This window comes from Cygnus atratus, chromosome 7 (genome assembly GCF_013377495.2).
Source record: "Cygnus atratus isolate AKBS03 ecotype Queensland, Australia chromosome 7, CAtr_DNAZoo_HiC_assembly, whole genome shotgun sequence".
In the NCBI taxonomy this organism is placed as follows: Eukaryota; Metazoa; Chordata; class Aves; order Anseriformes; family Anatidae; genus Cygnus; species Cygnus atratus.
This window is the reverse complement of record NC_066368.1, coordinates 16,084,631-16,206,526: the sequence shown is the minus strand read 5'-3', so window position 1 is coordinate 16,206,526 and position 121,896 is coordinate 16,084,631. Positions and strand designations below refer to the sequence as shown.

Genomic DNA, 121,896 nt, shown 5'->3' with positions numbered 1-121,896 from the left:
CAGTGCTGTGTTACAGAAAAAATCTGAGAAATAGTTCTGGGAGAGGAAAAATAAAAAACAGATTAAATGTTTTAAGATTGGTTATTTTTTACTTTTCGTTCTAAAAAGATATTTACAAATAACTAAAAATGTAACCATAAATTTGCCAGTAAAATAAGGAATTAGGAGGAAAAAAGTCCTAAATCATTTTAGGTTGCCTGGCTTCACATCAAATTAAACCCTTTGTTTAATCTAAAATGAAAGTGGATATTCTGGATAAATGGTACAAGGAGTTTCATTTTTGATTGAACAGATACTTTCGATCCTAGAAAAGCATTTTGTTTTCATTTCATGGAGAATGTTCTGCCTTTTCCAATAAGTCAAATATTTCTGTCAGCAATTGCTCAGCAAATGAACTGAAAATATTTTGTTTACCTGTTGGTGTTCCTATCCCACATGTGCACCTCTGGATTCAGTATAAAATACTTGCCAACATGAATGTACTAATTTGCCCAAGACCTTTAGTTAATTTGGGGCCTAATGGGGTCATTTTACAGGATGAAGAAAAGAGAGAAGTGGTGCAAAAGCTGAGCTGAGAGATCTGCAGAGGGAAATTTTTGTTCATTTGACCACAAAACCAAGCCAGGTGGCTTCCTTGGTGACAGGTCTGACTCTAGGCTGGCAGACACTGTTAGCCCCAAAACAGCTGTTACCTCCCCACATCTAAAACACAAAAACAGAAAGATTCTTAATTTGCACAGAAATTAATCAGCCTTAAAGCCATTTGGCAATGTGGATAAATGGCCTAGTAACCCTGACCCCTCCTATCTTAGGGGTCTGCTTGCCCAGAACTGCTCACCCAACAGGTTTTTATACATAGACCATGGGGTCCTACTGAATTAAACTCTAACTCTACTGAACACTAGAGGTTTAATCTGTTCACTTATACTGAGGAATGTTTCCTTTCAGCCAAAATCCAAGCACATATTTCAGACCCTTTCTTGCATCAGCATTGTCAATTTTTTTATACTAGACTGTCTAAAACACAGGAAAATTGGCTCTTTCCCCCCCCCAAGACCTAATCTGATAATTAATATGGATATATTGCATCTCTTCGCCTATAATAAATAAAGGCTGCTGGCCCAGACTAAATGTAGTCTGATGTCTCCTTTCATACAGAAACCTAAGTGTGAATTATCTCATCTTGTTGATTTGGGCCTTAGTCCTTATCCCAAATTTATGTTTTACTTATTAGATACCCTAAATCCAAGGTTATTCTTACTACCTTTATTTGTAGGTGTGTTGAAAACCTATTCTAGGCAAGTACAAACCATACTTTAACCGTAACATATACTTCTGAACCTCTTTTTCTCAGCCTCTTTTTGTTCCTTCTTGTGACTTCTGTCTGTCATAACCTTTACCCAAAACATAATACTACACTATTAACGTGCAAAAGCAATAACTTTTATCCAAAATGTTTTTACTTACTGGCTCATGATGTTAAAAGCATTAAATTTGACCTAACTACAGTCCTAAACTTACCTTGTTAGATGCAGAAGTCGTCCTTGATTTCAGGCTGACATTGATTTGGTTAGTTCCTCTACTTTTAGAGTGGGAATAGAAGTGGTTCCTCAGTTCAAGTTCTAAACACTGGTAGACTGAGGTTTAAGTTTCAGAAATAGAGTTAGGAGAGTATCTTTAAAAGATTGCAGTGCCAGATAACTTTATCTGGGAGTCACAGTATTGCTGCTTAGTAATTTGCAACGCACGCTTTCTTAAATGTGTATTTGAGTCCTAGACAGCACTGGAAAACTATTATGCTTTCAGCTGCAAAAGATTGAAAAACAGAGATCTGAATGGAAGGTGAATGAATTTGGAATTTCTAGCTTACTTACGGAAATTCAAAAAAAAAAAAAAAAAAAAAGAGAACTTCAAGTGTGTCACTTGTTTACATATGTGCCTGTTCTGAAATGTGAGGAATGGGGAGGACATTGGTTATTTCTTAGGCTTATTCAGCTTGAATTAGTGTAAAAAGTGATGTTCATGTTTATCCATTTTTTACAGTCCTGAAGTATTAACAAAGTTGAGTGTTTTTTATTTATCCATTTAAAGGGGTACCTGTAAACTGTGGCTGGCCTGGGTAAGGAACACAGAGAAAATGTCATTGCTGGTACAGTCATTACTGATAAATAAGCAGGAAAACTCCGGTGTTATTTTTAAACTTAACACAACCCAGTTGTTCTCTTGAATTAATACAGGACCAAACCAATAGAATATATATGGGGAGATGGACACTGATAAACAAACACCGTCACAACCCTGGAAACAAAATGCTATAACCTAGCACTTTACATCTATTGTCTAAAGTGCAGTGAATGCAGTACAAGCTGGGTAGACTAAGTTGGATTCATGGGAAAGAAAGCAACATGACAGACCTTCAGTCATCGCCATAATGAGAAAATATTCTCAAATTCAACAAGATAAGGAAACCTGAGTAATTGTTCTTTTAATGTATTGCTAAAATCTTTCTTGCATGTTCTGGAGATGATTGAGGAGTCTGTATAACCTTTCCAAAAAGTAAGTCTTAAAGTAACTGGCTCTACCATCACATTAATTAAATGCCTTCTCAGCTGCTTCTTCTAACCTCAGATTGCTTAGGCTTTGTAAGTGCAAATTTTTTTAACTTCTACTGTGGTTTAAAGTCAGGTGCAATGGCTGACTTCTTTTGGCTTAGGCATTTTATGGAGGGGCTGAGCTCTAAATTTTCAGACCAGTTCAAACACTACCAACTGTACAGTATTACGTTGTGAGTGACGAGGTGGTAGCAAATTGGTTATAACTCCATCTGATACACTTACTACATATTTAGAGTAGTTTAATTTTAGGACTTCAGTGCTCTGCTATTTTTCTAATCATTTTTACTCAGTCTGCTAAATAACTATACCAAGCAGTATAACATAGCCTTGAGAACATCTTACCAGCCCACAGTCTTGTAATAGGCCTGAGTATGACTGGAGAAGTACTGTCAGTTACTTTTTGTTTCCCTGTTAGCCCTTTAAAACAACCACTTATCCTCAATTCCTGGCTCCTGTGTTCAGCCTTCTACATACATGGTACCACCTTTTGTTTATGCTGTAGCATGCCTGTGGGTAGCACATCTGTGGAGGCAACGTGAGGTGAACCCGTGGTGGTTTGCTCTGGAGCAGCAGGGAGCATGCCCCGCAGCTTTGTATCTCACCATGAAGACTGGTGGGTTTTGTGTTTTGTTGTCTTTTGTTTTTCACCACATTCTCTTTTACTGAAGAGAATATGTATAAATGGTTGCTAGCATTTCTCCCAGCCATTACTATCTCTGAACATTAATTTTAGTACTTCTGCAAAATAATTTTATATGGAACTCAGAGATATTAGTATATATACATGTACACATAATGCAGAGTTAAACACAAGTTCTAGATATTTCTGATACCTTTCAACTTTGTTCAGCAATGTCTACTAGAGAATAGACATTTAGGATATTTAATAAAGACCTGTAACATATGCCTTTTCAGTACACCTACTTCCTTGCCACTATTAAATGCCACCTACTTCCTACTCAGAAACCACAATTCCTGGACAGAGCTGTTTATTTTTTTTTCCACTCACTGTAGCACAGTGAAGAGTGCTCTTATTTCCTCTAATATTTCTTCCCTCAAATGTGAAACTTCTTATTCCCTGTCAGAAACACCTACGTTTATGGTCTGATTTGGGTAATTCCTTTGTTTTCTCTATCATCTTTCATCAAGAAATATTTACATTCCATTTCTTTTCAGGATGCAATCAGCACAGTAAAGGCTACTGCGTAGTCAGTCTTTACTTTTTCCTCTTTTCTAAGCTGACTTCATCAATCACCATCCTCCACCTCTCACTTGAGTCTGCATGGCACAGACTGGTGGTTAAGGCTATAAGAGTGAAGAAGCATTGTTTTCCTCAGTGCTTCATGTAAAATCAGTAGTCTGGCCTAACTACCAAATTCTACAGGAGTTTTCCTCTAAATTCTCCTGTTTGACTCATTTGCTTTAGACAATGAAAGTCAGCTGACAGTTTAGTATCACTTGTGTGGTGCTTGAATCAAGCTTGTAGAAGAGCAGCCTAAAACTCCTGGCAATGATCCAGTTGGGTTAGAAAATACCTATGTAGTAATATTGCCAAAATAATTGTTCTTGGGAAAATGATATCTTTGGGGTTTACAGTTACTTGCTTTCCATAACCATTAGCACAGATTTTCTCTCCTCTAACTTGGCTTGGTTTTACAACTTTGTAACTCCACATATGTCAACACAGTTAAAAAAAAAAAAAAAAAAAAAAAAAAAAGCAAGGGCTAAATTTGTCTGTGTATCATTCTTGTATTCCTGACACTTTGAGTTTCAGTGCATTGTAATCCACATAATGGAATGCCAGCAGGAAAAAAAAAAGATATTGAATCGTTTCCATAATAACATCACAAAGTGCAAAGTGACTAAATCAAAATGCCTTTAAATTATAAACAGCATGTATTTTTAGTAAATTCTTGAGTAAGTTGTTGTAGCAGAACAACTTTTGCAAATAGATTTATTAGCTTTATATCCTTCCTGCTTTCGTGCTTTATGATATGTAATACTAATTAGTTTAGCATAGGAATAGAGAATTATTATGCTTCTTTCTTAGTGTAAGAAAAGTTGAAGCTTGCTGATAGAAAATTCTGCAGTGCAGTGTTTCTTTTCATGCAGCAGAAAATTAGCTTTTGTTGCTCAAAACTAAATCTCTGCAACAATAAGCACAGGAAAGAGGAGTAAAGCTCATAATACAAAGTGATATCAATAAATTACTTCAATTAGATGGAATTATACTGTTTCTTTGGATAATAAATATGTGTCAAAATTCATGCTGGCATTTCCTAATAAGCAGATATACATCATAAAATAATAGCACAATATTTGTATCTGTGATTTAGGAAGTCAGAAAAATGACTTTAAAGTTTATGATCTTAAAAACAACTAGGGAGACTGTAGTTTTCTAGTAAAGATTGATCAACGTGTTCACAGTTAAATAAGTATGCAAGCCCAAACTGGGCCAGGGCTTACAGGGGCTATCTGAAACTTTGGATTGACTTAGTAGTATTACATTTTCTATAGAATGGAATGATGGAGCCAATTTTGAATTTGTATGAGAAAAGAATTTCTGGTTGCTTTGAGAAATGAATTTTTATGCAGTTGAGAAAAAACAGCTTTCAGTGTTCTGAAAGGTAGAGCTATCAGATCCACACTGCAAAATAAAGAATGTTTAAGTATTTTGTGATACTCTAAGCAGCTGCCAAGTTGTAGGTGGTTAGTAAGAAAATGACAGAATGCTTTTGTGGAAACTGAGTCTAGAATGTTTTTGGATTTTAAAAAAATCCAGCTGGATGAAGCAAACTCTTTCCTGCAATGTATTAATTACCCAGCTATGTTACTTCTGCTGCAATTAGTTCTGCATTAGTGGAACTCAGAACTCCAATATGTCTAAGAGGTGAGAATACTGCCCTGTTCCACTGTGCTTTCTGTCTCCTTTCATCTGATATTTCTAGAACAAAAAAGGCATTGATTGATTTTTCCATTCACTTGCAAAATTCGTAACGTTCAGATAAACACCTGTTTTATTTTATCTCTGGACGTAACACAACAATATGTGAAATCCTCATCAGGAGTCTTTTTTGCTTTTCTGGTGCTAGCTCTAACATTTTTATCTATAGCTTTTTTGATGGAGTGTACAGAAAGACCACTGTCAGAACTCACCATAATGTTAACCATTACTTGTTGCTTTTGCTCAGTAGACTAGTAGGTGAGATAAACTTTCTTATCTCAGTGTGATGTGCATAAACTTGTGAAAGGAACAAGGAGATATATCATGTAATGTTATTCATAAGTTTTTCTTCTCTCTGCAACAACATTATCTATAGTACTTACTGTTATTGACTCCTCTCTTTTATATTAGCTGGTCCGTTTATCTCCTCAGTTTAATGATATGGGAGCTGCATGCCAAATAAGCTTTCCTGTACTACTGAAAATTGAGTATATAATTGAAAGTTTTATAGGAAACATTGAAACAGCCTTTTCCAGTATTTCATTATTTTGGCTTAAGTGCATTTCTCTTTATTAGATGCATCATGCTTTACTATCTGTAAATGTAAAAGACATAAATGTCACCCGTACAGCTGTTTGCATGTTTTGTGGTGTAAGTAGGCCTAGAACTGCATTATTTGCAGTTACTGCAAGATGCATGTATTGTATGAACTGGTAACTACTGTAATTAAAGGAAGATACCTGGCCAAATTAACTACTGTCTTAACAGTATCGTACTAGTGGTGTGAGGGAGGAAATAAGCTTACAGGATAAGAATTTGTACAGAGCATTCATTTCTTCTATTACATTTTTATATAAGAAGTTTCTGAAATGTCCACAGGAGCATTATTTGGTCATCTCTAAGACAGAGATATAATCTTTTTAGCTGCCTAAGCATAAGCCATGCAACACAATTTGTATGACACCTCAACTCTGAAAGGTTGTTGGATATTTGTTAATTAACAGAAATGTCCTTAATACTGGCAAGAGGATGACTGAGAGAGTCTGGAAAAACAGTACTTATTATCCAAAGACATTTACTTTTTGTACTTTTGTAAACATTTTTTGTGTTTGGAAGAGGTGTGTAATTGTCAAAGGATCTGCCTGACCATGTACATTGACAGGATTATGAAGATGTGTCTGTTTGGTGCTGACAGGTTCACAAGGCTCTCATGAGACTACAGCATAAAGAAAATCACTGATGCACCAGCACAAAAATCAAAGGATAGCCCAATAACAATCACAACAAGGAGCAGCAGCTACCATTAGCAGAGTAGCCAAGGAGTGCAATTGTAAGCCTTGTTATTGAACAGAGAGACTGAAGGCAGAGTGGAAATAATAGTTTCCGGGGAATATAGACATACTGGCATGGGAAGGAAGTAACTCCTGCCAGGATTTGTCACCAATTACTTTTCCCCATGCTGTAAGGGGGAACCCTATTGCCCTGTTTTATTGTTCAGCAATGTGACATCACTCTTCCCTTGTTTCCTCCGAAAGGGCTTAGAAGAACAAACCCTTTCTATAACAGCTGCGCAGAGTCAGTTAAAGAAGCTGTCAGCTCATTGTATGATTTCTACATGGTCAGTTTCTAAGATATGTCATTAAATTCATTTTTCTTATTCAGGTTTTCATCTCCATTTTGGAAAAAAAGAGATAATAAGCAGCTATTCTGATCACGTACATCAAAAATGTACATCTGATAACAGCAGCTACAAGATTTCATGTCCTCTCTATCTTACATGCCAAATACAATGATACAGCCAAGTAAGTACGTTCAAAGTATACTATCAATTCATCAGTTTATCAAAATTCTTAGTCACCTGGGTGTTTTATGGAGTTTATCATTTCTGATGTGAATAGCTCAAGCACATATATTTCAAAGTTCCTCCCTGAAAATATTCTAGTGAGTAATTCAAAGAACATAAACACCAAAGGGAATAAAAGAGAATTGATTTTTTAAATGTATCTGAACATTTCCAGAATATACTTTTCAATATTTCCTTATCTTTAATAATTGTACATTTATTCAAAATGCTGGAATCAAATGTGACAGCATGATATTATTTCTTTATGTTGTAGGCTAGCCAGGTTTGTTTCCCATGCGCCTTGTGAAAGAATTTATATATTAGTAAATGAAGGAGGGGAAAAAAAAAGGGGGGGGGGGACGACTAAAGAAATAGATTCCCAGATACCGACCCTTTTTTTTTTTTTGATGGAATTTTAAGATATTGTTACAACTTGTTGATTACCTACTAACCAGTAACATAAACTTTCCACATAATGTGGGATTAAGGGTAGAAGCTTGAAGCATTCATGAGTCCATATAGTACCCTGGTAACAAGTGAAGCAGAAGACTGAATTAAAACGAAGTCTGTACTTGTTTCTAGAAGCTAATCTTCCTTCCCCCCACCCCCTCCCTAAAAAAAGGTTCTTAAACATTTCATATTTTGCTATAAGTATATCCTTGCGTCTGTCCATTGGGTAAATGTAAGTGGTGCAAAAGTTCTATGTAGAAAGTTCATTTTAAAATATTATTGGATTCTGGCAAGTTTTTACCAAAAAAGAGGAGAAACACCAGCCATGCTATTTGTAAGCACTGAGAGACTGGAAGAACAGGTATCAACAGTGAGTGGCCTGCTTAGCAGCTGAAAAGGCCAGAGCTCAAGCAAAAGCAGACAGCAATATCTAGAGAGAGAGGGGAAAAAAAAAAAAACAACCAACAACAAGAAAAACAGAATTTTTAATTTTCTATAAAATTGTTCATTGAGAAATGAAATTGAAGTGTCAAATATTTTAAAACAAAAAAAAAGCTAAGAAAAAATATTTTTTGTGAAACAATACTGTGTGAAACACTGTTAAGCCAAGGTTAAATCAAAACCCAAAAAGGTATGCAATTACTTCTCTAGTTTTTATTGATTTTATTGGTGCTTAAGAGATGCTTTCTCAAAGGTTAGTATACTGCAGTACCTGATTAAAAGCACCTGTCACCACTTTTGACTCTTCACAGGAAAGCTATAAAAAATGGGAAAGTAACATTTTATAAAATATTTACAACACCATTCGTATAAAAGCAGGGCACTAAGGCTATCTGACAATAATCCAGAAGGTGCAGTGAAAGCATGTGTGGGTACTGACATTCAGAGGAGCTGAACTGTGCTTTCCAGAAACCACGTGTTCCCACTGTGTTTCCCCCTGAGGAACCCCTTTGGGGCTGGATCAGTGCTGCAGGGTCAGGCCCAGGTCTCCACCAAGCACTGCCTGCGGACTGCTTGGCTGGCTGTCATTGGCACAGGCACCACAAGTGGTGATCACTTACAAACATCCCATTCTTAATCCATGCCTTTGATGGTCCACAACATTGATCCACAACAACAGCATGAGAACAGAGAAAAGATTTCCCTCCAGGGAAGTGAACCACCCTGACTTCTCCAGGAGTCTGTACACTGGAGGAACTGCACTGAATTGGAAAAAGTTTCCATGGTTTTAGGCTGCTGGTCATGCATAGTGAAGGTGAGGTGGTGCCATGATTCAGGTAATGGGTTGCTTTCCTTCATCATATATGACAGACACACTTTTCCTCCACTGTATTTGCTTTTTTTCCTAAAGCATATTCTACTTTCTGTGTTACTGTCAAAAATATTATAGTGTGATGTTGTAGGAGAGCAGATTGTTCGTTCAGCTGGGATTTTGAAATCTTGTTAATTTTAGAATGTATTTTTAATAAAATTGCATCATTGGCAGAGACATTTCCATGACACTGTGCTGTATTTATCTGACAAAGAAAATCTTTTTGCATTGGGTTGAAAGCCAGAAATTGATTTCCAAAGGAGTTGGATGCCTAACTGACTTTGATTCTGAAAATCCCACTAGGCCTCTGCATCTTTTTGGCTCCTAAATACCCTCAAAAATCTAGCTCAGGAGTTATTAGAGCAACACAAAGGAATAATATCTTACATTTTTCATGCCAGAAGGGTTTTACTGGCACTGAGCATCTTCATACTACACTGAGGGAAATTATATTTGCATATTTGAGAGTACAGAATTAATTATAACATAAAATAAGCCTTTGTTTTACATATGTAAAGAATCTGTTCTCAAATACATTATTCCTTTTAGGGCTTGAGATAAAGTAAAGCATTTTACCAAGCCTAGGAAGGCTGTAAAAAGTGATACATCCACTGTTCAATGGTTGATTAGTATTATAGAAAATAGACACGGAGCAACCACAACAGATTGCTCAGCCTTAATGCCAGACCCATCACTACTCATTTTTTTTTCTTTGCTGCTATTCTTTCGCTTAAGCCTCTTAAGGTCTGCCTGTCCATTTTCCAGTTCCTATGAAAATATCTCACATAATTTAAAATAACCTTGAAGTGATCTATTTTGACAATTTTAATGTTATGAATCAGAAAGAGGAATAGATATTTTGGCTTCTGGATTATCTTTAGGCAATGGAAGAAATGAATGGAGTCTAGTCTATGTACAGAACTATGTATATATTTTTTTTCATGGCCTCAGGAAGACCCCAGAGCTGAGAGCTCTATATTAATTTTTGATGGTTAATTTCTATTCTGATGAAAACTGTTTCTTTATATCTGTGATAATACAGTTCAAGTAGCATGAGCTATAGGGCTGGGAAAATGTCAATAATACTTTTTATAATTTAATCTTAAACTTATGGCCATAATTGCAGGAAACAGGTTTTGAGTCATTTTTCCATAACTCAGAATTTATATCCATCCATGGTAAAATGACTGAAAATAAAATTGATAGATCTGACTTAGGCAGGATTTTCCACCTTGCTTCCTCTCCTGAACATGTGCAATGAGAATTGCAAGTTATAACATTTATGACACATTCTGAAGGACTGGCAAAATCCAAATTCTCTGCTACAACAAAAATAAAAATCCAACTTGACATAGAAATGGGGCTATTTACCACTGAAATAGTTTTTGTGCTGAAATAGATGCACATACAGTAAACTTGGTTGTTTGCATTCACTTTGCACTGATGGAATTTCAGGGCCATATCTAAATAGGCCCAACATGATGAAATATATCTGTAATAAATTTTAGTGAAGTCCTCTGATGACTATTATGCCATGCTCTAGGACAGGATGGGATATAGCTTCCATAATCTCCTCTGTATTTTGGAGGTCACTGGATGCTTAAAAGCAGAAATTTCTCTAATGTACATGCCACAGACAGGAATGTATTCAAGGACAGGTAGTAGAAAGCAATGATGGCAACATATGCCAAAGTTATAATTAAAGACATCTCTAACAATTTCTCTGTCTTTCATTGCCTTATTCTCAAAACAACAATGGATTTATTTAATTGTAAATTCAATTTCAAAAGCTTATTTTTTGTTAGCTGTCCTAAAAATCTATCCCCTTTTTAATCAAATAATTAATCACACAGACATAAGCATACAGACGATTCTAAAACATTTGTATACTGTTAAGATGTATTCTTTGCTCCTAGGTAATGATAGGAAGAATTTATTTATTCGTTTATCAAGCTACTGAAAATCAATGTGCCCTACAATTTGGAAAAGTGAGGTTTGGAAAAAAAAAAAAAAAAAGTAAGCAGAAACAGACTGTGCAATTAAACCAGTTGAAGATCTTGCTTGTTATTTTGAGCTGATTTTCCTGTAATCAATATTGTTTGGGTAAAGTCTTTACAGATAATGGCTGTTTTAAGAAATCAAACCACATTTGCACCTCTTTTGAATAGTTCTGTGCAAGGAGTCCTAGGTGGTAGAAAAGAAGTAATGTTTTCTGCTCAGGTAGCATCTGGTTTTGATTTCAGAGGGGAAACAGAGGAAAATGACTTCAATGGGTGGTGTGGTGACATTAAGTACAGCTGCTGGCAGAAAGTGTGTTAGCTCCCTTTCTTTCAAGTGAAAACACTTCTACCTTGCATCATGGATAGGATCAGAACTCCAGCTTCCCAGAGGAAGAGGCAGAAAGGGATGCATTCTCCCAAATTTTCCGGCAGTTATGAAGTAAAGTTCAATAACTTTGTAATTTTTATTATGCAGAGGAAGATGGGGATGACCAGAAGGACATTTCTGATGGAGCTGGCAAGAAGCAAAGGTTTCAGAGTAGAAAGTGAACTAAGGTAGGAAAATGTTTATATATGTAGAAATAACATGCAGGAATGGTGCTGCAAACATTCTAATTTAATAAATGCAGTTATACAAGTGACTGCAGTTGAAGTTTTTGCCTATGTATTTTGTGGATATACTTTGCTCTTCCCAGTATAACAATGCTTCAGGGTTTCACTCTGTATTGCTAAAGCACAGTTCATTTCCGTTACCTTCTGGGCAGAGAGCAGGCAGAACACAAAGACTAGCAAAAACTCTTACTTTTTACCTCTAAAATCTATGGTTCCAATTTATCTCAGGTCTGTCAATTTTAATATGTTTGCACTTCTCAGTGTGCTGCTGCTCACATGGAAAATAAGAAATGTAAGCTCTGAGCTTGTGAATGTCTTTCGTGGGATCTGTTTCTGTGCATTTGTATAATTTTGCAGGAAAAAATGAGTCAAGTCTCTAGCTGATCTAAACTGGTCATTGTTTATTTCTGTCTTGATGTCAAGTTATGTTTTTTTTAAATTTAATGTCCACTACCTGAAATGAAAAATAAAAAATAAAAATATATCAGCATGAAAAGTGTGGTGTGTTGAGGGGGCATTTCTCTACATCATCCCTGGTATTCTAATATCTAATCTTTTTCTGAGTAATACACTGCTGTGAGGTTAAGAATTACTGGCTCACACTTTGGTACAATCTGGCAGAGCACTGAGGAAAGGCCTAGGAATGAAATATCACAGATGTTGCATTTCAGGGTGAAGATATACTCCAGTTGCAGACTTATAGTATGATAGTCTTTTGATAAGTCTATTCATTCTGAAAGAAGCCTTCCTCCAAATATTATTTTTCATGAGCATTAGTTATTATGCAGTTTTCTGCAACCTACATCATTATGTAGGTTTTCTGAGAAGTTGGAAGAAAAGAATTGATCATTTCTCTGTATCTGTTTGCATGTAGCATGCAACTAGATCTTTCCTTTAAAAGCTTATTTCCACAGATTTTCTATCTCATCGACTTTGAAAGACCAAGGAAGAAAGAAGGAAGAAATAATTTGTAAAGCAAGATTTAAGCAGCTATTGAACAGAAGTAGACAATTAGTGTCTGATACAAAACTAATGGAATTTTCAGGAAAAAAAAAATGAACTGGGCTCTTCTAAATCCTACATTAACAATCCATTGAGGACTGATTAAAGGGTTTTATCTGGGCTGCTTTTGACACAGAGGTATTTATTGCCAATGTTTCAGACTTTCTGCAAGTTGTATACAACTGAGGTGCTGTTTAATTTCAGCTTAGCTTCTGCTGGATAAAAGAGAACTATATAACTCTTGATTATTTTTTTTTTAAATGCCAGAGAAAATGCTAAATTTGTTGCATTCTGCGCCAAGAAGACAGCACAGCTGTACAGGTACCAGAGGAAACTGGTGCACAGCAACTAAACAGCTGCTGCAAGTGTAGTGATGGCAAAGTTCCCAGATCTACAGCTTGGTGCAAATACATTACATATGAATATTTTATATAAAGTGAAATAAACCACAGGAAGCAGAAGTTCTATGTCTCTAACTGATTTTGTTTTACTCAAGTGAGGATGTGACAGTTTAATTAAAGTAGAACTTAGTAAGATTAAATAGTAATAAAAACAACAATATTTCATAGTGTCACCTAACCTAGATTTGCTATCTTTAAAATTAAAATACATTAGGCATTTTTTTCAATGGACTCTGTTCCTCAAGTTGCACAGTATGAAGAGAAAAAGATTGCAGTATGCTGTGTCATCATTTGTATATTTGTATTTTTAAAGCATAGCGTATTCTATGCATTATGTATCTGTCCAAAATATAGTACAATTAATGCATTGGAGAATTAGATGATAAGTTTTCTATGGTAAGACTCCTCAGTATTTGTCTTTGTGGCTGGGAGATTTAATGAAGTCAGTGTTTATTAGTGTGAATTGGGGTCACCGGGCCAAGAGGTCTTGTTGGTTTCCTAGGAAGTATTTTGCTTTGAAAGGTTGTGCAGCCAGTCTGTCTTTAACAGTTAACACAGATTATTTTAAAGTCCATAGAAACCAGCCATCTCTTCAGTGGTGCCTTGTCTTGGAATGGTTGATGGCTTAACTTCTCCAGGTTTTATGGAAAGGCTGCAAAGCACTCTGTGAAGTCCATCAGGACCAGGCTTAAGGTCGCTTTGAAATTTACTGTACATGCACGAAGTTGTCACCAGCATGGGCTAGCAGGAGGATACGGAGGCTTGTAAATGGAGGCTGTTGCTCTCAGGACAATTCACGGTGAAAGTTTCGGCTTATTTCTATGTAAACAAGGTCAAATAATGACACTGCCTATGTGTACCACCAAGAAGTTTAGGAATCTGTTGACTGATTTCAGTTAATTTTCACATAGATTTCAGAGATACTGAAGTACTACAATTTCATGAAAATGAAGCTTCCTCCTTTATCTGTTGGTTTTTTTGGGTGACTTCACCCTCCTGGGGTGTTTGTGGAGGGGAACACTTGGAAGTGCACTCTTAAATTTTCCTACCAAGTTATTAGTAGTCTTTTAAACTTACTGAGGAACATCATTAGGCCAGGTAGAAATTTACAGATCACTCCAACTATGTAGTTTTTTTTCTTGAAATATAAACTTTGCCCCTGTCCATTCTTTCTTAGTAGAAGGTGCTGAACTGTGTCTTTTTCATCATGAACTATCATGGGATTCTTTCCAAAGTTATTCTAATAAAGCAAACTACATTTAGTATGAAAACTTCTTGCTACCATATTTATAAGCAATGTACACATAACCGCTATATAATTTATTGATCAATAACTCACTGAAAATTTTTATACTAACTAAACTAGGATATCAGTCTTGTAAGAGACTGGCATCTTAGTAGCAAAAAAGCGCTCTTTAGATGCAGTGCATAATTTGTAAGGTTTAGCTCATGAACCTTTGACAGTCAAATGTAAAGAGCTTAATGTAAGTAGTGAAAAATTCAATTTCCAAAAAATATTACTAGCTGCAAAGCTTTAAAGAATGATTGTTAACTGAATTTTGAATACTGTAAAGCTTTTCTTCATTGATTGGGAATCTTGGGAGGCAGGTTGTCAGGTATTGTAAAGCAGCCTTTTCATTATAATATTGCTTGTGCAAGCCAAATATTTTCAGTTGCAAAAAGATTTGTAATAAGATAGTGTCTTACAGCAGTCAAATGGTGCCAAAAGAAAGAAAATGCTGCACTTACAGGAGTTGTCAGGCTAAAGTTTTTCCTCAAAGCAGATTCAGTGACTGGTATAGACATATTGTGATATGAAAAAGCATCCTCTTCCCACATCCTAACATATAATATATACAGCAATTTTCAGGTAGTGTGTGGGAGGTAAATACAAAAATAGCAGTTCCATAGCTGTGTACGGTTGGGTTCAGAAAGAAAAGAAAACGTCTTTTTCTGTATTTCTTGATAGTGATTCTGTCACTCACATTGTGGCTGAGAACAACTCTTACCCAGAAGTGCTGGACTGGCTGAGAGGACAGGCTGTAGGTGATAGCTCCAGGTTTGAATTACTGGATATTTCATGGCTCACAGCCTGCATGGAAGCGGGAAGACCAGTTGATTCAGAAATGAAGTATCGCCTCATGGTAAGACAGATCGTTCAGTGTGAATGTAGTGCCATTCAAAATGAATGACTGTGATTTAATTGTTATTTTTTTTAACCTATATACATACATAATCATATTGTGGTTCAATTTCAGTATTTAAATACGTTTTTTCTACAGTTATATAAGTAATTCACAGTTTTAATAAATTAAGAGGAAGATCTTCCATACCTTTTCTAACAGCCAAATATCAGTTTCTGGTAATGCTGAGTTACTGTGCTCTCACATGTTACAAACTGAAATAATAACCATAATTATTCTAACAAGGGTGCTATTAAAGTGGAAACATCCATCAATAAATTGCGTGCTTTTGTTGTGGTACTTTGGTGTTTCCACAAATACTTCAGCGTCATGGTACATGTCCCACTGAGTTGAATGCATTTTAATGAGCTCCTGATAGAATACTTTGCATCTTCAAAATAATACAAAAACATTAAAACCTTTGCTGTTCAGAAGTGATCAGGTAACTGCTAGCCCTTGAGGGAACTGTGAAATCAAGGCTGCTGCAGTTTGTGGACATACATTTACAAAGTTGGCACCACAGAGTAAAACTGTGATAAGAAATAAAGGTATCATTATATTTCATTATCTCTCAATGGGAGCAGCAAGTTGGAGGTTATTGCAAATCGCAGGCTGATTATTCGGCGAACAGAGTTTGACCTTGAAGCAAAGGATGACGACACTTTCCTGAGAACTATATCTGACACAATTATGTTCTTATTTCTCAAACTGTGGCATAGTGTGAAACGGTGATATGCAATACCCTCAGTACAGACTGTAAATAACAACTGTACCCAGTGATGCCCACAAGTGCTGTGCACAGTGCGACAATAGCACATGCCACTGGGCCATGAAATAGATCCTGCGCTGTGCCAAGATTAACACCTTCCCTTGTCTTCCAATCATGTGAGCCTCGTGCTGCCGATGGATTGGACATGGACTGGTGAAGAAATTAATTCATGCATCAGGAGAGTTAGAAGTCTGGTCTAATGCTTCTCTGAAGTGAAGGTTTCCTGCTGATTTCAGAGGGCCTGGATTAGGCTCTGTGTGAACAATGACCCTGCTTCAAAATGATAACTGTGAATACTGGCACCACAAAAGGTGCAGTATGTAATCTCTTGTTAGGCATAGGATGCCTGAATATTAAGCAACAATATCTCACTGTTTTCTTCTGATTTTTAAAATAAGAAGAATGATTTAAAAATATCACCCTTTACCAATAAAGCATGTAGCTTCTGATTCATTTTTCAGTCATATTTCATTGCCAGAGGCTGTTCTGCAGGACTTTACTTATAAGAATTACTGTTTAATAACACTTCCAAAAAATAAAAATAAAAATATTAATACACCAGATGGAGCTGTCGCCATCAGATGCGGCATAATTCCATAACAGAATATGTTTATATTTGCAGTCCTTCCAATGAAGTACTTTTGCAGTATATTTGTAATGTTTCCAGTGAATCTGCTGAAGGAAGAATATACTAAAGAAATTAATGCAAAGCAGGAAAAAAAACCTAAGCTTGTAAATACTGCACTGTGTAATCTCACAGAAAAAAACTATATTTATGAAAATATAAATATTGGGAATGCAAAAAAAATCTCTAAATATGAACAACATCTTGTGAACTTTGCTGAGAGTTTTACATCAGGATTAAAAATTAATCCAAAATACTTTTTATGCACATTCTTAATTTTAGCAGTCTTTGAAAACCTATGGATTCAGGTGTCATAGGAAATATCTTTTTCCCTTTTCAGTGCAAGAAATGCCTTCATCTTTCTCCAGAATGTCTCCAACTGTGCTGAAGCTTATTATTATCAATCAATGAGAAGGCCTCAATATTCTTTTATATATAAAATTCCTTTTGGAATACTATTAGAGCAGGAACCTCTGAAAAAAAGTAGCAGCACTGTCAGGAGATCATGATTATACTTTGAGACTGGCTGTTCCTATTTTTATAGAAACAAAGATTTTGTGCTTATAAATGTAGAGTGTAATTAGCAAGCCAGTGACAGCTGTAGCATTCACTTTAAAGCTTATAGTTGAGACCAGTCTTAATTATACAGTGGCTCTCAAATTATAAACATTTTTGTAGAGCAATCAAGCAAGAAAGAGAAAAGAATTCTAGAATTTTAGATAATAAAAATAATTTTAATATTGCAGTGTCACTGATTTTTTTTTCTTACTGAACAAATAAGAAGGATTGAAAATAAGGTTAATATTCTTTTTAAGTACTAGACTAAACTTGTACATATGTAATTTAATTGGAGTTTCACCTAAGACAAATTTGATCCGTTATGTCAGTCTTGTACAATGTGAAATGAAAATGAATTAACAAACGTTTAGCTCATTTTGAGGAAAAAGAAATGGATTACAGTGGTTGAATGTTTTGGGTGAAATCTCATTGAATGTAAGTTCATGGTAAAATTCCCATTAATATCATAGCAACATAATTTCATCTTTTGGGTCTTGTAGTAGCCTATTTGGTAGGTGTTCTTCCTTCAGGACATTTGTTTTAATGCATTGCAGAAAAGAAATGTCCTTCTCCATGCAAAACGAGGAATAAAGCCAGAGTTACAGACCATTAGCTAACATTAATTATAATTGTCATTAAAGGACATCTTTCTCTGATTGTGAATGATTGGAGAGATGCTCTGATGCTAAAATGATTTATACAGTATAAAGGCTGGGTGACCACATCTAGGCTAGTCTGAATTCTTCATAATTCATTCAAGTAACAGTTGACTTTTATAATCATAAGCCATCATTTTATTCCATAGGCTATGGAAGTGTTGTAGCAGAATACCTGCTTTAAATGGAAATCAAAATATTTCTCAGCTTGAGGAACGCCTTTGTCCCACTGATATCTTTAAGCAAAGAGAGAACTTCCCTTCCACAAGCAGATGGGTTTTCTGGACAGTAGCATCACAGGAACAACAAAAAGTATGTGAAGACATCCCCAGGCTAGAAAGTAGTTCTGTTCCCTGGGTTATGGAAAAGACAGAGGTAGAGGGGAAAAAAGAAAAGAACCAGTGCGTTGGCATCCTCAGTATCTTCATGAACTGTACTGTGACTGTCTCTTTTGCCTCTTCCTCAGTCAGGACCTAAAAGTTGTTAGTTATTTTATTCCCTTCCCTTCCTTTCTTTTGAAAGGCAAGCAGATTTACTTCCTTAAACAAAGGATCTCCCTCCACATTGGGAAAAGGAAGTACCACATTTTTTGGCTCCCTACCATATCATGTGACAGGCAACTCACATTTAACATTTTCCTGAGTGTCTCACTCTGTTGCCTTGTGAAAGAGAGGAGGCTCTAACTAATGGAAGAAATCTTTCATACTGACAAGTCAGAGTTTCTCAGAAAATAAAATGAAACTTATAAACTAGCTGCCTTCTCTTCATAAAATGCTGGATATCAGCAGACTATTATTTGATCAATGCTGTCTGGATCAAAACTGCTGGCTATTGAATTACGTGGCCTGACACAGCCTGTAGTATCTGCACACCTCATTCACTGCTGCTACATTTTCACTCCTTCTTTGTTATTTCTTTATGCCATTATACTTTGTGTGTTAAAAAAAAAAAAAAGGAAAAAAAAAGATTGGACAAAGAACAAAGGAATCCCCTACAAGTTTAATTTTGTACCTGAGCCTATGAAAACTAATGCTAGTGGTACAGACTTGTTCTTCTGCTTCTGCCATACGGAAAATGTCACAGTGAAGGAATATCAGTGACATCCACTGTTTATGCAGGCTGGATGTGAGGTGCAAATGCTGACTAGCTCTAGCAAGTAAATTGCCCGTGTTTGGATATTTTTCAGTGGCTGGCCCTGTATAGTTAACCATAATTTCACTTTAATGTAAAAATCCATTTGCAAAAAATGATTTTTAATGCTTGCTTTTTTTTTTCATATTGGTAGTTGTTCCCTCCCAGTACTACAAATTATTTTGAGGTAGTGTGAGTTTCCAGGATTCCTTGTACTACACTGTAATTTCCACTTGACTACATTTTAGGATTGTTCCATGATCTGTACAAATGGTGTTCTCCCGTCTGTTCTTCCCAACAAAAAGCAATGTAATCTTGTCTTGCTGATAGGAGGTTATCTCCATAGTTCTCAAGCAGGCACCATAATATTCCCAGAAAATCACACTATAGTAATTGCAGTTTGCTGGACATCTTTGCTGTTGATTTCCAGCCCAAGTTTCTTTTGTTTTGTATATAATCAACTCCTGCTAATTAAAAGTATAACCATCGCTGATTAAGAAAAATGCTCAAATAACTTGGCTAAGGCAGGAACAGGATGTTTATGTGCCATATACAAATATACATATACAAATACATAGTTTCTGCATTTATTTTTCAGTCTGCAATGCCAGGTAATGATACATAAGGGCTCTTGTTCTTAGATAACATGTCTATGTCCTAATGAAGATAGCAGCTTATTATATATTCTATTCAGTAACATGCTTTTTGTTCACAGTCTTTTCAGCTGGCACTATCATTTCAAGCAGCATATTAGCTGCAATCAATCATAGTTTATATGATTTAAAATCAATTGCAAAGTATAATTCATGAGAGCATGCAAGAGTGGATGAGTAGTGCTGTTGATCCTGACTGAAAGCCATTTTGGTTATTCCCAAAAGTGATTTTACACATAAAATAACTTCCTTCCTTTCGCCATATACTATGAAAACTGCCATATAATTCACCATTCCTTCAGCTATGCAAGCAAATGCCTTGTGTGTGTGAATACTATTATTTAACTGCTCTGAATCAGATACAAAGGCAATTTAGCGTGAAATTATATGTTGTGTGTGTAGGGAGCACATACACGTATTTATAGGTTTGCCTAGCACAGATGTTATCTTTATGCCTGCATTTCTTTTTGATAAAGGGGAGAAAGGGGTTATCACTCCATTGTTGGGGTGAACATTTTCTCAGTGTATCTGTGTGATATATATATATATATATATATATATATATATATATATATTTCTTGTTGAAACGTTTCCCTGTGGTTTTTGGATGGTGGAATGCAATACGTTTTTGACAGATCTGTCAATGTTTTTTAGATAAAATGACAAATAGCAAAAAATTCACAGAAACCCTGAGAACACTTTGAGTGTTTCCAAAATATTTTAGATTTGGGCACTTCCACTGAAAGCAAAGGAATTAAAGGGCTGGGAATATAAAGCAGCAGAAAAGATGCTGCCAGGTTGTCTTTTCCAGTTGCTCACTGATCAGGATACTCATATATTTATATATTTAGTCATCATAAGGCAAGCACTGGCTGTTGGATGAAAGTATGGAGATGATTATTCTATGGCTGCTTGTAAATATTTCCTTTTTAAAATAATGATCCCAAAATAGAACATTTAGCTGAATAAATACAATCCAAACCAAAAAGTTTTGTTTTGGCTATAAGAAGAGAGTGTCGTTTTTAAAGTCATATAAATGTCAACCACTGAATCTAGACACAGACCAAAAGAAGTCAATTATTTGAGCATCTTTTTTTTCTGATGTAACTTCCCTGATTTTATATTGAATCATCTAGTGATTTCTGGAAAGAAAAGTTCTGTTCTTCCAACCTTATTACTTTTTGTAGTTTTAAAATTTTACTTCAATAACAGTAGTATTCACTATGTAGCGGTATGTTTAAATGACAGTGCCATTGAAAACTCTCTGCAAGAATTTACCACGCAAAATGAAAAATTCACGTAGTCACCAGGTAAACTTTTAACGTCAGTGAAGCTAATGTGAAGTTAAATGTTTTTTTTTTCTTAGAAAGGTGGTAAGAGCTTTATTATTCTCTAACCACATTAAAAGATACACATTTTGGGCTCAAGGAATATATTTTTATTTTAAGCTATTTGGCAGATGTGCTACCCATTTTCCCCTGTGATCCTCCTTTGTTTATTCTTATTAGGAACAAGCAAATCGGTATCCTGCTTTGAATACACCTGAATCAGAAGTGCCATCATGCACTGCAAGCAAAGTATCTCAGTATTCATGTCAAAGGAAAACAACTTTAAATAACTGCAACAAGAAATTCACGGTAAGACATATTCCATCCATGAAATAAAAACTAGGATAAGTAAAATAATACAGTACTTGTGTCCATGCTATCTGTGGCACCTTAAGCAAATTCATGAGTTAAACAGCACAATGATAGCAATTAAAGAAGTTATAAATCTGCAATTTTTAAATTAAAATTGAGTGCAAACTTAATTACATCATTTCAGCTATACTGAAAGCTTAACATTGTGGATCTTTAAATACACTAATAGCTTGTAAACACATTAATTTTCGAAACAAATGATAGAATAACATTCTGAAAATGTCTTTTGGCCTTTATTATTTAACAAGATGGAAATAATGATTAACGAATTTTAGTTTAGGTCAGTCCAAGATACTTCACAATTGCTCTGCTCCCTTCTCATTTGCCCAGGTGTTCAGTTCTTCTGAGTGTGGTTATAAGCTTCAGATTTCTACAGTTGCTTAATTGCAAAAACAGATTGAGTGAACAGTGCAATTACTTTAACATGAAAAAATCCTTACATTATTCATTTAAATAGGTACCTTACAAACTGTCATATATCCTATTTAATGCTCTTACCATTACACAGTTCAGTAGGCATGAAGATCCTGAGATGTCTCAGGCTCCTCTTAACTTATTGTGCCTAATGGCTCCTTTTGGCTGGCGCTAGACTGTTCAATAGGAAACATTTGACATAGAGACTCTAAAGTAATTTAGTCTGAACAAATCTGGCTTATATTTTGACTATAACATGAAACACCTCCTCATCTGCCTAAAATTTTATGATTTATTTTGTTATTATTTATAATTTTTATGCTTTTACTTTGTGTATGTATGCCTATAAATACATGCAAACCTTACTAGTAAATGTTTGTAAGATTCATATAAAAAGAAAAACAGCAGAAAACAGTAATTTGAGAATAAAAAATGATTACCACGTAAATATGGGAATTCAGAGTTAAAGCTAAGCCTAGACCAAATGTCTTGGTGTGGGAATACACCAAATTAACCTGAATTTTGCCTTGTAGCGATTCTCTGAAATCATCAATTATACCAATTATATAACAACATTTATGGTACTTAAGTAGATTAAACTTTTTCTTTACTTAAAAAAAAATCCCTTTTTGAGCAACCTGATCAGAATTCAGTTTTGACCCTGCTTTGAGCATGAGATTGGACTAGAGACCTCCTGAGGTCTCTTCCAGCCCCAATGCCTCCAGCATTACAAAAACTGCTGCTTTTGAAATGACTACTGTGTCTCTCCTTCTGCTAGAAAAGCAAGGCTGTGTATTGCTGTTATCATTTAGCCTCCTGAAAATGGCAATTCTTTTTCATTTTTAACAAAAATCAAATTCATGTTGCCATAGGGAAAGATGTAGTATGGCCGAAAGATACCATAAAATGTGGCATTCATGGAGAGGTAAGAAGTAAGTGCCTTAGTTCTACACTTGCTTACAACAGTGGAATGCAGTGGTTGTTCTGAAAGTGTACGGCTCTTTGTTGAATTTTCTGTATTAGGATATTATTTGTCAGTCCATTCAGAAGGCAAACAATTAAAGTAATTGTGATGGATAATGGCAATGTACAATGGCTACTCCTAGAAGGCGTGAAGTTGTAGTATATCTTACAAAAAGAGCCAGAAAAATGTATTGCCTTTTTTAATGATATGTTTTAAAAATATTTTTATTTTTTAAAAAAATCTAATCTCTTGCAAATTCTAACAGTATTTTTCTATTTTCAGACAATGAGTACTATAACTTTTTTGAATATATAGTTTTTCTTTAAACCATTGAATTACTGAATATACTCCAAGATTCAGTTTAAACTTCAGTGGAAAACTATGATTACAGCAAAATATTTATTGAGTGGTTCCTGTTATACCTATGTTTCAACAGAGAGGTAGTCCCTAAATTACTTCCAGGTTTATCATTGCAGCAGCCTTAATGTCAGACTGCAACTTGTATTTGATAAATGAATTGAGCTGAACACATTAGAAGCAGTGCAGTTTGAGACTCCCTTCTGTTATCCTATACATCAAACATTTCTGAGTCTGAGTAGAAATTAGGTTTTGTAGTGACAAAGGTGGCAGTTTTTCATCCTCCTACTTTGGGAGAAATTGCTCTTAGTTTATGCTGTATTTTATTTCTGGAGGTGGCACTGGACAAGCTGATAATGCATGTGAGTCTGTCTAGCATCTGCATCTTGAAAGTCATAATGTAACTCATTAGGGCTGTTGGTCTTTCTCCTCACAACCAAAGCTAGCAGTGACATCTGAAGGCTTTGGTGTTTATGGACTGCAAGAGTCAGCCCATTCCCTAGAGACCTGCCAGTTTGTCTGCATAATGTCACAGGTGTCTTTCATTTTTTGCTGTTGTTCTGTGGGTCTTGTATTAAACCTGTAATTCATGCTCTTGAATTAAAAGTGTTCCAGCAGATTTTTCAGTGAAAGCACTTAGCAAATGCACCGAAGCATTGGTATAATTCACTTGTGCATGCTGTGGGCAGCCAACCATTAAATGACAGATTTTCCCTGGCTCGATGCCGTACGTCCTGAAAATGAGGTCCAATCCATCCTGAATTATGTTTTGATGATAGTATTTTGTTATAACAACTTTATTTTGTGAGACAGAGTTGTTCCTTTTTCTTACAGATTTTCTGTTTTCTTTGCTTAGCTTGAAAATACTGGGGTTTTGATCTTGCCTATTAGAGGGGCACAGAGCTATTATGTGCTTATGCATTCTTGGGTGAACTCATTGGTTCTTCCTTTTACTGGGCTTTGCCCTGATACCCTGTATCAAATTCCTCTTCTGAATGTGTAGTAGTTATGTTTAAAATAGCATACTAGTTACTTTTGACATCTTTTTCTCTCTTCATAAGAGCAAGAATACAGTCGCTAATGTAGTAGTGACGTGCAGACAATGAGGCTGTGAATGTGCTAGCCTCTAGTGAGAGACACTGCTGGAGACTTGATTTTTTGAGATAATAACTGTAATTAGTGATCAGTTTTAATCTTGGATTCTGTTCTATATATAGATTACAAAGAAACGCCATTTATGAAAATCAAATGGCAGAGATATTCAATGAGATATCATGAGGACAGTGTGGTGGTTTAGCGCATGTTAAACACAGCCTCTATGTTCAGCTGTCCCATGTTTCCTTTATTGTGTAAGATCCAGGAAATAACGTACAGAAAGTTGCAACAAATCAATTTTACATTATAGAAGAAACTCCAGAAGGGTTGGCAAAAATGGTGGAAATGTGAAGTTTTCATGAATATGTTCACTGTGAGGCAAATAATTCCCCTCCCCCCCCCCCCCCCCCCATTTATTTTTCTGAGGCTTGAGTAGCTCAGGAGGTCCAGTTGTTTGTATTAATAGATTGAGTACGTCAAATTACATGCCAAGGATGAAACAGTGGTATTATGTGGCAGCTTACGAAGGAGAAATGTAAGCAGTTCAGACTTATGGGGGCCTCATGTAGTCTTTGGATCACTGCGCATCACACACCGTGGCCTCATGATTCACAGGTTGAGAACTACTGCCATGGTATTAGTGATTTGGATGATTCAGGAGTGCACCTGAATGTGTAGCCTGGACTCTAACAGTTGAAATGTAGCTATTCAGATGAGTAAAGATGCAAAACAAAGGGGTAAATCATTTTACCAGAGCCTGTACATTAACATGTTTATTTTATGTTTGTCTTAAACATTAATGCTATTTTTTGTAACGCTATTACAATATTATTCTTTGTCTCATTTATAAGTAGCTAGCCATCCTTCCCCTCTCCCACTAAAAATATACACTTGAGGGCTCCATTTTGTTTGCATGTGGTAAAATAAATGGAGTCATTCTGTTTTACCCAAGAGGGATTGTTAGATTTGAATATTAATACCAGACTGCAATAAAATTCAGAAATACATTCTTCTGTGAGGAAAATACAATTTAATTCTTACAGAAGAAACAAATTAAGTCAGAGGCAAATGGTTCTGTGATTCTGAGGCTTATCGCTAATGCTACTGAGTGTTACTCCACTTTGGTTGTTACTCTTGGTAATGAGAATGTGAATGCTTAGCATGGGAAAGATGCCTGGTTTCCTTTCCACTCTGTTAGAGGAAAAAAAAATCCCTGTTTTATTTTCTCTTTTTGTACCTAAAGAAATATGTATGAGTTCTGTCAGTGGCTCAAGCCTTTATTGTTATTCTGTTTTAAATCAGACCTCAGGAGAACTTCAACTTTAATTTTATGATGAACTTGGGAGCTCTGTAGGGAGAAAGCCATGAACTGAATACTTACTCTAAATAACAGGTACTGTCTTACTGACATAGTTTAAAAAATCTCCAGACAATACATGAAATTTGCAAATTTTTTAAATGTATGTAAAGAGTATAGCTATCCAAAATTAACTGCTGCCTTGGTCTAAGGAGGAACTCTTTCTTCTCATTTTTAAGGTAAGTGGGAGGCTTCTCCCTAAAATACAGACAGAATGTACACACCTGCACTTTTTGGCAACCCAAATTTGCATGTTTTCATCAATCCTATGCTGCTTTGTTTGACCATATTAAAAAGGGTAATATACTTTAACATCTTGTTTCTCATTACACTGTACAATTTTTTCTGCTCAAGGGCAGTGTTACATGATTGACAATCTATCTGCATTGTTGTGCTCTATCAGCAAATTTTTTCTCACAAATGTCTTGTTTTCTTTCATATTATGTGGAAAAAAAACAAACTTCTCAAGAGTACCACTCTGTTGTAAGAACTGAACCTGTTGCTGTTGGTTAATATGACGAGCAGCTGGAGTTAACATTTATTTCTAGTACATGTGTGTACAAGGAGTCTAAGATCACGCACATTAAGATGCACATTATGCTGTTACTGTTATTCTCTATCTCTCAGTGACTTTGTTTCTCCAATTGATATAGCATGACATGATAACATCATTGGCACTGGGTGAGTGTTGGGTTTTTCTGTTCAGTTCAAATACCAAAAAGCCAGGAAAAAAAATACTTTCAGATTGAACAAAAATGGATTACTTTATTTAGCTGGAAATCCCTTTAGTCAATTCTACAGGTTCACTCAAATTCCTTAACCCTCCTTGAAATAAAAACTTGAAAGTATTTTGTCTCTGTGTACATAAAAGGTATGCACGCACACTCTGTGTCTCTTTCCATTGACTCTTGAAATTAAGATTTACACTGGAGAAAGTGAGAACAATGTTATTTGAATGGATTCTTTATTCAAAATCTTTTAAAAATCACTTCAGTCAGTTTTTAATAGACACCAAATACTAGCAACAGCAATGTTATGAGAACTAGAAAACAACCCTCAGATTTACAATTTACTAAATAAACTTGGAGTGTAAAACAGTGATTGAGAAGAAAAGCAATTTATCTCGAATTGTTCTTCTCAATATAATAGTCCTTGAATGAAGTATCATGTGGGATTTCTCCTTTTTTATTTTTTTAAGTACACTTTAAAATTTAGCTCTTTGGCAGGTTAAGTTCACCTCTACAGAAGTGTGGTATTGTTATTTTTTCATTTGTGTTGCAGTAGCATTTACAGGCTCAAGTAAGACAGAGGCTTTTTTTTTATGAGATGCTGCACATTGTAAAAGACAATTCATGCCCTGAAGAGTTCACAGCCCTAGTAGACAGCAAATGAAAGATAGCAAGGGAAACAATGGCAGGGAGGTATGAAGCACCTTTCCAATGTCACACGGCAGAGGAACAGTGGATAGAGGCATGGAAATGCCAAAAGACAAGTGTCCTGTGCAAGAAGTTGCAATGCTTTCCTTGCAAAATAGATTAGATTTAAAATATTTTCTCAAAATACCTTTCTTATTATTATATTTTCCATTTTAATATTGGAAATTTCTGTTCTTGCAAAATTTTAGATAGGTTATTAAAGACTCTTGCAAGTAGTAGGGGAACTAATCTGAGTGTGATTTTTAGCATTTGCAATCTAATATTTTAGTGTACATTTTTACCTGTGCAAGATGCTTACTTGTAATTTTTTGTTCTTGATATTTTATCTATATTAAGTATTAAATACCAAATGTTGAATAAGTCTCTCAATTTCTGTCAGCCCATCCATCTTCTTCATTATTTTTACATAATTCATGAAAATCTCTCTGTGGTTTTGCATCTGACCAGCTCGGATCTGGAAGCCTATTCCATCCTTGAATATTTCCACAGCCCTTGTCTCACCAGTGCACATTCCACAGTTTCAGGCAGAGGTGGAAAATTTTCAGTAAAAAGGTTTAAAAAATAAAGAGCTGAAGTGTAGCCCAGCTATCTTTCACATTTAATTAAAGTAGCCTCTGCAGAATACTCAGGAGAGAATGAAAATCCCACATGTTGGAAATCTTAGAAATTTAGTTTCCTGTTGCACTAGTATCTTTGAAACAGGCAATCTGTATATTCATTTAACTGATAAAGAAGTTGGCAAGGTGCTTAATGTATAAAGTACCAAGGTTTAGAATAACGTAGGGGTCAGTAACTTTCCTTTTTATATCACTGTAAATAGATTTCACCAGTGATTTATAGATTGCAAGCTTTTTCTCAGTTAATATGAATTTCATGTACTTTTCTCCTCTGGAATATTATAATATTATCCAATATAGACTATAAGACTGAATAGACTGCAACTCCACTTGGAAATCAGTTGCTTTCTTTTTCTTAAAACAGAAAGATTTTATCAAAAAGAATGTCAAAAGCAGTTTCATGTAAAAAGACAGATTTGTAATTAATTGCTGTATTTGCAGGCAGTGTTTTGTATGGGGAAAAATACATATTCAATACTATTTAATTGTTTATTTAAAATAGCTTAATGAACTCTGCAAAGGCAGGAAAACACTGAATAATGCAAACTAGAATGACAAAAACGCCTTGATTATATTTTCTCATTGACTGTCAACAGTCTCTGAGTAGAATGCTACATGTGATTGCATTTTCCAGTAATGGTGGTGACATATCTTTTCTGAAAATCGCCCACCCACCAGTAGAAGGGGGCCAGTACCTCTCTAAATCAGCAGTGGTACTGGTATGTACAGACACATTTATCCTGATGGTTTATTCTTCAGTGTAGAATAAGTCTATTTAAATGCCCACAGGAGCGGCCTCCTATTGGGATTGACATGACACTTTCCTAGACTTTTTGAGCTTTCTAATCAAGATGACTTTGCTAGTCTGTCATTACAACTTCCTGCTGAGCAGGTACTTACAAGAATTGTTTTCTATGTGTTTGTATAGATTATTTTAGAACACAACACCTATAACTTTTTGGTTCTGTCTCCTGATTAATTCTGCTAGGGTTAAGCTGCACTAAGACATTTATTACCAAACACTTCTTTTTTGAGCATTCATGTGCATTCGTTGTAAAGAGAGAAAAAGAAGGGAAAGGTAATCACAATTTTGTGACTGGAAATGTAAACCTCACTTAAAGCAAAAAGTAGTATCTTAATTTTCCTAAATGGTAGGAAAGGATCTTTGAAGCTGATAAAGAACAAAAAGAAGAACTTGGAAGAACAACTGCCTCCCATCCGCCACCCCCTCCCCCCAAAAAAAAGAGAAAAAAAAAAAAAGAGGAGGAAACACCTGACCCCTTCAATTCCTTATTCCAGAGGGCTAGTTGAACGTAGATAGTGGCAGAAACTTCCGGATCAAGCACCTTGCTAAACAGCTCTCTATCTCAAAGAGGTCTTTCATGATTTGTTATGAAAATGGAATTGCACAGCACTTACTAGGCTGATAAATAGCTGATAAATAAGTATTCAGTTAAGGGGTGGAATCCTTTGGTGAGATGGACAGAGATCCTCAGAGATTAATTACTTAATAATCCCTTACTCTCAAAGACTTGATTATTTTTTTAAGGGTCTTACTAAGTGAGTGTTCGCTCAGAAACCAGGACCCTATTTGCTTCAGGGAAGTCTTTGAGAACCAATCCAACTAAATAGAACTTATGTATGAGCTGTTCCTTGAAGATAAACTGGTTTGTCTGGGATTTCTTCTCCTAGAGGAGGAAAGAAAATAGAGCTATTTCAACAGATGGGCTGCAGAACAGATCAACTTTTGCATTAATGGCTTATAGCAATATTAATGGATATCACACAAAGGAGCTGATAAATTAGATGCAGAAGGTACTGCTAGTTGACTACATATTAATTGTGAGTAAAGAAAGAACCAGAGAACAGTGAAAACAAATCACCCTAAAAGGGAAAGTAAACCTTGAGTGAAATGTCTGCTTCAGTATTCTGATAACATTTTGTACAGATTTGAAGATGCAGAATGCTTTAATATGGTAGCACCGAAAAAAAGGAGAAATTGAAGTATTTTTGTTCATCTAAGGTGTGTGTTTCTTTTAAAGAGATACCAATCCAATTGAGATCTCAGGTTTTTATTTGAGAGAAAAGCTTTGAAAATCCTATGGTTAGTTGAGATATTTTCTTCAAGATTTTGATTAAATCATTTTGATTCAATGAGACCAGAACGTTTATAATCTGAACAATGTATCAGATAATTTATTTTTCTAGAACTGACTAAACTGAATTAAATGTAATATGTAAGCAATCTACATTCACTCTGTAAAAGTTCTTCATGTTTAATGATCTAAATGATTGTAGCTCGTGTGTTTTTGTTGTATAAATCAGGCTGTATTCCTTCGGTGCGGGATGACAGATGCTGTTCTCAGTTCTGTGGAGGGTAATGAAGAAACCATTTCACTGGGTTTGCCGTCACCTCAGTTAGTGAGAGAGGAACTTACTCCAGCTCACCTGCAAGTATTATGCATGTAGTAGTGCAAGTATTATAGGTTGTTACTTGGCTTTATCTTTCAATATAAAGCACATTAATGCAAAGAAAAAAAAAGCAAAATATTTTTGTTGTTGGTTTTGTTTAAATTATATAACGATGGACTTAATCAAAAATGAAACAAAATCTAAGCCTCAGTATGAACATTGCTCCCATAAACACTGAGGGTAGGAAAAAAATGTTTAATTTTTTCCCTCCTACTATCCATTGCAGTCATTGTTTTAGTAAGTCATTTGCTGTCTTTTGGTATCTGTATTACAGAGTGATTATTCATCCTTACTCTTAAAACATTTCTGAAGAGACGCTTGGACTATAGCTCAGTGAAGTGTAATTGCAGGCAGATGCACACTGAGAGCCAGCTCTTTATTATTTTGTAATGTCTCATGGGTCAAAGGAGAAACAGGAGTAAGCTGGAAGACAGGGAGGATATGCAACAACTCATAAATATAGCAGGACGTATGGCCTTTTCAAGGCTGGGATCAGGTAGCTGCTCTTGAAAGACTGATGAGGAAGAAATGGGATCTCCTGCAGGGATGCAAGACCCTATGCAGTGTGGGAGCTTTGCAAGGCTTACTAATCATATTTTTTTATGGTCGTACCTAGCCTGTCCTGTACCATTTGAGTGGCGCATAGGGCCATCCTTAACAGCCAGGTGCAGGATGCATTTTAGATAAATACTTTGAACAGTCGAAGCGTCTTCTGGAGATGGTGTACTCTGAAAATCTCAGAAGAAATCGCTTAGTTTTACAGCCTTGAAAAATTTTTGAGGTTTTGTGCAAGGCTTCATTAAGAACTCAGATTTCCAGCTTCTAATCAGCTGGAAGCTTTCAGAAGTTCTTATGTTACAGGTTATTCTCTCTCACACACACACAGTACATTTATTTTCTCTTGAAACACAGTATTCCTCATAAGGGAACCAAAAAGCTCGCTCTTCTCCACCACGTGATCTGTTCATTTCATTTCTAAAAGTGGCTGATATATATATATATAGTTGGAGGGATGGTGGTGTGGTGGTGGTGGGGTAGGTAGAGAGGCTCCAAAACTTCATAAATGACATCTGGATAGTTAAAAAAAAATAAAAAAAATTGTACTGGCAATCTTCAATAACATTTGAGTGCAATATCTACAATAAACCAGTCCATGGATAGTTGAAGATCCACAAAGAAAAGGTTTTCCTCTTTGCATAGATCACACCACTGAAAACTGTAAGGAAAAAGTGGGTTTGTTCCTTACATTACTAAATAGAAGAACGGCTACAAGTTCAAAAAAGTGGTTTACTAGTATCACCACAGACTCCTATTTGGTTGCACTTGAAAGTGAAGATGTTGTGTACTAACCTGTTGGATTACTTACATTTGTGCCCAATTGTAGAAGTTAGGTTGTTATTTCACATTGTTTTATGAGATCTGCATGGAATATGGAAAGTTTATCTCACAAAAGATTTTAAATTTTGAATTTTTCCTAAATCAAAATCTTTTCTTATATTTGACTCTAAAATATAATTTTTATGATACCTGAGAAATTTTAAGTGGTTAGATAATTATGCTGAATTTATGTGAGGAACTCTGTATTTTCACTCTATCACAAAGAAATCTTGAATTAGTATACAAAGTAATCCTTAAGGAATATACTGAATACTTTAAGCTTTTATTATCTTTTTTGTACCCCCTTTTTCCCTTCTCCCAGGATGCCTTTGAGATAATGGCTGAAAATTATGAATTCAAAGAAAATGAAATATTTTGTCTGGAATTTCTGAGAGCAGCTTCTGTGCTGAAATCTCTTCCATTTCCAGTAACCAGAATGAAAGATATACAAGGGTTGCCCTGCATGGGAGATCAAGTCAGAGATGTTATTGAGGTAACATACCTCTTAATTCTTATCCAGTTAATTCTTTTACAGATCTACTTTTAGAGATCACAGACTGCAGTATAGATATTTGGTGTGTATTTACACACCCTTATGTATTTCCTTTAATATAAATATATCATCCTTTTTACTAAGATCGCAATGATTTCTGGAAACCTTTCATAGAAATATAAAGCTCTAAAACTGAACTTATGAGTTTCCCTTATGAATGAAGTTATTTCATGAATAAGTACCGTTAAATAAATAATAGACTGTGATTATTGTGTGCCATTTTTAAAGGCCCACTCTGATTTGGATGTGGTAGTTTGACTGGTAATAGTTTTGCTCATGTGACATCTTCTACCTTGGCAACATCACTTTTCTCACTTGAATGCTTTATTGGAAATACTATTTTTAACAAACTGGTAAATATTTTAGCACTTTAATGTTAAATCCCACCTTGCTGTGAATAGCAGAGCCTTTTACCTAGGTGAAGCATGAACTTTGCATTCTTATTGGGACTTTGAGTATTCGCTACATTTTTCTTTAATTCTTGGCCTTTTCAGGACTATACATCTCAGGTACTGTTACTCCAACAGGCACCTGATTTGAGCATCTCCACTGTCTGCGGAGGTCATTGCTGGGTGTTTTGTTTCACTTCTGCCTCACTCCACCAGTTCAGAAAGTAGCCACTGAAGAGCTCTTTGTACCTACTGCCTGAGGGCTGGGAATTCAATTATGGTTCTATGGAAAGTAGAACAAATTTATTTTTTTCTTGTTTGTTTTGCTTTGCTCTTTTTTTCTTTTTTTTTTCTTTTTTTTTTTTTTCTTTTTATCAGGGAGATTGGAGGAACTGTACACTCAAGAAAAATATATCTGGTCTTAAAAATGTTCTTACTTTTGAGAGAAGTAAACTCTAGCAACGAAATTTAATTTTCAGGACAGATCATTGATAGCTTATGATAAACAACTTTTCTGGCTGTGAATTTATGAGTAAATAAGTACTGTGAAATATATTCAATGGTCCCAGTTTCTACTTCATCCTTGAGAAAATATATGAGTAAATAAGTACTGTGAAATTCATTGTGTGGTCCCAGTTTCTCCTTTATCCTTCGGTAATTTCTGTGTCAAAAAGGATTGCAGAATTTAATTCTGTTGGAATATAATGATGCACTCAATAAGGATGCTCTCAATGTTTTTACAAGTTGATAAGATTTTCCATTAGATGATTTTACTACATCTTACCGTAATCTTAATTTTAAAAATAACATTTTTATTTGTTTAGGAGATTATTGAAGATGGAGAGAGTTCTAGAGCTAAAGATGTGTTAAATGATGAACGATACAAATCATTTAAGGTAAATCTTTTGAGATTTGTTGCTGTTTATTTAAAATTGAGTATATGTCTCTCTGTTTAATAGGGCTTAGACGTGACCATCTATTTTACAGTAAAGGAACACCAAGTATAAAGAAAGAAAAGATCTTGACTAAATACAAAGGGAAAGAGAGTATAATGGTGAAATCAGCTACCTTTCTAATTAGCATGATGTATACGCAGCTGCTCTTAAGCTTAAACTAAACAATCTCTTTTTCCTTAAAGCTATTGTAATGCATACTTTTTGCTGTAAGTTTAACCCAATGTTTATTCTTGCCTTTTTTTTTTTTTTTTCCCCTATGTTGGCCTGTTATTTTAACACTATGCCATTTTTTCTGGCATTAAGAAAATACTGGGTGAAGAAGTTGACTCAGTTCCATTTTAATTCTCTTTTGTCTGAGGCAAAAGAAAGAGGACTGGAGATGTTTCTTTGTTAGGTGTATTGTAGGTTGAGATTCATGGTCACATTTCTGCATAGTTACAGGGAATCCAGAACATAAATACTGCAGTTTCAATTTCCTAAATATTCAGTGAATTCTCCACTGGAAAAATATATATTGGAAATATATATTTTCAATATATATTTTCAGTTTTATCTGCAGTTTTAACCTCTAAAAATAATCTCTGTATTTTCTGAAAAAAATAAATCAGAGTAAAAGGAATGGGACTGTCTAATTTCCCCCATTTTATTCACTTTTACTTGAGCTATTCAAAGGCATTTCCATTCTCTCAGAGTCATAATACTGGTATGAAAGGATGTTCAGAGATGTTTGTTGATGTTATCTGTAACAATGTTCAGAAAAGAGGTGTAGATTCACATATGTAGCAGGATTCAGGAACCAGACTTACTTATTAATAGTAGTAAAAATTGAGGATCAACAATTGAATACTATGTTTCAGCATTTAAGAATATTTTTTAAAGATTAGAATAAAACCTATCAGGGGACAAATTATGGCCAGTATGCTTTATGCATTGTTTCACATTCCAAATTACAACAAAGCAATGTGGATCTTTTTTTAGTTGAGCTCTTCAGCATTTTGGCTAAACTGGCTGTAGCCTGTCCTTCACAACATTTTTTTGTGTGTATGCAGGTAAATGAAGAAGAATCCCATAATATTAGCACATTCCTAAATTTTAGTGTTTGACTTGGTTCTGGTAACTGTTGCAAATCACTCATCATGACTTTAAAGATCACCAGAGGTCACAGTGTCACAATTATCAAACCACTGAAATAAATTATATGGTATACGTTTTACATGTAGGGTACATGAGTGACATGATTAGGTCTCCTCCTTATGGAAGTGCTGCAGAGGACAAGTTGATATAACTCACTTTTACCAGATGAAAAAAGAGCAATGTTTGTGTCCAGAATTGAAGAAATGCGCCCGTTACACACTACACTCTTGCAGTGTCTTCAAAATGACATCTATGAATCTACTGAATAATTATGGATCTTATTATGGAAGATTACCCCCCGCCACCCCCACAAATTTAGACAATGACATAAAATCAATTTTCTTTAGTTCTCTATCCCCACATTAATTAAATTTCTTGGAATTGTTCTATATTCAGTAATAGATCCTTTTGAAAATGCAGCAGTAGCAGAAACATTAGAAGATAGTAATCAAAGTATTTAAAATCATTCTTTCATAAATGCCCATGTTTCAGACAAAGAATAGGTAATTTCATCCATTATATGCAAATGTAGGATAATTCCTATTTAATATTATCCAAGATTTTCATTCGTCTTTTTTTTTTTTTTTTAATCTTGATTATTTCCAAGGAATTAATTTCATTAGAAAAAACACAAAATAAAATAGCATGGTTGGAATTCAGAGGTTGTAGATTCAGTGGAAAATGTCAATTATTAGCATCATAAATAGCTACTCAGTGAATTCCATAAAAGCACAATGAAACTATTGAGAGCTTCTGTATTGACAAAGTGAAGATAAAGAACATGCTTTTGGGCATACATGAAGGTTTTTCCTCTTGCTTTCATATTGCTGTTCATCTGTGATATTGATCCACTGAATAATGCTTACAACTGTGACATTTTTGTTTTAAAACTTTTTTGGGGGGAATAAGTTTAAAAAATGACTTTGGAATTAATGGGATATGACCATACTAAAACTTTGGGGTGGTAGATTTTTTTTTTATTATTGTTATTTTTTCCCTCTATGGGCAGAATAGTGAAATCTGTACTCCAAATAAGACTGATAGGATTTTAATTTGGCTCAGTACTGAAGTACTGTAAGACTGTTTATAATATGCAAGCAAAGAGAAATGATCTCTCCATTTATACTTGCAATTGAATTCCATTTTGGAAAAGAATGTTTGACACAACCTCCAAACATATGTTTTTTATAGAATGTAGTATAAAAAATATTTTTATGTACTTTATATGTTTATAGCCTTTATACGCTTACCATCTGTTTCTGTGCACTATTGAGACATTGCCCTCAATGCAGAATTAAGGAGCTGCAGGGTGCCCAGTTACCCCATCTCTCCAGCGTGCAGTGTCACCAGCATCATGTATACAACTGAGAACTTCTAATGAATAAAATACAAAATTATAATTTCAGTCAAATTAGGCAGTGTTGAGACATCTCTTGTTCTATGAAATTTGCGTGAGGGAATCCAGCTACCTAAAATATTGCAAAATATTTGCATTTCTTATTTTTGCAGTAAAAACAAAGGCTACTATCCTTATTTCAACCCTTTGTTGAAAGTGTGCATTTAACTAAATCACGCAAAGATACTGGGCATACTACCTTATTAATTTTGAGATTTCACTTTGATGAGAACAGCTCACGTATCAAAACAATTGTCTGCTGAATATAACTATGCAAAGAAAGGATGATGTATCTGCATATATGCAATATGCTATTCTTTATCTTCAATATAGGATACATCCTGTCCAGTATTTCCACTGTGAAACCACCTTGTTACTGACTTATTATTAATTTACCACTCCTTTAGAAAACAATATTGAAATATGTGTTCTTCTATTGACCTTAGCAATTTACTTCAGTCTTTGGAGTGGGAGTGAAGACATCTGAAAAATGGTTCAGAATGGGTTTACGAACTCTGGAAGAGGTAAAAGCTGACAAGACCCTGAAGCTGTCAAAAATGCAGAGAGCAGGTAAGGTGCAAGTCCCATTAAAAACTCAGTATCTCTGCTGTCTGAGAACTTGAAAACAGAATCAGAGGAGGAGGCAGTGGCAGCACAGTTCACTTATAAATCCATTTTCTTGCTGCAGCACCTTTGGAATATTATATTATTAGGTTAAAATAATATTTGAGGTAACAGGGCATTCTAAAATGGTGTCATTCAACAGGTATGACTATGCACTTTTGAAAATACCTACTCAGATATCCGATGAAATCCACTTTTATACACAAAATTATTAATGAGTCATTAATGCACAACCTGTGAAAATAACTTCCAAAATTAGGAAAACGCAGAACTACTTTTCAGAGGAGACCCATCTTGTTCAAGGCAGCCCTACTCTAGTAATAAATCAAGACTTTTCATAAAATATATAATAAATTGCTTGCAAAATTACCTCCATAATCCTGGCACATCTTAACTTCAAAGTTTTAAATGTGATAAAATGAACAATGTTGCTTCCCCATAGATTTTTTTGTGTGCAATTTCCCAAAGTAAAGGAACCCATTTTAGGAAAGCTATACTATACGTTAAGAAAATGAGATTATATAATATGACATTAAAATCATGTAACTTTATTTTTGTACTAAATCCCTGTATTTTATATCACTTTAGAATCCTTAGATTCTAAATTAGAAGGTTTGTGATCAGGTGTAAAGAAAGCTGGGGTATTTCATATACTCTGAGCCCCTTGCTTGGATAAACCGTCATTTCAGGAAGACTTCAAGACTTCCCTTTAAAGCAGAACATCCAGAATCCCAATTGTTGCGGACTGATAGGGAAGTGAGAGTAATTCAGGTTCCTCAGTCAAGTTCTCAGCAAGTGGAAACACCATATTACTACTACCCTGACTACTATGTTTTTAAAATTTAACAGCTGTTCTTATAAATTATAATGACAAAGATGAGGCAAGTAAGAAGCTGTCTCCTGCCTGTTATTCCTCCATAGTCAGAGCAGGAGGCTGACTCTAGGAATGGTGGGGAGGAAGGAAAAGACTTCTGAATAAGATGAATCAAAATATATTTCTTTGCATAATGTGCCCTAAAACATACCTATAGTTTCAGGTTCAAGGTCAGGCATTTCTTCTTGCTGCTAGTTAGGGTTCTCTTGTCCTTAGTACAAACTAAGTGGCTTGACTTCCTGGTGAGGAGTGGCTTTATATTTCGCACTGGGCTTACATAACGCTACGTAGATTTTAATATTCCACAGAGTGATCAGCACTTTTTTACCTTTGATTTCCAGGGTTTCTCTACTATGAGGACCTTGTTAGCTTTGTATCTAAAGCAGAAGCAGATGCAGTAAGCTTGATTGTCAAGAATACTGTGTGCACGTTTCTACCAGATGCTTTAGTTACCATAACTGGTGGTTTCAGAAGGTGAGTGAAAACAAATGAGCTCACTTAACTATTTCATTCAGGTATAGACAAAATGATGTTGATTTCTTGGAAAAAATCAAAGAAACTCAGTGGGAAAGCAACAGAGATTGTTTTAATTTATTTTTTTTAAATGGGAGAGCAATCATATGGTATTCCTAGATACCTTTGTTTTATTACTATTGATGCTGTTTTGTCAGAACAAAATTCATCTAAGAGCAGCTTGCTGGAAAAAGGATGTTCAGATTATATAATATAATGTAGTATATTTTTTTCCTCTTTTAGTGGATCTGAATTCCCAAGCCTGAGACTATTGTAAAGCCATGCTTGAAACAAAGACACAATAGCTTTAAGGCAAATATTTGAGAATGTAGTCACATGAGATTGAAATGTAGTGAGATAGAGCTGGTAGCATTAGAAGTATACATTACAATAAGTACTGACGAAATTGTATATACACTAATCTCTGATTAGGTAGGGAGATCTCAGAGGTTCTTTCCTATCTGATTATTTTTCCTAAAGATGTTGGTCTTGCTCTGTAAAACAAAACCCAGAACAGCAAAGTAATGAGAGAAGGAATAGTCTTCAGGAGTATCATGTTTCTTGCTCTGTACTCAGTCCCTCAGTATGTCACTGCTTATAGCACATCATGCTCATAAACCAAAAAGCCTTACTCAACATCTTAAGTCTGCTGCTTAATTTGTTGCTTTGTTAATTTTTTAATTGGTTATGTTTTTAAAGGTAAAAATATATTTCAAAAATAGTTAAAATATACCTTTAAGGCTCAAAATATGCAGTTCCATCACTCTTACACAACTTAAAAATGGTATGAAAGGAAAAGACAGAAGAATGTTAGTAATTCATGTCTCACCTGTGTGAAATAATATTGTGGGCCTAGATAGACTCATAGACTCACTCCTGTGCAAAAGTAAATATAAGACAAATATAAGGTCTATAACATTTGTAATTGCGCAGTGATTGTGATAAATGTATTTCATCACCTTTGTGCAACCTAATGATATTTATAGTTATTCCTTGCATGTCCTATATTTTTGTAAGGATATTTGTGGACACCAGATACCTATTTTCTATAAAAACAGCATCATCATCAAGAAGCATTAGGCTCAAATATGAACCCTGACTAGAAGTATAAGTGCAAGACTGAGTTTTATATTCAAAAAACTCAACTGTCATCATTCTGAAACTCCCTGTTTAAGAGGCATAAGATGACAATCTGTTCACACCAATGTCAATGAGTCAAGGGTCTTGTGCCGTTAGTAACAGATATAACAGATTAACACATGCCTGGATAGGTCAGAGAGTTGCAGAGACAGATCTGTTATCACACTGAAAATCCCAGTTTCTTTTGATATGATGTATTTATGAGCTTTTTTGTCAGCATTGTTGTTTTCAAGGTTGAATCTCACACATTCAAATTTAAACCCATTATGCTGCTTATTTATTTCAGGGGTCTATGGTAGTTAGCCTTCTCTTTTTATTAAGTACAAGCCTTGTATTTCTAAGTGGGTATGTCAACTCAGAAAATAATAATTTTATGTCAACTCAGAAAACAATAATTTTAAATATCTAATGATGTCTTTAGTAAGTGTGTATATTAATCACATTTAAAATACACAGAGAATATACTCAAAATGTTTCAAAATGTCAATCCTAAGTGATATTTTATCAGTCCATGGGCAGCAAATGATTCAGTGTAGGATTTCTAGAAACTTGATTAAAGGGATTGAGGTAACTTTATTAGGCAGCTATACTTTAAATACTGAACTGCAATGGAATCTGTATGACTAGATGTTTTTTTATGTCTGTCTCATGTGGTAGCAATGTTGGACTGAGCTGTAGTAGGCAGCCTGTGTAAGCCACCAGCTTCCAATTTTCTATTAGCAAATTATTACATGTTTCTTTCATTATCTATTATTTAAATAGATAGTAAATAAAATTTATTTAATAAAAGAAGTAGGCAAATTTTATTCATCAAAAAACTTGCATGGATTCTCTCATACCACACCTTGTACACTACTAACACAACAGAAAAAATAGTTTGTGATTGCTCTGAATAATGTATTCACTCCCCAGGACCCAGATTTGTCTTGTTTTATGTATTTCTTTCATAACTGTTGAAGTAGTAGTTCATTGTATTCTCTGGACTTGACTGGAGAGTTGAAAGTCAGGAGTCCATAAGTCCTTAGTTACTCTGCAGGAGAACTGGATGAATTACCAAAAGCAGAATTTCCATTGCTTGATCTGCAGTCATGGAGATTCCGTAGGGATCTCCTTTGGATCTATGTTGTTTAATCAAAACGCCAGACTTACAAGTTGTTCAAGTGAGACACGACAACTGGAAAAGCTATTGCAATCTGTGCTGTAATCTGATTGAGAACGTCAAGAACAGTTTCTCTGATGGTTTTGAGTACAATTTATTTCCTCTTCCTTATTCTCTTGTCACAGCCTAGCCCCCAAATTTTCTTTTACCTCTTCTCAAGGGTCATATTATTGAAGCAGAATTCAGTGTCTGCTACTTCCTTGATGCCTTTTGTTTCTGAATCTTTAATCTTTCTGCCTGTTTTCACAAAACTATAGCTCAGAACGTCTTTAATCAGAAGTATTTTCCTTGTGTCTTTGGTTGGAAGCAGCAGGAATGCTATGTCTAGTTGAAGGTAACTCTCTTTTCAGCTATCTGAACCCATAAAGAGATATAAAGACTTTCAACTAACTGAAATAAAAGGTCATGATAGCAACCCTTCACAGCTCCCAGTTTCAATGATCCTTAATTAACCCTGCAATAACTCCCTAATTTGAAATCATTCATGAGCAGAAGTGAATAAACTTATGAAGTCTGGATGAGTTTATCCTTTGTTAGTCTCCAACAGAAACATTTAGCTAAGCACCTATAAAACATATTTCTGGAGTTTCAGTTGGTATAGTCAGGTATGAGAAGTTGGTAGATTTAAAAAAAATTAAAATCCTGTTCTGGCATTTCTCTGGGTCATTTTGAGACAAATTAAAACACTGAAATGCATGGAAATACAGAAATAGAACAACTGTTGTGAAATAAATCACAACTATGCTGTGGGGAATGCATTTTGTTATCCATCTAACAAGGTCTAACAGCTTGATTGTGGAGAAGGAAGTATTGAGTTTGCTGATATTCCAATATAAAATATACCATGGACAATGTTATGAGAAAGACTTGAATTTACTGTGCAGTCCATTTGAATCAGGAATTGGCATGGCATGGTTTTCAGTGCTCAGCCTCTCTTGTTGTGAATTTCTAAGATTTAAGACTATTTTCTTCCAAAGTTAATGAGACAAATCTTGAGAGGTGGAGAATAGCATCATATGTCCCAAGTACCTCTGAGGCAGGAGTGTAGTTTAGTGTAATGCATGTTCAAACTTATAACTTTTAAATGAGAGGTAAACTGAGGACCTGGTCTCTCCCTTAATAACTTATACACACACACACACACACAAATAAAAAAAAATTCTGGGGAGAATTAAGAATTTTTCAGTAGCAGTAGCATTATCTCATTCTGCATATTTTACTGCATGTTGTTAAAAAAGAAAAATATTATTAATAATGTGTTAATCAATGTGTTAATGTTGTTATTAATAATATTACCATTACTGACAGATTGTTAGTAATGACAAGCAGACAGAACTTCACACTAGATTTCATGGCAGTGAATAATCCAGTTTTCCCCCTTTTTTCCCCTGTAGCTCTATGTTGGGACATGGTTTCACAATGATTTCAAGAAAATGTTGTCATGGGCTAAATCATTATCATCCCATTCTGCAACATCCTGGATTTTTGTTAACTTTATTTAGCTGTTAATATTTGGTTTTACCACAAGAGATGATCTCGACTGAAGGCTTTTCAAGAGCAAAAATGCTTGGAAACACTTGTGTAGCTTATGGCTTCAGTCACTGTGCTGGCTATTTATATCCCAACTTGCACAAACACAGAAAACCATTTTAAATGGAGAAGTTCAGAAAATGATTTGGAATAAGAATTAAATAATACGATAAAAATTATCATGCTCATTTACTGTACCTCTGGTATGGCTTTCTGAAAGCCTTTCTGCATGCTTTGTCTGTATGATTGACAAGTGATTTACAAATTCAGTTCCAGTTTTCTTGTGTTTCATGTAGCACTCTCAGATGCTTGTACATAGATCTGCAGTGGCAGGATGGTTGTATGAATTTTGTAATATGTTCAATTCTGAGAACTGTTCAGAAGAAAACAAAATACATGTCGACTGTGCTTTGTTTATACAACTTTTACCAGCAGCATCGTCTGAGCACAGGCTACAGGCTTCACAGTCAGAGGCTACAGCAGCTATAGAAAATGAGGATGGAACCTGCCAAAACCAGCAGAAGTTAACCCACCACCTCAGGACTTCTCAGTCTTCTCTAAAGTCATGTTCAAAACCACAAATCTAAGATTTTTTTTTCTAATCTGTATTTTTAATAACCTGTCAGCTGAGTATGTAGGAAAACACTTTTTTTTTTGTACTGAATAATTCTGCTGTTGTGTCATTCTTATTGGATGACTTCTGAACATTATTGTTCTTCATTCTGTAGTCATAATCTTTATATCCAGGAACTGTTAAGAATATCCATGGTACTGTAAGAACTTTGTGGAATCCGCTGAGTACCTGCTCTAGAAGGAAGTCTATGTTTAATTTCTCATGCCTTTGAGGTGAATAATACTCCACTTATGCAAAAGCTCCATAGTACACAGGAAAGATGGTCCACAACAGGAAGGCAAGAAGAACTGATTTACAGATTTCCTGCATTAACTGAGCCGTTAGAAAGATTTACTTATTTAGCCAGCAGAAGTTCCCATTAACCTTGGCCAACCTGTAAAAAGTGCCCACAACTAGCCAAGGGTATTCTATGTTATTTTGGTTCATTGTGATGCTAAGTGATTGTGTCACTGTGTAAAAATCAGAGATTTTGCTTCTATACTTTGTTTTAGATAACTTTTCATATTGCAGTTCTTAAAGAGGTGTCCAAGTGTCTTGGGCAATGCATCAAAGTAGAATAACTAGTACTAGTCATGTAGTATTTGCCTGGGCAGGAGGCTAATTCCTTCAGACTGCATCAGTCTTTGGGAAGTTTTATCTCAGAATCTCTTATTTTTGAATTCTCTTCTGACAGTCTAATTGTGGATCACCATCTCCTACCTTGAATTTTCTATTATCTCATCAATCAGAATTTGAGGCTCTATAGCATTTTAGAGTAAGGATTGCCCATGGTAAAGTAGTGAAGACAGAAAAGGAGAGGCACAGTGTGCCTCAGTCAGCAGCACTCCTTTTGTATATTGCAATGCAAATGTTTCTTTCTTGTGTGCAAAGACATTTCCTACAAGGCAAAGAAAAACATAAAGGAATGACATAGGATCGGACTCTGGTCTTTCTTGATGTGTATCAAGAAAATTGATTAAAGGTATCCTACCTTTCCATCTCAGAAATAAAGTAAAATGAAATAGCTGAGAAAAAGAAACACTTACAGGAATTATGTTACAGATGCTCACATTAATGAGTATCTAATGTTATTGTGATACCTTCATTTCAGAAATGGGACTTTCACGAGTAATCTGGAATCACAATTATCTAACTGTATTGATACATGCTCATAAATGAATGTCAGATGTAATATATGAAATATATTACATTTCCCAAGATCTTGGTATACATTCAAGACTTTGTGGTTTATCTAACTGAGATAGGCATGTGGCCTGTGAGTGAATTCCTTGATAAGCCCTGATGAAAATCTCCATTTGACCTTGTCATATTGGGATACTTCCAATAAAATACTCAGCCACAGCAGGATGCAGGGGTAGAAGCTAGAACCCTTGATGTAACTCCAAATCTTTGTAAGGTTCTGAGAAATAAATGCATCTGAAATCTTGTTACACAAATTATTTTCTTTATGTTCAGATCTAGGATTAAAATAATACCAGACTTCAAGCTAATTTAATTAATTTTGCAAAACTTGCTTTCATTAATGATTTAGATTAACTCATAAGCAGAGGCTCCTTATTCTACTCATTCCCTGCATTATGTTGTATCTTTACATGCATATGCATAGTGTATGCATTTGCAATGTTCTTAGAAGTATTTCTATGCTTTTTGCTCCAAAACACAAGTATAATAGGGGAAGATATAAGCTGCACCCAGCTGCTTAAGTCCAAATACTGTAATTTCTGTTTAATTTCTTCCACTGCTTTGATAAGAAGTAAAATTTTTATCTGCTGTTATTTCATTTTGTCAGGGAGAAATCTGCTATAAAGGAGGCAAGCTGCTCACTGAACGTTTGAGTTGATAAGGTAGTTTACACACACACTGATTTAAGAAGATCCTGGAAGAATTTAGCAATTCCTCAAGCAACAGACTGAAGAAAATATTTGGATATCAGTCATGGGCACCGCTTTGCCTCTGATAAACTATTGTCCATTCTGGATGGGGCTTTTAACCCAGAGATGATCTAATCTGATTTGGTCTGTCCTTAAGTTTAGCAAGTCAGGTTCACCTCACCCAACTCCATGAGTTTAGAAGCGTTTGACCTTGAGGTTTGCTCTGAATAAAAATAGTCTATGTCAGGAGTTAGAGACACTCCAACAGGGAAAGAACAGAAGTTGTCACTAGTTTCTGCTTCAGCTTTCCCATAACTCCTTGAAAAATAAGCTGAGGAAGGAGAAAATAATTTTTATCCATATTAATGGCTAACCAAGTCAAGTTAGAAGGTAATCTTTTGGGGGTAATTTACATACTTCCTTTTGTCATTAGAACTTTGAGGTTTGCCTTGAAGTTTTCATGATAGTCTACACCTCCTGGAGTGGATTTGCAATAACCTTAACAATATTTAGTGTTTTTTGTTTCATATCACCACTGATGAAGTACTGATTATTAGTATAGTACTTATTAAGTCAGCCAAAGCAATGCAAGCAATTGCACACACAATGGTATATGAAAGCACAGATTATATTAGGTTAAGATTATTGCAACAAAGCCTTCTGTATTGATATTTTAAATTTTTTTAAATTTAATTGAAAAAATGAGAAAGTACCTTTCCCCTTGGTTTTGTCTTTCTTTCTTTTCAGGCAGGCAATCTGAAATGTTAGTTATTTACTGATACATGATCAGATTTGTTACCATTTTAATTCCAGACAAACTTTTAATACAAAACTTACCTATGGCTAAAATCTTTAAAATTACTTGTTTGATAACTGTTTTGTGCTATTTAGAGCATTTGTTGTTGGCTGGAATATAAGGAATATTGGCAGTAGTATTTTCAAATTACAAAGGCAAACCTGTAAAGAGAGAACATATCACAAGTAAACAATGAGGAGTTAAATAGGGTATTGTCTTAAAAATAGATTATTTCTTTAAAGTTCACACGAAAGTTATTTTTCGTCCATTTGATATTCAAATCTGACATTCGATGTTAAAATGAAAATCAATGTGTGCAATTAATACAAGACTAAAATTCATAGGACTCTAATTGTTTTTCATCACAAATGGCAAGTAGGTTGCTTTATCCTATAAGAAGCTATTCTAACGTGTATGAGAGAAAAACTCCAGTTGAGTTTAGGTTAAGTTAGCTACTTAGATCAATGTGGCCATTATCACAGGCAGAAATGTCCTGTTACAGAGAATCCTGCTGATAGATGTGGTAAACTGCAGAAGTTTAAAAGCAGGAACAGTAAAAGAACAGAGAATAAGAGAGAGGCTTGCTGTGAGCAGATAATTTCTGCATGTATGTGTACAGTAATATTACATGTATATACGACTGCTTATATATGAAGAAAGCAGAATAACAGATAATCATGTTATTCAGAGATTTTTTTCTCCTTTTGCTTTTTTTCTGATTTGCCCTTAAAGGTCACTTTCAATCATTTTTGATACATGAGGGTCAGTCATTTGACAATTCTGGGTTTCTGAATTATATCGAAATATTTTTAGAATGCTTGCCACTGCATAAAACCAAAATGTTAATGGCTTCACTAAGTCAAATTAAATTTTAATGACCATGGTTTAATTTTTCTTTTAGCCCATTCACATCCTTTAAAAAGCATTAAATGTGATTCAGTTGTCTTCTAATATCACAGCTGACCTGAATAGCCTTTTCAATTAGCCTTTTAGATGAAGCAGATCTGATACATTTTAAATAAATAAAGACCTCTCTTTATTGGTTAAATGCTGATATTCACAGCTCATTTAGTCCATCTATTGAGATGCAATGTCAAAAGAACAACAATTTCTTTGTGTAATGTTGGTGAAGTATTTGTAGAGATTAGAGAGAAAAAATCACAGCATCTTTGCTTTGTAATTGAATGGAATTTAAGAAAGAGGAACTCAAAAAGATCTAAGTAAGATTTTAAGAAAGATACACAGTTGAGAAATGAGGTAGAGTTGTTAGCCAAGAAATTATATACAATAAGTGTCTGAAATGTCAATAATCTGTCTATTAATTGTACAAAAAGTGATGGAAATTGTTAGAAATTTACTCATTCAAAAGCATTTTTTTACACTTCCATAATTCTGTTTGACACTTATTTTTGGATGACAGTTCCTCAAAACCTTTGCTATGCAGTAGAGACTGACTACTGTGATAAAACCTTCACTGTGTATGGGGGCAGGCATGAGGAAGGAGGTCTCTGGGTTGAATGCTCAGCATGGGAAATAACAAAAGTGATCTCAGGTGTCTGTTATATTATCTGGGTTGTTTGATGAGCTAGGATGAGGACGATTTGGACTGTAGATGTATCATTTTCAGTTGTTTTCATTATCAAACTGCAAGAGAATGGTATTATCATCAGCTAGGAAAAATTTCAGTCCCGACCACAGTTTTGTCCTTTTAGTTGCTTGTAGGAGTATCAGATTATAAACATGCACAAAAGTACCTTGTTCCCTCCTGATGTAAAGTCCTAGCTCTAAAACATGCCAATCAATCCTGAAGGCTGGCTCATTAGAATCACCTAAATGGAAAGAAGCAGTGACAGCTGTCAGTACAGATAACAGCACTCCAAACACCATCCACTTGTCCAGTGGCACTCTTTAAGATAATATACTGTTAGGATTCCAAAATGTTAAAACAGGCTTTGTAATATTTATACAATTTTCTAGATAAGTTTGCCAAAGTGAATGTTCTGAAGTTATGAAAGGGAGGTTATAATCCAACTATTTATTGTTCCAATGTACTGATGAAATAAATATACTTAGTAACCTATATTCTGCTGACCATTCCCATTTTATTACAGTTAGCAATAAAAATTATTGTGATTTTTATTATGCTAGGTTAAAATTATTCATTCAACACTTGGTGGTGGTGGGGCAGAGAGGCAGGTAACCAGATACAGAATATTCTGATTGTGCTAAAATTGATTTATTGGTGTAATTTTATGTGCTGGAAAATCTTTTTCCTATGCTAACGTTGAACTGTTGCTCTTCGAATGTTTTGGTAATTTGGGAGTACATAAGTATGATTATGTCATGGGGGAATAAAAACTGTTCTAATTAAAAGAACAAATAATTGTTACCTGACATTAACATGAACAGAGATATATTCACAGACTGAATAAGCTTCATTTTCAAAATCTGTGGAGAGAATGACAAGTAATTCTTCACAAGAAAATCTCAGGCAAAATCAATGATGATAAGCTTAGAACTATTCTGTAGCAGAGTTGTGTTATATGTGTTGCATTTAATTCAAAGTGCATAAAAAAGTGCTCAGACGCAGTCTGCAGACATTATTTTTCATGCTAGTGATATTAGTGATATTATACACTATCCTATCATAGGAATGTGCTAAAGAGAGAATATGAACACCTAATTTTCAGTAAGTTTTTGATTTTATCACATGCTTCTCTATCTGTAAGAAGTTCTAAAATCACAAATTTGTTTTTGGAATTTTAATGGCTTTTCACTTTTTTTTTTTTAATCTTGAAGAACAATAAAATTTGGATATTACAGTTTAGGTAATGTTGGTTAGCTGGAAAATATCTGCTAAAATGTTTAGAACAGTTGTCAAAATTGAAAAAAAAAGTCAAATTGAAAAAAAAAACTCTATTTGAAAACTGGACTGAAATGTAATCCTGTTGAGTCTTGTAAAGGCTATAATTCAAGTGATTTGTACATGGAATGAGTTCTTCAGACAGAATTTCTCTTTTTCATGAGTAGTCTCAGCTATAGTGTTCTACTATATTGTGTCATTTCACCTGAAGACCAGTGGTATTGTGCATCACAGAAAATGTAGTCAAGAGGCACAGAAATTCTGTGAAGCACTATGATACTATTTCAAGATCATAAGAACATTTTGATTTAGGATTTGGCCAAGAAATTGAAATAACAACTTGAATTAGGTTGTATCATTATATTTTTTTCCCATTTATATTTAACTGTCCATGTAAATCCTTTTGCTTTCTCACGTTTTTTGTTACCAGCCCTGCTAAATCTTTGCTGTAAATCATAGATTCAGAGATTAGAGAATAAACCAACAACTATAATTATCACTCAGAATTTGTAGCAAAACCAAGCACCAGCAAATATTGTCCAGTCATTATTGATTTTTGATTATTTATTTATTTATTTATTTATTTTGCATTCTACATCAATATTCCTGGGAGGCATCAGCTTTTCAAGTAGTGCTCTGAAAAGTCACAATAATCAGGGTGTCTCTTGCAAATGTTTGGCATGAAGACAGGTAGTATCACTGATTTTTGAGATGCTCAGCTAGTGAATTTAAACAGATGGATTTTAACTCGCTGGCCAGGAAGTATGTTGAAGTAGAACATTTAGATTGCAGTATGTGTAAAACATTTGCTGTAAACGGATGAGCGCTGGGGGTTTCACAGGCTGTTTCACAAATAAATAATGATAGGGTAAAATGCATTCATAATGGTACATAAAATTGGTAAGTGAAAATATTCTAAAAGTTATAGAGCATTAGGTACAAGGAGGACTATTAAGTTAGTGGAACATATTTAGGGAAAGATGAAATAGTAAACTAAAAAGAAAGATAAAAAAGATTTCAGATAAGGTGGCAAGATAAAAGAAAAACAAATACTAGAGGTCAAAGCAGACATGTACATGACCTTTATGAGATAGGGTGTGTAGTCCATCCTAGCCGAAACCAGGACGGTTATATAGTTCTGTTTCTTAGATTTTCCTCTGTAAAATAGTTTCATTGGGGTCATTTGATAACAGAGGATGTCTTACAAAATCCAAGTAGCTCAAGGTGTGAATGGAATGAAAGGAGACAGATAGTAATCAAAAAGTTGTTTAGAACAATTGAAAAATTTCCCTTCTCTTTCAGAGGGCCACATGTAGAGCTTGGAGAAAATATTGTCCACGGTTAAAATCCTTAATGAGCTATCCTTGTACCAAATGGAGGTGAGGGAAAAGGCTTTATGTGACCTCATTATTGTTTCTGAGCTTTGTCTTCTCACTTAGCTCAGGAAGGGTCTGAGTGCAAGCAAAAGCTGAAAGATCTGTTTTGGCATGTGAAGACTTATCTGAAGAAACAGTAAGCTTTCTTTGATAGCTGCTGTATATGTGGTTTTGATTCAGCTTTGGTTTGACTCTGAGCTCTGTTCAGCAGGTTCTTCTGTGACCATTTTTCCCCTTCATGACTGTCCCTAGACTCTTTTCCATATGTACCTACAAGAATATAGGTTTAGGTGGGAAAGGAAAAGCTGCCACAGCAGTTTAAATAGCTCACTAACCAAGTCAAACATACAGTCTTTGAGGAAGTCTGGCACATCATGTTCAAATATTGAACACTTTTTTTCCCCCTTTCTTTGACTTCAATGAATGTGCACTTAGAGCATGTGTTCCTGTGCAAATATGTCAGCAGCTGTAAGTATCCCACTGAATTTTGTCTCCTCTCTGTTCTTGGGGCATGGATCTTCATAGAAATGAGAGACCTGCAGAAGAAACTGGTACTTTTGTCCAACAGAAATCAAATAAAAACTCTGCCTGCAGTCCCAGACTAAGTTTCCAGCAGTAAAATCAGGTTTAACATAGCATTAATGATGCATAATTCTGATTAAGAGATTTAATTAATATGAAAAAGAAAAAATGGTGTTAATGATGTTTAGTCAGCTTGCAGTCAGACATGTATAGGTGTACCAGAAAACAAATGTCTTTTTCTTATTTTGTTTCAGACAAGACAATTGTAATTTAGCATCTCTTTTAAGCACTTTTCAATCTCTTCATAAACTCTGGTGTCTGTCCCCAAGCAGCAATCCAGGAGAGGATTGAAAACAATTCATTACATTTTGTCTTTGTATTCCTCCTTGGATGTGTCTTGCTTGTTTGGAGATCTTTCTTATGCATCAGATGTTTTCAAGTATGTTTTGTGAGTACATTTTACTTATTAACGTTTCAGGGCAATTATACCAGAGATGAAGTTATTATGAATATTTTGCTCTCTGTTAGTGAGCAGTTACCAAGCTGAACATACTATGCTATGATTCACTGTTTGTAAAAGAGATTTGACAGACCCAGATACCAGGCAGCTCAGGGTTCACAGGATAAAATGCCTGTTGTTTAAAGAGATTAAAACACAGTTCTAATTATAATATGTATTGGTTTTACTACGGTTTTATTCCTAGAAGGCTGTCTTGAAAACAGGATATTTGTAGCAGAGCTTACTCACTGCTAATTTACTCTGAAGTCAAAGTTTATTGTAGGCTGGTTAATTCCTGTAAAGGTGGTTGACAGCACAAAGAATGACATTTTCCTGGCAGATAATATGAGGAAAGGTGCAAGTATCAGTGACCTTGTATTATGCTTCAAGCAACCAGAAGTTATGTTTTGCAGATCCCTGTGAGCAAGAGTAGCCATAACATTTTAATTGAGTGTGACATGATCATGCTAGTGGTGTGTGGACATGATAATGAGGAGGTAACTGCTGACTTTTTTTTTTTATTAAGATGTAAGTCAGAAAGGACATTTTCTACATGTCATATAACAAGGAAAAATTAAAATAGTTAAAAATAAATTGTGTAGGCAATGCCTGCTATAAGAGGTTGCCAGAAATAGTCCTTTTTGTTGCTTTTAATTTCAGGATGGTGGAATCTATTATAGATCGTTGCTATGCTGTGGGAAAGTTGGATGGAAATGTTTCAGGCAATCTTTTTGAAGAATGGAAAAATCAGCATTAAATAGAGAGCAGCAGATCTGATAAGATGCACTCAGTTATAATCATCAGCTATGATAGCCATAGGTAATGAGAGTATGAAGACACCTTTAAGATGCCCTATTATTTGGGGGCATATTTCAACCCAGTGCAGGTTGAAAAAGTTAAGATTATATTCAGGAAGAAGTCAGATCAAGAGTTTAGAGAATTATGACTGACTCACTAAGTGTGTCTTTAAAAGTATATGGGAAGAGCTCTATAATGTCTGGATCAGGAAAAATGCCATAGAGAGAACACTCAAAATTTTGTTCTCAGACAGAATATCTCCATGCCATGGTTTAGGAATTAAAGAAGTTGGCTAAGAATAATCACAGAAAATTTCAATTTAAGATTAAATCAACTAAGACAACTTCATGACCTCCTTAGATTAATGGAGGATCATGTCTTGAAGAAAAGCAAGGGAATTTTTTAAAGGAGGGTAACAAGATTTCACTGTGGTGAGATTTAACTTAAGGAAGAAGGTGGATTTAATGACAGGGTTGTTTACACTTTAGAAGGGTTTTCTGGTATGCTTATACTTGTAGAGTACATTAGTAGCGTTTCTCTGTGGAGATGCAGTGTTCCATTGCCAATACACTTTAAATGATTTTCTCAAATGGAATAACCTACATTGGCCCAAAAGGTATAACTGTTTCTGCTCCAGGGAACTGCTGGCTAATAGTGTGATTTCACACAGCATGGCTATCTTTGCAAAACACTAATGCTGGCCAAGTTGACAAGTTCTGAATTTCAATTTAAATTTGAAAACTTATTGCAAAATGGGTGTAATTGTATCCCATAATTCTGGTGTAAAATATGTCCACTTTAATAGTAAATATTATTTTTTCTATAAATGCTTAGTTTTCTAAATATTTCCTATAAGAGTAAACTCCTCTTCCCTCAGACAGAGTAGATTACACAGTCCAAAATACATCTCAGACAAAAGCTATCTGATGTTCTCCAGATTATGGCTTCTGTAAAATTCCCAACTACCTTACTTGCAATAGGGTTATATGAGTATAGTCATGGAATTGGATATATATTGTATACATAGGTAAGGGATTGTATATATGCTTCAAGTTTAAACTATGCGTAATATTTTTTCACAAGTACTTTAGCAAACCTTTAGTTTCTTGACAGACAGGAAACCTAGACTCAGAATCACTAGCCTGCAACTGTATGCTAGCAACCACACAGTTGTTTAAATTTGAAATGAGTAGATATTATATTCCATTATACAGAATAGATGAATAAAATACCTTAAAATAACCACAACTAAAGTAGAGTTAGACATATTGCCACAAGATGCCAGAAAGTTCAACTTTATAAATCAGTTTTTCAATGTCTTTGTGACTGACCCACATGCACAAACAATTCCTTGTGCCCCTCAGACATCACACCACCAGCTCAAACAGAAGTCTCAATTCTATTTTATGTTAGAAGTTGGGGAAAGTGAGGTTGGGGGGAGGGTGTTGTCTCCCCCCCCCTCCCCGTGGTGGATGCAAGTAATCTATTTCTCAGTTCAAGGAATTTTAATAGAAAATCTGTCATGTTTATATAAATACCAGTGCAGCTCAGCAGGAAGCACATAGAAACTTTTCTTTTTATGGTAGGTTGATTCTACAGATTGTCCCGTCACTGCCAAGTGAAACCCAGGCTGAGCATCTAATATCATTCAGACATTCTGAAAATGCACTTGTTTCCTTCCTCGTGTGAGCATTAATATTGTCTTTTAAATCATTTAAAGTGCATGTTTTGATTTTTGGAAATGCCAAAGTAGACACGCATGGAAAAGAACGTTTTGATGGAAGTTCCGTAACAAAGGGATACGGCAAACGTAAATAATCCATTTGAAGCTCTCAAGGGAGTTAGCTAGAGAGAATTAAAATGAACTGGGATTGAACGCACATTTTAACTCCACCACCAGAAAGCTTCAAAACAGAAAAAACTGTTGCTATGAAGTGATTTGTTAATTTAGCTACAGTGTCAGTATAAATTTTTTTTCTTACTTCTTTCAAAATAAAATATATCTTAAATATTATCTTATTCATAATTTGATTAATGTGTATAAGTAGAATATAAATATAATTCTGAAAAAATATATATGTATATATTTTGGGCAAAAATCTAAACTAGTAAATGGAAACTGCCTTAGTTGCAAAATCATTTTTTCCAGTTAAAAAAAAAAAAAAGTGTGACTAATAGCTTCATAAAAGCATTTTTAAAAATATGCAGCTTTCATAATTAATAATGCAGGCTGTTTGTCTACTTATTTCAGTAAATAATTTGAATGCAGCTGACCTTTTTGTTTTCTCTGCTGCATTATTAATAATGCTGAAGAGATCACTGGGTTATTGTTTTAGCAATATGTATTTTGCTTAGCTGAGGTTTGGGTTTACAGCTAATGCTGTTTAAAATGTGACACTTCAGTAGATTATGTACCAGTTGAGATAGTGCTCCCCCCCAATTCTCTTTTTTTCACTTTGTTTCTATGATTTACAAATCCAGAATGTCACTTGTTTAGTTCTACCTTTAGGGAGCTGGAGTACATCTAGTATTTGCAGCCAGCTCTTGATTACCCACATCTAAATACCTCATAATGGTAAATTTCATTCTGTGGCAGAACAGAGTGTGTTGAGTAGTGCTGGTCACCAGCTACCTAAAATCCTAAAGTCCTAAAATTCTTAGCCCTCTCCTTTAATTATTTCAGATTGATTTCTTCTTGGAGAGAGTGAGAGGCCATTTCCTTTATCTTATATATATGTATATATTTTAAATAAGTTCATCATCTCAGAGGTACCGAAAACATCTGGCATTTTTGAATACACTGATGTCTTTGTTTCATTCTTTATAAGTAGAGGTAGTTGAATTTCCTTGGTTCTTGGTCTACGTAATTCAAAAGTTTTTAAGCCTTTGAATTAAGCCAGAAGAGACTAGGCATTTCAAGTTATCTGAGCTGTCTCTTATCTGAGATTAGTTATCTGAGATGTCTCTTACAAATAACAATGCATCTTATTTCTAGTCTACCCCAATTCTTCAATACTTAATATGTATAGGAATGCGTTCTTTTTTTTTTTTTTCCTCCTCCCTGCAGATTTCAGAATTAAAATTTTACAGTTCTTGGTAACTGCAGATATTGTACCAGTGTCATAGAGTTTTTCTTAAGAGTGAGATTTTGCTGCATATTGTCATACAATATGCTGACAGTAGAGTTTGCACATGCAAAACTGGATAGACAATTTAAGACTAAATTATCATCTGCATACTCTTCCATTTCAGCAGAATACATGAGATAACAAATCCACATCAGAACTCACTGGAGTGGATATTTATTTATTTTTTTTCAAACAGTGTTGAAGAGGCTTTGCTTCAGCATTGATTGGCACTCAGCAGAATTTATGTATGCAGGAAGTTTCTATGATGTCATTTGAAATGCTTGATTGGAATGGGGTATAATTTAAAGGATTTGCCAAGACAGCAGAAGTAAAACTTCAGTAATGTATTTTATGACTTTAAATAAAACTGTGACAGATTGGTATGGTACATTTCATAAGCTTTAAAAGCTTGAAATTATATGGACAGCTTCCAGGTACAGTTGCATTATTTACATGAAATTGAGACAGCACTCATAGTGATTCAAAGCTTAAGCATAGTTTTGTTTTGGTTGGTGGAATAGTGAATTTACTTCAGATAAAGAATTCAGGCAGTCTAGAGCTGTTAGTAGGAAAAAGTCTTGTGCACAAGCCAGAGATAAATATACAACATCAGGGTATAACTGATGACAGCTACATTCAAGCAGTTGTTTTGTTGGAAGCTGGAAGACAATAATGCCATCCAGGCAGTGCAACTGTTATAATATCTAGAGATAGCTCTACTTTCTAATTAAGAAGTAGGTGGTTAAATTCTTACGTGGCCGTTAACCTATTTTTGAGTCTCTCAGTAGAAAGTAGTCTGGTAGAGGACAAGTTTTATAATCAACTTTTAAATTACATAATAAAATTAATTGGAATTTATTTTTGATGACTATTTTTCATGCAATTTAATTTTCTGTTTTCTAACAGCTCTGAAGTTGAGCTAAAGTAGAAAGGAATTAATTTTATAGTGTGAGTAATGCATACAAAAATAGGTCAGCTGGATTGTATGTAATTTTATTTGTGGAATGTTTTCTGTTTTTTGTTTGTTTTTTTTTTGGTCAGGTCTTCAAATTTTGACTACTATACTAATATTACATTTTTCATGATGTACTATAACATAATATTTTTCTTGGACATCCATGTATAAGAGAAAACTTAAACAGGTTTATTTTAAACAGAGTATGCTATGAAATGACCATTTGGCTGAGTCTACAGAAGTCAATACATAAACCCACCATTCATCAATAGTTCATTTCACAAGACAGGGAAATAAACCTTTTCAGGGTTTTTGCATTATAATATTTTTAACCCATTAAATAATTTTTAGTGCAGATAATCTGATACAGTTGTACAAGATCAGCAGATAATTTAATTTAGCAATACAACCAGCCATTTAAGTCCTTCAGTGAATAATCATTCCATTTTATCCTTTTTTTTTTTCTTGCTGTGTGAAAGTAATGTCAAATATCTGCTAAAGCAAAGCTTGAAAAAAGACATCAGCATGACATGAAGAGAAGTAGGCGGGTATCTTGTACGCTGAGAAATAGTGTCTAGGTTTCATTTGGATCAGAAAAGAAAGACACAATAAAGCATAGCATACACTTGGTCTTTGAAAATTCATTTAATGAGAACCAAGGCAATGGCACTCATCGCTACACTCTTTGAGGCAATACAGTCACTGAAGGTGAAATTAGGTTTTAAGTAAGATTTAACTGGTATTTCACAAGTTTCACACTGGTTCTCCTAACTTCAGTGATTTTCACCCACACAGCACAACTCACATAAATATCTGTAGATGTGATCCCTTTTGCTACAGCAGGTGACACTTCTTTATCCCAAGTTAATACAAGAGAATCTCTTAATTAATGCATTCTCTACATTGTTAGGTGTATTCTTGAAGTTCCTCTTTGAACAGCAACTACTCATGTCCACAGTGTTGATAATTGATATTCTGCTGAATAAATAAAAGCAAAAGAGCTTGTTTTGTGTATGGAGTATTAAAGTTATATTCCCTAATGTTTTGTAAGTAAACTTTCTGCTCCTAAAGGGGAAGGGATTTTTCCATTGCTACTTCAGCGCAGAGCTGGATTAACTTCAAAAATAAAATAAATGGCTTCCACAGCTATGGAAAATGAATTCTGCCTCTGGTGAATTAGAATTAGTGTTACACTGGGCAAGAAAAGTAGCATTTTAATGAAGTGTCCACCCTCAAGCATGTCTCCTAAGAAGACACCTGTGAACCTTTGCCAAATACTTATGTAGCTCAGCTGAGTTTATGTCGAATAACTTGGCTGTGTGAAGAAACTGCTAAATGCTGTCTTTGGCACTTTAAACCTTTGAACAGAAACCTGATTTATAGCTGCCCAGGAGAACACTGTCTCAGTTTTCACTATTTTAGAGACATTCTAATCTATAATTATTTTATTTTTAGATCAATACAAAAAGTAGTTCTGCAGACAAAGCTACAACAGCATTCTTTTTTACCCACAAAATGCCTCAAAAGGAGTCAGAGTATAACTCATAACAGTACATTATCTTTTCAGTTAGATGTATCATGAAGTCAATTTTACATTTAATTGTCTTTGCTGGTAGCAGAATTTATTTCAGTTAATTTGATTTGATTATTGCCATTTCAGCCATTAATCAGCATCCTATTAAACCATCTCACAGCTATTAATTATGCTCCCAAAGAGCCATGTGCTTTACAGTCAGGGAAGAATTATCATTGAGGACAGGGATTCCAGAATTTCTTTTGATACGGAACACACAACTTGGATCAGTTTGGGTTTAGATTTCTAAAAAAATTTAACTCCAATTTTTCATCACCTGTCCCATGTTTGTGCAAATCAAGTCCAGGAGGGTGACTGAAACACCAGGCACTAAAATCAGAGTCCAGCTACAAAATATATGTACAACTACGATCTTTGGTAAGTTTATTCTCTCTCCACTGTGACAAATGGTATAGATGAGCCTCCTGACTATCCAATTTGATGAACTATAAAATGAAATCTTGCCACTGTTGTCCTCATCAGTCTTGTGTCTCTGTCATGTTTAAGATGGAAGTATGAAGTCCATGCACCTAGAGAGCAAGTGAAGTTGGTAGTAGAGTTTTGCACAGTCAAGTGCCCCTAGTTTATTATGACTGAATGCTCCTCTTCCACTCTCCCTCTGCTGACAAAGTAATCAGAGCATGGCACAAGTCAGACTCGTGAACAGTTGCTCTCTGCATTCTGCTCTGTTTTCTCTGTGTTAGTGTTTTTGGACTGTTAACTTTGGTTGAGCTGCTTTTGCACTTCAGTGAGCATTTATTTTCTCACTATCTATTCGAAACGTATGTAAATCAACATTACATTGGTGCTGTTGAATCTAAATGTTGTTTTGAAAATGTGGAGCTGACTTGAATATTAAGGACAACTGCTCAGCAAAAGCTGACAGTGATTTGAAGAACAGCTTGTGTGTGGTATATGGGGTTTAGCTGGTCATTTATGATAGCAATGGGCTGGTATGATATTTATGTTACTACTCAGGCTGTTAATGCTTTGTGTGGTATTGATCAAATACATAACAGAGAGTTTCTGAGGAAACAACCTCAAATAAATGTTACACAGCATACTATTGTAATTTGGAAGAACATTTCTGTCACAAACAATATTTTTTTAAACATTTTTTTCCTAGCTATTACCCATTTCTTGTTGTTGCAGATGCTTAGAAACATTCTAATTTCTTCCATTCAACAAAATCCTTCATCGTGAAATCACCATTGCAGAAGCCCTTTTACAAATCAGGTTCTGCTCCTTTCCTTAGAAAGTGATTTGTTCTTACCTGTCACTGTATTAATTATATACCTAGCAAAAGTCAATGCCCTTTTGAGTCAATAAAGCCACCTACCGTAAATCTAAATTTCAGACCTGAGAAAAATCACAGAAGACACTATGCTGAAATAATTATTTTCTAATTAAATACTGTATTCAGTAAAGCCACTTAGGCAAAATCTTCTGAGAATTTTACTTATTGATCTACTTTGCATTTGTATTTTATTAAACTGCTGGTAACTTTCACCTGAATATGGAAACCTTAGTATAGCTATTCAAGAAGGCTTTAAAATCTGTAGTGTTACAGTTGAGGAGAAATCATGAATGACATCTCTGATTACTTTGTAATCAATGAAATTTTTCCCTTCTGGATATTAAGTAGTCCAGGATTTTACCTTCTGTGTAAGAGCGGTAGCAATGTCACACTTCAGTACTTTCAGGTTAAAGATTTTTTTTTCTTTGTAGTAGGGTTTACTAAAGAAATGTAGGTCTTCATCATTTGAGTGACAGTAACTCAGAATTATTTTCATATCTGGCTGTTAGAAATCATCCATCTCTACTTCAGGGTCTCATCAAAGACTGCTTAGTAAGCAAACCCACAAGTGTTCAAAGTACCTGGGATTTGGAATAAAAATTTCTGTCCCTCTTTTTCTGAGAAGGCACATACTAGTGGAAGACAAGTAGTAGATGTACCTTAATCAGGTCTGCAGTTACTAGAGACAGAATTACTATGGTACTTCTATTTGGTTGAACTCGGGTGATGTCAAATAATAGCTGTATGTTGCCAGTACAGTGGGTAGCAGAGCAAGAGGATAAGCAAGAGCAAAAGGATACCCCCCTAGAGTAAAATTATGGCATCAATATCAGAATAGACAGAAAAATCTTTGAACTCTGTTTACATGTGTGTGGATGTCTGAATGTAGCTATAATTGTAATGTTTGACTATGCCTGCATGCTGAAGCTACTGGAGTTTTCCCTCAGGAACATGTATGTTATGGCACTTATAAACAATTTGTTTGCTATATCTAAAAGGGGTGATTGTGCTACTACTTATCCAAGCTCTGTCATTGCTGCCTAAACAAAAGTTCATTGTGCTGTATCACAGTTTGTCCATTTCTTCAGCTTTGTGTAATGTTCTGCAACTTTTAATCCCTTTTCCATTGCCACACAATCATCACTTTAGCAATTACATTTGATCTTCCTAGATATTTTTGCATGTTGCTCATCTATATTCAAGGAAATATTCAAATGGCCTCGCATACTTTCAAATCACTTGGGGATGTCTGTCTAGAAGCTGTCCTCTTTGCATTTCCCAAAAGAAGAATGCAGAGAAGATGGCACTTAAGTTAGCATGTAATGAGTTCTCATATTTCTTTCCAGAAATGGTGGAAAGGAAAATGACAAGGACTTGTCATTTTTTTTATATTGGCTTTCAGCATCTTAGCTAGTGTCCAGCTTGCTCTGCAGATGACTTTCAGCTGCATTCCTTTTAATCTGAGCTCTTTGGAGGGAAGGGAGATTTGTATTCTGTGGTATTTTGTTCACATTCTCCATATGCTGTCTGCTCCGTGTAGTTCTGGTCTGAGGTTTCCTTAACAGATTTTCCTATCTTTCTGTATCTTTTCCTTCCTGTATTTCCTGATAGCAATTATTCTCAGACAGCTATTTCATAGCTGTAGCTTGTTTTTCTAATTCAGTGTAAAGTTTGCAACTGATACAGGTAATATATCCATTAGCATTTTTAATATCTCTTCAATCTGCTGAATCTGAATATTAATATTGCTTTAAGTGTATTGTCTTAGTAAACACAATACAGTTTCATCAAACATACTAACTCAGAATATTATCTAATACCCAAATGTTTAAGAACTTATCTTCTTTCCTACACAAACCATTTTTTTCCCCGCGGTTTTAGCAGGAATAAAAGTTTTAGTCAAATAGAAGGACACCTGAAATGTCTATTCCAAATCCCTTTCTGTTCTCCATTATTTGCAAAATATAACAACTTCATTGTTATAGTTTGTGGTAGTCACTTGAGTGTATGATTTGAAGATTTGTTATGTAATTAATTATACATAATTAATTTGATTAATTCCATGAATCCTGCCCACTTCAATTTATATTTCTTCCTTAGTTAATATAGTTGATCAGATACTGAAAATGAGCACCTGCTAGTTTTCAGTCCTCCAGGCTCTTACACAAATGTTTGGCTTCTTGCATGTGGTTACTGCCTCTGATATCAGTGGTGTGCTATGTGCAAACACTGAAGGATTTAGCACAGAAATACAAGTTGGCCAGCTTGTCTCCAGTCCAAGCTCTGAGAGCGCCCAGCCAGTGTGCCAAAGTCATCTCTGGTGATTTTTCTGAGCAGATTTTGAAAACCTTTTTTGTCTTCTGAATCTTAAAGTGTCTTCTTCCCCCCAAAAGGATTTTCAAGTGCCCTCTAAGATGATTTTAAGAGTTGATTAAATTAAAGAATATGTCAAAGGTAGAGAAAAAAGTGTATTTTAGACTACCCTGGAAAGCCTGATACTAAAGTGGATTCCTGGTCAAAAACTTGTAGCCAGACTTCTAATCAGAAGTCAGACAAATAATTTGTTATTTAGCAAGTAAGGACAGATTTGAGGTAAATCTGTAATCTGCGAACTGATTTCATATAGAAGTAAAATCTGTTTTCCTTGGGGGGTGGGGGGAAGAATTTTATTCAAGGATTTATCCCATTCATTCTGGTTTATTCCACAGCAGGGTAACTATTGGAATGTCAAATGAGAGAAAACTATATGTCTATCAGAATATGCTTCTTGGAACTTCTAGAAAACAGGTACATTTTAAAGAGCTGTCATGGAGAAATAATGAGTGAGGTGCACCCAAGAAGAAAAATCCAAGAACACAGAGACTATAAAATCAAGCTAGGAGAGAATTCCAAGGTAACAGAAAATACCTAGATCTGAGTATTCCTCCTTAGCATTCCCATAGTCTCTGAATGCCAAACAAACAGACAAGAGTGAGAACATCACAGCAGTAGAACATAAAATATTTTAAAAACGTGATCTGTAGTGTGGGAAAAAAAAAAAAAAAAGAGAAATCATACCGTGGACCAAAATGATGAAGACCTGTCAGAAAATCAGGGATAGAGTAAACCAGTGAAGAACAACTATAGTATAGAAAGCTTAGGTGGAAAATGCAGGGTTGTTTGTATGTACTGTGAGTGATTACACACACACAGCAGATATTGATACCATCTGACCATAGTAATGCACTGCTCTTGGAGAATGTCTTCACGGCTGAAGGGAGCTGATAGAGAATATGCTGATGAACAAATCTAGGACTTAAACAGCAGCATTTCAAAGAAGAAACTCCTTTACTTAGTTTGCAGACAAAGCCCAGCATATTGTGGCAACACTGAGAAGTAATATTTCTATGAACCACATGGTGTCAATAGTAAAGGTAATAATATATCAGTGTTATGGCAGGTCCATCCAAAAGCATTGTGCTGCCTGTGAGCTACTTTGTTGCTTATATTTTCTAGAAAATGCTAAGCATTAAATACACTTACTCTTATGAACATAGGCTGTTGATCATTTTGTGTTTCACCCACTTCAAGGTCTTGAAAGGTTAAGAAAGACTTGCAGTGTTATCTAATGCAAGCACATACATGGAAATACAGCATTTTCTGCTGTATCCACTTGAACTCTGTATGAGCACAAAGCTTGCTGAATGGTTTTCAGGGCTTTGACACGTAACTCACTACTGCAAAAAGGTGGTTTAGCTCCTCCATTAGTGAAGCTTTGTGAGTGGTAGAGAAATATCAGTACGTCTTTTCTCAACTAAAATCATTTCATGAGAATTGCCACTGATATGGCTTAGCTGCTGTAGAACATCCTGAGGCTTCAAAATACTCTACATACATAATACTCAACAATATCTAAACTTCCGTAAATTTCCTTTATAGAATAGGACAATGTAGTTATCCTTTACCATATTATCGTTTGATCCATTTATTTAAGTTTAGTAACAATACTTAATGACTTTGAATTTAGATTTTGTATTAAAACAATAATAGCAAAAAGAAAATTCCAACAACCTGTTCCTTAACAGTAAATTAATTATCAGCTTTATACAAGTTTAGTCAGCCAAGAATTGAACACAGTTAATTAACAGTGTTCCGTCTTTTGTAGTCCTCAAGCTTGAATAGATTATTAGGACAAAAGCTAAGGTGCAATCTCAGTTCTGCAAGGTGCTGTTTTTCTTATTGCCCCAGCCCAAAAAGGATTTAGGTTTAGATTTAAAGGAAAGAAAAAGATGATTTAAAGGGATCTGATTAGTTTTATTTTTAAAATAGTACTCAACTTTTATATAAAAGCCTTGCAATTAGAGTTCTGAGGCAGTGGCATGCCAGAATCATATCCCTACATCTCTGACCATCTATTCGTGTACTAAACACACTAGCCTGTGTGGATTTATGTTATTTTGCAGTATAAAATAGGCTTGTAGAGCCAGAAATAGTGTCACACACTGTACTCATGAGGATAACCATTTAGAGAGGAGAACTCTTAGGACTCTCCTCCCTGCACCAAGCACTGGCTCTGCATTTCCTGTTTAACAGGAAAAAAAAAAAGACAACAAACAACAAAAAAAATGGATGTGAAAGCATCAGACTAAGTGTTCTCCTTCTTGGTTGAGTGTTTTTAATCCAAGAGCTAACAGGTAAGTAAATGACCTGTGGACACTGGTGTGGACTCAAGGGCTAATTCTGAACTCTGGTCCTGGAACTGAACCACTGTGGAAGGCAGGAGAGAAGACTGAGGAGCTGCCTCTTGTGAAGCAGGAACATTGCCAGTATTCCTGAGATAAATATGGCAATAAAAAGATGAGTGATCAGTATACGAGTCACTGGGCTAAGATAAACTAGGACAGGCACTCCCAGCAATTTGGAGTTCATTTTTCAAACGAAGTGTTTGTTTTCATTTATAAGTAAATGATGCCTAGTTAACACCCTTCAGTGTCTAGATCATGGTGGAGCCAATCACTAACCCTGTTGAAGGAATCCACTTTCCTGAATGTGGTGAGGTTCGGAAAAGACCGAAGCCTGCAGCATTCCTCTCGAGCTTTGGGAATGAACAAGAGATTGAGGTTTCATCTCTGATGCACTTAATCAGGTGATGAATTCTGGGTTTCCAAATCTGTTTTGAGGATCAGATGTCAGTTACCATGGTGTTTAACTTGTATATACTCAGGTACTTAATCATATCAAGCTATATAGCTGGCTTCATCTTCAGAGAAACTGTTGGTATGTATATAGAGATAATTGTTGATCTTACTTCCTGAGATGGGGACAGAGCATCTTGGCACTCTTTGATCCCATATGACCTTTACATGAGTTTATGAATACCGATGGTTGTATGCTTGTATGCATACACACAAAAATATATAAACATTATATATAAACATATATATTATGTATATATCTATGTGAAGAAAATCCCTACCCTGCTGTAATCAATGACCATGCTCCTTTCAACTTCAACAGAATGATGATCTGAACCAACATACAATTTACTGCATTTTTTGCATGGTTTACAGCCATGAGAAGTAAAATTATACAGCTTTTGAACTTACTAGATTGTTTTTATATTTTAAGGAAGGTAATACATTTATCTAGAATGAAAAAAATTATTTGGCAAGTGGCACTAGTGGAAATGTGACTGAATGTTCCAGTAATGGCCTGACAACTTCAGTCAGAAATTAACCTGATGAGAATTAGTTCAAAGAGAATACGAAATGTATTTGACAATAACAATGATTTTATATTGTGTGCTTTTATGTCAGTTCTAAATGCTATCACTTCAGACAGAAGTATTTCAATAAATGCTCTCTGTCTTGGGAAATAGATGACCAGTGAACCACCTTAGATTTCTTGAGGTTTTATGGCTAGCCTGAGGCAGGAGGTTGTAGACATGGTTAACCTAAAATATACATATATTGAGTATGTGTTGAGTACCAGAGGAAAAAGCAGGAATCAGCTCCTGATTCTATCAGCTTCTAAGTTCTTTTGATTATTTTCATTTTAATAATTTTAGGCAAGTTTTCTTATGCCACTTTCTGCATCTCCAAGATAGGAATAGCAAATTCCTTCCCTTTGAAAAAAAAAAAAAATTAAACATTTTGAAACATGTAAGTAAAAACTGCTATGTAAGAACTTCAAATTATTATGGTAATTTATGAGATAATAAATGTCATCCTCAAAAAAAAAAGTCTTACATGAAATACTAACTTCTTGAATTTGAATTGCTTTTCAGATTCTAAGCCTAGACTGATGCTTTGTTTGAAATGTCTTTGAAATCATTTCCACCTGTTTAAGCAATTTTGACTTCGCTGCAGACATGGCACAATAGTTGCATTATAGCAAGTTAGACAGCTTGTCAAATGTAAAACCTAGGTTTTCATTTCTTTATATCTTGCTGCTAATGCAGTTCTACTGTCCATCTAGATGATTTCCTGTTATACAAATGGTAGTAGATGTTTGTCACTGAGTTCTATCCATACAAATTTCCAAGTCTAACAAATCAGATTCAGTTTTATGCATTATTTTAAGAGAAAGTACAATTTCATTAAACAAAAAAAAAAAAGCAAATCTTTTGTTTTAGACAGTTCCAATTTTCACTACTCTTGTAACAATTCACAATTTCTCTGAATACTGGACGTAGCATTGAACTGGAACACACCTGAACTGTAACATTGCATACCCTTGTGAACATCTGCAAGAGCAAACTTTCCCTCTAATGGAGAAGATTTTGGAAATATGCTACACTCAGATGCCACTTCTTCAGATTCTGGGTGATTACTCCACCTTTTATATACTGCACCTAGTTGCAGAAATATCTTCTTTGCATAAATATCTTCCCTTTCTTCTCAGCCTGGCTTGATTAAAGCCAATAAATAGATGCATATGCAGTCCCTGACACAACATTTAGACCAAAATGAATGCCTTGTATTGGTTCTGCAGTCCTCAGGTGAATTGCACTCCAGAACAAATTTTCAGACTTTCTCAAACATTTTATGATTTTGAAGGGAAACATTCCAGATAGCTTGCTTTCACCTGTTTTCTAATGATAGCTGCATCTTAATCTGATTTATGCATAACATATTTGGTAACTGGATGAAGGCAAGCTGAATGCTCTAAATGAAGGAAAGCAAGAGGTAATGACATGATTTTTCCTTAGGAATATTTACAATTAAACTCTGTGCATATAGATTTAATTCTGAAATCCTTAGTAAATGTAATAAATAAGCTTTAGTCACATTAAGGCTGAACTGTTCTCAAAAAATGAAACAAACAAACAAAAAATTCTAGAAAAACAACCAACCAACCAAAAAACAATAGCAAAAAGCACTGTTACATTTTAAAAAGAAAGAAGAAATGTAAAATATTTGGAGATTTTATTTCTGTCATAAAAAGAAATAATGAAATTTCACATCATCACACTTTTGTTCATTAAAGTGTCCATCAAAAGCTAAAGAAAAATATTTAAGACTGTAGTAGTTAGACTGGCAAGTTTATCTGCTATTACCGCACTGCATTCCTAATATGTTCTATAGTATTTAGATTAAAATTTTTTTATCCAATGACTGAAACTTTATTTTCTGAGACTTAAGGAGAAGAAAGAGATTTAACATCACCAAATGGATCTGCGGTATCTAGCTGAACAACAGAGAAAATACATCAAAACTTTAAATTATTACTTAACAAAGAACACTGACAGACCCGATAAAAGAAATAGAAGATTCTATTTTGATTGTATTTCAAGAAATATTGCTATCGCTTTATGCTGCAAACTCTTTTTATAATGCAGGAAAAAAATATTATCTTTGAAAATAGCATGAAATTCAGCAAGAACTTAGCTCTTTTTCTTCTTGTTATTTATTACTTCTAGGGGTAAGAAGATTGGACATGATATTGATTTTTTGATCACCAATCCAGGACCAAGAGAAGATGATGAACTTCTGCATAAAGTTGTTGACTCGTGGAAAAAGCAGGTATGAACTTAATAATATTTGGCTAAAAAAAAAAAAAAAGACATTCTAACAGCATGGAATTAAGCCTATGTAGTGCTTAAAGAATGTTGACTCCTTTTCATAGAAGATTTCACTATTTTGAAATTGCATGCTGTTCTATTTCATTATTAATCATGATGAACTAAGTATATCCTCCAGCTCTGAAGCTGAAGGTAATGTCAGGGGTGCTCTGCACACACTATTATATCCTCCCCTAAGAATCTGCAACTGATTAGAGGTAAGAAGTTAGGCTAAATGGAGTTTTGGGTGACACAGAAAAGCTGTTATACTTTGAAACAAAACAGTATTTGTTTAATTTCTCCTTGAGATGGGAGTAGTTTCGCCCAAGTTACTGCTTTTATTTTGGGGAGCTCCAGCTTTAGGTATAGTGAACTTCTGTAACTCCATGGTGCAATGTTAGCAAGTCTGAAAGCTTGGGTACAAAACATCTGGAATTCTGTCTTCCTTTCAGCCCATAGATTAACACTTTTCCTGGTTTCCACTGGAATACGGTAAAAATTGATGTAGTCCTCTTTGATGTTTGGGTTTTTATGTATGCACACATTTCACAGAAGAATTGTTCATTTAAGGTTTGTTGTTGTATTCAACATTCTTCAGTTCCAAGCAACATTAAAGTTAGAAGATCTTGAATTATAATAGGCGCAGGTACCTCAAAATATTCCTGGCTCAGAAATATGGTATGTTGGGAAAGGTAAGCCTTTGTGTTTTTTTTTCTATCTGTCAGGCCAGCTAAGATATTTTTCAACGTTTACTTCCTGTACTGTTCAAAGGATGTGAGTACATTTCAACATGTAAAAAAGACCAGCACTCTGTCTGAGATGAATCATCATGCCCCACTGCTAAGTAAAGTCAGCTTTCAGTGCAGATAGCCTGGAGAGAATGCTTTCAAATTTATTCTTGACTGATGTACTTTAATTAACATATAATGTGTTAACATGTGAAAGATACTAAAAATATTCTCCAAACAAGCAAAAACTTATCTGATTTTATGAAGAACTGATCTATTTTAGAGGTGGTCAAAATCTTTCTACTGGCTTAATCTTTCTACTTTACTTGGCTTTAATCTTTCTACTGGCTCAAACTTGTTCTTTCCTGGTAAAATACAACCCTAGATGAATTTCTCTTCTTTTGGCTGACTTGTTATCCAAAATGTTAACAGATTATTACTAATTTTAAAGATTTCTCCGATTTCTGTCATAATTGTGCATGGAAAGTGTACATATTGAAGTAGACTGCTAGAAGGTATACTTTATCATACTCCACTGAAAAGCAATGAAGCTGTGGCAATTAATGAGGAGCAATTCTATTTTTATCTTTTTATTATTTATGTAAGGCTTCTTTCTCGGTCATCCCACTCCCTTTATTCTGAGCAAAGCTGCATTTCTTCTTGGAAGCTGTCCTTTTGCTTTCTTAAGCAGATTTGAACCTCTGGGAAGGCATGTGCACGTCCTCCAAAACTGTTTATTACCACACAGCAGAAAGGAAAAGTGACAACAGGGTGAGTCTAGAGCCTGTCCCTGGGTGCAGCCTTTCATTCCTTCTCCCATTCCATCACACTCACTCGTGTTAATGAGAACAATGGCTGTGATCTGAGAAGTCTGGCAACTGCAGAAGCTTTTCAGGTCACCCTGAATTGTTTTCATTAAATGGAATTGAAAGGAAAGAAAGAGAAAATAAATCATTCTTGTTGATTTTTTTTTTTTTTCCAAGGAATAAAATTTGGCAGAACTGAGTGCAGGGAAGAGTGCAGGTGGCCAAGGGTCTGATGAAAAGATTAGGATTCCTCTAGAGATCTCCCAGCATGAAGAAAATGTCAGAAGGGGAGATGCACAGTGGAAGTAGCAACCAAGTCCAAACAAACTGGGGATTGTTTAAAACTACGAACACAGATTTTCTGTGTTTTGTTATTTCTCCAGAATTTTGGGGGCTTGTAACACTTGTTATACAGCCTCTCTGCTGTGGTCATTGTAATATGCAGGCTTTTACTGTCACTACTAAAAAAATTAGCTGCCAGCAAAATGAAAATACAAAAAGAAAGAGAGGAATTATACTCCTCTTGCTTTTTTATCTTTGATTTCTAAGGGGAAAGGAAAAAAAAAAAGAAAAAAAAACCTAAAGCACTTTTATATTTTTGATGGTACACCTGTTGGTTGTTTCACAGCTTTCCACTTTTGTGCTACTGCTTCAAAGTCCAGATTCATCAAAGAATGTCACTGAGGTCATGATGTTGACTTCCTTTCAACAGCTCTTAGTGAAGGATTCTGCAATGTTTAACTTCTAAACTATGAACCCCATCCTTATTTAAATAGTTTAAAAGGGCCTTTTTCTTGGCCAAAAAATTTAATGTAACAAGATCCTTCCATTGAAAGCTGTTGAAAAATTAAGTGGTTAAATCAACACCATTGTGCTCTTTGATGCAGCAGCAGCGGGGATAAATGGACTGAGGAATAGAGAACACAAAGTCTCCCCTGAACTTCAAAGAAGAATGGCTAAATGGAAAAGCTGCAATGCAGTACACAGGTTATGGTTTTAATGATTCCAAGAAACTTCATAAAGTAAGAAATTACTTCCTCTGTGGGTTAGAGCTTGGAAGTCCATGGGCAAACAGGCTGAGCCATCTGTGTCAATGCAGTTTCATTCACATGCTGTGTAAAGGGGGATTTATTGTTTGATAAAAACCTATGTAGCTGTATTTAGCACTGTTCCTGTTAGATATGTACCATTGACAGAGGAAGAGATGCCATTACTGCAGGCATTCCTGTACTCTCCATTTGTTTTTTCTTTCATTTTCATGAAAGTGTAATGTTGCATTAGCCCACATTGCCATTTCATTTTTCTTTGAGCTTTTAGGAAAATGGGAATATCGGTGCCTTCCTATGCTTACTTATTTTAACGTTTTGTGGTCTGGTTTAGTGGTCTGGGTTAGACTCTATCATTCACCCTTGCTGAGGTGAACGTGTCAGGAAAAGGAAGGCTTGAAGTCCCATTGATGTGTATGGTGATGAACAAGCAACTAGTCTGGCTTTTTCATTGCTGGAAGTAGCTGTTTGTAAACAGGGTTCACAGAACAGCAGCACTTTCATTATTGAGTGACAGCTGGATTTTAGTAGCAACAAAACCTGTTTCTAAGACTAGATACAGAAACAGTTGTGAGGCTGGAGCAAAGAGCTTATTTCTTTCAGATGAATGCTCTCTCTGCTTATAAAGAGGCAGGCCTGTATTCATTCCTTTGTAAGCAAATGTTGCTTCACCTTTTACATTTTTATTTTATTTTATTTTATTTTATTTATTTGTTGCATTTTGGCTTAGTTTCAGCAGGAGCTGAGGACATCCTTACCTAAAATAAACTAGTGCATGCTGGCTCGAGTACTTTGGTGGGACTTGAGAGAACTTGGCTTAAACCTCTTAGGCAGAGGATGGGGCTGAATATGATTGTCCTGGCTCTGGGGTTATTGCATAAAGTAGGCAGAAGTGTTCCACTGCCTTGTATGTTTTAAGTAAGGATCCTGGCAGCAGTGGCAGTTCTCATGAAGCCTGATTTGTCTGGTGTGTACTGTCTATCTATATGTGGGTAAGTATGTATGCATGTGTATGTATATGTCCCTACCCATCCATCAGTTCTTGTCACTCACCAGTGCAAATGCTCGTGGCATGGAAAGAGGGAAACATCATTCCTGAACTCTGGTGCGGGACTGTACATTCCTGTCAAAAGCAGGCTGTTCAGGACATGCCCAGAATTAGATCATTCTGCTGTATGGGGAACTTCAAGCTGAAAAAATTGTCATCAAAGGGACCAAGGCAGCTGTATGATTAGGCAGCAGCTGTAAAGTTTTATATTGCTGATCAAGCCTTTGATGTCATTTTCTAACGATTCCTCACTCTAACAGCATTGACTGCTCCCAGGCATCAGTTACTTGAGCTGTTCAACTTTATAGAATTCCATTTGTCTCACCTAGATAGGGATATTTCTGGGTTGCAACCTTGAACTAACATGCCTACATCCTATTTCAGTTTAGCTATAGGTATTTCAGTGAAAATAATACTGTTCCACTTCAGTAAACCATCTTAGAAGGAAATTAAGAACAACAGCATATATATATTTCAGAAGAACGTATTGTATTATATTTGCCGTTGATATATAATAGTCTTACTCTGCTTTAACAGAATTAACCCACCTACCAATACTTAGGAATAATGACTGTTTGTAACATTAAAAATGGGATAGCATTTCATTTAATTAAAAATAGCAAAGAATGCTAAAGACCATATTTGATTCCTCAGCTATTGTTTACATATTCTTCTCAAAATTCACACTTCCTCAATTTGATCAAACATTTACTCCAATATCAATACTTTTGATGTGCCAGCATTCAGTCTATTTAAGTAAACGTGCATTATCATTTTAAAAGGAAGAAATTCTTTGGGTATTGACATAACTAAAAAAATACATTTGATTTTGATGATGTTGTAAATTTGAGACATGAAAATGCCCACATTTTAAAACTTGATTGCGTAAACAAGGTCTACAGCAGTTTATGTTGTGTAGATCGAACAGAAATTTGCAAACAGCTGCAGATTCCCTGACAGACTAATGTGAAGGCTGCATTTTTCAGCTAGCAGTAGACAACACTTCATGCAAACTTCATAGCTGACTGCCCCTTCAAGTCATACTTTTTCAAAATGTATAGAAGTGCTGTTTCAACTGTACTTTATGGGGTGACAGTGATATCCAGTGCTCTATCAAATCAGATTAATTGGAAACATTATCACAATGAACATGACCTAGGCTTTGGCTGCTATTTAAAAACAGTAACCTGACTTTGAATCTGTTTTTGGTTTCAACTGTTTGTTGGACTCTGCACTTGTGTAATTGTTGCCTAATTGCAATTTTTTTAAAGGTTGAAATGCATATTTACAGCAGGGTATTTCATCTTATGCTCTTTCTATCAGCTTTAGAAGTTGCCCAGCCAATAAACACTGAAAAAAACACTACAAGATAACCCAGAGATATATAGTTCTAAAATATCTTCCCTAAATATCTTTCACTTTTGCTAACCATAACCATCTGCAAATACTTAAAATGTATTCAAGTAGAAGATGTGGCCTAGTCAGCAAGGGAAAACAGCAATAGGAAGTCTCCAGTACTGATTTGTTGTAAATGCTTCATAATTTGCTTGATGTTAAATCTCAGGTGCCCCAAGGAGCATTGCCTTGAAGTTCCTAAACATGGCAATAGGAATAGTTTTAAAAGAAAACTCTTTAAAAACTCTCTTTAAATGCTGTGATTTAATAGATGGAATTTGTACTTCTAAAGCAGCTGGGAGAACTCAAAGGCAGGACCTTTGGTAGGTCTGGTATCCAGGATGATTTTTAGGTAAAGGGAACATTTTTAGTGTGTGTAGTACTGCAAAGACGTCAAATTGACTCTGTTTACATTTACAACTGTATATTTCTGTAATGAGTAGCAAGCTGAAAAAAATGACTCTGAAAATTAAGCAAAGCTGATGCAGAAGAGATCACCCAAAAGATGTCTTAAAAAGCCTGAGGATTTTATATCAATGCCATTTTATCTATTGCAGACACACAGGTAGTAGTAATACATAATCATATCTCCTCAAGAGCTTGCAGGTTTAAAATCCAAGGAATAGTTACTGATGGCCAAGTGTGCATGTCCACAGATCTCGCTGAGACAAGACACTAGCTAGGTGCTTGTCTGTGAAGGGAGAAGCCACTGCAGTCTGTATTTTCCTAGATTTATCAGGTGGTCAGGAACAAAAATCCTACTAAGAACACCCACCTACAGTAGGAATTCCATTCCTTTTGTAGTCCATCTAAGAAAGATGGGCTTGAATTCCTAATTCTTTGCACCAAGAGAATTCAATTTCATTAGAGCAAAGAAGCATTGATATAGACTGAGGTAAATGTGCAAAACTAGTGATCTGAACACACTACCTACAATCAGCATATGGGTGTGGGAAATGTAGGTACCTGGAACAATAAAAAGTCCACTTTAGCAAAGCCTACTCTAGTTGTTAGGAAATAAATTATTTGGATTTCTTCTGGGATGTGCTATGCAATGTCCCAAATCTCAAAGACGAGAAATGAAAAATAAGTAAGAGATGTCACTGATGAAGAGGCTAAAAGCTTTTACAGAGAATGGGAAGAATGTCAGTGCTCAATAAAGGTTTGAAGTCGTCAATTAAGTGTCAGTGATCAATGAGATCAAAATAATTTTTTTTAGTATTAAAAACAAACAACCAAACAAAAGATTAAAAAAAGAATTAATCTGAAGTCAGGCATAGTTTGTCAGTAAGAGTGGGTGAGATTAGAAGCAGTTATGCATTAACATTCAACAGCTGTTTTGAGTTTATATTTGGAAATTGTAAGCATCAGTGCCTTGTGACGTTGGAGTAAAATCAAGAAAAAATTACTAGCTGTTTTAATGATGGATGTGAGAGAACACCTGCTAAAATTAAGCATTTTCAAATCAGCAGACTAGGAAACGAGTAATCCGAGGAGCTACGTAAGGAGTTTTCTTAGATTAGTTTATAGCAGTCTTCAGCTGAGGAAAAATTCCAAAGAAGAGAAGAAATGTCAATGAAAAGGAAATAGTTATCATTAAAGGGGCTGGCACAGTGACCAATAAAACAGCTTGTGAGTGATCCCTACCAAAATTATGGGATTGTTAATGTGGAACTATCATCAAAAAAAAAAAAAAAAAGAAAAGAAACAAAACTGGAAGCTGAAAATAAAACAATACCTATTAGTGTCTCCTCATGGAAATTATATCTTGTTAACTGTTTTTGTTATGTTTTTTTTTTTTTGGTCAGAATTGTACCTCTGTTATAGTAATATAATAGTAATAACAGTAATGTTATTGCTGTAAACTATTTTCTAAGATATTTAACGTTACCACATAAAGTTAACAACTTGCGATATATTATCAAAAACAAAATAAAAATAACATATTTTTAAATTTGGTGTTTAATATGGAGATATCCTTCCAAAAATCAGTTTATTGTTACCTGTGTTTGAAGACGCCTGACATGGAGAACATTATAATTAGCTATTGATAACCATGAAAGAAAACTACTACATGATCCCAGTTCAATATTGCATATTTAAAAAAGAAAAACAAAACAACAACAAAAAGAAGCTAATATGATTATTCTTTATTCTATATTAAGTGATATGTTAACTAAAACTCAGGAAGTATTCTTGGCCGTTTTATTTTTTTAAGGTGAGACTAAAATAAAAAATGCTAGACAAGAGGAAGGAGGATGTGTAAACATTTGAGGGACTTCAGAGGTGAGACAAACTTTGATCCAAGGACATAAAACAATCCTGATGATTGAATTTTTAAGAAACACTCTATTCATCTTATCAGAGAGAAGTTCTCTGATCAATTGAGTTTGATCTATGTGTGGGTTTAAATATATATCAGCATATATGATATGCTGACAACCTGACAATTGTTGATTGGCCTGCTGTCTTGAAGAGAAAACTAAAAAGCTCATCTGCCCAAGCATGGTTAATAAATTCAGCTTAGTAGTTTTCCTTCTAGTAATAATGATTAAACACTTGATAACGTATGGAGGAAGTGGTATGCATTATTGTTGCTAACCTTTATAACAAAGCTGGATTTCATTTGCAAAGGCAAATCTCAGAAGTCTCTGCTGTCTGTGTAATCTGGTGCTCAGCGGAGGCAGTCACAGTGATCTCCTATATTTTATGAATCAATAAAATCTAAATTAAGGTTGAGAGTACCAGGAGTCAGGTACCCATCTGAGTGTTTTCATCATGTGCAACCACTCTCAGAAAGTGAAATCTTTTTGCCAGCTGAGTCTTCCTGCTAGAGACGGTTTCAGTGATACAGAGCATTGTATCAAGCTCCATTTCTACTCTGAAAGGATTACTGAAGGAAGCAGTGTGATTGATAATATTTCCCTTATTTATTTTGTTGTTGTTGTTGTGTATTTGATATTTTGCATTCTTTAAAAAGGATATGCTGGGCGAGAGAGAGGGAGGCTGGTCCTTGTCTTGCCCCAGGTACTGTGTTTTGGGTGAGAAGTTTTCTGACTGGTGGGGGGAGATTCACATGAGAGCAATGGAACGTGTGCCCTTAGATCCCAAAGATCTAAGAAGCTTTGTGAGTGTAAAGTAAATCTGAAATGCCCAGGAAATCAGTAGCCTTGGAAGGTGCTTATAAACGCAAAGAACAAGCACAGAGACAGGCATGAGGAATTACAGAAAGATGCTTTTCCTAAGGACCTTAGGGGGAGATAATGCATAGTTCACTGGAACCACAGGAGTTGTTGAAAGTTTGCTGGCTACAGAGCAAGGCTGGAGGAAAGCACTGCCCCTTCCACCCAGCTCTTCTTGCAGTTCTGGATTAGAATGAATTAATTTACAACACTCTATTACTTCTATTTTTATTCTCACTCTGAACTGCAAGGAAAAAAATATTTTAAAAGAAAATCACATTTATATTTTAATAAAATTTGGCTACTGAGGTTCAACATTTTTTTTGGTGTAGTCCCTTCAAACAAAAGGCATGAGCAAGGCCATTCCAACTCTCTGGTGACTCCAGACCTTGTCACAAAGAAATCTCACATAACAGACAGTGCAAATGCTCTCTTTGGAGGCTGTCAGCAAGACTGTTCTCTGGACTAATGTGTTTTTCTAGATGTCTGCCTTGTGAGAAAGCATCAGTCTCTACTCCAAAATTTCTGTTGACATCAACCATAAAGTCTTAGGGGGAAATGATAGAGAGGAAGAATTGCAAATACTGTTTCCTTAGTACAGGGTAGGATATTGCCATTATCAGACAGCTACCACTGAAGATTTCTCTCTAAGAATTGGCTGGTGTTTTTCCAAAAGTTACGTATGGCTATTTTATGTCTCTTCTTAGACCAGATTTTGCCATTCACAGTTCTGTGTTTACTAAAACTGCATTTTACAAGATATTTTAAGATAACTGTCTAGAAAGTCTGGAATTTCAGTAAAGTCAATCCAGCAATTCAATGTGAGCAATGTCTTCTCTTTAGGGCTTACTTCTGTATTGTGATATCATTGAATCAACATTTGTAAAGGAACAGATACCAAGCAGAGAAGTTGATGCCATGGATCATTTTCAAAAATGTTTTGCAATTTTAAAATTATACAAGCCAAGAGTAGACAACAGCAGTTACAATACGTCAAAAAAAATTGATATGGCAGAAGTCAAAGACTGGAAGGCAATCCGTGTGGATCTGGTCATAACCCCCTTTGAGCAATATGCATATGCTTTGTTAGGCTGGACAGGCTCCAGGGTAAGTAACCACAACAGTTTTTTTTTTTTTTTTTTTTTTTTTCCTAAGCATCGCTAACCTATTGTTACACTGGCAGGACTATTCAGAATTCATGGAATTTTATAAAATGTTCCTTCTCTCCACACATCACTTTTCATAACCAGCGATCTTAGATTGAAGCTGATGAACTCTTCACTGACATTTATGGATTTCTCTCTAAAACAGTTAACATTTGTTTTCCTTGAAGCTTAGTGTTTAGATTCATGGAATGAAGAGCTATATTTTCAGTCTTTTGCGTTGTCTTTTTACATGACACTGGTGTTAACAAGTGACTTCAGCAGTTACTGAGTAAAGAGACGATTTGGAAAGTGTCACAGAATTATAAAGATTTTACAGGACATTTAACATTTGAGGAAGAAATGCTCTTATTTGGAACTTATTTTTTTTCATAGAAAATTGAAAACAATTTGATATTTTTCATTTGGATTAAGGAAACTTTTGTTTCTATTTTGAGCATTTAAAAATTATTTAAAATGATAAAACATTAAAATTTACTCATTAGCTTTGAACTAAAATAAAATGTTTCAGGTGGTATTCTAATATGGAAGGAAAGCTTCAAATGATAGCTACTTTCCATAATAGACATTTTAGTGTGTAATTGCTTTTTTAGTGGGTATAATATAAAACAGCACAATATTTTCAAAATAAATTCAACATAATTGCAAACTCAAAACTCAAATGATTAATCTGTCTCCACATAGAATTAGTTTGTGATCTGTTCTACATGCTTGCCCTCTGATGCCCATTTTGTTAGGGAATGATTATGCAGTATAATGAAGAGCTCCTAAGCCTGCTCTGAATGAGCCTTCTGATGTGCTAGAAGAAGTACAGGTGCATTGCCACTCTGTTCTACCTAGGTTAATTGGAAGCAGGGTGTTTTAGACCAGCCAAAATGCTGCAGCTGATGTATTCTCCTGCTGAGCTGATGAGTTACTTCAGCGACTTTTCAGATTTGAGATAATAAAATGTGTTTACTTGGATTTTGGATCAACTCCTGTAGAATTTGGGGTTCATCTTATCCAGAAAGTGTTTGGCTACTTAAAAGCTCTTTTCTCTTCTCTGCAGGTGGTTGTCTGTTCTAAAATGTACTTTGTGAGGCCCTTTATAGGAAAGGACTCTATCTTTCTCTACTTCACTCAGTTCCTGCTACCTGTTGAGATAATTCACCTAGTTTACTGTGGGAGCCCACAGTAAACTGTACATAGCCTTGGTTTCTCTTATAGTACCCAACTTTTCTCAGACTAGCCAACTGAAATGATGGACCATTGACTGTCAAAATATTGTTCTTTCAGATGATCCATCTGTTCAGACTATAGTCTTTTGGTAGAGATAATTTTCATATATTCGTTTATTATTTGGTTTGCTGTTGGGACTCTAGTATAAAGGATAACAATTTTGGTTGGACAGAATTGCTCTTATCTGTTGTGTCTCTTACAGCAATTTGGACGTGATTTGCGAAGATATGCTACTCATGAAAGGAAGATGATGTTGGATAACCACGCCTTATATGACAAAAGAAAGGTACTGTTTGCTCTCAGAATTAAGTTACCACATTTTTATTTCTGCATATGTATTTTCAGTTTATTTTTGATGTTAAGGTATCTAAAATATTTTAGCTTGAGTCCCTACCTGTAAAACAGTCCCATCTTCACAAGATTTAGTTTCCCTGCTACAACCTGATTCAATCTCAACAAGTATGTCTGGAAGTCTTTGCCATGGCTGATGTAATTTCTGAAACTTAAGAATTAACATATGTTGGACACTGGCGTTTGGAAGGAATTGTGCAACCTTCACAAAATGGAGAACAACTCATCTGCAAGCATTTGAAAAAGGTATTTTATTATCCTGTTTCAGAATGAAAGGTCATTTCTGTGTCACAGTCACAATTTCAATGGGCATTGTACTGACATTTTGAAGGAAAAAAGCAATATTAACTGGTACCAGCTCTGAGGAAGTTTCTGTGGGTATGATACTAAATGGGGATCAGCGATCATTCTGCTTTTAAAGCTCTGCATTCAGAAGTTTGTGTGGAGTTGTTTTGCTAGGCTTGTTAGTCTTGGTTAAATGGTAGTAATTCTAGTCTAAATGCTTTTGGCTGCAAATATTCTGACCTCTGTATTTATGAAGGGCAGAGGAGTCTTCTGAAGGGCAGAGGAGTCCAGGAAGGCTGGGCGCTCCTCAAGAAGGAAATCTTAACGGCACAGGAGCGGTCTGTCCCCACGTGCCCAAAGACGAGCCGGCGTGGAAGAAGACCGGCCTGGCTCAACAGAGAGTTGCGGCTTGTGCTTAGCAGAAAAAAGAGGGTTTATAATCTTTGGAAAAAAGGGCGGGCCGCTGAGGAGGACTACAAGGATGTAGCGAGGCTGTGCAGGGAGAAAATTAGAAAGGCCAAAGCTCATCTGGAGCTCAACCTGGCTACTGCCGTTAAAGACAACAAAAAATCCTTTTACAAATATATCAATGCGAAACGGAGGACTAAGGAGAATCTCCATCCTTTACTGGATGCGAGGGGAAACCTAGTTACTAAGGATGAAGAAAAGGCTGAGGTGCTTAATGCCGCCTTTGCCTCAGTCTTTAGCGGCAATACCGGTTGTTCTCTGGATACCCAGTGCCCTGAGCTGGCGGAAGGGGATGGGGAGCAGGATGTGGCCTTTGCTATTCATGAGGAAATGGTTGGCGACCTGCTAAGGAGCTTGGATGTGCGCAAGTCGATGGGGCCGGATGGGATGCACCCGAGGGTACTGAAAGAACTGGCGGAGGAGCTGGCCGAGCCGCTTTCCATCATTTATCGGCAGTCCTGGCTATCGGGGGAGGTCCCAGTTGACTGGCGGCTAGCCAATGTGACGCCCATCTATAAGAAGGGCCGGAGGGCAGACCCGGGTAACTATAGGCCTGTCAGTTTGACCTCAGTGCCAGGAAAGCTCATGGAGCAGATTATCTTGAGGGTCATCACGCGGCACTTGCAGGGCGAGCAGGCGATCAGGCCCAGTCAGCATGGGTTTATGAAAGGCAGGTCCTGCTTGACGAACCTGATCTCCTTCTATGACAAAGTGACGCGCTTGGTGGATGAGGGAAGGGCTGTGGATGTGGTTTACCTTGACCTCAGTAAGGCTTTTGACACCGTTCCCCACAACATTCTCCTCAAGAAACTGGCTGCTCGGGGCTTGGACTGGCGTACGCTTCGCTGGGTTAGAAACTGGCTGGATAGCCGGGCCCAGAGAGTTGTGGTGAATGGAGTCAAATCTGGTTGGAGGCCGGTCACAAGTGGTGTCCCCCAGGGCTCGGTACTGGGGCCGGTCCTCTTTAATATCTTTATCGATGATCTGGATGAGGGCGTCCAGTGCACCCTCAGTAAGTTTGCAGATGACACCAAGCTAAGTGCGTGTGTCGATCTGCCCGAGGGAAGGAAGGCTCTGCAGGAGGATCTGGATAGGCTGGAGCGATGGGCTGAGGTCAACTGTATGAAGTTCAACAAGGCCAAGTGCCGGGTCCTGCACCTGGGGCGCAACAACCCCAAGCAGAGCTACAGGCTGGGAGATGAGTGGCTGGAAAGCTGCCTGGCCGAGAAGGACCTGGGAGTATTGGTTGATAGTCGGCTGAATATGAGCCAGCAGTGTGCTCAGGTGGCCAAGAAGGCCAACAGCATCCTGGCCTGTATAAGAAGCAGTGTGGCCAGCAGGTCTAGGGAGGTGATTGTCCCCCTGTACTCGGCTCTGGTGAGGCCACACCTCGAGTACTGTGTTCAGTTTTGGGCCCCTCGCTACAGGAAGGACATGGACGTGCTCGAGCGAGTCCAGAGAAGGGCGACCAAGCTGGTGAGGGGTCTGGAGAACAAGTCTTACGAGGAGCGGCTGAGGGAGCTGGGCTTGTTCAGCCTGGAGAAGAGGAGGCTCAGGGGCGACCTTATCGCTCTCTACAGTTACCTTAAAGGAAGCTGTAGTGAGGTGGGGGTTGGTCTGTTCTCCCACGTGCCTGGTGACAGGACGAGGGGGAATGGGCGAAAGTTGCGACAGGGGAGTTTTAGGTTGGATGTTAGGAAGTACTTCTTTACCGAAAGGGTTATTAAACATTGGAACGGGCTGCCCAGGGAGGTGGTGGAGTCGCCATCCCTGGAGGTCTTTAAAAGACGTTTAGATGTACAGCTTAGTGATATGGTTTAGTGGAGTACTTAGTGTTAGGTCGGAGGTTGGACTCGATGATCTTGAGGTCTCTTCCAACCTAGAAATCTGTGTCTGTGTGTGTGTCTATCTGGCTTAATGTCTGTATTTGTAAAAGAACATTTTAATAAGAAGCAAAATCAATATTGAAGATACTTATTGATGTCATTATAGGGGAAGACAAAAGTACCATGCCAATTTTTACATTAATCTATCCTGTGTATTCCTTATAGAATGGAGGCTGCTTTTAACATCTCTGCTTACATACAGTATTTTCTCATTGTTTGTGAGATGCAGCAGTGATCTAAGCCCTCACCCCATTTCAGATGTCTCCATCTGCACTTGTCAGACACAGATGCTAGAGAATCCTCAGTTCACACAGAAACCTAGGGAAATGATCAGACTAATGATCCATTTAGTCAAATATCCTGTTTCCAACAATTGTCAATACTAGATGCTTCAGAAGAAAATATTAAATCGCATAATAGATAAATATACAATTACATGTTCAAGGCAGAACTTTCTTCATGAACTCAGGGATGATGTCACTGTCTGCTTGTCTTTATATTTTGAAAGCATTTAAATATAAAAGAAACTAAATATAATATATCAAATGTTCTTATCTGCAGTTTAATATGTATTAAATATATCATGCTGTGTAACAGATAACTGCACTAGTGAAATACAAAGCAGTTAAGAAACGTCAGGTTTTTTTTTGTGTGTGTAGCAAAAATTGCTTACATGGGATACAAATATGTATTATTACATGCTTCTTTTCCCAGAACACTGATGCATTCAGTGATGCAAAATGTCATTCTATTCATTCATGAGCAGCATCAATCAGTATTCTTTTTTCTTTATTGTGTTTAGGCTTTATATCTGACTTGTATCTGACTTACCATTCAAACCCCTCTGGGAAAGAAAATGTGAGTTCCATGTGAATTTCAGTGGGCTAATAAGGATGTTTCACAGAAAAATGATGAGTTTATATTCACAGTGCCCTCTGGGAAGAAAGGTGCTTTTGTATTCCCAAGTGAATTCTGAGGCAGAGAGAGATTTAAGGCCCTAAAAACCCAATGATTGGAAGGGCTCCCTGTATGCAGCATCTGGCCTCAGTTTCATCCTATTGGACATCCGCCTCAGAACTTCGCAAAATACATAGAACTGAATACATCCATGACGTGTTTCCAAAAGCTGTCAGCTGTAACTGAGTCTCAACCATTTCTGCATGTCTGAGTCTCAAGTTATATTTCTTCACTGCACTGCCCAAAAATGAAGAAACAGAATTAGTGGTAGAACTGAGATGGTAGATTTAGAATGTTTTCCTTACAAGAATTATCTGTCAAGGACAAAGGAAAAAAAAAAATCCAGGCCTACAAGGCAAATTTCAACTGTCTTGACCACAAAGTCCTTAATCTAGGATATCCATATATCAACTGAATGATATGAATGAATCAAATGTTCCTTTCTGTGTGGGCTCTGTTTACTTTGGAGGTTTTTATTTTTCCCAAGCAAAATAATACCTAAGCCTCCCTATTCCCATTTAATCCCAGACACAGTTTAAATCCAAATCGTATTTCCTACTGCTAGGTATAGACATACTACAATTTTTCCAACAAGAAGTCCTGACAATGTCTTGACACAGCAGAACATTGTTCTTTTCTCTGCTGCACTCTCAGAAATAACCTAATTTTTCCACAAAGAAAGAAAACCATGCCTAAGGCAGATACACATTATGAAATATGAAACAATAAACAGGAAGAGAGAAACTCCCTCCCTGCCTAAGTATTCTACTATTAAAATCAAATGTTCTATTTTCATAGATTATTTTTTTCCCCCGCATTTTTAACTTTGCAATTTTGCATGAAGAGATGCTCATAGAGGACATTTTGAACAAAATGACTTCCACACTGCCACCCAGTGTGTTATAAAGTCAGCAGTCTGCATAATACAGCAACAGTGTTTATAGCTGCGAAACCTGAGGTGATGACCCATAGAAGAGGAGAAGTTTGCTGTAATTATATGTCTGGGATGTGTGGCTGCCAAAGTTGATTTATTTTTAGGGTCAGCAAGTCAAAGGTGATCTTAGAATAAGTGATGACAAATAATTAGTGACTTGATTCCCACTTCAGGGAATTGTGATAAAATCGTGATAAAATTTTTTAAATTTAGTTATGAAAACTAGAAAATCTTCCTTTCAGTAATTCAAGTGCTTTTGTTTCAAAAACATTTAGTTAGGCACTTGGAAACATGTTTTATCTGTACCTTCTCTTAAATTTAGATTGGTACATGAACATATGCATTTCATAAGGTACATGAACATATACATTTCTTTGTGGTAGTAAATCTTACTTTCTTAAAGGAAAGCTTTCACAATGCTAAAATACAGAATGCAACAGTACCAATAAGATAGTCTTTCATTATAAAAGGCAACATTTTCCTTGTTTGCTCTACATTCTGAAAAATAAATTGATATATTTTACTCTTCTATATTAATAGTTATTAGCCCTTTGGCACTGGAGCTTGCACTGTGGCCTACTGCCTGAACTATGATGCACTTTGGACAATCCCATATTCCAGTGCTCACAGGGTAGCACCAAGAGAGAACCCTGCTTGCTTTAATGTGTTTCCAGAGGGATTCTGACAGGAATAGAGAACATTAACACAGCAGTTAGGAATCAATTACATAGCTTCCAAGAGGGGAACAAAAGGAATGGATATTTCCTCCAGGGACTTATTACAAAGTTACATGATGAAATTATTCTTCAGCCTTGATTTTATTTATTTATTTAGTTTTCCCAGCAGTGTGAATAACTTTCATATATTTGTAGGTTTTTGAAGATACTGTGCAACTATCAAACTAACGTTTTTTATATTTATTTATTTATTTATTTTTCCCCACTTCCAAAATGAAGAGACATTTCATGGATTTTCTTTTGGTAGGAAAACTGAGATGCAAAAAATTGAAAATTTATGACCAGTAATCTGACAGCCCTCATTTTCATAACAAGGTGAATGGATGTTCAGATCTGTGCCTCTGTAGAATTGTATCCTAAAGTTATGCAAATCAGCATTTGTATATACCAACAAAGCATGAAGTTGCTGTGATTTACACCAGCTGGATATTAAACCTTATGATGATTCCCACACTCAGGGAATGAAGGAATTCATTGATCAGCAATCAGGAAGAAAGAGAACTTGTATATTCCAAGCATCTTATGATATTATTATTGCTGTTGCACTGATTATGAATGGCATGATGCATTTATGAAAAAGTCCAATAAAATTCTCAATGTAAAACTTTCCTGATTTATGAATGAGTCATATGCTCTGTAGGTAAAGTAGATGTCCTTTTGCTACTAAGCCATTTTGATCATAAAAGGAAATTTATTTTTCTGAGTAAAACATAAGTCAGATTGAAGTCAATTCAGCTGAATTGAAGTTGAAGCTGAAGCTGAAGGCTTTTCCTTAAAAAAAAAAAATCATTTTTTTTTAAAGCTGAAAACCATGGCGTCACTTGTTGTCTTTATACCCCTAAGTCTTGGGCCCAGGGTCATTAACCCCTTAACCCAGCACAAAGAATTTTTGGTTAGAACATGCATTGCATCTGGATGTAATCTGGAGCAACAGAAACCAGTGCTTAAACTCTTATTTATATATTTATGTAATGTGATCATCAGATCACTGTCTGAACTGTAGTTTTTATATGCGTATATGTTTTACAGTTTGCTACATACTGAGATTTGAAAGACATTTCTTTGCAATGAATAAAAAAATTGTGATGTAGTATGGCAGTCATTAGCAAGTTCTGACAGCATTTTAGTTGGGTAAAATGGAGAGAGATCCTAGTGGATCAAACTAAGGAAGATCTGTTTTATTTCTAAACACTTAAGCTGAATATCATCTGCTTTCATGACAGTGTAATAAATGTATGACTTACTGTCACATACAATGTTTACTTATTTTTACAGTGATTTTTAGAGTAGCTGGCAGGTCACAGGCTTTCTGTTCTCGAAGGAGTAGCTGTCCTTGAAGTATGAGTGCTTCTCCACTTTTATAGTTTCAGCAACCTGGAATAGGATTCAGGAATGGCAAACTTTATTGGTTGCTTCTTTACCAACCTCAGGTGATGTTAGCTACAGTATTTTTGTCATGTAGAGGGGCGGTGAGGAGAGTGTCTGAAGCTAGGCTTTATGATATGGGATTTTTTAACTCTTCAATGTGGTCAAGACTTAATGTGGTATTGGAATGACTGTTCTCCCATTAAATTGCTCTTGTCTTGGAGTCTCTGCTTTTCTTCAAAAAGAATATTCATTAAGGAAAAACTTCTTTATTCTCTGGAGTATGAAATGCTACCACTCTGCTTTTAAACTTAGTATCATCTTTAACTTTGAAGTTTGTTCCACCAAATATATACTGTTTTGTAATCTGGTCACTACCTCCACACCTCTTCTCTATGATTAATCTCATCCAAGTCTCCATTTCTCCTTAATTTCACTCCATATCATCCACTTTTGTAGATTCTAGTGCTATCAAATTTCCTGTATTTACTATTAATACCATTGCTAAATCCAGGGAATGGTGGTAAAAATGGCGTCTACAAAGTAGCAGATGTGTAAAAGATCTGTTTGAGATGTTTTCCTTGCCCCTATATTAGAATAACGTGACAGACCTTTGTGACTTACCTAGAGAGCTGCTGTAGCTCTAGAAGATGTAAGTCATGTCTTCCTCCTGAATTCAAAATCAACCACTTTTACATATAGCTAAGATTCCATACTGTAAGCAGTAAACTGAAATTAAAATTAAAAAAAAAAAAATCATCATCAACAAAAGTTTTGTTGTTTGTTTTTTAAGCTGTTGGTTTTTTTTGTTGTTTTTTTTTAAAAACTTGTGTTATTCTGATACTTGCTGATAGCTGTGGTGTTGCTGAAAACCCTTTTTGTCAGTTGTTACTCTTAAAATTCCATAGGAACATAAATATGTTGGATTCTTTTTTTTCCTGTCTCTGTGCCCTTGGATGTTATCTGAAGTTGCAGCTTGCAGTTCATAAATAGTAAAATGTTTTGATCCTGTTATTCCTCGTGGCTCATCCATTTGAAGATCAAATTCAGATGCCCAATCTTTGTTATATACAGGTAGACTGCAATAAATCTACAGCTATTTGCTGGTCTTTCTGCTCCCTTTGCTTTTCTGTGTGTAGTTACTGGTTAGAAAAGGTCCTCCAGCTTCCAAAAAACTTGACACACACAGTTGTTTCGATACTATGCCTGTCATTGGTATTTGATGTGTCTACGTTGACGACTGTGAAGACAGTTGTCCCACAAACTTTTGTTCCTTTTGAGGGAAGACAGCATAGATAACCTTTAGCATTTGAGGGAAAGGTTGCATGAGTAGGCTGAAAATGATGTGGTGTTTTATCAGTTTGAATTTCCAGGGCTGCACACTGTCCAAGGCCTGAACTTGGAAATGCCATAAATGCACAGCCAAGCCAATCTGAAAAGTATGTGTGAAATTTTGTACCTATTGCTGGTATTTTGGCTCAGATGCAGAAGTACAGTAAGGATAAGTAGTTAACCACTGTGGCAAAAACTGGTTCGGTTTAATGAAAGAGTTTGATCAACTGGTATTTTGCTCTTTCCCTCTAACTATGAGAAAGAGCAAATGTTTAATGAAGGATTTTGATCATTCAAAATTTGCTTTTTCTCTTAATCAGAGGGTAAATCAAAATGTTGACACTTTCTGCAAAGGGAATCTCAGCTTTGAAAATAGTCCAAACCTCCATAGATCAGACAGATTTTGGGGCCACAAGCTCTGAGGCACTCAGCTTGGCTGGTTGCTCCAGGTTCTTGGACCCCGGCTCTGATGTAATTAAAATGACTTTTTTTGAACTCAGGCTCCCAGTACCCTGTCAGGTAGGTTGTTGAGAAGATGGGCAAACTGGCAGGTAATCAAACAGACTTACCTTTTTAAAAGTGCCTGGCAAGTTATATTCTACTGGATTATTATTTTTTTTTAATGTTAATTTATTTTTATTTATTCCAGAGGAATGTTTTGATGATTACACCATTTTTGTGGAACATATTCCATTTCTTAGTCAGCTGAAACCATATATCTTGTTTCTCTACAGAAATAGGTGTGAGGATGCCCCAAACTTCTGAAGTGCAGAATATACTTCTGAAAGATATACTGTGCTATGCAAAGCCCAGCCCAACCACTTTTATTGTGGATAAACTTAAGTTTTAGGAAATGTAAAATTGCTCAACCTTTCTTTTACTATTACTTCCTAACTAAGTTCCTTTATCTAAATTGACTGAAAACTAATACTATTACCCAATAATTAAGAAGCCATTATCAGAAAATTAGGTAATTTGGGGGTTGTTTTTGCATTTTAATGGGAACTATTGCTTGTAGCTACAGTAAAGAAAGACATCTAGAACTTTTCCACTATTCACACAGTTTCAGTTGTGGTGGGATTCTTTATTGCTTTTTCCCTTCTTTCAAGGTATACGAGTTCTTCATGTCATTTCCTGTTCAATAGTTAATAAGAGCCAAAGAGCCTGGCAGAAGTCTTTTGCACTCAGCATCTGAGCTGTAGTCATTTCCCATTTCGTAAGAGAAGAATCTGGGTAAAACGGGAACTAGTTTCAACTGGTTCATGCAAGAAGTTCTGAATGATGTATTTTCCCAAAGCAGTAACTTTCGAGTATGTGAGTGAGCATGGGGAAATTGGTCTGAATCAGAGGCAGGCTAAGAAGCTGTTGCGGGTACTTTTCTCTATAACTGCTTCATGGTCAGAGATTTCTAGGGATGTCATGCGGAACATGACTTTTTTTTTTTTTTTTTTTTTTTTTAAGAAAGAGGTTCCTTAAGGTTCCTAGGGTATAATAGATTGATTAAATTATTAGCATATGAAAGTTATTGCACTAACTTGTAGGTTGCTTGACTTTTGTAAGAAGAAAGTCACAAGCTCAGTGTTATTTTGAAGAGTCATTGGGGCAGAAAGCAGTTATTAGTTTTATGTCCTATGAAAATTTAAGACAGGAAATACCTGCCTTAATGTTTTCTGTTGTTAAAGAAATATTCGAGAAAGTATGACACTATGCAGGAGACTGGATATGACTGATGTCAATCTAGCATTTGAAAACCATTGTGTGTATTTGAATGACACTAAATGTTACTTAATTTTTGAATAACTAGAGAGGAGGTTTATATAACTGCTCTGAATGGTGAATTCACAAGGCACCATTCATAATGGGACCCGGCTTTGCAAAACATCAAGTGCTGTGCAGCTACAATGAAAACGGTAAAACTCTATGCTCCCAAAATTTTTAAAGAGAATGTTCAATTTTCCTTAGGAAACTGGTACAAACACAAAAGGGGAAATTTATCCTGGGATTTCTTACTTCTAGACTGTGAATATCACGTGTATGCAATAGTTATCATTGGTATTCCAGTCTTTAATCATTTGCCTGCAGAAAGTGTTCCTATTTAAGGAAATCCTTAATTAAATCTTCAAGCAGGGCTTGCCCTGGCTTTCTTTGCACATATCTGTAGAGCCTAATGAAGGTGAGACTGCAGCCCAATAATAATGGTTACAAGGAAAACTATCACCATGTAGAAGTCGCGACAGTAGAGGGTGGAAACAGCTTTGAGGAAGCCAGACTGATTGCAGACGTCTGGACTGTTCTCTGTGCTTCCCACATTTTTATAAACAGTTATCCTAACACAAAGACAGTTTGGTTTTCTGAGCATTGATTCTTTTCTGTGACTATCCTATACATACAACTGGGAAGAAGAGCTGGCTATGATTTTATAACTTTAATTTAATTACATAGACATAATATTCACATGTGTTTAAGACTTATTCAACAGTCATAGTCTCAAAATCAGTTTTCTTGTGTCATTTGAGTGTTTATTCCACAGTATAATTCACTGAAAGAAGGTTCCTGCAGAAGTTTACTTGCACAGTTAAAGAGACATTTTTAGGATTCTTTAAAAATTGGATGTTATAGTCATATTTTGGCAGATGCTGCTCTAAAATTATGAAGTTATAACAGTGAGAGAGCCTTGAGAACATCTCAATGAATTAAACATGCTGCAGCTGCAGTTTGCTTTAGATGTCTGCAATAATGACTATTAAAGCTAAAGTAAACATAGAGATCCAAATTTTATAATATTAATTTCCAATGTGATCAGTTGTTCACATAATTATGCTACAATTAAATACTGAGTCATTGTAAACAGATGTACATACATTTATGTTACAATTCTTCTGTCTCTCTGAGGAAAACTGGCAATTGCATATGTGGTTTGGGGGATATGTTCTTTTTGCACCTGCTCTATTTTTAAAAATTAAGAATTAAAATAAAAAACTTCTTTTACCCTCTGGAAAAATTAAAAATGATTATGCATTTTCTTCCAAAGTGTGCTTCTCCCCCGTGTTCTTAGCAGTTGAAATGTTTCATGTATAGCATATGACAGCTCACTTTTACAAAGTGAGCATGTAATTCTTGTATATATTTAGCAAAGTTTAAACTCTTTGTAATAGCAAGTTGTACATCCAACACAGGTAAATGTATCTGTGCTTCCTTTACTTGGTGTGTTTTCTAAACCAGGGAAACCTGGATTGCTAATGAAATGAGAGATGCATAAGTAGGTACAGATTCAAAACATTTTGACTATACTTTCTTATTTTAAATTCTAGGACAGTACAGAGCCAACCATTTTAAAGTGTTTTAATTCAGTTATTAAATCAGAATGCTTGGGTAAATTATAGATTATGGAGCAGGTAGCATAATCTCAAATTTCCTCTTAAAAGAAAAAGAAATCAGAAATCTTCCCAGAAGAATCTGGGAAGACAGGAAGCTAGAAAAGGAAAGAGATGGGGTCAAAGAGGAAAAGGGGATATGGGAAAATGCAGCAGGAGTGAGAATAGGAGTCTGGACAAACAGATCAGGAATGAGAGTTCCCAGAAAAGGGGAGAGAAGATGGTATATTTGATTATCAGCAATCATTGTGGAAAAAAGCCTGGGTTGGTTTATAAAGCTGAGCTGAAAAGAGGCACAAAAAAGAATCCTTAGTGAGAGAGCTGTGTGAAAGTTTGATGGAGTAAAAATAAAATAAAAATCATCAGGCTAATGCTCTAACTTGGCAACAAGAAATGGGTATTCAATGGGCTTAAATAAACTGAGTAAACTCTATCTCACTTTTATTCTGGATATGGCATGAGTGGAACCTGAAGTTATATTCGAAATCTGAGGGGAGAGACCAAGGCTATAACTTAGTATGGGGAAGTAGGGGAGAGATGGAGCTGGAACAGGTACATATTGGAGAAGCTCAACTTGCAGAGAAAAGATAGGTTGATCCCACGTTAGTCTGCAACACAAGATTTTTTCAATGCTGTCCACACCTGTTAGTTCTGTGGCACAGCATATTTCCTGCCTAGTGAAAGATACCTACATATGTTACAGGAATTGAATGAATCAGTATTTCTTTGGAGAAAAAAAAAATCTCTATGCATACGCTGAGGAAAACTGAACTACGGTTAAAATGCAATCAACCACATTCCAGGACTTCTCAAGCTGCAGGTCTCAGGATTTCTCAAATCTCAAGATTTTTGTGATCTCAATAATATTCTTTTGAAATAGTTTGTAATAATCCTATATGAATTACATTCAACTGCATTTCATAAAATCCAGGATTCTGTGCATTTTTCTTGTTTCATTTATTCATATGAAGCTTTATAAAGACAAATACAGTAAGACAAGAACGTTTGATGAGGTAAAGCTACTATAAATATCATAGTCTTAAAGCAAAAAAGTATAGCTAAGGCAGAAGAGGAAATAATCCCCACTAATCATTTTAATCACTTTGCGATAATATGCAGGTTGTCAGAGAGCTACACGGGGCAATAGGAACAGTGTTCCTCTTATTTGCAAGGAAGCTCCAGTTTTGGGTACAACAGCGTGCTATTTAACATGTTAAAAAATTTTGACTATTGTAAGACAGTAGGTTCCAAGTTTTTATTCCCTTTGTGTGCCCAGAATTGAAAATGTATTCTTGTAGTCTGGATGGTCATATATAGTACTTTTTATTTATTGTGGAATGCTTTTAATTATTAAAAATGTAATGAGAGAACGGATGCTTAACTATGTAGTGTCTTGCAACAAAGTAGTAATGCGCCTGTCATTTTAAACAGAGAATAGTTCCACTTTATGCACACCCTAGACTTGTCAAATAACATGGTCATAAGCTTTGTCAAACAAAGAAGTGCTCATTCAGTTAAGTCAACAGATAATGTTTTTAAATATCTTATTTTTTAAAGTGTCAGTTCTTCAGCACTAGTCTTTCTGGTTCTTCTTCATCAAAGCTACTCCGTGTCACCACTTTGCATGTAGAAAGCCTGAAGACATGTCACTCTGTGTTATGAAATAATTAACTGTATAAATGTCTAAGATGTACTAATATTAGCCTGATTAATCTTTTTTTTCCTCTTATTATCTACTTATTATCTACTTATTATTGTTCAGAAATTTAATATGAATAAATCTACAACTAGAGCAAATCTACAACTAGACCAGTTGTAAGAGAAATATTGAAGTATGATATTTCTGATTAAAAACACAGGACGTCCAGTGGTAAAATAAAATGATAATTTATAATTCTGGCTTCTATTACATTCAAACATTATTCATGCCCAGAATTATTAGAATAAATTCCGCTGCACTATTTTGCATCAATACTATTACACAAGATTTTGCTGGAGGGTATTGAATCAATGTAATTCTTGTAATACTGCTTTTATTCAGTCATGGATTGTTATAATGCCATTTCAAGGAGTCTTTTTTTTCTTCCCCTCTCTTATCATTTTATTTGTAGCTAGATTAGAAACAGATTAGTTTTTATTTTAAAGCAGGCATGGTGATGTAATATTACGACAGAAAACACCAGTGAAACATGAAAATTACATTTGGAGATAATATAATGTCAGAGGGACAGGTTATTTGCTATTGAAAAACATTATGATTTCATCAAAGGCAAAGTGCACAGTGTCTACACATTGTTGTGGAATATTATTATTGAACTTTGTGAAACACTTCACATTTCCAGCACAATTAGTACTTCAACCTTTATGCTGTATAATTATCATGAAGTTGTTTCTACTGTTGAGAGTCTCATTCATTATTTGTAGCAAAATATTTAGAAAAATATCTAATTATGGGCAAAACAAAAAATCACCAATACCTTGTCTTAAAAAGAAGCCTCTCTTGGAGACGAAAAAAAAAAAAAAAAGAAAAAAAGAAAACTCAGGGAAAAATATGTAAGGAAAATCACTTCACAGTTAGTTGCATTGCTTAGGAGAGTACTGGTAGATAGGTACTTAATATTACACTAATCAACAAAATGTAAAAACTTGTGTTAACCATAATTATGTTAAATACTATTGAGAGTTAAAAATACCAATGGGTATTCTTTGGGGCTTGATTCTTTCACATTTTATTTATCAAATGTATTCTTATTTTGAGAATATTGTCTTACTGACTACTGATGAAGTAAGACATTGTCCCCCTCAGGCCAGCTTGAGATATATAACAGTGTAAATATCAGGACAAGGAAGAAGTTTTTTTCCATGTTACTTTCTGACAAGAGTTCATACTACATGAGATAGCCATTGAATACAATGACTTGAAACCTCTTACAAAATGACATAATTTAATGTGTTTTTTTCTTTGGAAATTGCTTTACTTAGATTTTTTTTTCCCTTCCTCTCTTTCCTCCCTTCTTTGTGAGGAAAATCATTTAGCTGGCTGTGAATGTTACTGATTACAGTGATTCTTGCCACCACTTTGTCTGCCCTAATGAGTCAGCTAATGATTTCAGAGAAGTAGCCACCATTTTACAGATTGATGTTGCATTGTATTCCCATACTTTCATTGTAGATTGAAGGCACTCGACTTCATATTGCTCGGTGTACTGCAGGAATTTATGGATCTGCTGTAACGCTTTCTCTACAGTTGCTTTTCATAACTCTGGGTCTCTAATTGGTGTAAAACTGTAAAGCTATTTGCTGCACTGAAGCTCAGAGTGGATTTGTGTTTTTCACCAAAGATGGAAATCTGTTCCTTTCTACTGCTATGGAGAGTTTACATTTATCTTCTCACAAGTTTCTTTAGACCTTGTGGATTATACCCTTCAGAGCTATTAGCTGGCTCGGTTAATGCACAAGCTCCAAGTGCAAGAAATCACTCCAGCAAGCAATTGCTTTTTGCAGTGGGGAAGGCAGGATTGCATAGGGAATAACTTTTTGTGAGTTAACAAGTTTTGAATGGAAAGTGATGGAAATACTGTAAGTCTGCAACATACTTCCTCGTGTTTCCCACAGCTCCTATATTTGCTGAGTTACTTTGCAGGCACTACCTGCACCTTCCCCTTAGAAGCCCACTCTCAGAAATACACTAAAACAAAACAAAAACAGGTTAATGGTTTTATACCAAGTCTGTTATGGGGCTTTTGTAAGACCCAAAGAAATTTATCTAGATTATTACTTTTCCCCCATTTTCTCTTTCTATTACTTTCTATTCTAGGTGCCCTTTCATTCTTGCTTTTTGGCTGGCTGGTGGTTGGAGTAAATTTGTTGTGCTGTTCTGTAAATTTGTATGGAGTAAAATGCTCTGAGTCAGTGAGATTAGAGATATTAGAGTTTACATCTACCTGAAAAAAAAACAAAAACAAAAAAAACAAACCAATAAGTGTCTGAACTAAAATTCCAAGGTGTGTACCAAAATTCCACTGAACTATTTTTTTCACTCTTTCCTTCAGTTTTACCTCCCTGACTTCTTGTATGTGTTGTACCTGTCTTCTATATGAAAGTGTCAAACTGTGGAAGCTCATTGGCATGTCTGGTAACGTAAGACATGTTAGCACCACAGGTATCATTATGAGGTCATGTCAAGTCAGTCATTCAGTAACTCTCCTTCATCCTGTATTTTTTTGTTGTTGTCTTTTGTTAGTCTGATATCCTCCCTTTTGCCCTTCACTCCTCCTTTATTTTTGTTACTTTTTGAAAAAAATGCTGCTAGCTTTTCTGTATTTGTGTTTCCAAGATAAACCTCATTGAAGCTGATGGGGAGCAAGAATATAAATGATGCAAAGTGTTTATTTTGGGTCTTGCAATAATTGTCAATAAACAGAATGTCCAACTAGTTGTGCCATGGAGTGAGTTAGGATAATTTTTCATTAGTCAGCCTGTGTAATCTAATTGCCTCTCTTCTGAATGACCTTTCTGAGAGGAGAGAAGAGAAGATGCAAGTGCATAGCTGAATCATACATTCTCCTTGTCCTGTCTTCTCTCAAGCTTTCCTGACTCGGTTTCTTTGACAGTGCTGCTTGTCTTCTGCTTGTCACATCCAAGACTTCCCAGACATCTGCATTCAGTGCATTCAGTGGTTGGCTCTAGAATGCATTTTTTTGTTTGACATATGTACTTTCCTTGCCAGCGGTTGACTTCTCTGTGAACTTTGAATTTTTTTCACATCTTCCATTCATTGTGTGCTAATACAGATATTCAGACTAGGAATGCAGGGAAGGCTTCCCAGGTGCAAAGCAGCAGTAAGTTTACATAATTTCCAAAGGCTTGTCTGCAAAGCTTCACCAGAAACCCATGTGGCTCACTGTATGCCACGTGAGAAAGCCTCTAACATGGGACTGTAATTTTGGATGGAGAATTTACAGGAGAGCAATGTAATGTGTGTGCATTTTGTGGGCACATGTTTTTGCAGATATTTTTGATGGAAAGACCAGGCTCTGTCATTAGCTGAATACCTCTGGCAAAGTATGTTGTGTTTTAGGTCAGTATAATATGAAAGTCAGAAAATAATGAAATTTATACCTACGTTGTGAGGTATACATTGTAAAATGTTGATTTATTAAGACTAGCATCTTTCTAAAAGTTTCTGCAGTTCTGCAGTACTTGCGCAAACAGTGGTGATGCACAAACACTTTTTCTAGCAAAAGTGGTCCAGTGACATAGAGCAGATAAGGTAAAACTGAGGTCAGGTAAACATATGTGAACATTCCTCCTGTTAATCACGTGTAAAATATTTGCTTGGATGGATTAATTATGTTTCTGCCTTCATGATTTTTTTTTCCCTGTAAACTCATTTTGTTCATTTTATTAACTTCTCACAGTCCAGCCTTTGTTTCCTCTGACCTGCTGTCGGTTGAGTGTTTGGCAGAGACAGACACCAAGCTGACAACATGTGGTTTGGGACATCTGAAGGTTCCTACATCCCAGAGTGCTTCAGCAGGAAAGAGCACAATTCTGTGGACAATATATAGATTTACTTAACCAGTAATACATTTCAATGTAGTCATTTAAAGAAATGTGGAAGTCTTTTTATTTAATTTTATTTAAATTTAAAATCAGTGGAAGGCTTGATTTGTCAAGTCATGGAACAACTGTAACCTTATTTCCTCTTTATAAGATGACTTGTGAAATGGCTGTTGTAGCTCTCTTGATACAGCATAAAGGCTACCCTGGACAGACAGATGTAATTAGAGTTGTTTAGCAGAATGACAGTGCTGTAGTTGTTCTTCCCACCTAATAGGATTGTTGACATGCCCAACTATTTTTTTTCTTCTTGAACAAGGTCTTATTCTACACACAGGCTGTGCTTTTATTCAAATAGCAGCACTGCTTTCATGCAAGAATTGTGATACATTCCTTTACAGCTATCTATATTTTTTACAGGCTACAAATGTTATTTGAGCAAGAAGGATCAGAGAAAAAGGGAATATGAGCAATTTAATAGCTTTGCACCTTTAAGCTCTCAGCACAGTGAGAGCTTAAGTTGCATGTCTTCAGCGTTAAGAGTGTGCTGCTCCACTGAATGCAGTGGCCTTTGGTATCTAGAGAATTGGTTTCACATCTTGGAAGATCTTGCAAGCAACGTAACTAACATAACCTAGCATAACCATTAGATCCAAATAATTATTTGTATATATATATATTTAAATGACTTGATATAACTGATGACATATGAAGATAACCCCAGCATTGAAATGACAAATATATTTGTAAGAGAAATATAAGGTGCATAGTATATTTTCTTCTATAGTTTTTTTATGCTGTTACAATCATTCATATACAATTGATATTATCCCACAAAAATATTTTTAGAAGGGACTCTGTCCAAGCACAATGAAGAGTTAAGTTCCAGCTTTTCAAATGACAGTCTATCCTCTTCTTTTCTGTTGTTCATTTATCATTGTCATGCTTACTGCCACTGTAACGATTCCAGACATGTAAAACAATGGGGGTTTAGCCTGCTTGATATTTATCATTCTGCCTACTGGAAACATTAAGAAGTTAAAAATGATCATATTGCCATTATATCTCCATTTAAATAATTTTAAAAAGGAAAGTAAATATTAAAGTAATTAAATTGACATGGACACAAGTCACATGTCAAACACCATACAAAAGTTAGTGAAAGCAGACCAAATTTAAATGAGGAAATCACTAACTAACCTACTGAAGAATTTGCCATTTTATAGCATGCAACATTATCAGGATACAAAGAAAAGGTTAGAATAAATGCATAAGTTATTGAAATTCCCAAATGCTTGCCTAGAAGCTGTTGCATCAAACAGTTTTGTAATTTGTTAACAATTGTTGGTAATATTCTGTCCCCCTCTCTCCTCCATCCCCTCATTTTATTTGGTGAAAGAGTATGTCAGAACTCCCGACAGACTATAATGATCATTGCCCCTTGAGGTCTTTTGCGCTGGAGGGGGTTTGCATCCTACACAATGTCATAGTTTTCCAAAGGATAATGAAATCCACTGGAGGATGACTGCATTCTTTCTGAATTACAGTTGTACAGCAACCAAAGTCAGCACTATGAAAAAAGAGCAGGGAAAATGGGACATAATATATAAAAAAATTGGTCTTTGAAAGGGCATGATTTTGATATGACTTATTCAAGAATTAATGCTCAAATAATGTAGAAAGTAGAGTTGGGCCAGTAACGAACTAGGAAATTTCATACCTTAGTTTCTCAGCTAATACCAAGGATGATAAGGATTTAAATAGAGAAATGAATCAATGAAATTTCTGCCAAGTGTCTCATCTTTATGACTGAGGTTTGCACACATACATACTGTATATATACCAACCTAAAGTACTTTGCTTTCCAGAGGATTCTGCTGGTTCAGAAGCATTGATTATCATTTCATCAGTGATACTGCCTGCGTGGTCTTACTGGTTTTTATTTTGAGGTACTTGCATTCAGACTAACTTCCTAAGTTCATCTTGAGATGGGAAAATTGCAATAAAATGCCACAGTAACAAGCTGAAGGTTATTTATAGTATTAGTTATAATATTTGATTTGGTATTTTGCAATATACTATTACTACCAAGATTTTTGGTAATAAATAGTAGGATATCAGTCTACTTGGAATCTGATTAAATGTGTACTTTCCAAGAAGAATGAGTTAATATTGATGCAGAGCATGAGTAGACTTGGTTTCAGAGGTGTATGCAAAGCTGGCAGAGAAGCAGCTTCTGTGTCTCCTGATGAAGCAATCTCAGCAGAGCATTGTTTCGTTAAGTGCAGTGTCAGGAGGTTGCTGTCATTGCAGCATTTTTCCTTCGTGACCAAACAGTGGAAAAAAGACAGATGAGTACTGTAGAGCTGGGTGTGTACTGGGTGTCTAAGCAGTAGAATTTAATTTCAACAACCTAAAGGAATTATCCAGGCTGACTGAAAGTACAGGTTGCTCAATAAACAATAACTGTGCATATCCACTGGCCTAAATGTTCACGTCCTTTGTGCTTCTCATGAAAATCAAGAATTTCTGCATGTTAATTTCAGTAATCTCTGATTTCTTGGGATATCTTCTCTTCTTTGTCGTTACTGGATAAATTGCTAACCATATTTTAAAGTTTCCTATCTTGGTGTGTAGAGTCAACCTACCTAGGCTGAGCTACTCAAGAAGTAGGTTAGACACATGGAGGTACTCTGAAAATGGACAAGAAAAATGGTTTGGAGGTGCTTTCTGATGCTTTCAGCTTTTCTGATTATTTAAGTAACATATATGCAAAATCAGTAGAATTGGTATTTGGCCCCCAAAAGGAACAAGTACTGTTGGCATATGCTGACCTATATAACTAAAACTAGAATTCTACTTCATTGGTTAATGGTTTTATTTTGTGATTTCACTGGATGTGAGTTGAAACCAAACGACAATAATAGTGTAACATCTATCTGAACTTCGACAGCGCTAGTTACGAAATCACCAAGTAGTACTAGCTCTGTGCCTTCGCTCTCTCCTTCTCTGTCATTAAAAGTAGCATTGATCATTAATGCTAAAATGAAAATAAGAGATAGCAGTTCACATAAGAAAACATTTGGATGGCAGCTGTTTTACATTAGGTGTAGTTAATAGTCATGTTTGCAACCACAAATGTAATATTTACATCCATTGAAATAACAGCAATGATTAAATGGGATAAGAGCAGAATGATACCAGCTGCTCCAGAACATCGTTTTTTTGCAAGCTTGATTGATGTTGATTGGGCATGCCCTGGATCTGTGGAATACCAGTAGGAAGCTGAAAAGAAATCCCGAGACAACAACAACAACAAACCCCAATAACTGGGCAAGCAGTTCATTAGTTACATCTCTTGAGCAAAAAGGAAAGGAAAAAGGAAGAAAGAACAGTACTGAATGCACTAATCAAATTTTCATCACTGTATAAGCTCTGCATAGATTGACAAAGAGGGAAAATAATAGGTTATGATTAACATTAATAACACATTGCCAAAGTAGTTGGCAGATATCAACTAGAGATTCATTTAGAAACATGGCTTGTAGCTACTGAGAATGGTATTCAGCATCAGATACTTTGTATTAGAAATTTTCCCTGTCAAGCAAATGAAATGAGTTTTGCTTGCAGAAAAACATGAAGTGACAGAACAAAAGAAATGGGATGCAATTTGGGGTCCCAGAGATATGAAGAGCTTCTATTAAAGAGTATCTGTAACATGTGTCTACAAGAGTAAGATCTTTTTTTTTTCTCATTTTACTTCCCCCCGCCCCCCCCCCCAAGTAATTTATATGTATGGCTTGCCCTCTCTTGTTCACAATAAGAATTAAAAACAAAACAAAACAAAGAAAAAAAATGACAACAACAACAAAAAATCCTAACATCCTGTCCTTGCAAGTCAAGCTCTAGGGAAGAAATATTTCTGGTATTGTTACCTGATGGGTAGTTTTCAATCTTTTCTTTCCTTTTCTTTTACTCTGTGTTCTACCATTTTTTTCTAGTCCTCTCCAGATGAAAAAAGGATCGACATTCCCCTAGTTAGTGTTTTTTGTATCTTTTATTCCAGAACCTGACATTTGAATTTCCTAGAAAAAAACATTGTCTATGCTTTATAAGCAATGTTTCCTATTACAGACACAACTTTGAACTGTCAGTTCGTTATGTATATGTGATTATTTTTTCAGCTTTTCATGCTCCATCAATGTTCTGTAGTTGTGGGCACTGTCCCAGAGTCTAAATATTCATATGCTGAGAATTTCATGCTGGAAGGTAAAATACTTTAGAAAATAGGAAACTGTTTTTACACTAGAGGTAAAAGAAAAAAAAACATTTGTCCTGATTTGTTTTGAAAAATAAAATAAAATTCTTGAAATAATGGGCAAAATTATTCCTCAATTTACTGATACAGAGTGTTTGCATATGAAAATTATCTTATATAAATAGAATTCATTACAGGAAAGTGAAAACAACTTCATATGCCTTGTTAAGTACTTTTACTGTGCATTGTTGTAACAGATCTAATCCATATGGAACGTTTTATTGCCTGAAATCAATGCCTTTGTAGAAGAGCTTAGTAGAATGTCTACTTAACTTGTTGGGAAAGATTTTTTTATTTTTATTTTTATTTTTTCAGTGGTTTGGTTTGGTTGTGTTTTTGTGTGCAATTGATATGTGGCAGTTCTGCAAGTGCAAACGTGTGGAATATGAATGCCAAAGATTTATTGACATAAACAAGTAGCTTCTGAGCATTGTAAGGAACTATTTGTGAAGGCTGTACTGTAGGTATTTACATGGGACAGGACAGAAAATGATGCAATTTTAAAAGTTGCTGATTTTTGTAATATATTTTTTATTAGTAACACAATACTTATTATTTCTTGTTGCCATCATTACCATTGACTCTAAGTATTTGCCTATTAAGATTGTTTTTGTCTAATTGAAGATGAACTCTCTGAAATTAAAATAATTAAAATGTTCCATATTTATTCATTGAATAGCAATTATTTGATAAGAAAGATAAATGGATTCAAGACAATATTAGCCAGAACTATTCTTAAATATCTACTTTGCTGGTTGGGAACTCTGGATGAGCAAATCCGAGCCTCATATTCTGTTCTTTCTGTCCTCCCAAACTCAAAGGAACACCAAAGGCCTCTGACTCAATTCACTCAGGAGCATCTAATCTCTACTATTCAATTTAGTGTTTGTAACCTTTCTAGCACAGTTAAACCAACTTTCATTCTACTTTGTGGCATTGAAAAATAGCTGTTAGGAAAGCTGGCAGCTTGACTACTCTGGCTGTCCAAGCTGAACAATGTCAGAGAAAGATGGGCCTTTGCTGTAGATAGACTTAGACTTAGAACTTCAAATTTCAAATACTCCTATGATGAAATGGGAACAGTTTTCTGATTTGGTTGAAACCCTGATAAAGTTTGAGTTTACAAACTGAGTTTTGAGAAAATTAAAGTTACATTTTACTTTGGGTGTTCAGTTCTTCATTATGCCTTGGCAAAACTGTGGCTGCTGATGGGAGTGAGAGATGGATCAGGCACTGGAAGGAAATGAACTGATGGTTAATAACAATAAGTCACTGAGTTCCAACTAGTAAGATAAATTTTACTGATGATGCATAGGCATGTTTCAGGGGCAGCATGAAGCTGGCATGGACTCAGTGGTTTTGCTTACTCTTTCTGGCTCATCATTTAGTGACTCGCTGCCAGTGATGTAACCCCATTTACCAGAACCCTTTGAGCCTGACCCTTCAGCCAATTGTTCAACTATCATATTATGTATTTGTCTAGTTGTATGCTGGACATTTTGTCCAGAAGGATACTGTGAGGAACAGTATCAACAGCTCTGTTGAAATCCAAAAGGATTACATCAGCGGGCTTCCCTTGGTAACTATGTGCTTAACGTTGTCATGAGAGGGCAGTTGAAAGGGTAAAGAGAGAATAGGCAGTAACTAGAAGCAAGATTTATCTATTTCAGTAACCTGCTTGCCTGATGCTTTCTGAGGCCCTTGTGTTGCATGATCACTATGGGAGTAAGAGACAGGGAAGCACCATCCAGATCAGGGAATGAAAGAGGGTGTGGAGGAGAGAACACAGAGGGTAAACTTGGGAATCTCTGGTGCCAGTTGTTCCACCATATTGTGAGTCTGCTCCAATCTAGTTATGGACTCATGCTTACCCATTGCCATGGGTATGCTGGACAGCATAGCCTTCCTGGAGGCAGTGCTTGGCAGCTGAGAAAGCAAAGATGCTGGCACAGATGTTTCTAAATTTTAGTATAATCAGAGATTTTCCTGACTAAGAGGAATTCATTAATGGGTAGTTTTCCACTCAGCTTTGCCTCTTTCACAGTAGAAATTAAATCTAGAAGATTATAAAACCCTAACCCTAAAGTTTTCATGGTGGTGGAGTTTGAGACTGTTCAGAGCTTAACATCGATTGAGACTTAAGAACAAAAGATTCAGGAATTGCTGAAATATTAAGTATTCTTTTTCAATAGGAATGAGTTTGTTCTTGCTTCCAAACTCCTCCAAACAGTGTGGTTTGCCCTGCTTTAATATTCATCTACCTTAGCAGTTTTGTAATTAATATTGTACTTCAGTGTTTAAAAGAATGCATAAAGCTATGTATATTACTCTATCGGTCTTCTTAAGGAAGGTAGAGTTAGTGGGTTGTTCCTGTGCAAAATACTCTCCTGTGATGTCAGAAGAGCAGATCTGAAAAAATAATTAAATAAAAATTGATTTTTACTGTAAATTATTCATTGAGTGTGCATGTAAAAACCCAGTTGCAGTTGTTGATTTTCAGCTCATTTTCAGCTTGCTTTTCCAGACAGGTTTTTTTTTTTTTTTTTCTTTTTCAGAAAAGCCTTCTGTAAATATTAGAAATTTGGAAGGTATTAACACTTTTAATATTTGGTTATACATAGTGAATCAGCTTGAATGCACTTATAGAGAACATTACTATATTAATTTATAATATAATTGATTATTTTATTAATAAAGTCAAGTTACTGACCCTTGCTGAAGGGAAATGTAGGTTTTATTTGAGTTCTAACACTTGCACACACAGATTTGAAAAAGCATATCAAAACAAAGAGTTGTAAACTAATCATTAGAATTGAAGGCATCAGAAGCATTAGAATTATTTTCTAACTTGCTTTCACACTGCAAGGTCACCCCTGAACAAAGTGATGAAGAGAATGTATTCTGTAGGGAATACAATGGGTAGAGCTGTCAAAAATTAACTCCTTTTAAACAGTGAGAACATCAACTGAAATTTGCTTCTAACAATTTTATTGTCTTTTTTTTTTTTAATTTTATTATTTCACAGAGGATCTTTCTTAAAGCTGGAAGTGAGGAAGAAATCTTTGCACATCTTGGCTTGGATTACGTCGAACCATGGGAAAGGAATGCTTAAAGTGATTTGCCAGTGTGCATTCATCAGTTGACAGCGATGGTCCTTCTGCCTATCTTGCAGTCTGACTTAGATACATATATATTACGTGTCTCTAAGACAAAACTTTAAAAAATGTTAGAAGCCCTTATACATGCTTATGTTCCTAGAAAAGAACAGTTTAAGTTTGTCAGAATCCTTGCCAGTCTTTACAGTTTTAGTCTTTGATTTTTCTTCATAGGATGACAAAGAGGGGGTAAAGCTTGTGGATTTTTTTTTTCAAGTGAAAACTTCTAACTGGTGAGATTTTTGCTTGTAACAGAAACTTCAAATTTCTGTGAATAATGCTTTTTAAAATATTGTCAGTTATGACAGTACCTAAATAACACAAAACATTTCATCTGAGTCCAAAAATCACTGAAGTACATGCTTAGCTTTAGCTGAATTTCTTAAGTATTTTGCTGCATTCATATAGAGTTTTTCTACAGTATATAAAGGCCAGAGACCTAGGCAGAAATTAGTCTGGCAGTCTCAGCTAGATGAGGCTTCAGCTATAATATTTACCTAGTTGCAGCACCACTCTATAAAAACTGTAATCAAGTTGAGAATTCAGCTTAGACAACATTACACAGAAAGAGATTTTGGAAAGGAAAAGTGGAATAACTCAGTAGTAATCTTCAACAGTGAGGAAAAATACTATAAATTTGGAGTACCGATTTGGACTTCGGAAGATCCAGGATGTGATGTCATGATCCTTGATCAGGAATTTGAATTGTAACCTGTATGACACCAATTGCTTTAACTGTCAGACTGGTGGCTGCTCTGGTGTGAAAGCTTTTATTTATCTGTACTCATTTTATATATCTGGAAATTTAGTTTTTGTCAGTAGCTATATATGCACTCGAATGAGAAGTTTACCTGAGCTATTGGCTGCTCTAGACTGTTATTCCATCCTTTTGGTCAGAAATTCATTTTGTATGTGAGAGACTTTCTAATGAAAGTAATCCTTTGAGATGTTTTGTTTTCAGGAAATTCCCAGTGGCTCTTGTGATTGTTATGGATTTGCAATACATTTATCCTTTAATGAACAAGGGTATTTAGTAGTTTAATATGTGAAGTTACTTACTGACAATTCCTTTATCATATTTAGAATAAAGGTGATTGAGAGCACCATGACTGGTCAAAATACTTTCTTAATTAAGACTGAACTTTTTTTCCCCTGCTAAGGGTGATTTCACATCTTGGCATGACAAAACCATTCACAACCATTCTTACTGACAGTAATGGTGTCCCATATTCAAACAATGACAATATCCCATGGCAGCATAGATGTCAAGGTTCTACACGTGCATAAAATATACCAAGACTTAGTATTATAGTGCTTAATTACAAGATGAATGACTTAAAGTGCAAGTGCCAAAGCTATTGCTGGTAATTAAAAAACAACTTCTAAGAAGCTGACTACTCAAGAGATGTTTTGTTAGTATAGTAGACAGTATAGTACAAATATTAACAAAAGTTCCTACGTGCAGTTTTATATGCAACATATTTCTGGTTGTTAAAATAGGTAATAGCTGTGTTTTTTTTGTGAAATGTATTCATTTTCATAGCTGGAATTAGAACTATAAAAACACTGAATATATCAGTGCTTATTCAATTCTATTTATTTGATGCCCAGTTCTTTTAGTTACAGTTCATTCATCACACTCTCCATCTCCACTACTGTATCCATGAACAATACTCTCCTTCAGTTTAATACAGGTATTCATCAGGGTAATATGTTACAGAATCAGGCCCAGAAGTGACTGTAGGAAAATGAAAACTATTTCTTAAAAAAGGATCAGTTTTTTTTTTTCTATAATGATCTCATGCTATTCAATAAGCACAACCATATGGCTCACAGGTCATTGGGAGATTTCTCAAGCTTTAGCAAACAACATGAAATAAAAGATGAACAGGAAAGGTCTACTGCAAGAAATTAATGCCATGCTGTGAATCCATTCTATAATTTGAGATAATCTGAATTATATGGTACAATCAATTTAAATTCTGTAATTTAAACCCATGATATTTATGTCATTAGTATGATGTCTTTAGTAGAGTTGTAGGAAAACTTTTTTTTTTTTTTCCAGATGTAGTTATGTGACAGAAAAAGTATGCTGACCTTGTTTACTGGTTCCATTCAACTGAGGAATGGTTTTTAAAAGGACTGCATTGTAAACCATTCTAAAACCTAAAATGGGGAAGTAGAAAAATGTGATAACAGCATGGAATTTTATTTTTGACTGTACCAATAAAACCATCCCTTTAAAGTGTAGTTTTGCTAACTGAGATGAAAATACAATGCCACTTTCTGAATTGCTCTAACTAGAAAGCACTGGCTTCACTTCCTTCTTTATCGTACTGACATATGAAACACATTCTGTGTTTTGCATCAGGATTCTGACACTTAAGTAGCAATGAAATTTTTCAGTCCTAGTGGAAGAGAACAAAAGCTACAGTACCTTATCTAAATATACTTTTTACTTGACCAGTATTTATCAGAAATTATACATTCCAGTTGTGCTGTTTCTGCATACTTCATGCCAGAGAGGAAATATGAAACATTCAATTTTTCACATAAAGAAATGTTTGAAATTCATAACTCCCATCCTGACTGTCTATGCATCACTTATAATTATGCCACCTGTGGGGGAGAAGATACCAAACACAGGTTCTGTCAGCTCCTTGAAGTCCTTGAAGACTGGAAAAAAAAACAACACACTATAATTTTTTTTCCCCTCAATTTCCATGAGCTTTCTTTAGAATACATTTGACAGAGAATGAAAAACATGATTGCTACCTGGATCATAAATTACCAAAAATTACAGTATTGTTAACTGAGTGGTTGGATTAAACGGAATGCCATGTTAGATGACCAGGATGGTCTGGCTATGAAGAATATAGCATCTGTTATGAATTCCTCCACTGAAGAAGCTGCTACCCCTGTTACTATCCTAGATACTGTATGCATGATCAGCTCTGATAGCACTCACCAAATTCATTGTGCATGCAATGACAGAGCCAAGAGGCACAGCAGATGTCATTAGCAACAGTTATACACAGGAATAAGTAAAATTTGAAGGGTCAGGAAGAACATAGAATCATTTAGTTTGGAAAAGACCTTCAAGATCATCATGTCCAACCATAAACCTGACCTACCTGGATTCATTACTAAACCACGTCCCTTAGTAACACGTCCACACATCTGTTAAATATGTCCAGGGATGTGGATTCACCACTTCATAGAATCATAGAAACACAAGGTTGGAAAGGACCTACAAGATCATCTAGTCCAACTGTCCTCCTATCACCAATACTACCTACTAAGCTACTAAATCATATCTCGTAGCACCTTGTCTAGGCACCTCTTGAACACTGTGAGGGACGGTGACTCCACCACCTCCCTGGGCAGGCCGTTCCAGTGCCTGACCACTCTTTGAGAGAAAAAGTTTTTCCTAATATATAATCTAAATCTCCCCAGGTGCAACTTGTGGCCATTTCCTCTAGTCCTATCATTAGCTATCTGAGAAAAGAGACTGACCCCCTCCTCATCATAACCTCCCTTCAGGAAGTTGTAGAGTGCAATGAGGTCTCCCCTGAGCCTCCTCTTCTCCAGACTAAGCAATCCCAGCTCTCTCAGCTGCTCCTTATAGGACTTGTGTTCCAGACCCCTCACCAGTTTTGTTGCCATTCTCTGGACATGCTCCAGGGCCTTGATGTCTTTCTTGTAGTGAGGAGCCCAAAACCGAACACAGCACTCAAGGTACGGCCTCACCAAAGCTGAGTACAGGGGGATGATCACCTCCCTGCTCCTGCTGGCTACACTATTTCTAATACAGGCCAGGATGCCGTTGGCCTTCTTGCCCACCTGAGCACACTGCTGGCTCATGTTCAGCCGAGCATCGATCAACACTCCCAAGTCCCTTTCCTCTTCTAGCCACTCTGCCCCAAGCCTATAGTGTTGCATGGGGTTATTGTGGCCAAAGTGCAGGACCTGGCACACGGCCTTGTTAAACCTCATCCCATTTGCCTCAGCCCAGCAGTCCGGCCTATCCAGATCCCTCTGAAGGGCCACCCTACCCTCAGGCAGATTGACACTACCTCCCAATTTGGTGTCGTCTGCAAACTTACTGAGGGTACACACTCAATCCCCTCATCTAGGTCATCAATAAAGATATTATACAAGATAGGCCCCACTACTGACCCCTGGGGGACACCACTTGTAATGGGATGCCAGCTGGACTTCATTAACCACTACCGGCTGGGCATGGCCCTCCAGCCAGTTCTTTACCCAGAGAAGAGTATACCTGTCCAGGCCATTGGCAGCCAGTTTCCCCAGAAGAATACTGTGGGAGACCGTGTCAAAGGCTTTGCTGAAGTCTAAGTAGACTACATCAACAGCCCTTCCCTCATCTACCAGTCTGGTCACACGATCATAGAAGGAGATGAGGTTGAACAAGAGCGACCTGCCTTTCGTGAACCCGTGCTGGCTGGGCCTGATCCCCTGGATGCCACGCAAGTGCCATGTGATCTCACCCAAGACAATTTGCTCCATAACTTTCCCTGGAACCGAGGTCAGTCTGACAGGCTTGTAGTTCCCCAGGTCCTCCTTATGGCCCTGTGGCCTCCTTACTTCCCTGGGCCTGTTCCAATGCTCCACCCTCTTTGTGAAGAAATTCTTCCTAATATTCAATCTAAACCTCCCTTGGCGCAACTTGAGACTGTTTCTTCACATCTTATCACTTGTTACTTGAGAAAAGAGATGAATGTACATGCATGTACCTTATTCACTAGAGAAGTAAAATAAACTGACAACAAAATTTGGAAAACATAAACTTCTTTCTTTTTAGTAAATAGATTCTAAATGATAACATGATGTTTCTTGCAACAATTAAATAAATTCTGACCAGGCTCAGGCCTGTAATGATTTCAATGGTTCTTGATGGTGCTGGTCACCTGGGGCTATATTAAAAAAGACAGAAGACAATTTGAAAACTGGGATGGAACAGCTTAAAGGAAATAAAACCTTACCAGCTGAATGTATCTGAATCCATGAGAATAGTGAAATCTCCCTACAGAGTGGTAGAACTGTTGGAGTCAGTGGGATAATAATGCTTTTGAACTCATGAAGGACAGGTAAGGTCTGGGGGCCTGGAAAAGGTCAAACTCATGTAAAAGGAACAGACTTATGTTTAAGACAGGAGGAAGGAGAATAGAAGGTAAGAGAGAATTTCAGATCAGTGAACTGAATAGCTCTTAAATTGCTAGAAGGATTAATAGATTTTATTTTACTTTAGACGCTTAAAAACAAACAAAAAGATAAATTATTAGTGATGTGTTCATCAGAAACAAATTATATCGAACTTATTGAATTTCTAAAGTCCCTGGAGGCTGATTTTTAAAATGCTTGTCCCTCCTCCACTGCTTCTATAACATGGCAATTTGGCAAGAAGTAAGAGGATAAGGTTCATAGTGTTTGTAAGTATCTACATACTAAATTGCTAAAAGGTGATCAGTGACTCCGCCTCTGTGAAAAAAAGGGAAAAGGTAAAACAAACTAATAAACTAACAAAATCATATGTATTTCTTTGATGATTTGTGGTAATTTGTGATCATCAGATATCCCAAATAACATTTTCCTGTGTCAAACATGTTGCAACAATATAATCTCCAAATGAAATGTGTTTTCTGCAGTTTATGGCCAGAATTGTTTAGGCTTCTCATGTAAGGCCATTATATTCCTTAGTGTAAAATGCATTCTTTCACTTGTTGAACATCTGTTTCTTTTAGGATACAGTCTCTATCAGCAATTGCAGTTAAAATAATCAAGTCCCAGGTCTGAAATTTTAGATGAAACCACATGAAAAAATGAAAACCTTCCACAGAGGCTAAACTTCTGCCAGAATGGCTGTCAATCTATAGCTGATCATGCTACTGGTGTTCCTTTAGGAACCCAATAGGGGCCATATCCAAAAAAGTGTCATGTATAGCTGTAGATGAATCACAGCTTCAGAGCTTTCCAATTCTAGCTTCAGCTAGTTAGCTCGTCTCTCTTTGTATACACTTCAAGCTTCCCCACCCCCTGTGTTTCACATCACAAAAAGGAACAAGAAATCTTTACCCCTGCTGTGTATCTGTATTAGGTGCCTTTTATTTTAATCACGATGGACAGGTTTTAGCTGATGGTGCTACGAAGAAAAATAGATCAGTTCATAGTCATGGCTAGTATTCCCCTTTTAGGGTCTAGGGTCTAATTTACTTAAGCTGAATTGTTTTATGTTTGTTTTTTTTTTTCAGCTTCGTTTACTTATTTTGTTGTATTCTACATTAGGTCTGTCAAATTCTAACTCTGGATTGAATCTATTTATTTTTACCTGAAAATTTGAATCTTTGAATGTAGAAATTAAATGCCTTTAAATGTCCCATATTTCTGCCATGTGTATGCATGTGTGGCCTCATATCTTGCTCAGTTATCCACAAAATAGTTTGCTCTAGGAGCTCCTGATCCTGATGCTTAGCTTCCCAAATCTGTCTACATGGGTTGCTTATTCCACAGTCCCACTTCACTCTGCCATTTCAGTTATTCTTTTTGACATTACAATGATTTGTAGCTAGAATGTAATTCTGTGATGGCCAAAACAAATGCCATACTAAGTGCTGAATATTAAAAACACAAATCTCAACTTGTATTTGTCCCTCTTCTTCTCACAGGTCAGCTTCTTTCAGTTCACATGGTCATTTCGTTATCTAAAGGTTGTATGAAATACAGTGAAAATGTACTGTGCACTATCCTGGCCTAAAGTACTCTGCTAAATTCAAATGTTCTCTGTTCTAGTATCACCTTGTACAATGACAAATTCTAACCAGGGAAGGCTCCTCTCCATCAATGCTGTTCAAACCTCTTCACGATCCTTAATTCTAAAATATATTTTGTAACATCCTCAATAATTGCATATTATAGGTAACCCATAAAATCTAACCATATTTTTCCACCTAATACCTACAAATAACTAATATTCTCAAATACTACTGGTAGTACAGACAAGCTATATGATTTGCATTGTGGGGGCAACTGAACTACATATCTCAGAATTCCAGGTGCTGGGGTAAACATTTTATCACTTTGCTGATCAGCATGGCTGAGGACTGCAGCTGGTGATTGATCATGAGGAGGGAGGTCACGTATTGGGTAAGTATTAAGGCTTCTAGTTTGTTGTATTTTAATAAGTGAATACACTTGAAAAATGAACTACCTTTTTTTTTTGCTGTTGTGGACATTAGATTCTAGTCCCTTTGTGCCTGTGCAAAATAAAAATAATAAAAATTTACTGCCACATACTACCTTTTTCTTCTGTCCTCTCCAAAATCATGTTAGTTCAAAATGAATTTTGGAAATGACTAAGCTTCCCAATTCCTTTGTTGTTACTTTTGAAGTTATAAGGGAAAAATATTTATATAAAACTAACTCAGAAGTATTTCTACTAAATAAGAAAAGCCTTTTTAGCAGGAGTAACATTATTTCATTTATTTGTTGCTATATGTACACACATCATACACAAATTGTTCTATGTTTCCTGTCAGCTTCGATGTCTTCTTCTCTTCAGGAAACTACGCATTACCACATAAAAGCAAATAACAAGGAAGGTCTCAATTTTTAAAGAGTGGGTGATGTCTCTGCTAGGGGAAGTGTGGATAATTTCCAGAAATTGATGGTTGTAACATCCTAAAAAAAAAGAAGAGCAAATAATAAAAACCTCATCCTAGCACTTTGAAGATAAAATTGTAATCTTTGTATACTTCTAGCTACCAATAGAGAGATGGTTTGAAATTGTCTTCACAGCTGGGTAGAGCATCTGAGGAGTTTATATAACTTCAAAAATGAAGTTTAACAAGGTTATGCAATTGTGTGACTAGGTAGGAGTGTTTCTGCAGTTAGAAACTGGTGATAGAAGTCCAAAATTGATCTTTTTTTTGGTAGCCTAAGGATTCTTTGAAAGACCATATGGTCCTGTGTCTTCCATAATTGTACTCTATGAACCCCACACTTCACTATGCAGTGGCTAGGAAACACTGCTTTTGCATTCCTCCGAGGCACATAAAAGCAAAATTAATGCTGAGCAGGGTAGCTAGGATCTTCTGCTCCTAGTGATCCTGAAATCCTTGTATTGTTGGTTTAAACTGTTCTGTGCCTTTTGACCTTTACACTACAATTTTAAGTGGGTTAAAGGCTGCTAGAAATTATTTGTGTGTTGGTGGTATGTGAGTGGGAAGTAGTTTCTCTGGAAACCTGGTCTAGTTGCATGGCTGTAGCTGCTGCGGGGCACTTTACAAATGATGGATGATGTAGTTTGAATCTTTCATGATATCAATACTAAAAAAGAATCCTTATACCACAAATATCAGTATTTAACTGTACTGGACAAAATGTCAGGACTACAGAGGGAATACAGACATTTCTCTCCCATTCTGTCTTGCCACTTGACCTCAGTTAGACCTGACTTCATTAGGGGAGCAGGACATATATATAATGAACTCCACTGGCAACTACAAAACAGGTCCTGTCCTTCTCCTGCCCCTTGCTGAAGGGGACTCATAATGCCTTTCTTCACCTACTCACCCAAAGGACCCAGAGGTCCCCTTTGACTGCATATAACCAGAAAGCGGGATAAGGAGCATCACTGAGAAAACTTCTGTCCAATGCAAATAACTGGGGCCTAATTAAATAGATATTTTAAAAATGCTGCTGCAAGCTACTCTGGTATATGTGTGTATATAGGGAAAGAGTTTCAAAAGCACCCAAGTGAGAATGAAAGCATAGATGAGTGGGCTGCTCTGCTGTGTTAGTGACAGATGGCTGCTATGACAATCCTGACTAGATGATAAATGACTATACTTTAATGCCTACAAACCACAAATAAACATAAAAAAGTGCCTCCAAGAAACATTTGAACTGAAGTTTAATGATCATACAAAACTATCAGCAAATCAAGAATTACAAACTACTAAAAAGAAGGAAGACTAAACATAGAATAAAGTCTTCTAACACAGGGGAGGGATGGACAGGTATGAAGAATAATCAAAGCTGTCAAAGATGAATTTAATATTGCAGTGATTCCAGCCCCTGAGAAATCAAAGGAACCACAGTGAGATGCGGCAAATCCCACTGGAAGCAAGCACTTCTCATGCCCAATAATGCAGGGGCAGACTAAACCCTGCAAAAGCAAACTTTGATGTATAAAGAGGGACAAATCAGCCACAGACAAATAGGCAAAAATAGAGAAAATGAGTGAAGATGAGCTATTATGACATACAAATTTTAAAATAAGGTTGTAATATCTGTAAAACAATAATTGAGGCCCACCTGAGAGCTGAAGTAAATTATATTATATTAACAGAGTTAAAGAAAAATTACATTAAATCTCATAATATGATAAACAGCTATCTCCACGGGCTAGTTGAGACAAATCACTATTATGGGTAATTATTTTATGGTAGGAAAGGGGAATGCTTTCTTCAAAGTTATCCACCTTCCAGATTTTGTAATTTCTTTAATTCCATATGAATAACTGTCAATGCTATTTGCTTGTTTAATATTGCAACAGGTGAACTTAATTTGAGTGTTTATATTGTGAAGTAAATTACATTTAAAATGCACATGAATTTGCTAAGAAAAAAAGCAGAGAAAACAATTTTCTATAGCCAGAAATCTATTTACAATCTGAAAAGGAGCACTGTTATATGTAACTCTGTGACAAGACTCCCTACTCTCCACCAGAATCTCCCCAAGTATTGATACTAAAACCTAAACTACAGTATCAGCAAGAGTTAGGAGCTGTTGAAAACTATTAGGTCTGGGATGACTTTGAAATAACAGAGCAAGAAAATTGTAAATTTACTTTAGAAGACATTGGATCTGTATCAGCAGAGAAATTTGTTCAATAATTTGTACACAAGGGCACATTAAGATACCATAAAAACAGAATACTTCTGGGACCTGCATGTTATTTGACATGACCCTTTTAGAAAGTTACTTATCAGGACATTCTGGATACGTCTTAGTGGCATTATTCCCAAAATAATTGCAAAAAAAAAATGTAAATTGAGAATACTTCCCCACATATATATTTATATATATATATATTATTTAGCAGGACTATCACCATGCCCAAGAATAGTGAAGCTGCTACCTTTATGTGGCAATCATCTTGTTCAACTTACAATTATTTCACTTTATTTATGACTGTAAGGACTTCATGAAGTAAATTGATCCAGTTTTCTTCCTGAAAAGATATTACTTAGCTCATAAATTAAGAAATTAGAATTTTTTACATATGTAATTTCAACTTTGAAATTGAATTTTTAACAACCACAAACAGAAGAAGTATAAGCAGACAAAGGAAATAACAAAATGTTATCTCCTGCCCCTTATTTATTCTTGTGCTGTTGTTTTGTTGTTATTTTGTTTTGTTTTGATAAATCTTACCCTTGGGTGTGCTTCTGCAACAGAAACAAAACAAAAAAAAAGTTCATCAATTTTGTTATCAAACTAACTAATTTTTACAAAGATGTTATGGCTATTAGAAATATCTTAGCAAAACACAAAACTCAGTTTATGGAAAGTATTAACATTCATGACTGATAATGCAAATGTGAGTTATGTCACGGTATAGTCGATATACCATCTGCTCCAGAAAGAAAAACATCTGTTGGTAAATATAAACTGCAGAGCTTACGTGGTATGCAATATGTTCAGATACTGTATGGAATAAATAAATTGGACATTGACAGTCTATTGTGTTAGAGGCATTCAACTACTTTCTTATGTTGAAAAGAGGAAAAACTCAGCTGCAAGTATTTTTGAGATGGTGGAGGAAATTACTGCACCTTGTCCCATCCAGATGGCTTTTGCTAAAGCCAGTTACTGACAGACTGCTGTAATCATCATCTGCAGTTACGAGTTGCTTTAATATAGCATGGACATAGATGAATATGCTCCTCTACAGCAGAAGTTCCTGTGCATGAATTTTCATTGTGGTGATGACGCTGCAATTTCTGGTATTGTTGGATCTGGCTGCATTTTCTAGTTTATAGGATGAAAATCATGATTATGACATACCTATTTTCATCTGTATCAATGATAAAGCTATTGTATCTTTAATAGTGATAAATAGCATCAATAAATTAATATAATCATATATCACCAATGTACTGTACTAATATAAAAACATAGGTAATGCTTTTGGAAAATGGCAGTAGTTTTAGAATTATATGGGCCATGCCAGTCTGTAAAATGTAATGCTTTCAGTCATTTTTTTTTCTCTTGATTCAGAGTATCCTGTTTTCAGATTTATTTTTTCAATTGATTTTAAGTGCTTAGACAAAAAATTTTTATTTTTTTTTATTTTACAACTTATTGGGAGAGCTGAGGCAGAAGTGAAAGTCTTGGGGAACATCACTGTTCTGCATCCATATCTTGTAGAAAAGGGTGGCACTGGCAGTACTTCAGAAACGTCTGTGAAACCTTTCCTTTATTTTTAAACTATTTGTTCACAGCAAACTCATTTGCTGTCTATCTTTGTAGTGCTGTACTTTGGTACTCCTGATTCCATGCATTCATTATGTGAGGGATATTTTTATCCTTAAGGATGTCAATTGAAGTGTCTCACAAATCCTTGCACAGTCATGAGTTGTGAGTGCTAGTCAGGCAGCAGGTTTAGTCATCTGCAATAGAATTGACTGCCCAAGTACAAGATGAAAAACCTTTCTGACTGTAAGTACTTTAAAAAAGAGTAGATTCTGAAAATGCAGTGAATAGTTCTTAAAAACTGTACGTTAGATTGCTTCCAAACTTTGCTACTTTGGGGGGTTGGACCCGATGATCTCTTGAGGTCCCTTCCAATCTCTATAATTTTGTGATTCTGTAAGAAATATAATTAATGGATTGATATTCACAGTACTAAAAGGGATCTGTGTATGGGCTAAACTCTTTGCTACATTTGGTTTGCCCAGCTGTGCTACCAGTGCTCCAACAAAAATACCTACTTTTAGTCCATTATCTATGACATAACTGAGCCACACGTCTTCTCTTTGTTGTTGCAGCTTAGTTTTGCTTTCTGTGAATCTTTTCTGGGATGTGTGGTTTATTCTGTGATATTAAAAAAAATAATAAAAAATGGGGCCGAGAAGTTTTTCAGGCCTCTTCTGTACAAACAGTGAGAAACTTTACTGTTGAACACAAATGGTTTAGAAAATTCCAGAGCAGACACAGACAACAGCATTTTTGATAAACTCCAATTTGTCAGCAAATAGATTTGGAAATATGGTCCAGTTCATGGCTATCTTGCTAGAAGAAATAAAAGCACAGACCAAGATATCAGTATTGAGGTAATATGAGTGGTCTATCTTAGATGAAATAAAGATAAGCTGATAGAATGGATATAAGTCTTAAATATCAATCACCAGACTAGCAGCTCTCATCTTTCTCTCCTTTTTGGACTGAATGTTAGACATAGGAATGGCTGTGTACTAAAGAGAAATATAGCAGCCAAACAACCTTTGCCAGTAAGAATAGCCTGCTTTTGTTTATTTATTTATTTATTTATTTATTTACTATTTTTTCCCTCTCTTTTTGTTGTTGTTGAATTTAGATGGAAAATGTTACAACCCATCCAGTAGTGGAGATCAGACAAATAATGTAAGGGCAATAAAAATGCCTGACGGACAGAAGGTGTTGAAGAAAGATGTAACTGAGTATCAGCATCCATGCAGGGTCACGCAGACATTGCCAAAGAATTTGGCCTCTAAGTGCCAGCACGAAGATTAGGAGCAGTGCTGGGCCAAGACTGGAGTGCTCTGAGGGACATCAGAGCTGAGCTTATGCTTTGTAGGAAATTAAAAAATCTCAAAACTGGCCAAGGTCAGAAACTGACCACTAGGCTCCAAATTGCAGCTAGACAAGACTAATATAGGCACTGCAGGAAAAAAAACAAAACAAAAACAAACACAAAACCACAGTACTACAGTACTTTAAATATGCTCATTAGAGTCCTGCAGTGCAGTAATGACTGAAAGAAGACAAAGAAGTGTGTAAAGATTTGGAAGAATTTAAAAATTTTTGTATCTGCTGTTACATAATTCTGAAATAATTCATAGCAGATTTAAAGGAGATACGGGGCCATTGGATGCAAAGACAATTAGTTGAAAGCTTACACAATACACGAGATTTCTTAGTTCAGCAATTGTGGTAACAACAAACCAAAGCAAAATGGCAGTAAACAAAATCAAATTAGACTAAAAAACAAAAAGGTGTATATATACATATTAAAAAAAAAAAAAAAAGATCGGATCCAATATTTTGTAAATGATTACTGCAGTATTTTAGCTTGAGGAAACAAAACAGGTATAAAGAAGATCAGTGAGTTTTATACTACTTCTATTAAGCTACACTCTGAATCTGTGGACCTTCTTAAACAAGTGTTTACATTTGGCAGGAAAACATGGAAGAGTGTGTAGAACAGTAGGTGTTGATGGCTGTGGAGATGCAAAACAATTTGATTGCTGTGAATTTGTCAGAAATCTTGTTTGACAGGCTTTAAAATGAAGGATGAAAGTGGGGGGAGGGTAGGAGGGGAAGTCAAGGGAGTGAAATCCAAGAAGCAAAGGGGATTTGGGGAGTGAGTCAGTAATAGGATTCACAGGAAGCTGCTCTCCCCTGGGAGGGAGCAGAGGTGCCGGCATTGACAGGCCAAGATGTAGGGTTATTTTATATGCCTGACAACAGCAGAAAATGGACATAGAAAAGCTGGAGGAATGTAAGTTTTAAAAATAAATCTTTAGCAAATAAGGCCTGAAGAAAGCAAGTTTCTATGAAGTTAAATAGAAATAAAAATGCTAAGTAAATTAAAGACTCAAAAGGAATCAAAGCAGTGGCTGTGATTCTCCGGATTTCAGTTCACCAAGTAAACAGACTGTATTTTTGGCAGGGTTGCAATAGACAGGACAGTGAGGGAATTCTCTTCCATTGCAGGAGAGATTTAAATATGGTGCAGATTGCTATGTCTCATAGCTGAGCTCCCCCTCTGTCATCACAAAAATCCTCTTTTCTGAAACTCTTTTAGATAAAAATGTAATATAGCAAAATGAAAATAGATCTAAGGCTCATAGAAAGCTTCCATTGCAAATATGAGGTATAGTGGTTAAAATGGGATCGGAGGAATTAATGAGCATTACACAATTTACCTCTAGTTATGGAGCAAGATTTTCTGTAGCTTTCATGGTAGTTATATTCTGCAGTTGAAATGCTGCATTATTTATAGTATGCATAAAACCCGATTCTCTAAAACCTATGAAGAGCTTTTTTTATTAAGCAGATGTGGCAGCATGTTCTGTTTCTTGATACCACACCAACAGCAAACACTGAAGTCATGAAGGTTGCTACCTATCTTGATTTGTATCATTTAAAATTTACAGTGTTTTTTTTTTAAGGATCATGGTTTTAATAGACTGTTGGATATTTAAAATGTGAAAGATGACAGGATGATTAGTTTTTGTTTGTAAAACTTTTAAAGCTAAGAATTTAACATAAATAATACAGTATGTTATTTTCAACTGTTTAAGAGACTGAATAGTAGCGGTTACAGCAGAACAGCAGTTCCTATTTACCACCACAGCATTCTGGAGAAACTGTGCTACTGTGCTAAGAATATTACATACAAATTCTAACTGCATTTCATATAACCAGTGGTTAAATTTACAATACTATGAGCTATTTGGCATTTTAATTTGTCATTGGGAAATACTATGGTTTACAGCTTTAACTATCAAGTAGATTGTGTTTCTAATAAAGACAGATCTTGCAGTATGGTAAATTGCCATTTTCAGCTGTTGTCCACTAGATGTGTTTTTGGCCCTACTATAACTTAGATACCTGCTCTTGTTTTCACTGTGCTTATTTTCTTCTTCTTACTACTCATTTATCAATTATACACATGGTCAGGTCATTCTCATTTCATTTTCTTATACACTGGCATTTTCAAAGAAGCAATAAAATACAAATGCAACATGAATACGTAGTATGTAATACAAAGCATCTGTTTCATTTCCTTATTGCTAGAACTCATTGACAGCCAGCTCGTGGATTAGATGCTGTTTATAGTCCCCAGTAGTATCTCAAAAACCTGCAAAATATTTTTCAGTGCCATATGCTCTGATGATCCTGGAGTGGGGTGTAATGCAAGGAGGAGAATTGGACGCTGTGATGATGACACAAGGCAGTTCCCAATGAGATCAAAAAGTCTGCCTGAAAACAGCTGAAGCAGAGGTCTGGGAAGAAGAATTAAAGATTTTAAAATTTTTAAAAAGGGAAGCTGAGAGAAAGAGGGGTGACATTGGAAAATGTGCTGTTTCTTCACTTAGAACCATAGAATCATTAAGTTGGAAGAGACCTTCAAGATCATCTGATCCAACCATCACCCTACTACCAACGTCTCCCACTAAACCATGTCCCGAAGCGCCAGGTCCAACTTTTCCTTGAACACCCCCAGGGACGGTGACACCACCACTTCCCCGGGCAACCTGTTCCAATGCCTGACTGCTCTTTCTGAGAAGAAATGTGTCCTCATTTCCAACCTAAACCTCTCCTGGCACAACCTGAGGCCATTCCCTCTAGTCCTATCACTAGTTACCTGTGAGAAGAGGCCGACCCCCAGCTCCCCCCAGCTTCCTTTCAGGTAGTTGTAGAGAGCAATGTTTCCCCTGAGCCTCCTCTTCTCCAGACTAAACAACCCCAGTTCCCTCAGCCGCTCCTCACAGGACTTGTGTTCCAGGCCCTTCGCCAGCTTCATAGCCTTTCTCTGGACACGATCCAGGGCCTCGATGTCCTTCTTGCAGTGAGGGGGCCCAAAGCTGAACACAGTACTTGAGGTGAGGCCTCACCAGAGCTGAGTACAGGGGGACGATTACCTCCCTAGTCCTGCTGGCTACACTATCCCTGATACAAGCCAGGATGCCGTTGGCCTTCTTGGCCACCTGGGCACACTGCTGGCTCATGTTCAGGTGAGCATCGATTAGCACCGCCAGATCCTTTTCCTCTGCACAGCTTTTGAGCCACTCTCCCCCAAGCCTGTCTCCTGTATTCTCATCCTAATACTGTTGTTTTTGCCTGCTCCTTAATGACTCCCTAAAAACCTTTGTGGTCTTATCAGCCATTAGATCTTTTTTAATGGTTTACACTAACCAGCTCCTTGTTCTGTGTTGTTGGTCTCTGTTTCACCCATTTGAAGGCTTTACTATCATGATAGTTTTGTGTTCCTAATGGTTCCGCTGCTCTCTCCTTCTATGCTCCAGATTTATTATTTTTTTTTTTTATCTTCTCTTCTACATTTTTTTTATCCCTTGGCCCGTTACTAGGAGCTTTCTGTTTCTCCTGTGTCAGTAGCCCTCATCCTTCATCCCTCAATACTCTCGTCCTTCAAACTCCTCTGTTGTTCCATCAGTTATATGTATTTCATAATGATGTGATCAAACTAAGCTTCTTGTTGATATGTGTCTTGAGGTTAGGTGCTGTGTACTTTTAAACATTTCATTTGTAGCAATATGTGAAACTTTAAAATGACACATCAAAATTCAACTCATTAAACAAGTGGACTATTCTCCAGGGCATTATAAGATAACGTGACATCTCAAAGCTGACTGATACTTCATTATATACCTCATTACAGTGTAGACTGGTATGATTATTTTCATTGCATAGATTAAAAAATTGAGCCAAAGTAATATAACCTGTTGCTCAAGGTACCTGGCAGCAAAGCAGAGAAAAAGTCTTGAAAGTTAGTCCTGTCTTTGACACATTAGGCAACACCAAGAAAATATTAATCCTGGCTGGGCTAAATATTATCTGTAACATATTACTGAGACTTTGTCTAGGAAGCTATTATTTTGAAAATGTTTGAAATGATGTTGATGATGAAATTTTTGTTCACTGACATTATAACTACAAATTAGAACTTAAAAATGCAGAACTGGTTTCTCTGTTAGGTAAATTCTACTAAGGTCAGTAGTAGAGATTTTAGTTCCAAAAGGCACCTCTGTTGCACAGCTTTTGAGTACTTAAAATCTGTCATATTTGCTGTTTCAAAGGACTTTTCTGTCTGTGCTCCATAACAACTATGGTAGGACCTAAAAGCCAATGGTTGCCCTTGTGAAAAGTTCCAAATTCTCCCTTCCTGCTACTGCAAGATTGAGAGATTTGTTCCCTAAGATTTTGATTGGGTTAAACGATCAAAGAGCAAGCAATAACCTTTTTAGCTTTTTTTTTTTTTTCTTTAATCCTGAAGTATCTGTTTTGTTCCTGTAGTAAGGCCTCCTGAGAGGTAACTAGCTGCAACTTATGGAAGGCAGGATGGAACTCTTAACTGGGATTTTGTGTGACCATCACATGTGGAGAATGCTAATTAATAAATTATTCTAAAAATATGAGCGGTCTCAGTGAATCATGTCTCAGACAACTGAATTGTCATGAATTAAATCCTACACCAAAATTTTCTGAGAGACAAATATTCTACTTCTCACTCTCAAAAAATCAGGTCATCCACATGAGAAAGATATCCAAGCAATGAAACGAACTTCATCCATGCTGTATGCTCATGATCCATATCCTCTGGGATGAGAACTGATTGAACAGTGAATATTTAAACTTGAAGTGGTTTTAAGGTCTGAGACAACCTTGAAGACTAAAAGCTTGTGGACTATCGGGATTAGAAATGGATGACTGCAAGATTCTTGGAAGTCCCATTACCAGTGGTAAACAGCTTTTGTTTCTCTTTCTGATCCACAGCAAGGTTTTTAATAAAACATGAAAATGGTCCCAGATAGAGAAAAGATTTTGTGATCTTTAACTCTACTTAGCATTTTTATTTAAGAATGTTCAGATTTACAGAGCAAACAGAACATTGTATTTGCAGGTGAAGGTGTTGAAAAAAAAAAAAAGAATGATCTTTTGAACAATAGTTAAAGAAAAGTTTTCAAAAATCTGTACAACAGCTCTTAGGAGAGTTTACTCAAAATAATTGCCCGAGATATGTTTGACTATACTAGATTTATGACTTTCTCATTTCACAGTTCTAGATTTTTTTTTCCAGAGTCTCTTTGTCAATGTATTATTATACTTGCAGTTCTATCACAAATTCCATGAATTTGAAGTTACACGAATTTGGAGTCTTCCACAGAATACTGAAAAATGGTACATTTACTTCATTTTTTTGGCATGTACATGATCTATTCTAGCTATTTTGGAGTTCTTTCTGACAACTAATCATAACCACTTAACTATTTCTACTGCTCTTTAATTCATTCTTGGATCAGGAATACAAAGGATACAAATAAATTGATGTACACAGTTAGGGTAGAAGGAACTGGAACGATCCTATCAAGTTTAAAGAGTTCTTGAATAAGTCAGTGATTTCCTGCAGCATTTGTTCATCCTCTGCATCCTTGCCCCAGACACAACTTTATTTCCTCCCACAGTTGCTGTCTGGTCTTCCTGAAGAAATATTCTTGTTGATGGAGATAATTTAGTTCAGCAATTTCAAAGGGTTTTAATTGTGTTTGGTTTGTGAAATTAACAATCTAGATTTCTAGTAATGGGTTAAGGAATTATTTTTCATCCATCAGTGGGCAGCTTTCTTTGAATGATATTTAGATAATAGAGTATAGGATAGCTACCAGCTGCATGTCTTCAATATACAGCACTCCTAACAAGAATGGCAATAAGAATGTTTCAGTTAATGTTTGTTAGCATTTAAAACCTTTATAAAGAAGATTGCTTTTTAAGAATACCTGGACCATCTGTCATTTCACCATTCCTATCACATGAGAAATACAAGTGTGAGAAACATGTTGGGGACATGGCATCAAGACATATGTTAGATTGTTGACAAGGCATGTGGTTTAAAAGGTATAAGAAATGTTACAGTCTGGAAAGATGTTGGATTATTCTCAGCTATGAAACTACTGGGCTCTTAGTGAACAACCACCACACAATTCAGTAAAATTTTAAAAAAATAGTAGGGTTGGTTATTTCTTAGCCTTCTTACAGACTGCACTTAGATTGCACCAAGGAGCATTAAAATGAATGCATCATTAGTATAAACCTAAAAATAACAAAACTGACAGAATCAGCATCTGCTGTTTTTTTGGCTTTTTTTTTTTTTTGGTCACAAAACAGCAAAAAGAAAATCATTGCCAGCTGCATAAATGAGACATATCTTTGTAAATATTTAAACAAACATTGAAATAACCTTTCTAGTTTTGTACAATAACTAGTGCAAGCTAGCAAGTATTATTGTTCCAAATGTGCTGCTTCTCAGTTCTATAGTCAATGGAAAGATATAATGAGCTTTATTTTAAAAGAGGATTCACCCAAGTGTACTGTGTTAGTTTTCATGGTTTTTTAAGACATCAGCTGGATGCTTTCTAAAGTGTTTGTAAGGGAAAATGTTTTTTTTTTTTCTTTTTTTTTTTTTTTTTCTTCCAGACATGCCATTGGAGTTAAATAAGCATGGTTTTGTTTTGGTAAACTTTTTGGCTTGGAAGCTAATAATTCTTGAAACTCAGTACATATCCTCCCTCCCACCACCCCCACCAGCTTGGACCAGCACATTGATCAGGTAGTCAGCATCAGCAATGATAGATGAACTTTCCAAGAGTGTGGTTGCATCTTTGCCAAGGTCACACATCTCCATCCTGACCTAAAAGCAAGCCAGTAAACGAACTGCTGTTTACTCCTCCAGCAAGATGTGTGTCCATCAATGTTTCACTGCTCTGTATGGGAATGGACGAGTTTGCAGAGATTCTGCTTCCTATGAGATGCTTTTCCAAGCAGCCAGGAGTTGTCCAAGGCATTCTGTATGTGAAGAAACATCCCATGCAGCTATTTCACATGGATTCCTCATTGGAGCCACTTATTCCTAACAAAGAAAGTATTCTGCTTTAACCCATTTTGGAAGTGTATAACACTCAAACACAAAAAGACAAATGTACAGAAGCACAGGTTTGTTTTTAAATGAAACCAATAAAAAAGAGGTGATATACTTTGATTTCACGTCAAACTTGTTTTACAAATGCTTTCTGATATAAACAAGCCCCCAAACTAAAGCTTTCCAATCGAAACTAGTGAAGAGCAGCCAAAAAGAGAAAATAAGTTAAAATGATTCAATTTGATACTGCTGTTTTAGCAAAAATGCATAAATAAGAAAAACAACACAAAAAACTCCACATAAACAATTGCCAGAATGTTGTTTTGCTTTAAGAATGTATTTTAAATCTTGATATTTGTGTTTCATAACATATGGGATATTCTGTTCAAGAGAAGTAAATATGATCAGGGTTACAGAAGATGAGCTAGCACTACGCTCTGCCCTTAGTCATTCCAGCCACTAATGAACTGGATG

The 121,896-nt window shown here is 35.8% G+C and overlaps 1 protein-coding gene across 1 annotated transcript; it reads left to right on the top strand.

Annotated features, from left to right (window-relative positions):
* Positions 1-11,522: 11,522 nt before the first annotated feature.
* DNTT (DNA nucleotidylexotransferase) lies at positions 11,523-102,504 on the top strand. The gene is made up of 11 exons (XM_035540898.2): positions 11,523-11,719; positions 15,149-15,323; positions 21,263-21,391; positions 31,866-32,036; positions 33,310-33,381; positions 36,418-36,541; positions 37,811-37,943; positions 66,024-66,126; positions 75,213-75,476; positions 76,953-77,036; positions 101,345-102,504. Exons 1-11 carry the CDS (start codon positions 11,523-11,525, stop codon positions 101,429-101,431), a joined length of 1,539 nt encoding a protein of 512 aa, XP_035396791.1. The 3' UTR covers positions 101,432-102,504.
* Positions 102,505-121,896: the final 19,392 nt, after the last annotated feature.

Coding starts and splice junctions, on each gene's coding strand:
- DNTT (XM_035540898.2), top strand. CDS start 11,523: ATGGATAGGATCAGAACTCCAGCTTCCCAGAGGAAGAGGCAGAAAGGG. Junction 32,037..33,309: donor AAGTCAGAGATGTTATTGAG/GTAACATACCTC, acceptor TTATTTGTTTAG/GAGATTATTGAAGATGGAGA. Junction 33,382..36,417: donor AACGATACAAATCATTTAAG/GTAAATCTTTTG, acceptor TATTGACCTTAG/CAATTTACTTCAGTCTTTGG.